The sequence below is a fragment of the Mya arenaria genome, chromosome 7 (genome assembly GCF_026914265.1).
Source record: "Mya arenaria isolate MELC-2E11 chromosome 7, ASM2691426v1".
Classification (NCBI taxonomy): domain Eukaryota; kingdom Metazoa; phylum Mollusca; class Bivalvia; order Myida; family Myidae; genus Mya; species Mya arenaria.
The window spans coordinates 687,652-820,388 of record NC_069128.1 but is presented as its reverse complement, the minus strand read 5'-3'; the positions used below and the strand labels follow the sequence as shown (position 1 = coordinate 820,388).

General features: G+C 35.3%; 4 protein-coding genes and 1 non-coding gene across 6 annotated transcripts in view; 3 read left to right on the top strand and 2 right to left on the bottom strand.

The window, feature by feature from the left end:
• Positions 1–23,161: 23,161 nt before the first annotated feature.
• On the bottom strand, positions 23,162–25,141 carry LOC128240385 (protein toll-like). The gene has a single exon (XM_052957018.1). The coding sequence runs from the start codon at positions 24,830–24,832 to the stop codon at positions 23,162–23,164; it is 1,671 nt and encodes a 556-aa protein (XP_052812978.1). The 5' UTR covers positions 24,833–25,141.
• A 5,886-nt stretch (positions 25,142–31,027) lies between these two features.
• Positions 31,028–99,182, top strand: LOC128240634 (disco-interacting protein 2 homolog C-like). Its single transcript, XM_052957343.1, has 40 exons — positions 31,028–31,212; positions 37,469–37,546; positions 49,885–49,977; positions 54,351–54,476; positions 55,610–55,843; positions 56,348–56,476; positions 57,386–57,444; positions 58,160–58,217; positions 62,012–62,085; positions 63,807–63,930; positions 64,217–64,308; positions 64,637–64,747; positions 66,785–66,908; positions 67,320–67,453; positions 69,770–69,872; positions 74,866–74,930; positions 75,579–75,672; positions 76,700–76,819; positions 77,450–77,564; positions 78,492–78,631; positions 79,155–79,291; positions 79,838–79,918; positions 80,539–80,666; positions 82,379–82,562; positions 82,921–83,048; positions 83,349–83,472; positions 83,671–83,751; positions 85,273–85,305; positions 86,483–86,648; positions 87,167–87,306; positions 87,819–87,980; positions 88,631–88,761; positions 89,391–89,482; positions 90,034–90,110; positions 90,615–90,785; positions 91,223–91,342; positions 91,633–91,707; positions 92,595–92,769; positions 93,351–93,474; positions 93,904–99,182. The coding sequence occupies exons 1-40, from the start codon at positions 31,128–31,130 to the stop codon at positions 94,154–94,156; spliced, it is 4,740 nt and encodes a 1,579-aa protein (XP_052813303.1). The 5' UTR covers positions 31,028–31,127; the 3' UTR covers positions 94,157–99,182.
• On the bottom strand, positions 57,986–58,062 carry Trnan-auu (transfer RNA asparagine (anticodon AUU)). Its single transcript has one exon. It is a non-coding gene; the product is annotated as a tRNA-Asn (tRNA).
• Positions 99,183–100,623: 1,441 nt separating the features above from the next.
• On the top strand, positions 100,624–124,527 carry LOC128240631 (putative ankyrin repeat protein RF_0381). 2 transcript variants are annotated; one of them, XM_052957338.1, is made up of 23 exons: positions 100,624–100,682; positions 101,210–101,262; positions 102,138–102,227; positions 102,772–102,870; positions 104,327–104,428; positions 105,149–105,217; positions 107,112–107,141; positions 107,882–107,968; positions 108,460–108,543; positions 109,315–109,404; positions 109,940–110,083; positions 110,939–111,034; positions 111,738–111,848; positions 112,834–112,902; positions 114,650–114,739; positions 115,650–115,730; positions 115,980–116,090; positions 117,102–117,206; positions 117,831–117,938; positions 118,465–118,575; positions 119,142–119,246; positions 120,670–120,786; positions 123,382–124,527. In XM_052957338.1, exons 2-23 carry the CDS (start codon positions 101,233–101,235, stop codon positions 123,625–123,627), a joined length of 2,175 nt encoding a protein of 724 aa, XP_052813298.1. In that variant the 5' UTR covers positions 100,624–100,682; positions 101,210–101,232; the 3' UTR covers positions 123,628–124,527. The 2 variants fall into 2 exon arrangements, with proteins under 2 accessions (XP_052813298.1, XP_052813300.1); XM_052957340.1 differs by lacking the exon at positions 107,112–107,141.
• A 7,818-nt stretch (positions 124,528–132,345) lies between these two features.
• LOC128240630 (uncharacterized) overlaps positions 132,346–132,737 on the top strand; it is a 10,159-nt gene continuing 9,767 nt past the window's right edge. The window contains exon 1 of the mRNA XM_052957337.1: positions 132,346–132,439. The gene's annotated coding sequence lies outside the window, so the exon portion shown is untranslated. The remainder of the gene's footprint in view (positions 132,440–132,737) is intronic.

Here is a 132,737-nt window from a genome sequence, read left to right as displayed (position 1 = left end):
TAGCCTTGGTGGCATTGTTGTTATGGCATTATTGTCATTGTTGTCATAGGCTTGGTGTCATCGTTGTCATAGCCTTGGTGTCATTGTTGTCTTGGCCTTATTGTCATTGTTGTCATAGGCATGGTGTCATTGTTGTCATAGCCTTGGTGGCATTGTTGTCTTGGCCTTATTGTCATTGTTGTCATAGGCTTGGTGTCATTCTTGTCATAGCCTTGGTGGCATTGTTGTCATAGGCTTGGTGGCATTGTTGTCTTGGCCTTAGTGGCATTGTTGTCTTGGCCTTGGTGGCATTGTTGTCATAGCCTTGGTGGCATTGTTGTTATGGCATTATTGTCATTGTTGTCATAGGCTTGGTGGCATTGTTGTCATAGCCTTGGTGACATTGTTGTCATAGCCTTGGTGTCATTGTTGTCATAGGCTTGGTGGCATTGTTGTCATAGCCTTGGTGGCATTGTTGTCTTGGCCTTATTGTCATTGTTGTCATAGGCTTGGTGTCATCGTTGTCATAGCCTTGGTGGCATTGTTGTCATAGCCTTGGTGGCATTGTTGTTATGGCATTATTGTCATTGTTGTCATAGGCTTGGTGTCATCGTTGTCATAGCCTTGGTGTCATTGTTGTCTTGGCCTTATTGTCATTGTTGTCATAGGCTTGGTGTCATTCTTGTCATAGCCTTGGTGGCATTGTTGTCTTGGCCTTAGTGGCATTGTTGTCTTGGCCTTGGTGGCATCGTTGTCATAGCCTTGGTGGCATTGTTGTCATAGCCTTGGTGGCATTGTTGTTATGGCATTATTGTCATTGTTGTCATAGCCTTGGTGGCATTGTTGTTATGGCATTATTGTCATTGTTGTCATAGCCTTGGTGGCATTGTTGTTATGGCATTATTGTCATCGTTGTCATAGCCTTATTGTCATTGTTGTCTTGGCCTTGGTGGCATTGTTGTTATGGCATTATTGTCATTGTTGTCATAGGCTTGGTGTCATTCTTGTCATAGCCTTGGTGGCATTGTTGTCTTGGCCTTAGTGGCATTGTTGTCATAGGCTTGGTGTCATTGTTGTCATAGGCTTGGTGTCATCGTTGTCATAGCCTTGGTGTCATTGTTGTCTTGGCCTTATTGTCATTGTTGTCATAGGCTTGGTGTCATCGTTGTCATAGCCTTGGTGTCATTGTTGTTATGGCATTATTGTCATTGTTGTCATAGGCTTGGTGTCATTCTTGTCATAGCCTTGGTGGCATTGTTGTTATGGCATTATTGTCATTGTTGTCATAGGCTTGGTGTCATCGTTGTCATAGCCTTGGTGTCATTGTTGTCTTGGCCTTATTGTCATTGTTGTCATAGGCTTGGTGTCATTGTTGTCATAGCCTTGGTGGCATTGTTGTCTTGGCCTTAGTGGCATTGTTGTCTTGGCCTTGGTGGCATCGTTGTCATAGGCTTGGTGGCATTGTTGTCATAGCCTTGGTGGCATTGTTGTTATGGCATTATTGTCATTGTTGTCATAGGCTTGGTGTCATCGTTGTCATAGCCTTGGTGTCATTGTTGTCTTGGCCTTATTGTCATTGTTGTCATAGGCATGGTGTCATTGTTGTCATAGCCTTGGTGGCATTGTTGTCTTGGCCTTATTGTCATTGTTGTCATAGGCTTGGTGTCATCGTTGTCATAGCCTTGGTGGCATTGTTGTCATAGCCTTGGTGGCATTGTTGTTATGGCATTATTGTCATTGTTGTCATAGGCTTGGTGTCATCGTTGTCATAGCCTTGGTGTCATTGTTGTCTTGGCCTTATTGTCATTGTTGTCTTGGCCTTATTGTCATTGTTGTCATAGGCTTGGTGGCATTGTTGTCATAGCCTTGGTGGCATTGTTGTTATGGCCTTATTGTCATCGTTGTCATAGGCTTGGTGTCATCGTTGTCATAGCCTTGGTGTCATTGTTGTCTTGGCCTTATTGTCATTGTTGTCATAGGCTTGGTGTCATTGTTGTTATGGCATTATTGTCATTGTTGTCATAGGCTTGGTGTCATTGTTGTTATGGCCTTATTGTCATTGTTGTCATAGGCTTGGTGTCATCGTTGTCATAGCCTTGGTGTCATTGTTGTCTTGGCCTTATTGTCATTGTTGTCATAGGCATGGTGACATCGTTGTCATAGCCTTGGTGGCATTGTTGTCTTGGCCTTAGTGGCATTGTTGTCTTGGCCTTGGTGGCATCGTTGTCATAGCCTTGGTGGCATTGTTGTCATAGCCTTGGTGGCATTGTTGTTATGGCATTATTGTCATTGTTGTCATAGGCTTGGTGTCATCGTTGTCATAGCCTTGGTGTCATTGTTGTCTTGGCCTTATTGTCATTGTTGTCATAGGCTTGGTGTCATCGTTGTCATAGCCTTGGTGTCATCGTTGTCATAGCCTTGGTGGCATTGTTGTCATAGGCTTGGTGTCATTGTTGTCATAGGCTTGGTGTCATTGTTGTCATAGCCTTGGTGTCATTGTTGTCATAGGCTTGGTGTCATTGTTGTCATAGGCTTGGTGTCATTGTTGTCATAGGCTTGGTGGCATTGTTGTCATAGCCTTGGTGTCATCGTTGTCATAGGCTTGGTGTCATTGTTGTCATAGCCTTGGTGGCATTGTTGTCTTGGCCTTATTGTCATTGTTGTCATAGGCTTGGTGTCATCGTTGTCATAGCCTTGGTGGCATTGTTGTCATAGCCTTGGTGGCATTGTTGTTATGGCATTATTGTCATTGTTGTCATAGGCATGGTGTCATTGTTGTCATAGCCTTGGTGACATTGTTGTCTTGGCCTTATTGTCATTGTTGTCATAGGCTTGGTGTCATCGTTGTCATAGGCTTGGTGTCATTGTTGTCATAGGCTTGGTGTCATTGTTGTCATAGCCTTGGTGACATTGTTGTCTTGGCCTTATTGTCATTGTTGTCATAGCCTTGGTGGCATTGTTGTCATAGGCTTGGTGTCATTGTTGTCATAGGCTTGGTGTCATTGTTGTCATAGCCTTGGTGTCATTGTTGTCATAGGCTTGGTGTCATTGTTGTCATAGGCTTGGTGTCATCGTTGTCATAGGCTTGGTGGCATTGTTGTCATAGCCTTGGTGGCATTGTTGTTATGGCATTATTGTCATTGTTGTCTAGCCTTGGTGTCATTGTTGTCTAGCCTTGGTGGCATTGTTGTCATAGGCTTGGTGTCATCGTTGTCATAGCCTTGGTGGCATTGTTGTCATAGCCTTGGTGACATTGTTGTCTTGGCCTTATTGTCATTGTTGTCATAGCCTTGGTGGCATCGTTGTCATAGCCTTGGTGACATTGTTGTCTTGGCCTTATTGTCATTGTTGTCATAGCCTTGGTGGCATTGTTGTCATAGCCTTGGTGACATTGTTGTCATAGGCTTGGTGACATTGTTGTCATAGGCTTGGTGTCATCGTTGTCATAGCCTTGGTGTCATTGTTGTCATAGGCTTGGTGTCATTGTTGTCATAGCCTTGGTGTCATTGTTGTCATAGGCTTGGTGTCATTGTTGTCATAGGCTTGGTGTCATCGTTGTCATAGGCTTGGTGTCATTGTTGTCATAGCCTTGGTGGCATTGTTGTCTTGGCCTTATTGTCATTGTTGTCATAGGCTTGGTGTCATTGTTGTCTTGGCCTTATTGTCATTGTTGTCATAGGCTTGGTGTCATTGTTGTCATAGCCTTGGTGTCATTGTTGTCTTGGCCTTATTGTCATTGTTGTCATAGCCTTGGTGGCATTGTTGTCATAGCCTTGGTGGCATTGTTGTCATAGCCTTGGTGTCATTGTTGTCTTGGCCTTATTGTCATTGTTGTCATAGGCTTGGTGTCATTGTTGTCATAGCCTTGGTGGCATTGTTGTCTTGGCCTTATTGTCATTGTTGTCATAGGCTTGGTGTCATCGTTGTCATAGGCTTGGTGTCATTGTTGTCTTGGCCTTATTGTCATTGTTGTCATAGGCTTGGTGTCATTGTTGTCATAGCCTTGGTGGCATTGTTGTCATAGCCTTGGTGTCATTGTTGTCTTGGCCTTATTGTCATTGTTGTCATAGGCTTGGTGTCATTGTTGTCTTGGCCTTATTGTCATTGTTGTCATAGGCTTGGTGTCATTGTTGTCATAGCCTTGGTGTCATTGTTGTCTTGGCCTTATTGTCATTGTTGTCATAGGCTTGGTGTCATTGTTGTCTTGGCCTTATTGTCATTGTTGTCATAGGCTTGGTGTCATTGTTGTCATAGCCTTGGTGTCATTGTTGTCTTGGCCTTATTGTCATTGTTGTCATAGGCATGGTGTCATTGTTGTCTTGGCCTTATTGTCATTGTTGTCATAGCCTTGGTGTCATTGTTGTCATAGCCTTGGTGTCATTGTTGTCATAGCCTTGGTGTCATTGTTGTCATAGCCTTGGTGTCATTGTTGTCTTGGCCTTATTGTCATTGTTGTCTTGGCCTTATTGTCATTGTTGTCTTGGCCTTATTGTCATTGTTGTCATAGGCTTGGTGTCATTGTTGTCATAGCCTTGGTGTCATTGTTGTCTTGGCCTTATTGTCATTGTTGTCATAGGCTTGGTGTCATTGTTGTCTTGGCCTTATTGTCATTGTTGTCATAGGCTTGGTGTCATTGTTGTCATAGCCTTGGTGTCATTGTTGTCTTGGCCTTATTGTCATTGTTGTCATAGCCTTGGTGACATTGTTGTCTTGGCCTTATTGTCATTGTTGTCATAGCCTTGGTGTCATCGTTGTCATAGGCTTGGTGTCATTGTTGTCATAGCCTTGGTGTCATTGTTGTCTTGGCCTTATTGTCATTGTTGTCATAGGCTTGGTGTCATTGTTGTCATAGCCTTGGTGTCATTGTTGTTATGGCATTATTGTCATCGTTGTCATAGGCTTGGTGTCATTGTTGTCATAGCCTTGGTGTCATTGTTGTTATGGCCTTATTGTCATTGTTGTCATAGGCTTGGTGTCATTGTTGTCATAGCCTTGGTGTCATCGTTGTCATAGGCTTGGTGTCATTGTTGTCATAGCCTTGGTGTCATTGTTGTCTTGGCCTTGGTGTCATTGTTGTTATGGCATTATTGTCATTGTTGTCATAGGCATGGTGTCATTGTTGTCATAGGCTTGGTGTCATTGTTGTCTTGGCCTTATTGTCATTGTTGTCATAGGCATGGTGTCATTGTTGTCATAGCCTTGGTGTCATTGTTGTCATAGCCTTGGTGTCATTGTTGTCATAGCCTTGGTGGCATTGTTGTCATAGCCTTGGTGGCATTGTTGTCATAGCCTTGGTGTCATTGTTGTTATGGCCTTATTGTCATTGTTGTCATAGGCTTGGTGTCATTGTTGTCATACCCTTGGTGTCATTGTTGTCATAGCCTTGGTGTCATTGTTGTCATAGGCTTGGTGTCATTGTTGTCATAGCCTTGGTGGCATTGTTGTCATAGCCTTGGTGTCATTGTTGTCATAGCCTTGGTGTCATTGTTGTTATGGCATTATTGTCATCGTTGTCATAGGCTTGGTGTCATTGTTGTCATAGCCTTGGTGTCATTGTTGTCATAGCCTTGGTGTCATTGTTGTCATAGGCTTGGTGTCATTGTTGTCATAGCCTTGGTGGCATTGTTGTCATAGCCTTGGTGTCATTGTTGTTATGGCCTTATTGTCATTGTTGTCATAGGCTTGGTGTCATTGTTGTCATACCCTTGGTGACATAGTTGTCATAGCCTTGGTGACATAGTTGTTATAGCTTTGATGTCATTATTGTCTAGCCTTTGTGTCATTGTTGCCAAAGCCTTGGTGTCATTGTTGTCTTGGCCTTATTGTCATTGTTGTCATAGGCTTGGTGTCATTGTTGTCATAGGCATGGTGTCATTGTTGTCATAGCCTTGGTGTCATTGTTGTCATAGGCATGGTGTCATTGTTGTCATAGCCTTGGTGTCATTGTTGTCATAGGCATGGTGTCATTGTTGTCATAGCCTTGGTGTCATTGTTGTCTTGGCCTTATTGTCATTGTTGTCATAGCCTTGGTGTCATTGTTGTCATAGCCTTATTGTCATTGTTGTCATAGCCTTGGTGTCATTGTTGTCATAGGCATGGTGTCATTGTTGTCATAGGCATGGTGTCATTGTTGTCATAGGCTTGGTGTCATTGTTGTCTTGGCCTTATTGTCATTGTTGTCATAGGCTTGGTGTCATTGTTGTCATAGCCTTGGTGGCATTGTTGTCATAGCCTTGGTGTCATTGTTGTTATGGCATTATTGTCATTGTTGTCATAGGCTTGGTGTCATCGTTGTCATAGCCTTGGTGTCATTGTTGTTATGGCCTTATTGTCATTGTTGTCATAGGCTTGGTGTCATTGTTGTCATACCCTTGGTGACATAGTTGTCATAGCCTTGGTGACATAGTTGTTATAGCTTTGATGTCATTATTGTCTAGCCTTTGTTTCATTGTTGCCAAAGCCTTGGTGTCTAGCCTTGGTGTCATTGTTGTCTAGCCTTGGTGTCATTCTTGTCTAGCCTTAGTGTCATTATTGTCTAGCCTTGGTGTAATTGTTGTCTAGCCTTGGTGTCATTGTTGTCATAGCCTTGGTGTCATTGTTTTCATAGCCTTGGTGTCATTGTTGTCTAGCCTTGGTGTCATTGTTGTCTAGCCTTGGTGTCATTCTTGTCATAGCCTTGGTGTCATTGTTGTCTAGCCTTAGTGTCATTATTGTCTAGCCTTGGTGTAATTGTTGTCTAGCCTTGGTGTCATTGTTGTCATAGCCTTGGTGTCATTGTTTTCATAGCCTTGGTGTCATTGTTGTCTAGCCTTGGTGTCATTCTTGTCTAGCCTTGGTGTAATTGTTGTCTAGCCTTGGTGTAATTATTGTCTAGCCTTGGTGTCATTGTTGCCAAAGCCTTGGTGTCTAGCCTTGGTGTCATTGTTGTCTAGCCTTAGTGTAATTGTTGTCTAGCCTTGGTGTCATTATTGTCTAGCCTTAGTGTCATTATTGTCTAGCCTTGGTGTAATTGTTGTCTAGCCTTAGTGTCATTGTTGTCATAGCCTTGGTGTCATTATTGTCTAGCCTTGGTGTAATTGTTGTCTAGCCTTAGTGTCATTGTTGTCTAGCCTTAGTGTCATTATTGTCTAGCCTTGGTGTAATTGTTGTCATAGCCTTGGTGTCATTGTTGTCATAGCCTTGGTGTAATTGTTGTCTAGCCTTAGTGTCATTATTGTCTAGCCTTGGTGTCATTGTTGTCATAGCCTTGGTGTAATTGTTGTCATAGCCTTGGTGTCATTGTTGTCATAGCCTTGGTGACATTGTTGTCATAGCCTTGGTGTCATTGTTGTCATAGCCTTGGTGTAATTGTTGTCTAGCCTTTGTGTCATTGTTGTCATAGCCTTGGTGTCATTGTTTTCATAGCCTTGGTGTCATTGTTGTCTAGCCTTGGTGTCATTGTTGTCATAGCCTTGGTGTCATTCTTGTCATAGCCTTGGTGTCATTGTTGTCTAGCCTTAGTGTCATTATTGTCTAGCCTTGGTGTAATTATTGTCTAGCCTTGGTGTCATTGTTGTCTAGCCTTGGTGTCATTGTTGTCTAGCCTTAGTGTCATTATTGTCATAGCCTTGGTGTAATTGTTGTCTAGCCTTGGTGTCATTGTTGTCATAGCCTTGGTGTCATTGTTTTCATAGCCTTGGTGTCATTGTTGTCTAGCCTTGGTGCCATTGTTGTCTAGCCTTGGTGTCATTCTTGTCATAGCCTTGGTGTCATTCTTGTCTAGCCTTAGTGTCATTATTGTCTAGCCTTGGTAATGCGTTTTATATGCCAACTATGTTCGAAGAAAATGTAATCCTTATTTGTACTTAAAACTGATTTGCTTTCGATGCTTTTTTTCTACAATCTTAAAGCTGCACTCTCACAGATTGAACGTTTTGACAATTCTTTTTATTTTTTGTCTTGGAACGAGCCATTTTTTGCGAAAATCCACGGAAACCAGTGATATTAGACTGCTGACAAAAAAATTAGAACACAAATCTGTATATGTTCAAAACATGATATTTTAGGCATTTTTCTTAAACCGTTAGTTAAACATTAATTTTCGAACGGAAATATAAAAATCTACGATCTGAGTTTTTGTCAGCAATCTTATATCATTGGTTTGCAGATATTTTAATACGCAAAAATTTACCCTTTCCAAGACAAAAAATAAAAAAGTTGTAAAAATGGTAAATCTGTGAGAGTGCAGCTTTAATTGTTAAATTATTCCAAAAGGTTGGTAAAATGTTAGAATATAGTATACCACAGTAAATCTTTTAGCATTCGTCAATCGTTAATATCTTTGCGCTTTCTGCTATTAAATATACGGTTACAATCATCAGTGTGTGTATACCACGTGATAAATTGCGTCATTAATGCTATGTCGGAAGGCAATTTTTTGCTTCGGATGAAGACTTTAAACAAAGATAACATCATTTTTTCTTCACCATTTGAAATGAAATATAGCGCAATCTACGCCGCTTACGGAGCCCCGCCTATGGTCTTTTACCAGAGTTTGATTGAGAGTTGAGTTTTTTTTAAAACACTTCGAAAGAACACAATACGGCCGTCTGTCGGAGCACTGTCAAAACATAATCTTGGAAACAGGTTTGTCGAAGTGTTTGATGAAACTAATCACCTTATCAAACTTCTCAAATAACACGAAGGCGGGGCTCTGTAAGCGGCATAGACTGCCCTTTGTTTTATTAAATTGGTGTAGTAAAGGAAAAGTTATATATGATTTAAGTCTTTATTTTAGGACAAAAGTTGCCTTTTGACGTATCATAAATGACGTAATTTATCACGTGGTAAACACACACTGAATCATATTATCAGTAATTAATATTTTCCATAAAATGCATTATTTAGTAAGTAGTTAAAGGTTTATCAGTCAAAATTGATGTTTGTTATGCATGTGTTTCTATTGATTTTGAATAAGAATGTCACTCTAAAATTTGCCAATACATTTGGCCGAAACCTCACAATGTACAACATTTATTTCAATGACTGAGTGTAGTGAACTCTTTCACCCTTATTTTATCCTAAATCTATGCTAATTTGATACGATGAAATATGAAGATCTTACGGTGATTCCCCTTTTTGAATCGGGTCGCCTTATACTTCAGGTGATTTCGAAATTTTACTTTACAAAACACGCAGTCATTCGGAGCTCCTCGGCCATTTTATTGAAAACAACCTCGGATGTATGCCGGTACATCTGTTGAAGTAGTTCGTAAAATTTTGAATTATATCATTAGTTAAATGTAGTGTTTTAAGGTTGTATTTATTGATCTAAGTTTAAATTTATTGTCATTGAATTGTAATATAGCAAACATAATGAATAATCCCAAGAGTTAAGTCACAAAGTTTAACTGCTAAATAAAATTACTACGCGATCTACTTGCAGCGGACTTAAACGTACCACTTTTTGAGTGTGTAAACCGTCCAAATACATCCGAGGTTGTTTTCTTAAAAAAATGGCCGAGGAGTTCCGAATGAACACGCAGTATGAATTCGCTCATGAATGTCTTCACTAGACTGTAGAATGTTGGTTTAAGTTACTTTACAGGTGCGGAGATGAAAAGCAAATAATAAGCGTATCCAATGATTTAAAAAGCATAAAATCAGTAACTTTTAAAGAGTTATTGTAAGTAAGTGTTGGTGAAAGGATACAACGGAATTTGGTCGAATGTGTAACATGAATTGTGAAGTTTGATCGAATACAAATTAAAGCACGATAAGCGATCTCTTACGGAAGGATGTTGAGTTTAAGAAACATTGTATTGCTACTGGCTTGGCTCTATTACACCGGTGTACACGTACCCTGTGATTACGTTAAAGCGACTCGATCTTGCTATGACTATGGACTTGTATATCAAGTTAAAAACCTGACTGGATATACTACCAGGGCATTCGCTGTGACTCTTTCTTTTATCACTAACCTTTCATCAACAGAAATACAGTGCAAAATAAACGTAAATGACACGAACGATCTCGTAGATGCTTTTTTGGGTGATGTAGAGGACGAGTTAAATGGGACAAAACAACTTGATTTGAATGTAGAATTCACCCTCATGTGTAGGGAAAGGATGACAATTTACTTTACGGGAAGTTGTTGTGGATCATTTGTTCATATATCGTGGAGGTTCATTTTTACACAGTGTGCTTTTAAACTCAGTGACATGTACAATAGCTTCTTACAAGGAAACAAGAAAATAACACACTTAGATTTAGTGTATGCTGATTTAACTATTGATGACAATTGTTCCAGACTTTCAAACGCCGTTCGCATTTCATCCGCAGGAGTTTCATCATACAGGGCGTTGTTTGAAAATTGTGAAACTCAGTTTAACGCATCTATTTTGTTAATAAGTGGTGATTCCTCATTAGAAGTCCACGCTCTGCAGCTGACTGAACGTTTTCCTTATGTGGAAAACCTACTATTAAGAAACGTACGTTTGCTTGGCAATTTGAAGTTTCCATGGAAAAGCTTATCGCCTCAAAATTATACAACTCCAATCAAATATGGGAGTCTATTTTTTCAACTCGAAAACTGTACTCTAGATGAAATAAGTTTTACATCACCAATCGAAAGGGTATATATTGAAAAAAGCACTTTACAGTATCATGAAAGCAGAAATATCTCGGACATTTTTGAAAATACTAAGACAACGAAATTGACTCTGAGTAACATTGACACATTCCCATTTACCGAGTTGGCGATATCGGGATTAAGGACGGTGTCTGTACTGTTTCTGAACGGAAATGGATTTGTGAAGCTCAACGGGACCTCGTTCGAAAACCAAGTGAATTTGGAGTGGCTTGATTTGTCTTATAACAGGATAGAGTACATACCACCAAACATGTTTAGGTACATGTTTCGACTTTATTATTTGAATTTTGGACATAACCTCCTCCACAATTTAGAGTATAATGTTTTCGATTCAATACTAAATACTGTTGTGTACGTTCTTCTGAATAACAACCCTTTAAGAAACATACCTTCTACACAGTTTTATTCACCAAAGCTGCGATTAGTTGATATGCATGAATGTTTATTGAACGACGAATCAGTGCAGATGTTAGTCCAAAATATAGACACTGCAATGCTATATGCATATATGGAAAATATTGACAGTCCCCAAGACAACTGTCCCCGTAGAATTCTAGATATTTCACACAATAACATCACTGCTACAAAACCGTTTGTTAAGTCAATGTATGAATCGACAAAGTTGCTAGGACTTCTTTCAAGTTTGCTCGTCAAAATTAATCCAAATCCAATTTCCTGTAATTGTATTCCCGAAGTCAATTTATTGCCTATAAACATAAGCTACACAAAACACAAAGTATATCAATGTGTAAGTTTCTATAATAATCTAACTTACACACCCGATGAATGGCTTTGTAAATATCCAAAGGCATTTCGTGGAAGGCCAATGCATTCTATTAACATCTTGGAGGAATATTGTGATACATTTAATGAGGATTGTCCAGATAAGTGTAGATGTTTTCGTCGTACTTTGCCAGTTTTAATAATTGACTGTCAAAATACTGATATTTCTTACCTTCCACAAATATTAAGAACGAACCTTTCTATTGAAATGAGGTTTCAAAATTCCTCTCTGAAAGGACAGTTAGACAGCACGAATTATCTGCAAATGGTTGAAGTCATAGATATATCAAATAATGCTTTAAAAGTAATTACGGCTGATTTTTTTCTTGACCTCATCAATGTTAAATCTATCAAGATCAACGATAACGAATTACAAACATTGCCTTCTATTATTGCTTCCATAAACGCTACAAGTATTTCTGTGAGTAGAAATAACTTTGTGTGTGATTGTACAAACAAGTGGCTCAAATACTGGTTGTTGGAGGAAGAAAACGTTGTAACTGACTGGTTGGACGTGAGATGTCTAACAATTGACGGCAAAAACAAGCAATTTATAGCTGTCCCAGACTCGCTTTTCATCTGTAAAAGTAACAAAAGATTCAGCGTTAATGAACATGTTGTGCTTCCCTCCGTTATAATTGGATCGATAATGTTTGTCATTGTTCTTTTGGGAATTATAGTTCTTGCGTTTAGAGAAAATGTGAAACTTTTCATGTTTTTATATTTCGGTTTTCACCCCTTTGACAACCGACTTGAAGGAAAAAATACATATGACACCGTTTTGATATACTCTGTTGAAAATAAAGACATAGGATTGGATATATTTAAGGTGTTGAGTGAAAAATACATAGTTGCTGATGTACACAAGGATGCAGTTGTAGGAATGACGATTCTTGACAGTATGGACAACCTTATACTTTCATCTAGAAGGGCACTCTTCTTTATAAGTGAACATGAACTATTAAATCCATTCACAATGCATGCATGGCGTACGGCCTATAAACATTCACGAGAAAATCATTTTGATTTCATAATTCTCACTGCAAACGATAAGAATTTCGAAAGATCCTGTGAGATCCCTGCGAGTCTTTTAAGATTTATCAACAATCGAGGTGTAATATCTATTGGGTCAAAATTCTTTAAAGGTCGCATCGAATATAAAATGCCACGAAGCAGGGCAAAGAGTCAAGATGAACTGACACATATTGAACTCGAAAATGTTGGAGAGAACAAAACCGTCCTTATATATCATGAAAGGAACGATCCAAATGAATTAATTGCCGATGAAGATATTATTCCAAATCTGAGGGAAAGGGGAATAAACGTCAAATGGCTCGTAAATGAATTTCAGTATGGAACAGATATTCGATACGAAATATTTGAAATATTTCATCGAACTGACAGACTGATATTCATACTGTCAAGAAGAACTCTTCTTGACAAAGAGAGCATGTTCATACTGTCGTCAGCAATCACTCAATCCCGACTCCAGAAGGGAATATTTCTCTTGTTGTGTGTTGTTGAAGAACTAGACGAAAACTCAAGACATGTAAACGGAGACTTATTGGAGTTTTTAAGACAAAACATCTACATAAATCATGAAGAAAGAAACCCTGTTGGAAAACTATATGAAGCTATTAGGTTTAAGCAAGAAATCGACGTGGACAGAGATGATTCTGAAAACTCTTTTGATGACGTTGAAGATGACAATATGATAGTAAATACAAATTAAAAAGCTATTTTACAGCTGACATGCGACTTGATTATAGTTTGTGCCTTAGGCTTCTGCCCCTAATTGGTTTGACAAGTGTTAAGTTATTTGCATAGAACCCAGTTAACCTTCCTATGAAACATTACTCCCGTCATTTATTGCTTATGCTAGTTTGAGAATTGTGGGATATCTTAGTGGTACAAGTGTTTGTTTTCCCTTTTCTCCTGTTCATTGTCTTTTTGGCACATACACTGTGCATTGTTTGGTCCTTACGTATTGTTTGGTTTTATTTAAGCATCACATGTTTTATGTATCATTTGTATTTTTTATTTAATGATATGCATGGGTGTTCACCAATTATGCATGAGGGTTCACCGTGCACAGATGCAACACTATGTCTAGTATATGACCTTTTCACAATCTACAATTATACAATTATAAAGTGGATTGCTTGTGCCTAATGATTTATATCTGTTATTTCAATATTATTGTATACAAGTTTGCATTGACATGAGACTGTTACGTTTTGTGGTGATTTTGACTTTTAATAGTTAAACTTTTGTAAATTGTACACATTATGTCGAACCAATACACTCTAATGTGTTATCCAACATCTATTGAAATTAATGTTTTCACTGAATTGTTGGCATTGATTTATTACAGTACTGGAATTTTGTCAATTTCGCAACAAAAACTAAGGCTGTCCGATTTTGCGATTTTCCGGGCGTATATGTGTTTGGTTTGTTGTAACTCAACCGGGCAAGTGGGTTTTCTCAGGGTACTCTGGTTTTCTTCAGTAAACAAGAACGAGCTCTCGGACAACATTGTGCCAACGAGAATCACAAAACATGAGTTAATAAAGCTTTCTTCACATCGTTTGTAAAATAAATGCAGTTTAAACGAACACTGATTGAGCAAGGAGCAATTATGAGTTTATAATCTTTGCAAAGATGCAAAGGTATCGTGTTTATCACAACATTTTGGATTCGAACTTACCTCCTTGGAAGTCGGGTTTTATGTATGTATCTATTTTGTGTCGCAGGATTACCGACGTGAAATACGCAACCGCCTTGTTCATTTTAGTGTTTATAAAGGACTACCCGCGCTCACTGGACGCAATATGGCTTAGCCCCGCAGTGGGAATTGTATTTAAATGACATAAGAGGCATGACTTAGAGGTGGCCGATGTCTAGAAATCACCAGAGTTAACGAAACCCAGATCATAGCCCTTTTTGCTCTACTACTAAGTTATTGGGCGGTTAATCAAAACCGCCTAATAATCACATGTCGCCGTATCGATAAGAGTTTCCATGACGTTTCCGAACCTGATTTATTTTTAAGTAATATAATAAATAAATATTTGAATAAAGATATACATACACTGGTATTTGGTAGTTCCTTTGCATGATTCTGGACATATTTAACGTGTAACACTATACTTTTCTAAGTTTGAATGTATATGAATTAGTAGAAAAATTAATTTCCGTTAGAATGTAGCGTAATATCCGGTAGGTGGCGGATAAAAGAAGGTTTCGTGCACAAGGAATTGAGTGGAACTGTCATTCAGCATAGGGCAGTCGACGTGTTTACTTCAATACATTTTCTATCGATTGTACATGTATTATATAATGTATAGGACACTAGCATAGATAGGACGCAGGCAAAAAAAATGTCGAGAAAACGGGTAAAACCCCTTAATATATAAGATAGGACGCAGCGGAAAAATGTCAAAATCGGAGCCGAAAAATTGAGGTTGGTAAAGTATTTATAATATATATTGAAGTAAAAACACAAACAAAAATTGTATATAAGGCATATTTCGATAAGTGTCTTGTGTATTTCGATAATTATCGTCGTATTTCGGTAATTAAGCGTACACAACAATGATATATGTCTTGACATTTTGCGAACATTCACGCATAATATAAGACTTGTACAAATGCTGTAATAGACTAGTTCTGACTGACAGTCAATCGTTGCAACCGTTGCATCTCCCGACATGCCTTCTGAATGACAGTCAACCGTTGCAACCGTTGCAAAACTGTGTATTGTCAAAACTAATGATTGTTTTGATAAGGCTTGTCGCTGCGCGGATTAAAGCATGTCAGCATAATTATTGCGTGTCGGTAATTAGCGTTGCCAGCAGAAGGCACCTCGGGTAAAGTGCGAACAAACAACAATACGGTATTACCATCGCAATAGTTTGTTCTATTGATGTTTTTCTAATGACAGACAGCGGGTGTTTTTCACACCTTCGCACATTTGAAAAGATTTGATAGTGACAATAATGCTTCTTTGCGTTATGCACATTCCTTTATTATTTTTTTTAAAACAGTAACATACAACAAAATGTTTTGTAAAATATCGAAACATTAAAATCATGAACAACGATTAATTGATAAATATCTCCTTTCCCGATTTTCCGTTGCCGTTATAACTCAATCCAGTTAAAGTGCTGACTCACATCGAGTTTTTGTCAGTAGCGTCCCTTTTGTAAAAAAGTAAACACTCGTGTTTGTTTTCAATTTATTTCTCAATAAATCATTTTAAAGTAAACATTCAATATATTTCTGCGTGTGTTAACTTGCGTGATTTTACCTATGTCAGTTGTTCTCTTCGGTGACGCAGTACAGATACTTACTATTACCCCGTTTTTCCCCGGTCCGATATTTTCGACCTGAAATGGAAAAAAACAGATGAAATTCTAATAGCATAGAAAGGACGCAGGCAATTTTTAAGACGATAATTGGGGGTAAAAAAGTGCGTCCTATGCATGATATAATACGGTACCTGTAATGGCTAGTGACGAAAACCGGTCTGACCAGAATGCGCTCGAACAAGTGTTAGCTGAGCTTAAGCAACAGAGGCAGGACAATTTATCTCTTGGAGACGAAGTTCGTGGAAATTCAGCGAGTGTTGCTTATGACGTAAAGAAATTTAAATCAGGAAATTACATATCTTGAAAATGTCAGGGCAATAAACTGCAGTTTGATTTCATTAGCGAAATTGAAGATTTCGCCAAGCAGTAACTCTGGGCGTCAGAGCATTTTATGCAAAATATTGTCAGGAGCAGCTCAATGAACTTCTTGACAAATTGCATAAGCGCAACAAACTTATTCGCATCGCTGACTCTTTTGCCGGTGGCTGGGAAACAGTCCGGCAATATGAAAGTAATCCAGTAGCCTGTGACTCGGATGATGAGGCTAAAATTCACAAGGCGGAGAGTCGTGCTCTCAAGATGAAAAAGTATTCTTCACGCGGCAGGTCGTTGGGCCAAAGTTCTTACTACATGTACGTTCCTGCTTTTACTGATAAGTCAGCTCCTGCTAGTGAGCTCTTGCTTCCGTCGTCAGGCCGTCGGGGCATCAGTCAGTCAGCAGGGGCCAGCTTTTTCGAGGCCCCTGGAGCTTCATACGGATCAGGATTCGCCGCCGGTTCACCTTCCGGACCCACGGGACCCTGTTTTGCCTGTGGTGATTTCAGTCATTTCCGCAGAAACTGTCCAGACACTGCAAAAACCTCCTCATCCGGGGACCAGTCAGCAGTCCGAAAATGAGAGTTCTGGTTCCGTTAGCTCTTCAGTTTTGAAAGATGAGTATAATTATGACTTTGAGACATTTACACACGATTTTTTTAATATGAACAAGGTCAAAAGAATATTAACGTTAGGAACAGGTTATGAAAGCATGTTCAATTTTGGCGAGATATTGTTTGTATTGATTTTATATTAGATGTATTAGAGAATGGGTATAAAATTCCCTTCTATTCGAAACCTTTTCAATCATTCAATAAGAATAACAAATCTGCTATTTTGGAGCCTGATTTTGTATCTGAAGCGATTCAGGATCCTTTAGACAGAAATTTGATCGAAAAGTGTGTTAGTGCACCTTATGTTGTTAATCCTCTGACAGTTTATGTACACAATTCAGGTAAAAAGAGATTAATACTTGATTTAGGAGTTGTCAATAAACATCTTTGGAAGCAGTCGGTTAAGTACGAAGATGTCAAGGTGGCTCTTTTATTTTTGCGCAAAGGTTATTACATGATTAAATTTGATTTGACTTATAAGTTTTTAGTTCTTCCGTTTGGATTGTCAAGTTCATGTTACATTTTTCCAAAGTAACACGCCCGTTAGTAAGAAAATGGAGGGGGGAGGAAAACTGGTGTTCATGTTTCTTGATGACGGATTTGGGTGTTCCTATAATTTTGATAATCATTGAGTGTGGGACAACAAATTTAAGGCTGAGGTCTGGGTTTGTACCAAATGCTACGAAATGTGTTTGGGTACCAGTTCAAGAATATTTGGGCGTCTTATTGAACTCAATGGTTGGGATTTTGTATATTCCTGATCGCCGTTTAAATAAGGCAAAAGAAGCGATAGAAAATATGTTATGTTCTGTCAAGCAACATAGGAATGTGCACGTCAGAAAAATTGCCAGTTTAGTTGGCCAGTTAATATCTATGTCCGTTGTCATTGGTCATGTTTCCCAAATCATGACCCGTAATCTGAATGTAGACGTTCTTAAAGCTCTTTACTGGGAGTCGTACATACAATTGTCGGATGAAAGCATCGAACAGTTAAAGTTTTGGCAAGCTAACATGCATTTACTAAATAGTAAGAATATGTTTGATTCACACAAATGCTCAAAAACCGTTTATTCAGATGCTACCTTTACAGGTTACGGTGGTGACGAGGTAAACTCGGTTAACGGTATTTCGCATGGTATGTGGTCTGCGAATGAGTGCCAAAAGTCCTCCACATGGCGGGAAGTAGTTGCAGAGTATAGAGTACTGCTTTAAATTTTGCACATTCTTGAAAACCAAAGGGTAAGGTGGTTTACTGACAATCAGTCTGTAAGTTCCATAGTCGTCATAGGTTCTATGAAACCTGAGCTACAGGGTATTGCTTATGAAATTTTCAAGATATGTATGGATAAGTCCATATTTTCTAGAGATTGAGTGGGTTCCCAGAGATCAAAACAAGTTGGCTATTATTCAAGAATTGTAGATTATGATGACTGGGGACTTTCGTTTAAAACACTGCATTTGTTACACAAGCCAATCTACCTCAAAAGTGCCAAATCTTAACATGTGGCACTTTTGAGGTAGATTGGTTCGCGTCTGAGCACAATGCGAAGTAAAAGACGTTTTGTTCCAGATGTTGGACACCATCATGTACTGGCATTGATGCGTTTACAGAAAACTGGAGTGGATCATTTAGCTTGTTTGTTCCACCCATTTCTATTATCCTGAGAGTTTTAAACAAAAAGATAGTTGACAAAGCGTCGGGTGTGATTGATGTACCATGTTGGAAGTCAGCTGTATTTTGGCCATTAATATGTCCGAATGGAAATTTCGTTAGTAATGTAATTGACTGGTTTGAATTGCCGATAAAGAAGGAATATTATGTGAAGTGTAAGAATGGAAGTGGCATTTTTGGCAACAAAGATTTGCATTTTAAAATGATTGCTTTAAAAGCTGATTTCAGCAAAGGTTTGTAAATGCAGTTTGTACAACTATGTATAAAATATTGCATTGCCTCCCTTGTGAAGTATATTTCGGCACTGGCTGAAAGTTATGTCTGATAAGGCATGTTGTACATGGGATGTACGGAGTATAGCAGCAAAGCGGCATAGTTTTATAGCAACCAGACGAGTTGCATAATGTTGCGCAAACGCGGCCGAGTCTCAGTTATGTTGTGAATTGCTCGGCGGCATCGCTTTTAGCAATGAAACTGATATGTTTCATACACATTGATGTCTTAAATACTACCGAAAGTATAATGTCGGTATTATGAATTGTATGGTGACATCGCCAGTAATGTTTATTATGAATTGTTTGTTCCGAATGTATGAATACTTGTTGCATTTTGACAGTTTAGTTTTGCTGAGATCAATATTGTATTACAGTTGGTATTTATACACGTTTATTTTTCCAGGTTCATAAGGATGAGACAGATGACCTTCCGGAGGTTCTGGCAGATAAGGTGGACCTTCTCCCGGACCTACTACAGAAGTCCAGAGCGGATAGTACCAATAGCAAATACAAGTCTGCATTCAAACGATTCAAAAAGTGGGCATTGTGTAGTGGGATCGGGATTGGGGACACTTTACCTGCAAAAGCTTTATCGGTTGCTTTGTATTTAATGTCTTTAATTCAAACCGCGAATACTCCTAGTCCTGTGATTACTGCTTTCTATTCGATTAAATGGTTTCATGAATTGGTAGACCTACAATCTCCTACAGATTCCACTATGGTTTCTAATGTTCTTGAATCGGCTAAAAGGATTCTAGGAAAGGTTAAAGTTAGGAAAGAACCTTTAACTGTCGATATTTTAGAAAATATTTATGATACTTTGTACGTAGATAAAACTATCAAAAACCAGCGAATTATATGCGCTTGTTTGGTGGCCTTTTCAGGGTTTTTGCGTAGTTCGGAATTACTAAGCATTATAACATGTGATATTATACTTTATGAAACACATGTGTCATTGTTTATAGAAAGCTGTAAAACGGATAAATATAGAGATGGATCATGGGTTATCAAAGCCCGAACTGGAACAAAAGTGTGTCCTGTTGAAAATGTTATAAAGTTAATAGATTGGTGCGAGTTTAAGAATGATGATTTTGTATTCTGCAATTTGAGTAAGATAAAACACGGTATACTAATCTGCGTGAACTGTTTTTGGACGCTATTAAACCTCATGTCACGGATGTTTCGAAGTACTGTTTACATTCACGAAGGTCGGACGGTGCAACAGCTGCCGCGAATAGTGGTGTGAAAGATAGAATGTTTAAGAGACATGGCTGTTGGTCGAGTGAAACAGATAAGGATGGATACGTAAAGGACAATTTAAATGAAAGATTTTCAGTGTCTTTAAGTTTGAGACTATGAGAATGTGCATAATTTAATCAGTGATGTTTATTTATTTCGACGTTTTGAAGTATTTTATATCAATCCATTAGTATTTATTTTCCCGTTCTTTAATTTTAATTTGGTTGCCCAAGTGCTTAAATCAGTATAAATATGAAATGCTTGAAATGTTAGTAGCGTTCTGAGTTGTTTTTGAAGTTAGATATGAAGTGTGTTCATGGAAATGGTTTACTCGTTTCTGGCTTAAACTCATGGAAATTTTACCTCGTGTATCTGGGGTGATGAACATGCAAATGTCAGTAGTATATTTGCTCGATTCGATCAGTGTAATGCTCACCATTTATGTTCACGTAGTTTCCGAGAACACTTAGAAATACATATTGTGCAGGAATGAAAACGAACGTAACTAGTATTAAAATGTCACAGATTAAGATAAAACGTCACAATTTGGTGCGTGTGGTTTGGTGTGTGTGTGTGTGTGTGTGTGTGTGTGCGTGTGTGCGTGCGTGTGTGAGTGTGCGCGTACGCAAATAAGAATCGCCCGGTTAGCCTAGTGATTATGCGTCCGCTACGGGTGCAAAAAGTCCGCGGGTTCAAACCCCAGTCCCGCCATACAGCAAGACGTTAAAAGGTGGTACCACTAGCTACCCCTTGCATGTGCATGGCATTAAAAGACTAGTACAGGGAAAGTGGCATACTCAGCACCGGTTTAAACCCGGAATGTTGTATCCCGTATATCGATGATATAAACCGAGCACGTTATATGACCTGAAAACATAACATTGGTACTTATGTATTATGCCATCGCCGCTTTAGTCGTAAAAATATCGCTTGTCAATGATATCACATCAAAGAAGAAAAGGATATTTATCTACACTAAAGACAATTACTGCGCTAAGACATTTAGATGACTTCATGGCCACCAAGAACTTAGGAAACGGATCTGTAAACATAGCATTGGTGCTCTTGTATGATGCCATCGCCGCTTTAGCCGATAAAACAACGCTTGTCAATGGTATGTTCACATGGGAAGCTATCAAGACAGTCTCCACACATTCGCCCGAGCTCAAGTATAAAAAAAACGTTCAACTAGCTAGCGTCTTGGCCACATTAGTAAAGATCGTAAAGCTGAGTATGGCTACTTTCTAGTCCCAATTGTAACGACTCGGCAATCTCAGGTAGGCTTTCGGGGTGAACAAATGTTGGATAATGGCCGACATGTTCCGCGTATGTAATAATTTAAAAAAAAACGATTTATTAAGGCTATTATTTTTTAAATACATGTATACCTAAAACATATGTTGTTTTTTTCTTTTTCAATTATAAAATCCTGCATAGTTTAATCGGACATAAGCATGACATTAAAGGGGCAGTCACCAGAATATACACATGAAGGCGTCGCGAAAGAACGATAGTGCAAGGAATACTGTTGAATAAAACAACGTACACACGGAGCCCGACAGATCAACATCGGTGATGAAATTGATCGATGGAAACTTTTAAAAGATATTAACAAAACTGAAAATGACAGCGAGTTGCTAAATTCCTTATTGGCCGTTTAGTGTGTGAAACGGTCATAGACTTGCAATGTGTTTGGGAAAACCATCTGCGTTTTTTTTTTAACTGGGTTACCATTGTGTGCTTTTTTTTAACGGGTAAATCTAGCTAAGACATGGGAATGAGTGTTGCTTTTATTGTTTAAATCATGTAATTTGATGTATTATCGCCCGCATACTAGCTGGTATTGACAATACTAGGCTTGTTTTGAGGAAATACTGCGTTTACCTAACTTGGGACCAGCTGATGTCTATATATAGTCACTTCAAAACATTGCAGTCATTTTTTAACACATGTTGCCGAGGAATTGCGTCTTTTTGTCGAATACGTTCCGTGAACCCATGCAAAAAAACGAACTATGCTCGGGGGCATACCAGTATTTGTGTTAATATGACATTGATTACCTTCAGGGGCAATTTAGTTTTTGCGTTCATATGACATAATTTACCCTCAAGGAAATTGGTGTTTGATCTATATGTCACTAACAGAATGACCCCAACTCCAGCTTTAGTAGCAAATATGCCCTTAGAGGGTATTTGCGTTTTTATGCACACCCTGAGGAAATCGTGCATGCTGGTACCACGCCTACTCGAGGGCAATGAACGTCAACAAACGCATCAGTAGACAAATGTTAATTAATATACAACATATAACAATTATTTTTATGTTTTAATGTATTCATGTCAACTGTATACACACCAGAAAATGCAAAAATGACTCCAACAACTGAACAACATATCCTTGAAACAATGGAAAAATCTGACTCCCAACAACAGAACAGCATATTTTTGCAACAATGCAAAGCTCACTCTGAACAACTGAAAAAGTATATTCTTGCAACAATTCAATGTTCACTCTCAACAACTGAAAAAGCATATTCTTGCAACAATTCGATGTTCACTCTCAACATCTGAACAAAATATTCCTGCAGCTATGCATGTTAAACATTCCGTTTTCTATGTTAAATATTAGCAGTGTATTTACTATTACTTCAGTAGGAACACAACATAACACAACATGTGACTCAATACTTGAGAAAAAAATGAGCAAATTCCTAACTATTGTAGCTCTTGTAACACATGTAACACTGTTTTAACCAAACCACGTTCCTTAAATAATAAACGCATTTTTCTGAAATATTATAAGTTAATAACGGTATTATAACAACTACATGTACATAATTATCGTCTCTAATCATGACAGTATTTTGATTTTTGTCAAATTAGGAGCAGTTTTATCATTTGTACTGTGTCAGGTAATTGTATAATTGTACTAACTAGTCATTTTAATTTTTAAATCGTAATTGTATATTGGAAAATATTATTAGTCTGCCTTTGCTATCATTCCCTCATAATCAATCTGCCTTTACTATCATCCCCCCATCTTCACCATCATCAAACAAATTTTCAGAAGCATCCTGATTCACATCAACTGATGGCTCAAACCTGATAGCTTCACATAGCTTTCCAATAATGTTTTTCTCTTTATGCGAAATGTAGATACGTTGTTTTAAAAGCCGAAAAGATCTCCGTTTACAAGTCTTGAATTATCGTCTATTTCTATAAAGCATTTTATCGATTGTGGGGAGTTGAATCATTTACAGCGCATATTTGATGACATAATATTTTTTAGTCTGCATTTCCTATCATATCCTCATGTTCACCGTCACCAACGGAATTTTCAGAATCGTCTCTGTTCACGTCAATTTCTTGCTCAAACCTAATAGCTTCATATAGCTTTTCAACAGGGTGTCTTTCTTCATGCGTCAAGTAGATGTTTTGTCTTAAAAACTCCAATAAGTCTCCGTTTACAAGTCTTGAGTTTTCGTCTATTTCTTCAACAACATACAACAAGAGAAATATTCCTTTCTGGAGTCGGGATTGAGTGATTGCTGACGACAGTATAAACATGCTCTCACTGTCAAGAAGAGTTCGTCTTGAAAGTATGAATATCAATCTGTCAGTCCTACTAAATATTTCAAATATTTCGTATCTAATATCTGTTCCAAACTGGAATTCACAAATCAGCCATTTAACAAGAATTCCCTTTTCATTCAGATTTGGAATAATCTCTTGATCCGCAAGTTGTTCATATGGGTCGTCCCTTTCATGATATATAAGGACGTTCTTGTCCTCTTGAACATGTTCGAGCTCAATATGAGTTTCGTCATCATTCTTTAATCTATGTGTTGGCATTTTATATTCAAGGTGACCTTTAAAGAGTTTTGTCCCAACAGATATCACACCTCGAAGGTTGATAAATCGTAAAAGACTCGCAGGGATATGACCAGATCTTTCTAAATTCTGGTCTTTTGCAATCAGAATTATAAAATCAAAATGAGTATCTCGTGCATGTTTATAGGCGGTACGCCATGCATGCATTGTGAATGGATTTAATAGTTCATGTTCACTTATAAAGAAGAGTGCCCTTCTAGATGAAAGTATAAGGTAGTCCATACTGTCAAAAATCGTCATTCCTACAACTGCATCCATGTGTACATCAGCAACTTTGTATTTTTCTCCTAACACTTTTAATATATTGGATGCTGTATGTTTATTTTCCACAGAGTATATCAAAGCAGCGTCATATCTATTTTTTCCATCAAGCCGGTTGTCAAATGGATGAATACCAAAATACAAAAACATGAAGACTTTAACATTTTCTCTAAAAGCAAAGGTCAATGCCACAAGAATAACAATGACAAACAGTGTCGATCCAATTATAACGGAGGGAAACACAACATGTTCATTAACGCTGAATCTTACTTCACTTCTACAGATAAATAGCGAGTCAGGGACAGCTATTATTTGCTTGTTTTCGCCGTTAACGGTTGTGCATTTCACTTCCAACCAGTCAGCTACAACGTGTTCATCCTCCAACAACCAGTATTTGAACCACTTGTTCGTACAATCACAAACAAAGTTATTTCCACTCACAGATATGCTTGTAGCGTTTATGGAAGCAATATTTGTAGGTAATGTTTGTAACTCGTTATTATTGAGCTTGGTTGTTTCTACAAATATGAGGTTATCAAAGAAAGCATCCGTAATTTTATTCACGGCGTTATATGAAATATCTATGACTTTAACTTTGTATAGATAATCAGTACTGTCTAACTGTCCCTTCAGGGATGAATTTCGAAACCACATTTCAATAGAAAAGTTCGTGTTGAAACTTAGCGGCAAGTAAGAAACATTGACATTTCCGCAGTCAATTATTATCGTTGGCGAATAAGTACGTTTAAAGCATGTACATCTATCCGGGCAGTCTTCGTGGACTATTTTACAATACTCTTCCATTTCGGTTATTGTGTGCACTGGTCTTCCTCGAAATTCACTAGGATACTCGCAAAGCCAATCGAGTTGTGGGTAAGTTAGATTTTGATACGTACTTGAACATTTGTTGTTAAGATAAAAATAGTAACTTGTAATAATAGGATTAGAATTAACCTCAGGAATACAATTACAAATTATCGGACTTGGATTGATTTTGACGAGTAATCTTGAAAGCAATGTATAAAATTTCTGCTGGTCATATCTTGTCGAAGCAAACGGTTTTGAAGCAGAAATGTTATTTTGTGAAATATCGAAAACTGTACGGGGACAGTAGTCCTGGCCACTACCATATACATCCTTACGTATATTTAACTTATCTTTGTCTATACCTTTAACTAAGATTTCCATTGATTCGTCATTTAGTGAACAATCATGAACATCGAGTATTTGCAGCGTCGGTGAATACAATTGTGTCTGTGGTATGGTTCTCAAAGGGTTGCTGTTAAGATATATGTACCTAATAGTACTAAGTATTGAATCAAAAACATCATACTCTAAAGTCCGTATGAGATTGTGTTCAAGATTTAAATAAATAAGTCGAAGCATGTACCTAAACATATTCTTTGGTATGTGCTGTATCTTATTATAAGATATGTCTAGCCATTTTAAATTCACTTGGTGTTCAAACGTGCTTCCGTTAATTATAATAATTCCATTTCCGTTAAGGTATAGTTCCTCCAATGTCCTCAATCCCGATATCGTCAAATCGGTAAAGGGAAATAAGTGAATGTTACTCAGAGTCAATTTGATTGCCTTTGTTTTCTCAAAAAAAGCCGAGATATTTCTGCTTTCATGAAACTGAAAAGTGCTTTTATCAATAAGCACCACTGCGATCGGTGATGTAAAACTGATTTCTTCACAAGTACTGTTTAAGATCTCAAGAAACAAACTATCGTATTCGATTGATGTTGTGTCATTTGGTAGTGATAAGCTCTTCCAAGGAAACTGCAAATCACCAACCAAACGTACGTTTCTTAAATGCAAATTTTCCACATTAGGAAAACGTTCAGCCAGTTGCGAAGCATTGATAGTCATCAAGGTAAGATACCCATGTATTACCAACGTGGATGCGTAGAACCGAGTTTCACAAATATCAAACAGCGCCCTGTACGTCAACAGTCCTGCTATAGTTATGCGACTAGCACTTGAAAATCTAAAGCAATTTCCATCAACAATTAACTCAGTAAACACTAAATCCAGAATTGTTATTTCGTTAAATCCTTGTAAAAAGGCACCGTATAAGTCGCTGAGTGTCATTGTACACTGGCGAAAAACAAAATCCCACGATATACGGGCTACTGTCCCGCAACAGTTACCGGTAAAAAGGATGGTCATATTATCGCTACACATGACACTGTATTTTACCTTCATATCGATTGTTGTCTCGTTCAAATTTTCTTCCACATCTTTGATGTAAGATTGAACAAGTTCATTTGTGTTATTAACATTAATGTAACAGCGAATTTCTGTTGAGGACAGATTTGCTTTAAAAGCAAGCGCCACAACGATTTTTCTTTCACTCTCTGTAGTCAGGTTTTCAACTTCGTATTCTAGTCCATAATCAAAACACGGTGCAAGGTCATCAAAAGCGTCGCAGGTTACATTTATAAAATACAACGAAGCCATTCCACATACAACCAAGGCGCTGGCGAAACGTAACATCCTTTTAGTAAAACTTTCCATCTCACTTAAAGTTCTTTACAATTAAGAGCATAAATTCTGTGTTTAAGATATCCCTGGCGTATAAACCCGAAATAAATTAGCTGCAAAATTCCATTCGAAATTCCGATTAATCATGGGTACAGTTATGGACAGCCATATTCAAATAACTGATCCAAATTCGGCAGTATATCAATATTTATAAATCTGTGAAAATACTGCCTTCATACAAATATTTGTGTTTTTATGAATGGGGTCTTCAATAAAATACTGGCATATTAAAAGCGACTTTGAACTCATCTTTCTGAATCTGAAGTCACTTTATTTCGTGCTAGTGTAGCTATTTTGCAAGACGCCATGTAAAATTCTAGAATATATTACGATATTAATATGACATGTCCATATCATACTACAAATCAAATCTTTTCAATATAATACAATTGGATCCAAATTGTAAATTATTCAGTCAAACAATGCCATGTTCACTTTTTATAGTGGTTATAATCGGAAAGCACATTTGGATATTCTCTTAGGATTTAAATCACATGCACTTAACCAAAAATTAACGGAAATACACTTTAACATGCCGTAGAAGAAAACTTGTACGTTTTGTAATGTTAGAGCATAATACACATGCTTGTTTAATACAAATGGTTCTGTTACTCGTCCATAACGTGTTGTTTTTTTTTGACAAACAGGTACCGACATGTGCATGTATATGCATGCAGCAGACTGACTGGGCAAAATGACACCCAAAATAAAGAGTAAAATATTGAACCAATTAAAAATTAATCAGATAGATTTAAAGAATTGTTTTCACATATAACGTTTTTCCTCCATAAAGGTATCCATATCCTCAACACAGCATTGGTGAAAATAATGTTCTCTCTTATTTGAGCTTACAGATACAATCGCATGTTTTGTCGCCGAACACGGTTATTCCTCCCATAACATTCCTTTGCACTACACTTAAATTTGTAACAGAACATTGTTTTTGGTATTCCTCCATAACGCTATTTTCTAGTTGAACATACAGATTCCAAACGGCTATTTATATGCATACAGCAGCCACTGACTGAGCAGAGAGAGGCCTATTATAAAATAATGCACAAATTTAAAACATATAAATTGAAGGAAATAATGTCCTCTTTAATTGTAGCTTGCATATATGATACCGTAGTGTTGGTTTTGTATGAAGTTTTCGACTTCATGTGAAACAAATCGTGGCTAACATGCACTGTAGGTTTTTTTTTTACACGTTAGTCCTAATGGACAATCCCAAAGTAGCTACACGATGAATTTAAGTAAAAACTGAACTTAACATCCAATTAATGAATTGGCAAATACTATGGATCACGATAGGGTTTAGGAATATGATATAAAACATGGGAAAACAATAAGCATTCTATTTTGCTACATGCACTCCTCCGTAACTGTTGTAACATTGCATATTCAAACGGGATGCAAAGTTTCTGGTTACTGTTACAGAGATGGTGCTATCAACATTGTACTGTTATATCTTTAGCCGATGGCATATGCATTGAACTGTTCAATGACCATATAATTAATTGAAAGAATAGTGTGATCTTTTACAAATTGAATAAACATGTACATACTAAGTTAAGGTATAGTGTTAAGAGTATCCGATGAATTAAATCCATATTTGCCATTGTTATACTAGCGACTGTTTAGCATGGTGACTCCAAGTTTGAACTGATAAAAGGCAAACTTAATTTCCTCCGTAACGACTGAGTATTTTATTAAGTTAAGTTGTTTACATTATGTACATACTGAAAGAAATATGAATTATTTGGTGGTAATATACTCGAGTATCAATACGCACATGTTTTAGTTTATTCCATGCACTTTTGTGAACCATAATTAAATTCACAGTTTAATTATTGGGAATTAGGATAAGAAAGAAAATCGCTCTTTCATCATAATGTAAAACGATCAGTTCTAAATGCCCTTATTAATTCAAAAGCCGTATGTTACCCTTATTTCATATTTCAGAAAGATTGTTAAAGTCAATTATCGCCTGAGCATTGACTGTACATGGTAATTTTAAATCGTAAATGTCAGTTATTTTCCTCCATAGCGGTTGGTTGACGGACCCCCTGCAGTCATTTTTCTCCAAGAATGTTGTTGCCAAACTTTAATATAACGTTCTAGAAACACGGTACATTACTTATTCAATGGTATGGATACCAGGTGTTCGATGTTATTTTCGACACTTCTAATTTCAAATTTGTAACATTTTTTGAAACAGGCTGTTTGAAGAAAAAGACCGCAAATCTACAATTTAATTTGGTATACTTTTGGCATTGTTAGGTACAATGTATTGCTTCATCTACATTAAGTAACCTTGTATCTAATTACTTTTTCTAAAACCCAATACATTTGAATTCAAAAGCCTAATATAGGTTTTTATGTGATTTAATGTAGTGCTATTACGCTGTATGCATACCTATCAGAGTAGGTATTTGGTGCAAACATAAAGATCTTGTGATTACTATTTATACGCATGTTTAATTCACCATAACTTCTATTTTGGCCATCGTTTATATTGTTTAACAATGTTCAGACAATATGATTAAAATGAAAATTATGTACTTTTAACACTTTCATGTTTTGAAGGTGCCATAAACCAATTGATTTAAGTGCTGAACATTACACTCTACTTGTGAACAATAATTATTTGTACCAATGTGCATCGATGAACCTTACAATGTAGATCAAGTCTATCAAGGGTCATTGAAATAACAGATATACAAATAAGCTTTTCTGTGGTTTCATTCAGCTATTGGCTATAACGTCATTTGAAATGGTCTTGTTTAGAGTGACGATCTTATTCAAAATCAATGCATACACATACATGTATAACAAACATAGCCTTTAACTACTTAATAAATAAGGTATTTATGGAAAATATCAATTAATGATAACACGATTGTGTATTTAAAACCTGGACTCGAAAAAATATTAAATGATCGTTTCATAAGGTAGAAATACCGTTTTTTCTGCCCCTTTCCTTCAAATTAAACTCCGTATCTTCATAGGAACCATTGTTTTCGACATTTATTCATCATTTTCGATATATCAAAATAATTGTATTAAAAGTGGTAAAACGTATTTGGGTGTAAGCGTGCATCTTTAACTAGTTAAAAAAACGGTGCGCTCTTTTGTTTTACTGACCCATTTCGAGTAGAATGTGGTAGGCTTTGACCTCGAGTCTTAAAACAGGGACATCGTTAATTGTCTGAATAGCCTGCTTGTCTTTGTAGTTTTGTGTCTGTATTGTTTTTTTTTCTTGCGGTGTTGTGTGTTCCTCTATAACTGTATGTTTGTTGGTGAACTTTGAGCCGTAAACAAATACACCAACAGCAATTAAACACCTACCGTCAATGAATTACTTTTCAAACGGCATTTAAGCGCAACATACTTTCTCTTCGAAAAATTATCTTAATTATCGTGACTACTCTAGAATGTATTTGATGTACTCGCCAAAAAGGATCTCTTAAGGCTGCCACAATCGGAACAATCGGCCATTATCCAACATATACCGTCTCCGTGGCCTGGTGGTTAAGGCGTCCGCCTACGGAGCGGGAGGTCGAAGGTTCGAGTCTCACAAAGGGCTTGTTCTGACATGGCCGGTTGCCGACCCAGCAGCTAGTTAAATCGAGGGGTACCGATTGCCTTCCTGCCAGGCGTCTGGCATTTGGAATAAGGAATCGGGGTAAAGATGTTCACGAATGTAGGTGTCTCATAAGCCCAACGGGCTGGCCCTTAACTAAGAGGGGTGACACTATAATAAACAAACACTTTACTTTATTTGACTATCCCGAAGCTTGTTGGACATGGTCGAGTTGTTTCGATTGAAGCTACCACTGCCGCGAAATGCGAAATTTGCCTGGAGCCTCTAAACGGCATTTATGCTTTGAATTTTCGACTACTTGGCATGTCCCTTATATGTGTTCATTCTAATTAAAGCATTTGCAATCCGTACATTAAAACTGTTTTTTTAATTCCTCGGAATTTTCTTCAGTTTGTACGTCTACTGTAAACGCTTACAACACTTTCATCGTACTGTTGTACACGTATAACATGCATATCGTACACAGAAATACCGTAACTACTACGTACATTGGAATCCCAACTTCAAGAACAACCTCCAAGAGGTCATTAAGTTTAATTAGTAGAGGAAAGAAAAATGACTGAAAGACTTCAGAGGCTCACAAGACACACGACGTGATTTGAAACACTGGCAGAGGTTCAAATGGTAACATTTAACTACCCACACCCATCTGAAAATCACATATGCTCTACGCCTTCTAATAATTTTGTTTTTCGTCCTACATGTTAACGCAAATTTTGTTTTTCATCCTACATGTTTGCGCAGTTTAGACGCACCATAACAAATGTTTAACACCGGTTTATCAGTACTGAGTTCTCGCGTCAATCAGTCAGGCCAATTAGTCCTTCTCATGAGTTATCGCGAGACTGAGGTGGGGTTTCGCTGAAAATCCAATATGGCGACGATCGGCGATATTCAAAGGCTTAATTAGCATTTTTTGATTTTGTGTTTTTGGAATAATCAATCATGGCAGAAGTTGACTCGCTAGGTTTTCAGGTACCGGACGATGTTCGCTTGAAGCTGGCAGAGTTACACCTGGAACTATCGGAGGGTAAGCCATGTTTCTTCACTTTGTTTCGTGCTGTCAAAAATGAGTCAGACTACACGGTCGACACGGTTGATTGAACATACTTTGTGTTGTATTGTTTTTGTTTACTATTGATTGACATTAAGTGCTTTGTTTCTTTTGGTGATACTGATATCATTCCAGTATTTGTTAATACCTTTCAAATTATTAGTTTAGACCAGATGATGGTGGTCATATGATAAACACTTACTGACTCAGGAAGACAATGACAGTGACCAGCTGATTTACAAACCCTATTATGACTGTTCTTTATTGACTGAGTGCCCATTACAATTTTTTCGAAACAATTTTCACCATTTTTTGTACCGTAATGATTTAGTAAGGAACCTGTTTACAGGAGAGGCATCACTTGTTAGGGTTTTTGGACAGTTAAATGTGCAAAACTAAGACTTTTTGAAACAAATAGCAGATAATACAGCATAAATTGCCTGAACAGCCTTGACATTATGGCTTTTATTGAAAGACCAGGCAGCCCAGATCAAATACCAAACCATGATATGGTCTAGATCAAGAGCTCATACAGCCCAGATTGGCGCTTAATTTTATTTATTTTTATTTCACTATTATATGCCGACCTTGGCCCTAGGTCCCCTAGTCTTGGTAGTATTGTCTTTAATCTTGGACTAATTAGTTTTTTTTACCTTGGCTGTATCTTATTTCAGTCTGGGCTGTATCAGTTCCAATGGTCTGTATCATCTTTTAGCTTGGCAATATTGGCTTTATATCCAGGTTTTTGTATGGTCCGCTGATCAGGACCTTATAAATGAAAGACTATATCATTTGAATACTACTTCCGGTATGATACTAAACCATGCTCTGAAACCCAGACGAAATGTGTAGAGCATAAACATTTCAAGAGTACAAATTAAACAGACGATGTTAATTTCACGGTATTACCAGACAGCTTCAATCAAAATACATGTATCACAAAATGCATTTCATTTAAATGGTGTAAAGGTTTAATTACCACTAAGCTTGGGGAAAAAGTTAATTAGACCAAAAGAACATAATGTTGTGGTTCTGGCTACATGCTGATAAATAAGCAGTCTGCAGTCATGTTAAATAGGAAAAAAAAATAGACTTTCATTTTATTGCTTTATAATAACAAAGTATAATGTTGTATTGATATAATTATTTTTTTGACATTATGACATAAATGTTGCTTGGAAAGTACCACACTACAAGTGAACTGTATCACTTTGTACAAATAATAGTGCCACATGGTTTACATAACATGTATTATTGTTTGGATTAGTAAGAAGCAGGAGACTTCTATATCTTCGCCAGAAAGATGTAAGACTGCCTGTTTTGGTGTAGCACAACCAGTCTGGGAAGTAATATTTTCAACTGAGGAGTCTTTTCGGACTCAAGAGAGTTGAAAATTATTAACGAAAGTCAATATTGTTCACAGTTTTATTCTCACTCAATTATTATGCTTTTATACACAACAGTCAGCCTCACAAAGTTTTAAAAGGATCGGTCTGAACCATTTCAGGTAGTCTCAGACTCCTGGACTACTAGTTATTTCGCAGACATCATTTAAAAATTATAGTCACAAGCTCGTTTTGCCATGGAGCTGTCTAAGCTTGCATGTGGTAACTGTCTGACCTCATCAGTTGGACATGTACATGTAGCTGTCAACCTTGACCTCTTACACAAAGATCATTACCCAAAATTTATCAGGAAAAAATCAGCATTCTTTGTATTGTGCTATTAGTAACAGGGGAAGGTCCAGAACTTGACATAAGAGGGACCCCATGTTGGGGCGCAACTTAGGTTGTGCATAATTGTGTTATTCATGCTTATTGTCTGTATCATTATTGATTTAAGTATCCCCTTTGAGGGGTGGGGGGAGAGGGAGTGGGGAGGAATAGAGAGAGTGTGTGTGTGTGGGGGGGGGGGTCCCATGGTTCAGACAATTTTGTGAAAACACTGATTTCTGTTTGTACAAAGGTTTTTCTAAACTTGAAAATAAAATTGTCTCTAGGTCCCTTGCTGTAACAAACTAATTCTTAAATGTTTGATCCAGTATCAGTGCTGTGGATCAATCTGGGAAAGGAACTGTATGATTTATTAGCTAATTTATATAATGTTTCTGTCTGTCTGATGCTATCTACCATCTCTGTGGTGTTGATGTGCTCTGGAAGAGCTGATGGATCTCACATGTTCACATGTTCAGTTACTGGATTATTAAGTTTGCAGATTTTGTTTCTGTTAAAATAATATGAATTGATAGGCTGTATCCTTGGTCAATTTCCCTTTGAAATAGAATAGTTTTCATTCTGAGGAATACAGATCAGTTTCAGAGCAGTGTGGATAACATTTTCCAATAAGAATTATGGCACAATTGACAAGTGTTCTAGAAAGTTATACATGCTTCATGTACAGTAGATGTGTTATCACATATAGACTGTCATATAATTTGATAGAATCATCTAATTTTTTTTACCTATAAATTACTCCTCACTTAAAAGGGGTGATTATTAGTAATTGATAAAAAGTATACATTTAGACATGAAGTGCTTAATGTTGCTAATGTACATGTAATTCTTTGATCTTGGAAGCCCTTTGCCTTCATAGAACTATACCAGACAAAATAATCAATTTGTTTCCCAGGAATTTGTTGAGTATGTCATATTTCTGCTGATGTTATGAAAGGCGGGAAATTCTACAGCTCTTATAACTGTTCCCCACAATTATACAAATGTTTCCCCTTTGCTGAGATTTGATTCAGTTTGTTAAGATATTCTGTGTTTGTGATGTTTTAATAATGAAAATAAATTGTTTTATTACACATTAAGTTAGCATGAATTAATTTTTGATATACAGCCATGTAGTTTAAGGTATTTGACGTACAGTTATCAGGGCATTTTGCATTCCGCAATGGTCAATATTATTTTTGTATCATTTATAAGGGTTTTATGTAAAGAGATGTATGTAAATGTTATACCATACACTTTATCAGTAACAAGCTGTATTTTCCTTAAAAGATTGCAAATTAGAAACTCATGAAAATAAAAAAATAGTATTCAAACTGTAATTAGAATGTTCTTTGAGTAATTTCTGTCATTTCTTAACGCATTATATATAGATCATCAGCGAGCAACGCCCTTTCAAATAATAAGAAAATTATATGCGGTTGTCGATCATAGATATATGAGAAAAAAAGAAGATGTATATGAGACATTTTATGTCCTACCTTTTGACATTTTAAGTAGTTTTCTTCAAGCAAACGCATAATTTGAAATTTGAAAGAAAACCTGTTCGATGCCGCAGAAGAATAGTTGAGTTTCTGTCTGATATCTTAATATAAGCTTTAAGCTTCCAATTAAATTCTTTAATATTTGTATTGCAATGTTCATTTTTCATTTGAAATAAAATATGTCTAAACCACTCATCAATATTTAAAGTTAATATAGCCGAAGGCTCAAAACATTGCTAAGCTTATATTATATCATCATAGTTTTTTAGCCATGTTTTAAAAAGAGCAGGATATTACAGAAAAGGGACAGGTTGCTATCATTTGCTGTGAAGAACTAAAAAAAAAATTGACCCAAAAAGCAAATAAATATAATTGCCATTAAATGCCATTATGGAAGTAGTTTTGTGTTTCAACTGCCAGATAAATTGAGATTGTGTGTATTTATAATAATTTAACTTTTTAAACAAAACGAAGGAAAACATGGTTATGTATAGCATTCAATTCTCTGAATGCAGAAGGGTGCACATGCTGGTAAGGGCGGAGTGGTGCTACCAAAACCGGCATGGTGCAGGCCCTTACTGTAACTTGTTCTCTAAACCCCTATTTTATACCTTCAATGAGATATACAGTGGAAACTCACTAAACCGGATCTCCACAAAACCGGAATCCTCGGAATACCGGACATTTTTCAGAGTCCCGGTTTTTCCCTTCTATTTTCAATGTAAAAAAATCCCTACAAAACCGGAACCCCGGAATTCTGGAAACCGGACAAAAAAATCGAGAAAATGTGTTAGTTGTCAACGTAATTTTACCTCACAAAACCGGACGTATATTTGTTCAAACATGTCAAAATGATTTTGTGTATTAGGAATTCGCGAAGCGCGTGTCACTTTGTTTTGACAGCCGGTGCGTTGTTAAATATTGCACCTGTGATGTTGTGTTAACTCGATAATCGATAATGATGATTGCGCTGTGGATTGACTAACGTGCGATAATCAAACTTGTGAAAAAAAAATTAATTGAACCATTAATTTGTTTGTTGCAGAAAATAAGTGTTATTAAGTGATCATTTTGGAGGGTTGTTTTATCTAAAGTTTCAAGTTCCCTTTATTTCTAAAGACTTCTATGATTGAATCCAATTAGAGTGGTGCGTTAATTAAACTATCAAACATACTTAACAAGCATTAAATTCGTGTTAATTACGTTAAATAATGTGTTTTTATTTAATTCCAGTTTTCAACTTCCCTTTAAAGGTTCACTCAGTTTAAATTTTTAGTAAACTTACTCCGTACATCAAATCCTCACTAAACCGGAATCCTCACTAAACCGGAAATTTTGCCCAGTCCGGACCTTGTCCGGTTTAGTGAGTTTCCACTGTACCATGATAGGGCTAATAGCAGAAAATCAGTGTTTCAAGAACTGTTGTTTGATCGAAAAAACTTGAGGGCCTGGTCACAGGTGGCCAAGCCAACTTAAAGCTCTTGGCTTTGCACTATTTTACGGGCATGAGGTTGCTTTTAAATATATCAGTGTATTGTTTGGAGATTATTTTCAAAGATATGGTCTAGGGTTGTGAATGTTAAGGCCATTTTTTTGTGAAAAAGATATACTTTTTGGGATTTAATATTAGGCTAGAATTGGGTCCCATTTTACAATTGAAAAGAAAAACAAACAAAATACTGGTACAACCCGTAATTGTTCTTCCCAAAATGCAGTCAATGGTTATCAGCGTTTTCAGCAATTTTAGAGAAATTACTTTTTTGCAAAACGCCCAGTGTTAAATTCAGGAATGCATTTTGTATTATTTAAGAAATTATGATACATCAAGGTCAACTTATTAGCTATAAAGACAGAACTGTTTGCACAATTATACCATTACCGTACAAGTCAATTATCTTAGTATGTACATTATTATAGGGGAAATGATCTGTGACACACACAGAATGATATTATGTGAAATGTTTACTTCCTTGTTCAAAGCTCACTAAATACCACCCAGTGGTGCACTTGAAAAGACATTATTGATGTTTATTCATTAAGAAGAACTTATTTTTTCTTTTACAAATGATCAGTTCGAAATTGATGAATGATTCTGCATGTATTTATGTTGCTTTTCCCAGGGTCAGAGCAAGTGATGTTCCGATGATCGATTATAATCGAAAATTGGTTGGTTGGGCCTGAAATTGGTGAAAATGAATGGTATACGGTCATAATCTGGATTCAACTAGCGAGTTGTTTTTCTTCTTTGCCCTTGTCATTAAACATTAAAATATCCTTTAATTAAAGGGAAGCAACTTTATCTTTAGGGAACATAATTTTGAAAATGTTATGACCAGAAGCACCAGAAGCAAAATGTGAATGCATCATTGATTATTCAATATTAATTACTGTGTAAAGAGAAAATCTGCATTTCAGGAAACATAACATGATTCATGTGTTTAGAATAGTACACAATATTGATGACATTAGTATGACAACATTTTTCACCTTTGCTGACAATAGTGGTACCAGAGGACACAATTTGAAATTATTTAAACCTAAAGCAAGGAAATCATTACGTCAAAATTCTTTCGGCAATCGTACAGTTTCAACTTGGAATAATTTGCCACATGAATTAGTGAACACCACATCTGTGAATGCCTTCAAGGCAGGTCTTGATAAACTTTGGAAAAACAAACGGTTTGATACTTCTGAAGTATATTAAGTCATACCGGGGGTGGAGAACTTACAGAAGAAGCAGTTTAAAGGGATTTATTAGCCTTTTAGGGCTAAAGAAGTTCCCTAGACGACAAAAGACAAAAGACAAATAACTCATGTATGTTATGCCAGGAAGCATATGAGTGGCAGTAAATTGGATGCATCATTATTAAATACTGTGTAAAGATAAATATCTGAATTTCAGGGAACATTATTAATGAAGGTCATGCCAAGAAGCATCAGTGCAACACAATCTCATTGTAAGTAATTTTAGTAATTTCTAAAGGGAAATAATTCTACCTAATGTATTCTCTGTTTCAGGGGACATAACTCAGAAAGGCTATGAGAAGAAGAAACAGCGATTGTTACAACCATTCTTGCTGGCACAGCAGGCTCAAGGTGAGAATGAATGAATATGCGTTCATAAAATTTGCATCATGTGTTTGAAAAAAGTAATGATAAGGTTCTACATCAAGAAAGTAGCCATGTCAATAATATGAAGGGAACTACAGGGACAAGCTTAGTAGCCCCAAATTAAACATTTACCCTGTTGACACTTATCAAGAGCCGCTTACGATCATAAGCTTCACAAATCAAATCATCCTAAATTGTGCATAAAAATATGCACATAAAGGACAGGAGCAAACTATTTCTTTATGTTTTTCTAGCCTATATATTCTACCGGGTATGTACACATGCATCTGTGCCCTGTGGAAATACGTTCTACTGCCTTTTTGGCATGAAATTGCATCAGCATCTTTAAAGTATTATGAAATTATCTATAAAATGTAATCAAGGTCCTTTGTAAAAAAAATAGTGTCAATTTGTTCAGGTTAAGATGTATTTTTTGCTGTCCTCTCCCACTCCCTGCCAAAGATATCAGTCACTCTACGTAGTTCACACTTTGCTAAGAAAATGCTTCAAGCTTTTACATGAAAGACCACCTCCCCAACATCTGACCACACTGTCATTTAGAACGTCTCTGAATATAATCAATAGCTAAATTATGGTTGATACAAATAATGTCTCGGTCATGTAAAGAGGTTTTACTCTTCCTGTTCAATCAAGTATCACCATTACACCATTTCTGTTGGGACAAACGATCTTAACATATGATATATACGAACATACAGCATTTATAAGTAAAGTTTCATGTTGCTAAGCTAGCACTTGGCTATATTTTTGCATTTATTATTATGATGTATTGACTGACATAGCAGGCCTGGAGTGGCAAGTTTGGAGGGGTGAAGTAATAAAAGTACTATCTGCTCCAGTATATCATGTCTCAGACATTAATGTTGCAATGCCATTGATCCAGGACTGGTCAGGCATTGACCCAGTGTTTTTTTCATATTTGGTCACTTAATTATATCTTGGCTTCTCTTTTCCGATTCTGATGAATAAATTAAACATTTCTCAAAAATTGATGCTTGTAAACAGGTTGTCGATGTGATATATATGTTATGGGGTTAGTAGATGACCTGTGTGGGATATAAGGGGCACAAGAAAACATATTTAGGTTCGAGCTTCACTCTCACCAATTATGATTTCCTTTTTTATGTATATCCCATATTGGGTCACCTACTATCCCTGTCACTTAAAACATCGAATGTCATTTAGAACCCACTTTCACCCATTCGTTCATAGTAAAGGTTTTAGTTCATGTCTAACAATTCATAAATACACTTTGCCCGCATGCAGTGGTCAGATATCGGCTCTTGGAGGGCACCATTTGGTAAACATATAGAGAGTTGACTTATCAGCATTCTGTACCCTGTGTATCTGAGTGAATAATGGAGCACTATCAACTGTAGGAATGAGTTTGATAATTTTCGAGTAAAGGAACTTGTAACAACCATTGTTAAAACTCTGATACGTATATAGCAAGTTTGAATGAACTCAGTCTTCCTTGTGAATGGCCAAACATAGTGCACAAAATACTTGTTTCTGATTGGCTGGTTTGAAATGAAGAACTATAATCTTGATTTGTTAAATCAAAATAATTATCAATACATAAATCTATTTATTGAAAAGTCCTGATTAAGCAAATAATCCACGCTCACAAATTGAAGAAATGAGTCAATTATTTGCAAAATCAGACTATTCAATATACAGATTTATGTATTGATAGTTATTTTGATATAATATAATGAGCCATAACAAGCCATAATGAGCCGAATTACCTTGAGTGACAGTTTTATTTCTATTTATTGATGTACCACTGTCAAATTACACAATAAGGTATGCTTAAAGTCTACGTTCAATTCAGTAACTTACTCATGGTATACATTTCAAACATTTTGCATTTGATATAATGCTCGGGAAAAACAAAAAAAGAAAATTTGTATTTCGGAATTCGTACATATAAAAACTGCTCAAATGCTGATCAGCGGATATGATATGGTTATGTGTTACAATAGATATAGAAAACAATTAGGTACGGATTTTTTTATAAAGTGCAAAATTCAAAGTTGAGACCTTTACATTTATAATATTCACCCTGCACGAACATGCGGATTATATATAATTGATATAATGGTTTAGTGGGATAGGCATATCAATAGCTTTATCTTGATAAATGTTTGCACAAAAATGCACAAAACAACTCGTGTGCATTATTTTTCATTTAGCATAATACAATAAAAGCAGCCATTTTCTAACCACCGAAACTTTATGAGGTGCAGTTTTAAGCCATAGCTTAATTTCTTACCTAAGGGAAGACAGACAAAAAAACTACCGATACAAAGTGGGAATTTTGTAATTTATTGCGGATTTTAATGCTGTTTTATATGGGTACATATGTGCTTACTATAAAGATTTCTCTGTTGTTTTTATTTTATTGGGATTTTTCTGGAGGGAAAAAAATAATATTTAGGAGTTTGGTGTAGGCTGAGTTGATCGGTGGATGTATTATGGATTGTTTCTGTGATTTTGTGTGTAATGTTAGAGAAAAATATGAAGGATTGAATTAAATGTGTTGTGTAAAATAGATTATTCTTAGCTTGGATATATACTGTCTAAATACTTTAGTAAGTAGTTAATTATTATTATTATTATTATTATTATTATCATTATTATTATGATTATTATTATTATAATTATTTTATTTATTATAATATTATTTTCATTATTATTATCACCATCATCATCTTCATCATCATTATTATTATATTATTATTATTTTTATTATCATCATCATCATCATCATCATCATCATCATCATCATCATCATCATATAAAATTATAACTGGAACGTTCAATCTTTTGAAGGTTGAATTAATGCAATTTCATTAAAAATCCTAACTTGTCAGGTTGTCAAAAGGTAAAAGTGACAATGTAATGTCATTGCTCTGGTGTCCTTGCCATGCATAAATGCAAGATATAGCACACATGGTCGATCCATATTTTTAACCTGTCAGATTTTTAAAAGATTTTTTTTTAATGTATTGTCATTGCGATATATTTAATACCCCTAATTTAATTACCGTGAATGTCCTATTAATAACTGTAAATGTCCTAATAGACATGCATGCGCTTAAAGACTTGCAAAGACCTTTTCATTGGTCCTATTGTCTGATTCTTCAACTTAAAAGTCTTTCCTCACTTAGTCATCAAAATTAGGCTTTTGGATGAACAAGCCCAAATTTTTATACATTTGCTTGGCAACAAAATTTTTAACAAGCTCTGCTAAATAAAATTCAAAATTTGAGCAAGCCCAGAAGAATTGGTTTTCTAAACGATTAAGTCTGCAGGCTGGGCATAACCCAGCATTGACTAATCGTTTAAAAGATTAAAAATAAATGCTTACCTTTTTAGTGTTCAGCACGAAATGCCTCTAAAATGCCTCTACATTTGCCAGTGTGCATGCACAAGCTTCTTGATATTACCACTTTATAGAACAAATTAATGATTAAATGGAATCTGGGCGGCTGTAAATTTCATTTCTTAATGGAAATTTGGCAGTTGTAAACTGCATAATGGATTTTTGTTTGTTAGAGCTCTTCTAAATGATTAAATGGTAATCTGTCTGTCATTATCCCATTGGACGATGCATGAGCCTGAACTCCAAAGGCTTGGGTAAAGAAAGATTCCACTAGCAGATCCAGGAGGGCAGGTGCCCACCCGGCACGCCTCCCTAAAATTGTCCAAGTATACTTTTGTTTCAATAAAGGAGCAAAAAGTAATAAAATACACCCAAAATGCACCATTCGGACTAGAAATTGTTAAAATTTCCCTGCCAACCAAATAAATTGCTGTTCTGAGGGAGGGCACAATTCAAAAGGTTTTACTCCCCTAAGGTACGCCCCCTCTAACGTTCAATCCTGGATCAGCCTCTGGATTCATACAAAAAATGTTCTTATGAAGAAATGGCTGCTTTAAATATAATTCATAGGTGAACATTTCAACACAGTAAGTTCTGATATAAGCCTGACAAAAGAACAGATATAAGCAAGAAATGTAAAATTAATGGCGTTACCCTATTGCTAAAGGGGAAAAGGCTAGAAATATATCAACTATATTACCAGCCAGTTTTCCATTTTGGCTACAGGACATCATGTGTTCTAACATTATGTGGCAATGTTTCATTTTTTGCTCACGAAAAGGTCGTTAAGAGGAGAAAGTAAACGAATGCATTGTATTATGTTTTTGCATCATTTATATTTTTTATTAAAGGGACTTTGTATATTTTTTTTATAGAGTCAGACATTGAATAATTTGTTGTGTTTTGTTAAGTTGTGTGTTATATGTTCCTCATTGAAGTAAAGTTATCATCGATAGCTATTTACTAGTTTTTTCGTAAATATTTATAGAAGCAGCAATTTTGAATACATAATTGAAATTGAATAATTTTAAGCCTGATTTAACTTTTACGTAAAATGATAATCTGACAGTTAATTGCTGTTATCGTATTAATTTTTTCAGATAAATTTATGATATAACCTAGTTTAAAAAAATAAATATATATAGTGTTCTTAATAAGAACAGGCTGCCTGCCAAAATGGACGGTTCATTGGGCAATTGGGCCGGTTCAGATCTGGAAAAATAAATGAATTTTAAGTAGAATAAGTAGTAGCTGTTCAGTTACTTTACTGTTTGAGACAGTCCAACCGAAACTTTTTGAGAACCCTGTACTATATATGTTTTGTTACCGAATTTGCCGACATATTAATATCTGTAAATGCCCTTACACTTTCAAAGAAAGTGTTATTAGTTGAAATACTGTGTGATACCACTTAAATGTGAAGACAATTAGACAATGAAAAAGTCTTCTCTAATAAAGGTGTTTTTGGTTTCTCAAAATATCATTACAGCCCATTATTTTAAAATTTCTCATATCACAAACTGGGCCGTCTTGAACACCATCTTGAATTTAGAAAATTTGCAAGAGCAACTTTACAGGAGTGACCAAAGTCACTTTTCATAATCAATGTCATTCTCTAAACACAACATGGAAATAATTTGTATAACATTCCGGACTCTTTTTTTCCCACCAATGAGGTCACTTGGAACCCAGACTATAATAAACTCAGGACAGTTTTATTAGCTTGTCTATATTTCAATGAATAGTACTTAAAACAAGTTACAATTGTCATAGCCTTGGTGTTGTTGTTGGCCATATAACAGTGTTCAAGATGTTTAAAAAACATGATAATCTTAGTACACATCAGTCATTGAAATTAGTCTTTTGGATGAACAAGCCCGAATTCATTTACTATATATACTGCTTTGCATTACATTTTTGAACAAGCCCTGCTGTATGAAACCCAAAATTTGAGCAAGCCCGAAAAGCATTTAACCTGAGTGCAGAGCTTGTGGGCTTGTGCTTATTTCGACCACTGACACGTGTTGCAAGCAACATTATGCACATGTGTGGCTTTATTTGGCTTAATAATCGGTGGAGGTTATAATATATTATGTACTTTTTTGTTTCTTTAAGAGCACACTCATTTTTTCATTTAAAAATCTTTTTTTGGGGTCCATTTTTTAAAACAAAAACATCTTGGGGGTTTTCAAAACTGATATTGGAAATATTATTTTTATTTAAGGGGGAAAAAATGTTTCAGCTAAACTTCAGCCTTGAATTGATCAGGAAATACAACCCTGCAAGTACATGTACTATACATCATAACAATCGAACACTTGTCTTTGTTTATTTCTGCTTTTCAAATGACCAGAATTCATATGAACTACTATTTACTTCAAACGATACACTTAATTTTCGATGAGATATAGTCAACTATTTAAGTCTTGTCTCTTGAAGCTGTTGACACTTAACATGAATGTTTGAAACAATCGGTGTAATAGCCCTAAACAATCGCAATAAAGGCGGCCATTTTATCATTTCGTCACACTTAAGATGCTTACTCATAACAAATGAGGAAATGCTTTAAACAATAAACCATGTCAGAATATTTGGGTATATGTTTACAAATCACATGGCTTTAAGACATGTTTCATGATGATTGTTTATAGGAAACTTCAATGGGTTTATACATAGGGTGGTTAGTTAGTATGTCACGAATCTTGCAACCCAGCACGTTTTTGATAGCCATTAACTTTAATGTATTTATTATGATCAAATTTGCAGATAATTGAATACTTGTCCTTGTGTGAAACATCTTGTAAATTTTTCAGTATATTTATTGTCATTGCTTTAGTACCAATAATGATGAGGCTGACTTCCCCTTGCAAAAAACCTTAATGACAACCAGAACTGGGAAACATTTCACTTCACAAGAGATGTAGTACACACATTAACATGACATTTCAAAAAGCAGGTCCAAGCACTCTGGTGAAATATATGTTGACTTTGTCCCTTTTCAACTGAGAAACATGGGCAAGTTGCTTAGGCACAGCTCTTTGTAAAAGTACCACATATATGTAACGCTATACAAGATTACCAGGTAGCACTAAATAAGAGTTCCACATAGTCCTATTTGAGTGTACCACATAGCACTATATGAGAGTACCACTTAACACTATATGAGAGTACCACATAACATTATACAAGAGTACCACTAAGCACCATATGAGAGTACCAACTAACATTATCTGAGAGTACCACATAACAACATGAGTACAACATAACATTATATGAGAGTACCACATAACATAATATGACAGTACCACATAACAATCTGAGTACAACATAGTACTTTATGAGAGTACCACATAAAACTATATGAGAGTGTCACATAGCACAATATGGGAGTACCACTTAGCAATATATGGGAGTACCACTTAGCGCTATATGGGAGTACCACTTAACACTATATGAGAGTACCACATAACATTATACAAGAGTACCACTAAGCACCATATGAGAGTACCAACTAACATTATCTGAGAGTACCACATAACAACATGAGTACAACATAACATTATATGAGAGTACCACATAACATAATATGACAGTACCACATAACAATCTGAGTACCACATAGTACTTTATGAGAGTACCACATAAAACTATATGAGAGTGTCACATAGCACAATATGGGAGTACCACTTAGCAATATATGGGAGTACCACTTAGCGCTATATGGGAGTACCACATAGGGCTATATAAGAGTACCACATAACACTCTATGGGAGTACCACTTAGCTCTATATGGGAGTACCACTTAGCTCTATATGGGAGTACCACTTAGCACTATATGGGAGTACCACTTATGGGAATACCACTTAGCACTATATTTGAGTACCACATAGTGCTATATGGGAGTACCACATAGCACTATATGGGAGTACTACATAGCACTATATGAGGGTTCCACATAGTGATGTATGAGATACCACATAGCGCTATAAAGGAGTTCCACATAACACTTGATGAGAGTTACACATAATGCTTTTTAAGAGTACCACATAATACTATATGAGAGTACCACTTAGCGTGAATGGGAGTACCACATAGCAATATATGTGGGTACCACATAGCACTATATGAGAGTACCACATAGTGACATATGAGGGTACCACATTGCACTTTATGAGAGTACCATATAGCACTAAATGAGAGTACCATAGAGCACTCTTTGCACCTATTTATGATGCTTTTTTGGCTCCTTTAGGATACCACAATAATGAATAAGTGCATTGATGCTTAAATGTCCTGATTCAATGGCTTCCTTGTTGCATTAAAAATCAATTGCCTTGATATGTGAAGTGTTTGTTCAGCAAATAATTACTAAATACTTCAACAGTGTTTTTGTTGTGGTTGTATATATTTCCCATACCTAACAATGTAAAACACAGACGTTTATAATGATAATATTGGTGGCACAACCCCTTAGTGTTCAAATGTGTCTTATAGTACCAGCATGACTCAGCATGTTTACTTAGAAATCTAAAGACAGATAACCTGTAGATTCACAATGTTGATTGATCGAAGTGATACCATAACACTTTGTGGGTTAGGAAGGCAGCCAACTTTATCAGCATGTTATCCATGTGGGAATATTTTTGAGAAGATAAATCCGCTGACATGGACTGATAAATTGGAAATTGAAGTGTAAATTGGTGTTTTGGTGTCACTGGTATTTGTCTTTTGCATATTTTGCATCCTAGATGGTTAAAATGAGCTGAGGTGGTCCAGCGGTGATTAGTGAGTGGGTGTCTCAGCCTCTCACCCAAGATTGTGGGTTCTGGTCAGACTGACAGCACCAGACAGCATGACAGGCAGCATGTTCTCTTGGCTTCTAGGTGTCCTCACAATTGATTTGACACTTGAAATCGGATAAGGACCACTCTCAATAATCACGTACTTTGATCAACAAGGGAATATATTGAATCCCTGTCAATGTGCATGTTTGTCCAGCGCCCTCTTGTGACTTCCAAATCTCTGGATTTCCCTGTTAACTGTTAAAAATATTATTATTAGCAGCATGGTTGAAGGTAAATTGATCTATATTATGAGTTGCTTTATTGACAAATTTTGTTAAAGTAAAAAACTTAAAAATAAAATTAAGTCTAAGGATCAGTGAAGAGTTTCAAGTGCTTTACATCAGATTTTTGTCACAAAAGAATGCGAGAAACCTTAAAAAGAGCAAAATGTGATACTAAACAATAGAAAAACCACAATTGTTATTTGCATGGTCAAGGTTAAAGGAATCATGGGGCATCACAGTTTATGTTGCATTGTGTCCTCTAACATGGTCTATTCGGTGTTCATGCCAGAAGGTACTAAGTGACCTTTAATAAAGAATGTTTTGGTATATTTTGGCATTAACACCCCCATGCTGAACAACTGTCTAGAAGTCTCAAGGACCGATATTGACTGAATTGTGGTTGAAATATTCATACCAGTCTATAGCTGTTAGGCCAATTTGAATTAATTGCTAGATTTTCATTGAAATATTTCTTTAAATGGGGGTGGGGGGGTAAACATAATATTTTTGATTTTTGTTGATGACTGTTTCTTCTACGTTGAATATCTCTTTCTTATTACATAAGGGACCATATACATCATGTATTTCTAGACGAACTACGAACATTATCTTTATAATTCTCCTTTTTTACATGTGAATGTTATACACATATAGACACAATTGTAATGAATGAACCCTGTTTCTGAACAGTACATGACTGATACGCAGATACAGACCCTGAATCAACATTTTATTTGAGTCAAAAAAAAATTAAGGGGAGGGGGAAAAAAAGAGAGAACGGCTAGGAATGAAAAACAAGTAATTAATTTAGAGTCGCCTTGCATGCTGTGACCACAGTTGTCTTAACGTATACATGTACATTCTAAATATTCTTTTTGTTTGTATTGTTTACAATTTGATACTATTAATGAAGTGATGCTTAGTCATTTGATTCTAATAAACTTCATAATATGACAATGGGATATCAGAACAATGGTGTCTGATAGGGTCTTTTTCAATCTGAGGTTTCACGGAGAGCTAAGGAAGTCAAAATTTTCACCATTTCCGAATAATTCTCAATTTTCAACTAATTGTTTAAACATCTGTACTCGTTACAAAGGAGAATCATTCTATCATGAAAATCATTAGCACACAGAGCACACTTTGGAGAGCTGTTTTTATGATGTACATCGAGAATGATTCAGAATATTTTCATGAGCTAGGATGTTTATAAATGTTGTTTCATTCTGCAGGACATGTATGGGAGATACAAAGGTCAGAAGTCTTCAGTTTTTCTCACATTCATATGACTGTGATTGTTAATTAAGCAGAACATAAAAAAATTGAGGTTAAAGATTGATAAAAAAATGAATTAGAGTAATTAATTTAATCTTTAATATTGGTAGAATTATACAATTTGTATTATTACCGTAACATAAAAGTGTTGGTTATTAGCCATAGCCATTTTTCTATAAAAAAGAATAAAAATCCTAGTGTAGATGTGGTAAGCATTGTTGTGCCAGCCATAACTAAAAAAAAAACATTTGTAACTTTGTACGTAACTAAAATTATTTTTTAAAGACTAAAGTATTCAAATGGAACTTGATACACATGTTGTCAGAGACAATTGGTACCTTTAAATCATGGGTCCATAACTCTCGCTTCAATAAATGTCAAGTTATGTCCCTTGTTTGTAAAAAACCAGATTGCTCCTCAGCGTTCTTGTTTTAGATTGTCTGAGTAAATTGGTTATGAAATTGCGATGAAGTGATTCGCTACAGGACATTGAAATGATAACAAGATGTTGATATTAAATGCGTTTTATATTGAATTCAGCTTTCCTCACAAAGACGATAAGTGATATTAAAGTGGATTTACCATTCTGACTCAGCCTGGAAGAATGATGAATTCATGACCACAGTATGACTGTTTGTTGACCACACCAGAAATGAATTACTGTATTATTGAGGTTAATGAGTTTTTAAATTGTTTGATATTCTCATTATAAGTTGATGGTTGTCAACCTATCTGGAGTTGAGCAGGTCCATATAATGCCGATACTATATATATTGTAAACTGGCCAAATGAAGCTCCATCATTCAATAGAGTTTAACTTTATTTTCTGGGAGACTGAGAGCACTTGGCTTATTGGTTTAAAAAAAGATGTCCACTTCTCACCCTTGATGTTTTTGGTTCAAACCTTCTCATGGCTTCGCATGATGGACACCAGTACAAGTTTCCATCTTGTGATGCTTAAAGTAACCAACATTCATCACATTAGAGCTTGAAAGAAAGTGTGTATGAACTAAATTTGACTTCCACCCTAGACTAAATTATACTATTATTGATATTCAAGTTGTTTTAACAAGAATTATGATTGTTACACAGTCATCGAAATTAGACTTTCGAATGAACAAGCCCGAATTCTTATACTATTGCATGGAATTATATTTTTGAACAAGCCCTGCTATATAAAATTCAGACTTTGAGCAAGCCCGCAAGACATTTTACCAGTGAAGGGCTTGCGGGCTTGTGCTAATTTTGACCACTGGTTGACTTAACCAGAAATGAATGATTGAGCTTATAATGCGGTTTTGAAGTGTTTGATATTCTCATAGTTATGAATGCTTGCCAACCTAGCTGGGCTTGGACATGACCACATAAAGCTGAAATTAATCATACCAATACTTTTAGTAATGACCATGCCATTAGGGTCATACTGTATCTGTCCTGAATATGATCATAACAAATTTGTCCTTTACATGATAAATTTTTTGGTAAATTTGTCCTGTATAATGATAAAGCTAAATTTGTCTTGTATATAGCTGGTCATACTAAAATTGGCCTGTTTATGATCAAAAGTCAAACGGTATTTGTCTTCTGCATGTCATTTAGACCGCAGGGGCTGACCCAGGAATTGATGTTAGAGGAGATGGGGCGTAACAAAGGGGCACAACTTTTTGACATAAGCTCCTCCCTCAGACCTCTCCTGGTCCTCCCTGAATTTGCAAGTTCTTGTGTACAAATGTGTTTACCTTGGAGAAGTTGACTTATGATGTATTGCTCTGTTATTTTAGCTGATACTTAAGGACACATTCCTGATTGTTTGTTTTTTAAGAATGAAACCAACATGATTTTAAATTTTAAATGTTTTCTGACAGTATAACATTTTTGTCGTTTTGAAAGACATTGATATCTTAATTATTTTCCTGAAATAACTGCAGCATAATTTCCCTAAGTGAGCTTTATAGCGATAAGAATGATATCAAATACAGATATTGATACCATGCATTATTACAACCTTTCAACACAAAACTAGTGGCATTTATTAAAAATATTATCTTTTTCAATTGCCATATTAATCTTGTTAAAAGATACCCCAGGGGCAAATAAATGGTATATGAAGGCAACATTAGTTTACCAGGGTAGAAGTTAATAGTCAACAAAATCACTGACCAAGTATACAGGTCATATTTCAGCAAAATAAGCCCAATTGTTTATGTTGTAAATTGCTATGTATGAGCAAGACCTAGAAACCATGGAAATGACCAGGAAAAGACCCTGCGCATCTAATATATATTGACAATTCTAGGACTTAGCGCAAGAAGGTTGTAATGACTCCTATTTCTATTTTGTGTTACAACTGTCTTGCACTAAGCCCGTGAAATACAGAATATGCTCAGCTCAGCTCAAATTTAAGTTAAGATATGATAAGATATAAAACCACATAGTCATTTTCCGTCCTAATATGTCAATGGTAGGTTTCATTCCGTTCTATTGGTCTGATTGAGAAGACTTGGCTTAAGAACAGGGCTTAAAGATCCATGATTGTTCTTGCTGAATGAGAGATATTTTTTATGGTTTCAGAAGTCCAGGTCTCCAGTGAACCCAGCCCACAGTCATCAGCCCAACGTCGGGCTCAAAGGAGACTGACCCGGGAAGATAACAGATACCACTCTGGTATGAAAACACCATTTCTGGGTGAGGTTAGGGTGCATGTTTGTGTGTGGTTTGGGTTTCGGGTAGGGTATTTCAGTAGTTTGGGTTGAAGTTCACTTTAGCCGAGAGTCGGGGTCAGATGAGACTGCCCAAGGATTATATAAGAAACCACTTTTAATTTGCTAGGATGGGTTTGGGTGTATGTTTTGTTTCGTCATGGGTGGGGGGGGGGGGGTTAGTGGTTGTATTAGATGCAACTTAGGGGGAGGGGGAGGGGGAGTGTGTTATGCTGTCGAAGTAGGGGCTTAAAACTAGCTACAAAAGAGTGGGGCTAAGATGGAGTGGGGCTAAGATGGAGCGGGGCAAGGGTAGAGTGGGGCAAGGATGTAGTGAGGCAATGATGGAGTTGGGCAAGGGTGGGGTGAGGCATGGATGGAGTTGGGCAAGGGTGGGGTGAGGCATGGATGGAGTTGGGCAAGGGTGGGGTGAGGCATGGATGGAGTTGGGCAAGGGTGGAGTGGGGCAAGGTTGAAGTGGGGCAAGGGTAGAGTGGGGCAAGGATGGAGTGGGGCAAGGGTGGAGTGGGGCAAGGGTAGAGTGGGGCAAGGATGGAGTGAGGCAAGGCTGGAGTGGGGCAAGGGTGGAGTGAGGCAAGGATGGAGTGGGGCAAAGATGGAGTGGGGCAAGGGTGGAGTTGGTCAAGGGTGGAGTTGGTCAAGGGTAGAGTTGGGCAAGGATGGAGTGGGGCAATGGTGGAGTGAGGCAAGGATGGAGTGGGGCAGGGATGGAGTGGGGGCAAGGATGGAGTTGAGCAAGGATAGAGTGGGTCAAGAGTGAAGTGGGGCAAGGGTGAAGTGGAGCAAGGATGGAGTGGGGCAAGGTTGGAAGGGGCCAAGGTTGGAGGAGGGGCAAGGTTTTTAGTGTTTGCAGTCCTAGGTGTGTTATTTGCAGTGATCGTATGGGAGTAGAAATCAGATATAACACTAGTGTTGTAGTGCACTTGATTTTCTTGCTGTCAGCCGGATTAAATGAATATTTAATCATTTATACATAATCAGCATTTTCACTTATTATTAGAGGTAAAGGGTGCCATATTCAAGTTGTGTGCTATGTACGTAACCTATCCCATTCTGTTGCTTTGTATCACTTCAATAATTATAGCTTTAGTTCTAATTTCTTTAATTTTTGGTTCGCTTTAAATAGGAGTTGGCATGGGTACGAATGTACAGAAATAATGAAATACATGTATTGAAACAAAAACAAACTTGCAGAGATAAAAGTGTGCAGTCTTAAAGTAAACATCTGCTCAAGAGTCTGTGGTTAACACTCGTCTTTGTTTGAAGAATTTTGAGAAAGGCAGATTTTTGTGGTTTGGTTGAAATAGGCCAAGTAAAGTAATACCAAAGTTTGCTTGCAAAATAACAGGGTGAAAATAAGCTCAAGCCCTTAACGCCTGCCTGTTTTGTGCTTATATGTTTTCATATTAACTGGGCTAGTTATGTTTTTCAAAGTCAAAGCCAACATACGGATTCAGAGAGTTAAGAAATACTTCATGAGAGCAATTATTTACCGTGTTGAGATGGTCTACGGTGCAGGCGGCTGTATCAATAAAGGTCTTAATTGATTTTAATCATAAAATACTGTCATAATTTCATATTTTTGCTAGATATTTTCAGTTAATTGAATTTTAGCCAGCATCAAAAATGAACATAAAGTTGAGGAAATAAAAATATTGATTTATTGCCATTTAAGATGTTTATACAGATTTGATATTTTAATTTAGTTATTACTCAAATCTTTTATTGAAATGACCCCCAGTACTTATTCTGAAGATCAAATCAATGTAGTGTCATTTAAGATGTTTATACAGATTTGATATTTATGCCCCCTTTTGAAAAAAGTGGGGTATATTGTTTTGCACATGTCGGTCGGTCGGTCGGTCGGTCTGTCTGTCTGTCGGTCGGTCGGTCGGTCGGAATACCAAATGGTTTCCGATCAATAACTTGAGAACGCTTTGACCGAGGGACCTCATACTTGGTATGTGTATTGGTCATCACCAGCAGATGAACCCTATTGATTTTGAGGTCAGTGGGTCAAAGGTCAAGGTCAGTGTGACCTTTACATGAAAAACGGTTTCCGATCAATAACTTGAGAACGCTTTGACCCAGGAACCTCATACTTGGTAGGTGTATTGGTCATGACCAGCAGATGAACCCTATTGATTTTGAGGTCAGTGGGTCAAAGGTCAAGGTCAGTGTGACCTTAACATGAAAAACGGTTTCCGATCAATAACTTGAGAACGCTTTGACCCAGGGACCTCATACTAGGTAGGCTTATTGGTCATGACCAGCAGATGAACCCTATTGATTTTGAGGTCAGTGGGTCAAAGGTCAAGGTCAGTGTGACCTTAACATGAAAAACGGTTTCCGATCAATAACTTGAGAACGCTTTGACCCAGGGACCTCATACTAGGTTGGCTTATTGGTCATGACCAGCAGATGAACCCTATTGATTTTGAGGTCAGTGGGTCAAAGGTCAAGGTCAGTGTGACCTTAACATGAAAAACGGTTTCCGATCAATAACTTGAGAACGCTTTGACCCAGGGACCTCATATTAGGTAGGCTTATTGGTCATGACCAGCAGATGAACCCTATTGATTTTGAGGTCAGTGGGTCAAAGGTCAAGGTCAGTGTGACCTTTACATGAAAAACGGTTTCCGATCAATAACTTGAGAACGCTTTGACCCAGGAACCTCATACTTGGTAGGTGTATTGGTCATGACCAGCAGATGAACCCTATTGATTTTGAGGTCAGTGGGTCAAAGGTCAAGGTCAGTGTGACCTTAACATGAAAAACGGTTTCCGATCAATAACTTGAGAACGCTTTGACCCAGGGACCTCATACTAGGTAGGCTTATTGGTCATGACCAGCAGATGAACCCTATTGATTTTGAGGTCAGTGGGTCAAAGGTCAAGGTCAGTGTGACTGTAAGCTGAAAAAAGGTTTTCTGATTGTCCATATTTTATTTTCTTATATAGTAGACAGTAGAAATTTATATGTCACTAAATGCATGAGTTGAAGTATCAGTTTTCAGTGAACATCTAGTTTAATTATGCCCCCCTTCGAAGCAGAGGGGTTATATAATTGCTTTGCACATGTCGGTCGGTCTGTTGGAAGACCAAAGCTTGTCCGAGTGATAACTCAACAATTCCCGGACCTATGGTCATCAAACTTGACATGAAGATTAGGTATGACCAGTAGATGACCTGCCTCATATGCATCCAATGACAAATCAGCTGTCATTTCAGTCCATGCATATTTCATTCAATTGTCCAAATATTTCTGGCAACTTGGCGCTCAGGGGGCATAATGTTTGACAAACATCTCTTGTTTAATTTAGTTATTACTCAAATCTTTTATTGAAATGACCCCCAGTACTTATTCTGAAGATCAAATCAATGTAGTGTCATTTAAGATGTTTATACAGATTTGATATTATAATTTAGTTACTATTAAAATCTATTTTTGAAACGACCCCCAGTTCTTCTATAGGAGGTCTATCCTAGGTGTGAGTTCACTCCTAAGATTCTAGATGAAACACTGGCCCTCAGGCTTTCACTTTCGTTGACTGGTAACCAGTTCAAAGAATGAAACAGATTTTTAATGTCTAGACGCACATGCCCCTTTCGAAAAAAAAAATTCTGGTACAATTTGTTAGGTTTTATGAGGATTAATGAGCGTAACTTTTTGCCAGTGTGTGTGCTTTGGATCTACGTCTTCAATAAAATGTTTCATTGCCTGGAAATGAATGATGTTAATATTTCATTGAGAATAGTTATGCTTTATGACGCAAATGTTCATGTGGTATTAACAGGTTCAACCTTTAGCTTTTGAAAGTTGGTGTTGTGATTTATGCATAGATAAAAGTTAATTTTAAATTAAGATCAGCATTTGTTTTAAAAGTCATCAGATAGTGCTTAACAGTAGATGACCATCTTAAGATCTATTTTGTTAAGTATTAAAAAAAGCGTATAACCTGGACAGGGAAACATAGATTTAACGTTTTTCAGATATAAAAATGAGCTTGAAGGTTAAAATTCAGGTGCAATTTGGTACTTGATACTAATAAATACATATATTTTGACCTATCTACTGGTATTCTTTAATTTGATCAAGTTGGTAATGCATTAAAAACCCTGGCATACCATTGTTCAGATGTTATGTCTCATGTCCAATGCAAACATCTGGAAAATAATGCAGATTTTTATAAAATATCTCCTGATTATTTCACGTCCAATTCAAGTACAACATTCTCACCAAGCCAAGAAAAAAGGTCTGAACATAATCTGGCACTTGCACGATCACAAACACACCGATTGCTGTGGTTTTTACAGAGATTCGCACGGAGGCAGTTATGCAAGCCCTGGCCTCACACAACAAGAAAATCCCTGTGATACCACACTCAACCAAGCGCACATCCGCGTACCAGGGAAACCAGCGACATCGGGATAGCCGGCATGGTGAGGGGCTTGTTTGATGTTTGCGTGATGAAGTTTGTTTTTCTTTTGCAATACCTGCTTTAATTAAAAAAGGCTTGTAATGGCACACTGCGGCTTCAGCCTACATATCGTACGTATTCCCACAGTTATCTGGCTTTATGTTAATTCTATGCTGCCTTATATTGTACTTACTAGGACAATAATACATTTATTCTTTTTTTGTCTAGTCTGTGTTTTGAAGAATTTCTTTTTTGAGTTAATGTAGTAGCATTGATATTGTTGTTGTCGTCGTTGTTGTAGTGACAAACCTTTAATGTTGGCCATTACTCAAAAAATCAAGATATTCAATTGAAACTTTGTTCAAATGTTGCAGGACACAATACACTCAGGGCCAAGTACTCAGCTTCAATAATTGTTGAGTTGTGCCCATGTTTTGAACATGATACAACACTGACAAGCATTTGCATTGTCTCCATAACGCTCTTGTTTTACAAAATCGCCCATTTAGGGCCTTTGAAAGTTACAGTTACAGAATTTGTAAATCAATAATGCAACAGTGTAATTGTAAATTTGATTGTCTGCATCTCAGACAAGTTCAGTCATTGGTTTTTCACTTGTCATTTTTCTCTTCCTCTTTTGACAGTTAAAGATACCAGACACCGGATGGTCCCTAAATCGGCAAATACAGTATTATTTCTTCTATAGAACACTAAAATTGTCAATACAAGCTAGTATAAGGCTGTTAAAACATAATTTTATGTGATTATAATAATATTTTGTCACTGTCTCATCGGAGTTTACCAGTTTAAAAATAGGGCTTAATTGTTTCCCAGTTTATAGTGTGTATATTAAGCATGTGAATGTTCTGGATTATTACAGATAAATATACCGATGCTATTTTTATAATTACTGGTTTTTACATGGTCGACAAACCCAGTAAATATCGAAATGGGAAAATACACAAAAACTCCGAAAGATACATGTGTCGTAAGCACATTGATACACAAAAGTATCAATTTTATATTTTTGATTTTATTTTTTTCTTGCAGATGTATCATCTGGTGTCTAGTCCCTTTAAACCTCAGTTAAACTTAGTAACTTATTCCTTGACAGAATTGATATATGAGGTCTTAACTCCATTACTGATATTGCAGAATCATCCTCTGATGATGACAGTGTATACGATGAAGAGGCAAACCGCAACTTCCACCGCGGTGCGCGCACACGAGATAGCGGTGCCAGCAGCTCATCATCATTTTCTGACGTGAATGCGTCCCCACGTCACTCAGACAGAGAACGTCCCCGTAGCGCGGCCTATGTGAAGTACCAGATTCCCGGGAACACATCGAGACAGGCGCTTGCTGACGTTATGCAGAGTGCTCGACATTGTGAGTGAAAATAGTTGTCTAAACATAGATGTTTGAAGTTCTATTAATAGCTGAGAAAACGTTTTCTCTGATTGATTTTTTTTGTTTTCTGGTTAAGTTGCTTGTCAAAAGCTAAATAGATAACATCATGAACAAGTTAACTCCTACTTCTATATATTGTACCTTACATAACTATGTTCGATCCATTCTTATATAAGTGGCAACATGTGGTTTAGCGGGCCTAATAAAAAGATAGTGACTAGTCAAGTTAAGTTTGGTTAAGTAACTTAGATTGAACTTAAATTTAAGATTAAAAACTAAGTATTTTGATTGGCCTGTATATTTAGCTGACCAATAGGCTGAATGGAATCACTGAGGCATGTCTAAGGATAAGATCAATAGTGAATACTGGGCTTGAACTATTTCCTATATGTAATCATATCCGTTTTGCGCGTTTTGAGCCTCAGAATTGTAAATATATGATACATAAATTTGTACAAGACTCTGATCTTGTATCTCTTTCAGCACAACACATATCCCAGCCCCCTGATGTAACGAACAATGCAAAGAGCAGTAGACAGGCTGACCGTGTTGGGCGGGGTGTTCCATCAGTCCGTGTGGCGGGGAATGTTGGCATGGACATTGACTCTGATTGTAAGTGGTGATAATGGGTTCAGTTGGTTAATGGGACGGGAGAATGAAGGATTGAAGGAGTAGGAAAAGGTGTGTTGGCTCCGATCTGGACTCAGACTGTAAATGCTGTGTATGGATGTTGGTTAAATTGGATAAAAGGGGTTTGGGATTAAAGGTTTAGTTTGTCAAATGTTCTGTCGATAAGTGTGGCAGAGAATGACCTGTTAGCATTGTCCTGTACGTTTACAGACTAAGTGAGTCTGACTAGTGTTCTTTTTAATGTAATCATTGAAGCGAGAATTATTGGCATTGACTTGGACTCTTACTTTGAGAGTTTAGGTTGGGGTGTAGATGGGTGGTGTTTGTTTTATAAGGGTGAGGTGTTCCATTTGTCTTTGTCCCTGTCTTTGTGGCAGCAAACATTGGCATGGAAATTGATTTGAATTGTAAGTGTTTATAAGGGCTTGGTAATAAGTTGGCGATAAGAGGTTCAGGTTGGCAGAGTCTGTTGAGGCGTTCCATCTGTCTGTGTTGAAGGAAATATCAGCATGCAAATTGACTCTGACTAATAAGTGTTAGCAATGAAAGGGTTGGCGATTTTTTTTGTTTTGGGTCACTAATTACACCATACCAGTGGTCGAAATTAGCACAAGCCCGCAAGCCCTGCACTGGTAAAATGTCTTTCAGGCTTGCTCAAATTCTGAATTTTATATAGCAGGGCTTGTTACAAAATTTGATGCCAAGCATTAGTATAAGCATTAGGGCTTGTTCATCCAAAAGTCTAATTTCAATGGCTGCCATACAATTTATGATTTAGATATTTTTAAAATAATGATATTAGATAATAATTATATATATTTCTTCAATTTATATATTTTGGACATATTTTATTTCTTGGATTTTTTGTTATTTAATTGTTCAATTTTTCAGCTCCAAGACACCAAGGCAAAGTGGCAGCCAAAATACAACAGCTCATGAACACATTGAAGGTAGGGATTAAACGATGATCAAGTTTTGTCGAAGATTATTTGTCTCAGAAGTCAGAGATAATCGATTAATACATTGTCTGAATATTATTAAGGACACATTAGGATTTATTATATAGCGTTGTCTGTGTTGTCTGCTTCACATTTCTGATCAATAACTTTTACATGACTTGTTGTAAAGTCTTAAAACTTGTTATGGACATTGGTCATGGTCAGGAGATGACTTCTATTGATTTTGGGGTCAATAGGTTCATGGTCAAGGTATAAAAAGTAGAAATAATGATAGGCACTCCTGAGAGGTGACATATCTGATTTGTGGAATGGTGTGGTGGTGTTAGTAGTTTATACTCCGGGTCCCGGCGTGAGCACATTGAAGGGTCACAAAGTGACAGTTCAACCACTGCACATCTATCCTGGGCGGTGAACCAGTACTAGGTGCCTTCACTTCTGCAAGGAACTGACAACTTCTGTACATGCCAGGGACAGTGGTACAGTGCGAATGGTCGTAGAAAGGATTTCATAACCAATCACAACAGAAGTGACCTGGTCCGCCCGGGAATCGAACCCGGATTGTCCGATTAATAGTCCAACGCTCTACCGACTGAGCTATCCGGGCGGACAATTTGTGGAATGCTAGTTTAAACAATATTTAAAACATGGTGATTTACATATAATTTGATTTATACATATATTGGTAAATTGTCGTGTTCAATTTCAGAGACCAAAGAGAAAGCCCCTGACAGAATATTTCCAAGAGGACGATGATGCTTTAGAAGGTATGGACAACCATAAAAATACAAACTACACATAAATTTTAACAGGACACTTGTGAAGTGACAGGGTAGTTTCATTAAAAAAAACCTGGAGATATGCTGGGATAGAAAATACGCAGAGAAAAAAATACTGAAAAAAAATTGGGATTCTATATTGAGTACGAAGAGGAAAAAAGGAAACAATTTATTCTAGGTCCATTAAAACTGCTCTCTCATAGATACACATATTTTTATTTTTTATTTGTCTTAGAAGGAGGCAATATTGCATAAATGCCTATAAGGCTGCTGACAAAGAATCAGATTGCAGTCTTTCATACTTACGTTTGAAAATTGATGTATTATGCCGAAAAAAACTCAATTTTCTTAAAGTGTTAGTAACCCTTTTGGCCACAAAACTTCAATTTTCAAACATTAATATTGAAAACTGCGATCTGATAGTTTGTCACCAGTCTTTGATAATTTTTTCCAGATATTAACACAAAGATTTGTTCTTTCAAAGACAAAAAAAATTTTGTTAAAACTGTCAATCTGTGAGCATGCAGCTTTAAAGCTGCACTCTCACAGATCGAAGGTTTTGATGATTTTTTTTATTTTTATACCCCCCAAAACAAAGTTTGGGGGGGTATACTGGAATCGGGTTGTCCGTCTGTCTGTCCGTCTGTCCGTCCGTTTTTTTTTGTCCGGGATTCATCTTTGTCGTTATTGAACAAATCTTTTTCAAACTTTCAAATATTAATGACCATGATGTAAACCTGTGCCTCCGTGGATTTGGTCAGAGTCGCATGATCCTGAGTGGAGTTGTGGCCCCTTAATGAGTTAAATTGGGCAAAATTAGCTTTGTCCAGGATGCTTCTTTGAAGCTATTGAGCAAATCTTTTTCAAACTTTCAAATATTAGTGGCCATGATGTAAACCTTTGCCTCCATGAATTTGGTGGGAGTCACATGATCCTGAGTGGAGTTGTGGCCCCTTAATGAGTTAAATTGGGTAAAATTAGTTTTGTTCGTCCTACTCCTTCGTCATTTTTGAATGAATCTTTTTCAAACTTTTAGCCATGGTGAGAACATTTGCCCCTGTGATTGTGGTTGGAATCACATGATCATGTCTCCAATTATGGCCCCTGAATAAGTTAAAATAGGCAAAAATTATACAGCTTTGTCTAGCCTAATCCTTGGTCATTTTTTGTGACCATTTTGTGATCTCTGCTGCAGTGCCATGGCAGTCCCTGATTCAGTAATAGGTATTCTAAATAAACTAAATAAATGTATTGCCTTGTGCTTTCTAATGATACCATAACTAAGGCCAGGGCAAACAACCTAGACAGGGAAGGGTTGGGGGGTATTCGTTAGCCTTTGGCTTACAGTTCTAGTTTGTCTTGGAACGAGCCAATTTTTGCGAAAATCCATGGAAACCAGTGATATAAGACTGCTGACAAAAATTAAGATCGCAGATTTTTATATTTAAGTTCAAAAAATAATGTTTAATGCACTTTTCTTAAACCGTTAGTAACGGTTTAAAACATAAAACATTGATTTTCGAACGGAATTATGCACATCTGCGTTCTGATCTTTTGTCAGCAAAAAATTGCTCTTTTCAAGACAAAAAATAAAAAAAGTGTAAAAACGGTAAATCTGTGAGAGTGCAGCTTTAATATCATCTTAATTAATCATGCAATAGTTCTAATCATAGTCTGTTGAAAATGAATGTGTACTATATATTGTAACATTTGGTAAGTAAAGTCTTAACTCATTCAAATGTACAAGTATTATATCATATTGCATAGTTACAAATCATAACTTATTAACTTAGCATAGAACTAATTGTAGGCCAAGCGCTAGGTAAGAAAAAATCTCCATAATATAATGAATGTAGGTTCAGGACTAAAATTATAACCCCAAACTGAACATCCATAGTGTTTCTGACTCGGCTTGTCTGCTATTCCATATTCTCTTCATGTAATTCAGGCTTTCTCCTAGCCATAAATGTCTTAAATATTCCTTTTTGTTTAATCTTTGTTCAAATTTCCTTAAAATGTGGAAAAAGATCATAAACTTATAAAAAATACCCAACTTTTTCAATGAAATTACGTAGTTTTATACTTTAATTTTATTTGTAATTTGATGATTTTTTTTATCATTGTGTATCCTAAAACAGTCCTTATATTCTTATCGGTATATTTTCATGTCAAAATAACCATATTTTTTCTGCTGATTTTGCTCAAATTTATTTATATTCAGCTTCTGATTTTAATTTAGAATTATATTTGGAAACAATTGCTCGATTTTAATTTTAGGCTGTACATTTCACCTAAGTCTCTTTGTACTATTAGTCAGAAAATGGCTGTTTGCATTTCACCCCAAAAATGTAGCTTTTAGTTTCCGTGTTGCATGATTCTGAAAAAATACTGCCTTTATGCTTTGAGCTTGCCAATCTCTTTATAGGGATAAATCCTTATTTAGTCTCACCGGATGTAGACATGAGATTTTCTTGTTGGCTCACATTTACATGCAATATAATATGACCTTTTTTTTAATGCTTTTAGTTATAACTTTGCTCACGTAGCCAAAATGGTGCCTAACATGTACAATCATGTATGTTCAATAGCAAACATAAAAGACCATTGTTACATGAACTAGGATAATGAGACCCAATATTATTAAAAGGCATATAAAACAGGCTTGTTTAAAAGGCTTTTTTTTCCCAACCCCAAATTGTCATTACTAGGTTATTCCTGCAAGTTTGTACATCTGTCCATAGTGTAGGTACCATGGGAATTGTTTTTGTGTCACCTGCACAGCATGGTAGACAGATAGGGGTTACTTTGTTCGGGCGGAGTCTGCACCACACTCACTTCCTATCAATCTGTTTTGAAGGACTTGTTGTTAAGCCTCCAAATGTGGTACGCACGTTGGTCATTATCAGTGGATGAAATCTTTTGGGTCAGTACCGGTATGTCATGGGTCAAGGTCATTTTGACTTTTCTTGAAAAGTGATGGGTGCTTCCGACAGGCAACGCATCTGATTTTCGAAAGTCAAGTTGAATACTGTGAAATCATTTATATTCGTTGGCATGAAATTTCGTGGTTTGCCGAAAAATTACAATTTTGTGGGTACTTGAATTAGTGGATATTCGTTTTTGAAAAAAATATATAATCGAAATTGTGATCGTCCTAGATCGACTGCATTCCACGCACTGGCCCGTGATTTCCGCTGTCTACGTCACTCGGTTTATAAAAACACATTAAAATGATTTGGTTTATTATTTGTTAAAGGCTGATATAATATATTAACAAAACAATGATAGTAAGATATACAGTTAGACGGATATTTACGATGTGTACTGCGGCCTCCGTAACATATAAACATGGCAATTGAAAAAGGGAATGAAGTGTCAATATTTCGTGGGATCTTGAATTCGTGGATCACCCAACCCACGAAAACCACGAACATTAATGCACCACGAACATTAATGATTTCACAGTATTTGTATATAGGTTTAACAAAAGATGCAGTTAGCTTTGTTTTTGAGATTCTTGAAAATTACCATGCACACTGAAGCACAATAACTTAGAAATTGCTTACCAAGGCCTTCCTTAAAAAAGTGTTTGTTGGTAGTGGCTAATGATATCAAAATATGGAAGAAGAGAATAACGTTAAACTATCAACATACTTGCCTACTTCATGGGTAAAAATAATAAATAGTTTTATTGGTCAGGATAGAAACAATTTTTTGATAATGGCATCACATATAAATAACCGTTGTGTTATCTAATGCATATTTTGTATGCTTCATTTCAGCGCCACCAGCAGACCCCAACGCCCCAAAACCTGAGGGTAGTACATTAACCCCTGTGGCTGGAGACCAACTTGTGGTAGGTTTTGGTATAGTCACTTAAAAAACAATTAAATACTCATGTATAATATCTCATATATCCAAATTGGTACTATAAAAGTACAAAAACTAAAAAAAATATATATACATATTATTTATTCTTTTGTCATCGAAAATGTTGGACATGATAATTTCAAGCCAAGATTTAGTATAGAATAACACTTTCTGATCTGATGAATGTTTATGTTTGTCTGTTTAACTTATGATTCGATTATGTGATTTATGTCCGATAATTCAACACTATTGAGTTATTTCACTAACTTAAAACAGGAATGTTTACCCCTAATTTTTAACTGGATATTCATTTGACTGTGGATAAACATGTAATATTGTTCGCTCATCTGGTTTCCCAAATAAAAGTTATGGTCCTTTTCTTAGAGTAGGCATGTAAAAACCTTACTTTAGATGCCATTCAGAAAAATCAAGATAATCAAATGAGACTTGGTACACATGTTGCTAAAGATATTATGAACATGCATAGCAAGATCCATAACTCTCGCTTCAATAACAATTCAGTTGTGGTTATTGTTTGACTGAAAGAACAACAACAAAATCTTTAATATTTGTCATTACTCAAATACCATACAATAAATACTCAAGATATTAAAATGAAACTTGGTACACATATTGCTAAAAATAAACTCAATAATGATTCAGGACAGCTTATAGCTATCTTTGTAATGAAGCTATCTTTCATTAGAGAATGATTCAGGACAGCTTATAGCTATCTTTGTAATGAAGCTATCTTACATTAGAGAATGATTCAGGCCAGCTTATAGCTATCTTTGTAATGAAGCTATCTTACATTAGAGAATGATTCAGGACAGCTTATAGCTCTTTTTGTAATGAAGCTATCTTACATTAAAAAATGATTCAGGACAGCTTATAGCTCTCTTTGTAATGAAGCTATCTTACATTAGAGAATGATTCAGGACAGCATATAGCTCTCTTTGTAATGAAGCTATCTTACATTAGAGAATGATTCAGGACAGCTTATAGCTATCTTTGTAATGAAGCTATCTTACATTAGAGATTGATTCAGGACAGCTTATAGCTATCTTTGTAATGAAGCTATCTTACATTAGAGAATGATTCAGGACAGCTTATAGCTCTCTTTGTAATGAAGCTATCTTACATTAGAGAATGATTCAGGACAGCATATAGCTATCTTTGTAATGAAGCTATCTTACATTAGAGAATGATTCAGGACAGCTTATAGCTATCTTTGTAATGAAGCTATCTTACATTAGAGAATGATTCAGGACAGCTTATAGCTATCTTTGTAATGAAGCTATCTTACATTAGAGAATGATTCAGGACAGCTTATAGCTCTCTTTGTAATGAAGCTATCTTACATTAGAGAATGATTCAGGACAGCTTATAGCTCTCTTTGTAATGAAGCTATCTTACATTAGAGAATGATTCAGGACAGCTTATAGCTCTCTTTGTAATGAAGCTACCTTACATTAGAGAATGAATCAGGACAGCGTATAGCTCTCTTTGTAATGAAGCTATCTTACATTAGAGAATGAATCAGGACAGCGTATAGCTCTTTTTACAATGTTGATAACTTGAATTAGTACAAAACATTTGTTATAAGTGGTTTATGCTCACAGTGTTAAAACAAAGTCTGAAAGCTTTTCCAGTATTCTCTGTATCCACAAATGCGTCATCTTATGTATAAATAACTCTTTCCAACAGGTTCCCTCTGGCTTACCTCGCAACTTGGAGGCAGCGTTACACAGATATGGGTCATCCACTTATAAAGCATTGGCCGTCACTGTGTTGGATCAGAATGGGAAACCCTCCGTCAACCTTACATATGGTGAGTAAAGCATATCTGTTTACTCTTAGATCACAATTCTTAATCCAAAATAATGCTTCTATGGTAACCCTAGCATGTTCATCGCATTTTACGTAAATGTACATGCACAATAATGAAACCTTAATATTTTTATGTTACATTTTATGTTTAAAGATGGAAAAATACTGTCTCTTCTGGTATGATCTTTCATGCAATCTGAATTTCTTGCTGATTTCCTTTTTTTTTGGAAACTAAAAGACAGGAATTTGATGTATAGTGTAGTGTAACCTAAATATCTTTATTACAGGGAAATTACTCAGTAAGACACAGAAGGTTGCATACAACTTGTTAAACAAGGTGGGCCAGAAAGGGGAAGTGCCAATAAAACCAGGAGACAGGGTGAGTTTGAATGTTATTGGTTAATTGTGTTACCTTACCTTAAAAACATCACAGTTAAAAGCATTTCCGATGAATATAAAGATTAAGTCACTAATATAGTCTTAAGAGTAAAGTCCCTAAATAAATCTATGAATGACAGTCACCAAAATAGTTCACCAATGACAGTCACTTTAATGTTCAGTGAAGATAAAATTACCAAAATAATTGATCTTACAAAGAAATCACTAAAATTACAGAGGTTTTAACTTTTAAATTGTTTAGACATATATGCAGTAACATTCAGAATTAATTAATGAACTTACATGTATTTCTCTGCTTTCATTTTCAGGTAGCTTTAGTTTATCCCAACAACGACCCAATATCGTTCATCATTGGGTTCTATGGCTGTATTATGGCTGGAGTGGTGCCAGTTCCAGTAGAGGTTCCCACATCTAGAAGGGTAGGTAAACACTGTGGGGGTATTCACCAGTAACAGTGATAATTTATTGACACAGTAGCCCAATATCTTTCATCATTGGGTTCTATGGCTGTATTATGGCCGGAGTGGTGCCAGTTCCAGTAGAGGTTCCCACATCTAGAAGGGTAGGTAAACACTGTGGGGATATTCACCAGTAACAGTGATAACTTATTGACACAGTAGCCCAATATCGTTCATCATTGGGTTCTATGGCTGTATCATGGCCGGAGTGGTGCCAGTTCCAGTAGAGGTTCCCACATCTAGAAGGGTAGGTAAACACTGTGGGGGTATTCACCAGTAACAGTGATAATTTATTGACACAGTAGCCCAATATCGTTCATCATTGGGTTCTATGGCTGTATTATGGCCGGAGTGGTGCCAGTTCCAGTAGAGGTTCCCACATCTAGAAGGGTAGGTAAACACTGTGGGGGTATTCACCAGTAACAGTGATAATTTATTGACACAGTAGCCCAATATCTTTCATCATTGGGTTCTATGGCTGTATTATGGCCGGAGTGGTGCCAGTTCCAGTAGAGGTTCCCACATCTAGAAGGGTAGGTAAACACTGTGGGGGTATTCACCAGTAACAGTGATAATTTATTGACACAGTAGCCCAATATCATTCATCATTGGGTTCTATGGCTGTATTATGGCCGGAGTGGTGCCAGTTCCAGTAGAGGTTCCCACATCTAGAAGGGTAGGTAAACACTGTGGGGATATTCACCAGTAACAGTGATAACTTATTGACACAGTAGCCCAATATCGTTCATCATTGGGTTCTATGGCTGTATCATGGCCGGAGTGGTGCCAGTTCCAGTAGAGGTTCCCACATCTAGAAGGGTAGGTAAACACTGTGGGGGTATTCACCAGTAACAGTGATAATTTATTGACACAGTAGCCCAATATCGTTCATCATTGGGTTCTATGGCTGTATTATGGCCGGAGTGGTGCCAGTTCCAGTAGAGGTTCCCACATCTAGAAGGGTAGGTAAACACTGTGGGGGTATTCACCAGTAACAGTGATAATTTATTGACACAGTAGCCCAATATCATTCATCATTGGGTTCTATGGCTGTATTATGGCCGGAGTGGTGCCAGTTCCAGTAGAGGTTCCCACATCTAGAAGGGTAGGTAAACACTGTGGGGGTATTCACCAGTAACAGTGATAATTTATTGACACAGTAGCCCAATATCGTTCATCATTGGGTTCTATGGCTGTATTATGGCCGGAGTGGTGCCAGTTCCAGTAGAGGTTCCCACATCTAGAAGGGTAGGTAAACACTGTGGGGGTATTCACCAGTAACAGTGATAATTTATTGACACAGTAGCCCAATATCGTTCATCATTGGGTTCTATGGCTGTATTATGGCCGGAGTGGTGCCAGTTTCAGTAGAGGTTCCCACATCTAGAAGGATAGGTAAACACTGTGGGGGTATTCACCAGTAACAGTGATAATTTATTGACACAGTAGCCCAATATCGTTCATCATTGGATTCTATGATTGTGTTATGGCCATCTAATTTAAAAATACTTCCTTTTCTTTGTGGTGCCTTTAGGTTGAAGCTCAAACATCTAGAAAAGTAAGAATGTTTGTTTGTTGGGGGTATTAATCAGTTACTGTGAACGTTTATCCCTATAATGACCCGATAGCCTTTATCACTTCATTTTATGGCTGTATTATGGCTGGAGTGGTCCTTATACCTAGATGGGAAGGTAAACTTTAGGGATGTTTACCACTTACGGTGATAGTCTATCTCCCAACAATGACCAAAATATTGATCATTTATGGCTGTATTATGAACGTAGTGGTGCCAGTTTCTGTTAAATTTACAACGTCTAGAAATGTAAGAATGTGTAAACTATAGAAAATGCAGACCTATTGATTGTTTAAATTTCCCAAAGGTTTAATATTTGTGATGTTTCTGGATTTAATGCTTGACAAACACTTACTTAGACAAAAAAATAATGCCATAACAGCAATTTATTTAATTTATTTAATTAAAATTTCTATGTTTGGCAGGATGCTGGAGGCCAGGGTGTGGGGTTCATGCTGGGTAGTTTGAGTTGCAACTACGCTCTCACATCAGAAGCCTGCCTGAAGGGCCTCGCTAAAACTGCTAATGGGGAAGTTGTGCAATTTAGAGGTATGACTTACAGTTGCTTAAATACGTCAAGATCACATCATCAATGTAAATTAAGTTTGTTGAGTTGCATTGTTGCTTTTCATGACAATGAATTCGTATAGACATAGTAAGCACTAAGAAGTTGTAGCAGGTTTGTTTCCTTTAATTGACGCAGTTTTTGATACACATGTACAATGTGACGTCATATTAATGTGACACATGGTGCACTGCTTAGACCTAATAAGATATAATCATGTATAAGTAAAAGGCTTAACATTCCTCTGGTAGTTAAAAGATTTCACTGGTTTTAATATTATGTCTTTGATTTTTTCTGGCTGGCCATTCCCCTATCAATTTAAGTTTTACTGACATTTGTTTTTCAGGCTGGCCATTCTCCTGTATATTTAAGTTTCACTGGCATTTGTTTTTTAGGCTGGCCTCGGTTATCTTGGCTATCCACGGACAGTATGTCAAAACTGCCGAAAGACTGGCAGCCCCCGCCAAAGGCCTCGGAAGACGTACCCGCGTACGTCGAGGTAAAGGAGATCCAGAACCGATCCGATACGGTAACCATAAACATCTATATTAAGCATCAGAAGTCTACTTTTAGTAACACTATTTAATTGTTTCTGTAACACATATTTTCCTTTCTTAATTACACTAATTTTTGGTGTCATTGTGTCAGAAACAAAAAGAGCTTCATTCAGTAATGATTCTTAAAGATAAACTTTACAAATTTCAAAAAATTTAACTTTCCAAAAAATATATTTCATTGATGTAAGGTAAATTTAAAAAAAAAAAAATGGTTACCGTTTTAGCATATTTAATCAAGACAAGATTTATTATGTAACCTAGTTCCATTCCTTGCTTTTTTATATGGAGAATATTGTATTGGGCTGAGTTTGTTTAATTTTGGGTTTGAGTTAAAAAAATAATGATTTGTTGCTTGTTTTACAATGAATAATCAACAATATAGTCAGTTTCATAACATATATTTTACTTTGATTAAACTTTCATATAGCCAGTTTCATAAAAATCATTTTTTCAAATATTTAACAATCTTACAGTCAATTTCATAGAAGACAATTTTGCAATGATTAAACAATCATATAGTCAGTTTCATAAAAGATGAGTTTACATTGATTAAAAAATCATATAGTCAGTTTCATTGAAGATAATTTTACAGTGATTAAAAAATTGTTAAGTTAGTTCCATAGTAAAGGATTTTAAAAATATAAGACTTAGGTTGTCCTGTTAGCAAAATCGCCTCTCAAGGGGTCCCTGGTTCAATTCAGGACCTGGATCCATGTAATTTGGGTTAGTGGTTTAGAAACTTGACAAGTGGGTCTGCTCCAGGTGCCCTTGTCCCTCCCACTCCTTCCAGTGCGAAAGAGCATTCCTTTGCATTACATTAGCTGTTAGAGCAATAACAATATCAAAATCCTTAAAATGATAAATAAGTCTGAACTTAAAGACAATACTGTTGGGATGAATGATGCTCTTGAATGCATGATTTTCACTGCATGTTTTAATGATGATATGAACTAACATATTGTGGCTAAGCGAATTTTCAACTAACACAATTTGGTAAAGTGAGCTATTAACTATCATAACTATTATTTCACTATTCCAGCAGTTTTTCCTCATTCTGTGTTATATAAGGGGAGATTAGAATCTAAGCTGGTATTCACAAATTTTTTAAGTCAATTCTTAAACAGTAGATTTCCTTAAATATAAAAGGTCATATTAAGAAAAATAATATAAGCCTTTTTTTGATGTAAAATATTTGTTTTACATAAAATGAATGAAAAGGAAGTATTTTAGATGGTATTAAGTTGTGACATCATATCAGTGAGATAATTAACCTAAGGAAATGACATAAGTTCGGAAATGATTTGAGATGTTTTATTTCAGCCCAGTTCTACATTTTCAGTATGACATGGGTTTTTTCTCTGGCCTTGCCTAAATTGTTTGTTCAGAGTGCCATATTTTATGAATGTGTACGAAATAAATTCAGGCTCTGACATTCATTTAATAATTGCTGATACAATATGATAGCTTTATTTCATTGCTTTCCTTTTATGATGATGTGATTATTGATGTGAATTTGTGAAAAAAACGGCCTCACTAATGAAAAGTGTTACCCCATAGATTTGTCTGATATATTCCTATTTTATTGCAAAACATGCACTATATCCCCTATCTATAAACATTAAATGATTAATAAAGAAGGACATTTTAGTTATATCTTTCATTTAGCTAAAACATACACTGTAGTATGTACATATTGGAATGATTGTTCAGAACTTTGTTTAAGTTAACAACATGATTAACAACATCTTTGTTAACTTTTAAACGTCAAGTATTATATTATTTGCTCCCATATTTAATAAAAGAAGTTCATCTTGAGTATTGTCCCAAATTTTGTTAGGAACACAGCATAGTATAAGTATATCCGTGAAACTTTCAGAGTAATTTGAAAGTTAACAATGATGACGTTAACACCATTGTTAACTTTAATAAAGTTCTGAACAATCGGGCCATTGTGTAGATTTCTTGCATGCTAGACTATGGTCGTAACTTTCTTAAAAATTGATTGATCTCCTTGACATACCTTGAATCATGTTAATGATTAAAAGCATCAGTCTTTGTATAAAAAGCTTTATCTAGTATAAAGCTTGGTTTATCTCTATTCACAATTCAGCATAACCAGTTTACTTTCAGCTTTGAAACAATTCTTCATTGTAAATAAATTGCTTCTAAATCTTGCAAAACTTTCAGTCCATTTCAACATTTGGTTTAAAAAAAAAATTAACTTCAAAGTATTATTAGAACTGATAAAACTAGACCTTCAATTTAACCATAATCTTCTCCCATTACAGTACTCGACCAGTAAAGATGGCAGTACGGTCGGAGTTACAGTGACGAGAAATGGGGTCCTTGGTCACTGTAGAACCCTCACTGTGGCGTGCAATTACACTGAAGGTATGACCAATGTTGTTAGAACTTAGTAATGTATCAACACTCGACCAGTAAAGATGGCAGTACGGTCGGAGTTACAGTGACGAGAAATGGGGTCCTTGGTCACTGTAGAACCCTCACTGTGGCGTGCAATTACACTGAAGGTTTGTCCAATGTAGTTAGAACTTAGTAATGTATCAACACTTGACCAGTAAAGATGGCAGTAGGGTGGGAAGTACAGTTACAAAAACAAGAAAATTCCATTGGTTCGCGGTCATTATATAAGCATTACTTTGGCTTGTAACTATACAGAAGGTACTTGTGTTTTAAAATCACTCATTATTTTATATGCAGACTGTCCAATTCTCTTATCGATACTTCATTTCAAGCCATCACGCAATTATAACATCATCTCTGGCCAGTTTATTACTTAACCCTTACCATGCTGCAATGTTGTAAGTGTAGTTCAGTGCTCACTGCTGAGTTGTTTTGAGTGAATGTTAAATATATCACCCATTGACTTTAAAAGAATACAATTTAAATAATACTTGTTCTACAACATTCAAACTTTCAGACAGTGATATTGAAATGTTAAAGTTTTAATTAAGCTATCAGTAATTGAAATTGATTCCACGGTAACCATGGAGACAATTTCTTGTCTAAAAATTATACTTTTATTTTGCATATGCTATTGTTTTTCATAAAAACACATTTGTGTTCATCAATAAAATCCATCAATTGAAGAATTTTTGGGTAAAATGAAGATTCACATTGATATTGAACGCAATTAAATGAAAACTTATGTTATTGTTTATTTTGGACAACATTTGTTATATGGCGTGTGCTACAATATAATTGAAAAACAGCTGTTTATTGGAGAGAAACAAGCAAATATGTCAATGGTCATTCATTTGTTTTTTCTAGCTTTAGTGTTCAGATCAAGAATACAATACTATGAAGCAACAAAAACCTTTGTGAGAAAGTTATTCTGCATGTTCCCATGGCAACCAATCTTCTTTATTTGATATTCATACCAAAGTTAAAGAATTTGACCAATGTTCAGGTTTTTTATTGACTACATTACCATTATTTTATGAATAAGTATCTGCTTTATCTAATTTAATGTCATAATAAATAATTTTCAGCAAATAAAAATTCACATTACGGTATTTTAGTGATGCTTAGCTATGGAAAGAAGAACAGTTAACAATATACTAATGGCACAGACCTGATACCCTGTTTAAAGGATCACAAAACAATAGTCCAGTATGAAATTGATATTACAATATTACTGAATGGGAGCATGATTGATAAATAAACATTCCACAATTATGTATCTTTCAGTCATTTCATTTCAATTTTAAAAGGTTGCTATGGAAACATCAACTATGTTTTTTTTTTAAAAGAACAGTATACCAATAAGATACGATTCTTAAGTTGTAGTCATTTGAGACTGCATAAACACAACATGAGACAATGAATCAAAAACATGCTTTTGACCAGTATTAATTAAATATTATAAGTACAATCATGTTTCTTAAAGGAAACAAATGTTTATATTTGTTATTTCCAACCAGCGACTGAACTAGTCTTCTTTAGTAGCAGTACTCAAGACTTGGTTATAAGGACAGTATCAAAAGTGCATATGGTATATAATTAAATGAGCTTTAAAATAGTGACAGGATAGAACCAATACTTAAAAACAAGTTGCCCATTGTACCCACTGACTGCACTAGTGGGGGATGTGCACCAGGCAACGCCCCTCACATTGTTCAAATTTACTTCTTCTATATCAGAGAAATAAGATAAAAAGTAATTTTATACATTCAAAATGCAACATCTCAGACTACAAATTGCTTACATTTTTTGGGGTGGGGTGGGGGGGGGGGGAAAGAACCCATTTTATGCCATCCACCCTGGTACCATTGTAAGTAGTTAATTTTGTAACTTATTGAATTCATAAAGGGAGTGTTAGTTAAAACTTATTTATTTTCACAATTGTGAAACAAGTATTTGCAACTCTCATTGGCACAATGATACCAGAGAGTGGGTCTTGTGTACTAGGGGAAACTGGAAACCCCGGAAAAGAAGCCCACTCGTCCAACTTGGTGACCACTAACCAAACTCACACTCGCCTAGGCTGGGAATTGAACGCAGGTTCTCTATGAGAGAGGCGAATAGGAAATTCCTATCGAGCCCATTGGTATAGTTCTATACATAACATATCATATAGCTTTCTTATTATTAAACATGCAAGTGTTACTTTATTTACAGCTTAAAAAATACTTGCTCTGCCTTAACAAATCAAATAGTTATAGTTCTTGGATGGCTGTGCATAAATAATTTCATTGTAGGACTGTATATTCTAATACATTTGATATTATTTCATCTTATGATAACATTAAAACAGAGAGAGATATACATAGAGAGATATACATGTTGTAAGCAAACTATCATAATTTTTATACTTTAACTATTTAGTTATCAGGTGGTTTAATGTTACCGAAGGGCCAACAAAATAAAGCACACATTAACATGTCTGTATTCTCATGTTTCAACACCATACTGTTTGTACATATTTATAAAATGCAATGTAAAGTTTGGTAAAAATAACTGCAACTTTGAAGAAATAAAATGTATCCACCTTTCTTACAATTATGGCAGAATGTTAAATCACATCTCTGCTTAAAGTTACTTGCCATTTATGCAATGATTTAACTTGTCATTAATCTCAGAATTCTTGTGCATGTATGCAAAAACATAATTTTGGTTCATATTGTAAATGTTGATGAAAAGCTCTCATGAGATGCAACATGTTTTGCCTTTTTTATTTAATAACAAACATTGATTTTAGTGACAAAGAGTGTGATTATTTCCTTTTTTTATTTATTTTTTTAAATAAACATGTAAATCCATATTATGTAAGGTAGTTTTTTTCTGTGTTAAAATTCCTTAATTAGCTGTTATCATATGACATATATAATAAATAAATTCATAAGAATGGTAATTGCCAATTACATTTTTTACATTTGATTTTTTTATTGATAAAAGTAATGTTTCATTTTCTGTATAAATAACACTATTGTACATCATACTCATAAGGAATACATTTATAAGTGACAATAGAGGTGTTTTGGTTAAGGGGTGTTTATTTCATGCTTTGGTCCTTTTTTCCCCTTGTAAAACCTTACAGGTATTTTGCCACCTGGTGATTGGGAGGGGGGTGGGGGCACATTACAAAAATAAGCAGTGTTAATATGGTGTTTTGTTTGAGGTGAAGTTGTCCCACATCCTTATGTGTAAGCTTGGAGCCTGTAATTAAGGTGTACCTTAATTGGTTTGTTAAAATTAAAATCTACTCTACTGTAACATTCTCCAGATGACAGCAGCCAAATGTATTAAACCAGTTAATTCGTTTTAAGTTTAAAATGAGTCGAAATGTTTATTAATTGGTCAACATTCATCAAATAGGCACTGTTCACCAATTTAATTATAACTATCATGTGTAAAGTAACCAAAAGATTACATGCGGATAATTGGCCCCCATATGACTTGCGGATATGTAAAACAGCATCCGATTAAAGTAAAAACTTGTGACATTTTTGAATGAACTATTGTTCTTTTTCGACTAGGGCTAAACGATAGCAGTCATATCATTCTTTGTATAAAATAATTAATTAAAATATGCAGGAGTTGTTAAAATAACAATAGCAATAAGCATTGACAAATGTAACAGCCGACACTGGTAAACAATAACTGTCACGTGATTGTTGTTTTATCCCCGCCAATTTAGGTCATGCAAATATTGTTGTTTATAGATAAAAAATAAAAGTGTCAGCGGCTGCCATCGAATATGTAGACACAGATATCTCTAAATTATGTGTAAGAAAAACATTTTATAACATTCTATGGTTAAATATCAAATAACAGTGCTCTAAGTGTGAGTGGTGAAATCGAAAGTAAATTTTCTAAGTTGACACCGGTGACCTAGTTTCACAATTTAATCTCAATTTCGGACGGTGGTGTTTATGGATTTTAAATCACAGAATGGTTTGGAAATACTTGTCATTGAGTCAATGTAAAGCTTGTGTTTATTCTAAATTACATGTTTATTCATGTTTGAGTTAATATAGTGTAAAAACAATGAAAGAGTTGAACACATACAAGTGTCATTGACATTTACTGATGCCGGGATTTGTAACTGCATAACATTTAGATAAAACAATACGGAAAACTATTTTGAATACGTCCATTACAATTTGTAATGAACTTGACATTTCACTTTAAGTGAGATTTGTTGTTGTAATCAAGGAATAGTCTTTAAAATGAAAAATAAACAAGCATAAAGTATAGATGCCCTGTGAACGCATACTCAAAATGGCGGAGTTGGGAGAAAATAAAAATATCCGATACATAATTATGGATTTCTCTGTCAGTTTACTATTATTGGTACATAAAATTAAGTCACATGCTAGATTTATTATTTTGCTATGTGATTTTTATGTACTGATGTGGTAATTTGCTGCAAGATTAGAATTTGAAGTGGATTTGTTGAACATCCCATGGTAAATATCCCGGTCCGAAAATATCCGGACTTAGCATGGATCGGGTTACACACAACTCGGTCCGAATATAATCGGACCCCGCATGGTAAGGGTTAATATTTGAAACCCCATGGTCACTATTCTATGAAATCCTAACACATAACTGAAGTCATTTTCCTAATTCAAGTATTTGAATTGTCATATGATGCAATGAATAGAAATTTCCGAAATTCATTTTTTTTCATTGACATCCATTAAAACTACACAGTTTGATGTTAAAAAAACTTTATAAATTAAAAATGAAAAAAATGTACAAATTGGTAGGAAATAACTTAAGATGTTTTATGATTACCGGCCCATGCATTTTGGCCACATGTTATGCAAAAACATGCAAGGTAAATTCCCAACATCTTTTGAAATGTCTGTGTTATTGTAGTAAATATTTCTATACAATTTTTTTTCTTTGATTGCAGGGGAGGTGATGGTGTGTGTTCTCGATTTCAAACGTGATGTGGGTCTCTGGCACGGTATACTCTGTGTAAGTTTAATACAGCTGTTAACAAATAAACTTAGCAAAACATGCTTTTCAAGCAGTTGAACAAATAACGTTCACAGTGCATTGCACTGATGAAACAGTCATGTAAAACCACCGTAACAAGAATTGTCACACTCAACAATTCAAATTTGAAAGTCAACTATTGTGTGCTGTCAGTCATATAAGTGGCACACCCAAAATACTTTGATATTCAGTTTTAATGCAGTCTTGTACGTGTAGTTCAAATTTAACAGTTTTGCCCAATAACATTGGCAACATCTTTATTGAAATAAAACATCTCTGGCAGTCTTAATTATCCTAAAACTGAAACTGTTCAGAAGGCGATCATGGATTAGGGTAGATTAACTCTACCACTATTCAATTTCTCAAAATCTTGAATAACTAATCCCATTTGCAATTTAATATGTACAGTCAAAACATGTGTGTGTCTATTTATGTCTATTTGTTGAAAAAGAATCAAGTCTCAGAACCCAACACATTTTCCAATACATGGAGATCATTTTTTTAAGGTAGCAAAATGCATCATCAATAAGCACTGCTCGTTTAAATACTCAAATGTTCAAATGTTTTGTTTGTATTATTTGTGCCTGAGAAGGTTAAAGACTTTACAAATCCTCTCTCCATTTTCAGAGTGTATTTAATGGAATGCATGTGATATTTGTTCCCTACTCGTTGATGAAAGTCGACCCTGCATCCTGGATGAAAATGATCACTAAATACAAAGGTATGTTTTCTTCAGGCGTGTTAAAAGTCAAATAATAGGATTTTTCTGAAATACAATGTTTATTGGAATTATTTCTAGACCAAGTTTGATAAAGGTTCTTCTACTCACTCCAGAGTTATGTCCCTGTAACTGTCCAAATTTGACAAAATTCACTTATTTCCCGACTCTTACTCTGGACAGTCAGATTACTTCATGGCCATTCAAATTTCACCCTGTATACTCTGTAACCAGACAATTTTAACAAGTCTTAGATCAATAACCAGTCTGATTGCATTATTCAAATTCAAATCAAATATATGGCAAATTCAATTCAAATATATGGCCCTTGAATTGTCAAAATATTAGCATATTCACATTGTATGCTCTCTAACTTTAAGCAATAGTTTTGGCATATTCCATTAAAATAAAAATGGTGCTTGAAGCAGGTGGCATGTTTAAATTAGGGAATTCTAGTTGTAGGGTCTAGTTGTTCCTTGTTATTGAATATGTCAAAGTCAGTTGGGATGTCTGTAATTAAACATGGAATGGCAATTGAAAAACACATATTTTGCAATATGCATATCAAAAAGCTTTTATCGACTTCTTCTTTTTTAGCCTCTGTTGGAATTGTCTAGTTCAGAGACATGATCTTCTAGCACAAAAAAAAACCCTAAAGGATGTCAACTTTGGCTCACTGACACAGTCTTTATATTTATCTCCAACATTGTCATTCTAGCCTCTGTGGGGAGACATGCACTGGGGTCTACTGGCACAGAAAGACCTATTTATGTCAATTTTAGCACAGTCTCTTTATATTTATCTCCAACAATCTCATTCCAGCCTCTGTGGGGAGACATGCACTGGGGTCTACTGGCACAGAAAGACCTATTGTTTTCAATTTTGGCTCACTCTCTTTATATTTATCTCCAACAATCTCATCCCAGCCTCTGTGGGGAGACATGCACTGGGGTCTATTGGCACAGAAAGACCTATTGTTTTCAATTTTGGCTCACTCTCTTTATACTTATCTCCAATATTCTCATTCCAGCCTCTGTGGGGATTGTGAAGTCCAGGGACATGCACTGGGGTCTCCTGGCACAGAAAGACCACAAAGATGTCAATTTTAGCTCACTAAGACTTCTGCTGGTGGCAGATGGTGCAAACCCTTGTAAGTAAATGTTAGATGTCTTTTCACCATGTTAGTTCAAACATCGTTAGCATGATGTTACGTGAGAGTGTGGTCTTGTGTTTTGGGGAAAACCGAGTACCTGGAGAAAACCGACTTGGTGACCACAAGCCAAACTCACATATGCCCAGGTCGGGAATCGAATCCGCGTTGCCTAGGTGAGAAACAAGTGCCCTAACCACTGTGTTAACCCGACAACCAATAATTTGACCATGTTGAGAGTTCTAGTGGTATAGGTGTCAGCCTCTCACTGAAGAGGTAGTGAGTTTGATCCCCACCAGGGGTACTTTCGTATAGCCCCTCAATAATGCCACTTGCCACTTGTACTGGGTTCTACCCAGGATTGGTTTTCAAAGCGATTGATATCAATATTCAGCTGATTTCACAATCCAGCTAAGACCTTAGATAATCTTTTAATATGACATTGAACAAGCCAAATATTTAAAACATTCTGAAATATTCGTATGTTTTGAAGACATTCCTACTTATAAATTTATCAGTGTATAATAATCAGCTTTCAATAAACTTACTATTTTCACAACAGCATGCCAAATTGAATTCTGTATTAAGCAACCTATCAGTTTCACATGACTCTTCATTTACATTATCCAGGGTCATTGACGTCATGTGATGCATTCCTGAACGCGTTTCAACCCAAGGGTCTTAAACCAGAGGCCATATGTCCTTGTGCAAGCTCATCTGAGGCTCTTACTGTCTCCGTTAGAAGGTAATTTGATGGGAATTTGAAATCTTGAAGGTGGGAGAAGATAGGAGTTGTTTGATGTTTACACTGCAGCTTCAATTAATCACCCTGGGTCACAGTATGATATCTATTAGGTATAATGAATCCCAATTATAAATTTTTTACCATAAGTACAACTTTGCAAAAAAATGTATGTAAATTTTCAACATACTGAGTGCTTCAATGCTTTATTGTCTGCTTTGCTAGGAAATCATGTGCTGTTCATTTAATTACTGTTTTTGAAAAAATTGTTAATTTATACATTAAAGTTCCCAATAGATAAACTTTTACGTTAACAAAATTGAATGAATGAAGAGGATGAGGTATTAAATTGGGCAAGGTTTAGGTAGTAGAGTGGTCATGGGTGAGGTAGTGTAGAGGTCGAGGGTGAGGTAGTATAGTAGTCAATTGAGATAGTGTAGTGGTCAAGGGTGAGGTAGTGTAAAGGTCAAGTGTGAGGTAGTATAGTGGTCAAGGATGAGGTAGTCAAGTTGAGGTTGAGGTAATATAGTGGTTGAGGTGGTATAGTGGTAGAGGTTGAGGTAGTATAGTGGTTGAGGGTGAGGTAGTATAGTGGTTGAGGGTGAGGTAATATAGTGGTTGAGGTGGTATAGTGGTAGAAGTTGAGGTAGTATAGTGGTTGAGGGTGAGGTAGTGAAGTTGAGGGTTCCAGTCTCCCCAAAGGCTTTTTCTTATGGAATCCTAGAAAGGACACCAATACTGGTTACTATCTTTAAGGAGGCTTTATCAGCCTATAACTATTTTTAAAAGAGGCTTAACTTAAAAGTTTAAACTAAACAAGGAAGAAATACATACAAAAGGTATTGTGTTCAATCTGAAAAAGGGTGATATCAATTCCAAGTGCCAAGTTTTGTGTATAAACAAAATAAACCTCCCTTTCTTTTGTTACAGACCTGGTAGAACCAGTTCCAGTGCGACTGGGCGTGGCATCCTGTCAATGCAAGGGCTCAGTCATGGCGTAGTGCGTGTTGACACAGAAAACAGTCTCACATCATTAACACTACAAGACTGTGGTCAAGTGATGCCTGGAGGTATGTCATGAGACTTATTGATAGAGTTGGGGGTTCATGCTAACATTGATGTTGGGAATACCTGGTGCAGTATCCCCAACGCCATCTTTGGTAACGGTATACCAAAGCAGAATGTAACATACACATACAGTCAAACCAGTTGGCTCTAAATCCCAGGACCGGCAAAAATACCTCCAGCCTCGGAAATTAGAAGCCAAGCGGGATTGTTTACCTTGTTTACCTTCAGTATAAAGAAATCAGTCCTTACAATTAATTGGAGCCAAAAAGGAAATTGAGCCAAGCAAGTTTGAGCCAAGGGGGTTCGACTGTTCTTGAATTACAATATTGACACTGCACTGAAGTGCGGGGCCAGTATTGAATGAGCTTTTGTTTCTGTTCATTGGAGGAGCAGTTATTATGAAATTGCCATTCATAGATTGCAGTCATTAATTATTATTAGTTGTTTTTTTTAATTGATGCATGTCACAATTCTGTTAACCTACTTACATGCATTTCAACAAACATTATCATGTTCCTTTTCCAGCTACTATGGTGGTGGTGAAGGTGGAAGGATCGCCCTACCTGTGTAAGACAGACGAGGTCGGGGAGTTGTGTGTGTGTGCCAGCTATACGGGCATCAAGTACTGGGGGCTCCAGGGTATCACAGTTAATACATTCCAGGTTGGTACTTTGTTGTTAAAATCATGAGCGTGATGTGAGTGTTAAAATGTCTTTGTTTAGCCTGGATATTTTGCTCCTTTACATTCAAATTATAAGGATTGATAGAATACCTGTTTTTTTATACGTGATCTGCATCACACTGATGGGATTAGACTAGTGTAACATTACTTGAAATGTATCAAAAAGGATATAATTGTGATGGAATATAGAATATAACATGGAAAGTGTTTAATATGCATGTCAGTAAGCTGACAGTTAATAAATTATTCAAAGATTTTTTATAAATAAATAAAAACGGTCAAGCTATTGTCTTATACTTCCTACTTTGCCTGCTGCATTGCCTTGTTGTAAAAACTTTAACCTAGGCAATAACTCAAATAATGATTTTCAAATAAAACTTTACACACCCAGATTGCATAATGCCCATAACTGACTTTGATTATTGATGTCAGAGTTATATTCCATGTTTGATTGTAAAAAAACCCAGAAGGGCATATGTTTATGAATAAAATATGTTTAAACCAACTGTATCTTTATGTATTGCAGGTTCAGCCACTGAACGGAGATGGGAGACAAACAGGGGATAAGATTTATGTCAGAACAGGGCTGCTTGGTTTCTTAGGGCCTGTAAGTTCAGGGGGAGTGATTTCAGATTATCATCAGTCTCAAGTCTGAGTTCAGACTCAAAGCTCAAAATTGCAAATATCCATTTCTTTGTAACTTTCCTTCTAGCAAAGCATTGATAGTGATCTTTTCTAAGTTATAATTCTATTATTATTTTTTTCTATTTTTCTATATTACATTGTAAAAGTAATGGAATATGGATGATTTTTTGTTCTTTCATAAAATGCTTTTCTGAGTCTGAACTTCAGTTCAGACTGTTGGTAATCAAGTATCCTGGGCATATATACACTTACATGTTAACTCCGAGTTTGAGACACAGTCTTAGAAAAGCAAAATTTTATTATTTTATTTTTGTAGTAAAAAAGCTATTACAGGAGCAAATATATCGTAATCAATGCTGTATCTGTTACAAACAATCTGTTCTACAATCAGGCACACACCTTTTGTCCAAATTGGTTATATTATACATATTGTCAAACTTTCTGACAATACAATCTTCACCTCATATCTTTTCCAGAAAGTGTAAAATATATTATTCAATGAAGGACACATGTTATATGTAGAGCCTAATGTATGCACCTCATTTTGAGGTTATATTATAATACTGTTTCTTAATTCACCAGGGTGGTTTGGTATTTGTTTGTGGAAGCAAGGAAGGGCTGATGCAGATATCTAACAGACGACATAACACTGATGACATCATAGCTACAGTACTTGCTGTTGAACCTATGAAATTCATCTACAGGGGAAGGTAAGTGAAAAAGTGACTTGTCTGTGTTGTTAACAGGGAAATGATATGTATGGTTCCATTGAAGATTTCCACCTAAAGGCCTGAATTTTGGGTTTGATTCCAGGCCAGGCCATATGAGTTCCGTTTGTGGTCACCAATCTAGACTCAATCAGGTTTCCTCTGGGTACTCTGTTTTCAACCAACAAGATCATACCTTTATAACATGGTTGCAATGAGAGTCATAAATTATATACAGTAAATGACTGGGTATAAGACGATAGGGGGTATTAGACGCAGGGAAAAAAATCTCTGAAAAATCCGAGAAAAAAACTTTTAATCTATGTTTTTGGTTAAAAGACGCATAGAAAAAATGTCAAAATTGTCCGGCATTTTCAGCCACCATGTTTGTTGACAGTGACAAAAAAAATTTTTTTCGTGAAAATGGCGATGGTTATCTTTAAAACCATACTGTCGAGAATGAAAAGTTATGTTAAGCAAAAAATATTTTGACAGTGCCCAATTTTGCTTTTTTATATGTAAGTTTGATTATTGTTTAATTCAATTTATTATTCAAAATAATATTGAATACCGTAATTCACAAGAGTTCGGACACCATAAATTAATTATTTTTTTCGCTCTCCGAATACATAGAAAATTATCATTTTTACATTTTATTTACATGTTTGTTTAATCTGCCTTTTTTCTTCATGTTTGCTTTTTACCACTTATTAATTTATCCGTAGTAATCAATGGTCATAAACTTATTTATTACGCCTATAAGTGTAAATCCTTCATGAAGTTAATTAAAACACCGTTTTATACATGCACTGAACTGAATAAACACATTCTATCGGCTTCAGATCAAAGAGTCACACTGTGTGACGTCACATAACTTACAGTTATGCCCACGAGGATCTCGTGGAGAACATGGACATTGCTATGCAGGATTAATGTATAACTGTACGATTATTGCTTCATATAGTCTATAAGTGTGGTACAAGTTTGAAAGCTTATTGGCAGATCGTTTTACAAACATGCCATGTCGATGTTTTCTTAATCCCTTGATTGCCCTTGTTGTTTGTTTAATCCTCAAATAAATATATCACACTTCCTTTTAAACAGGCAATAAATCGTTTAGGATGGGTAGTAACTAATTAAATTGTCACAGTGGTGTATACGGTTAGGTAATCTAGCCAGGCAGTGTAAAGATAAAAATCAATATTCTTCGTCTGTGGAACTTGGTAACTATGAAAGTTATGATTGATGTCCTTTGGGTGTCCGAAAATGAGGTACGCAAAATAAATTATTTTGGGAAATAATTATGGGTGTCCAAATATAAAATATTTTTGTTGAAATTATAAACGTCTTACGATATACCGTATCCCGATCTTCAACTGCCGTTTTAACCCGTATATACTCGATCAATATGACGCGAGTAACATCCCTTTCTACATAAATCTAAACAAACTCTCGGCTTGAAATTGACATCAGAAAAAAAGTTCAAAAAATTGTTACTGGGTATTATACGCAGGCATTTTTTTGCATCAATATCTGAGGGAAAAAAGTGCGTCTAATACCCAGTCATTTACGGTAATATTGTAAGAACTCATATCACAATCATTGTAAAATAAATGAGTTTAACTAAAACGGACAAATATCTTTTGCTATTAAAAGATACATACATCAATTAAGTATTTGATGTGTTTTAAGTTTCTTATTTCTGTGTATTACAGGATAGCAGTGTTTTCAATAGAAGTCCTCAAAGATGAGCGTATCGTGATAATTGCGGAACAGCGACCAGACTGTCCGGAGGAGGAGAGTTTTCAATGGATGTCACGTGTTCTCCAGGCCGTGGACAGTATACACCAAGTGGGTGTGTTCTGTCTCGCTCTAGTCCCACCCAACTACCTACCCAAGGTGAGACTGTTGACATAGTTATTACTGTGGAAATATGACTGTTGTAATCAATTGAGAATTTACCTCTGACAGTCAAGAATGTTGGTTCTTGAAAATGCTTGAGGCCAGGTGTCTTTGTGGTCATAAGTCAAAAACATTTCTATGCATGTGTGTAGCATGGCTCTCCCCTCATGGTTACACAGTTGTTAAGTGTCACTGGACCAATTGCGAATCCACTTTTTTCTTACAAGAGTTGGCTATTAAGATGTTTTTATGAAACTTGCTACACATGTTAAATGTACATATTATAAGGCATTCTAAAAATGTAAGAATTGTGATATTTTCTAATGTGTAATGTGATGTTCCTTCCTTTTCACAGACCCCATTAGGAGGAATCCACCTACATGAAACCCGCAAGAAATTCCTAGAGGGCTCGTTACATCCAGCCAATGTGTTAATGTGTCCACACACATGTGTTACAAATTTGCCAAAGCCACGAGAACACAGGTCAGTCGTCCAGTTGTCGTAGTTTATCATTTATATGTATTTGTGTAAGAAGAAATGAGCATGAAATTTCTAGAGGGATCGTTACACCTTGTCAACATGTTAATGTGTCCCAGTACAAGGCTGACCAACTTGCGAAACCATGTGAACACAAGGAAAATATTGTTAATGCATGCTTGTCTTATCCAATCTAAAACAATCTTGAGATTCTATCGATCTTTACCTTTGAACACAAGGCATGCAACACATCTGAATCATGGAATTCTTGTTTTGGTGTATGACTATTCTAAACTCTTAATACAGGCCTGACCGAGATGTGACCCCCTCAGCCGTACATGTGGGCAACATTGTGCAGGGAGCCAGAATGGCTTGGGCCCAGGGGAGGGAACTCAACACATCAGAGGAGGACGGAGATGGCTCAAGAAAGGTAACTCTTGTGTAATTATTTAACCATTATACTGGGGGTAGCTTGTACTCTATTAATACTTCCTTTGTACGAATATTGATAACAAGAAAAAATGTGTAACTTTTTTTTATTTTCATAATTATCCAGGAAAAAAAAATAAAAAAAAAAGAATCAAGATTTACTTAACTTTGAATAATGTGTTGTTTTTTTTCCTTACAGCACCAGTTTTTGACAGAGATTCTCAGATTCCGAGCTCAAAATACTCCTGATCACATCCTGTTTACATTGCTCAATTCCAAGGTAACTGTTTACTTCTCTCTTCATTTCATCCTTCATTTTTGTTTTGCTTTTGTAGAAAGTATATCCTAGGCTTTGAAGTATACAGAACTCAGTATACAGAGCTTGATAGTCATTTTTTGTCTCTTTGGCGATTTAACGTTTATTATCTGATATGTATTAAGAACTATAAATCTTATGCTGCCTTTAAATCACAATGGCATTGTAGAATTATCGGATGATGAATAAATTATGAAATATCTGCAATATAGAAGGCCACAACACAATTTTGCAACTTGACCTTTTCCTGGCTAAAAGGCTGTTTTAGTTTGCTTGTTTGTTTTTTGAAGAAAAAAAGTTGAGTTATTGCAATAGCCTTGGTGTTGCTGTCAACGTGCAAATCTTAAATCTAACGCCATAACTCAAACACAGTTTAAGATATTTAAATGAAACTTGGTATACGTCATGTGATCATGGACAATATGCACATGTGTAGCAAGGCCCATAACTCTGGCTTTAGTAATTGTCAAGTTATGCCCCTTATTCAATTTTAAAAATAGACCCTGAGACAAGCATTGGCGTTTGCTCTGTGACTTACTTTTTTAGTCAACATGACAAAAGTATCATATACATACCATACATTGTAATTCTGTTTAACATTACATTTAGTGATACCTTTTTATTTTGCAACTTATGTAGTATTTATTTTGTTTTACTTTGTAAGAAATCATTAAATTATTGCTAGCTTTCAATGTGATTTGTATATTTTCTTTGTTAGAATGTTCTGTGCTGTGTTTTTTTCTTTTCTTTCCTTTCTAATGTTATCTTATTTGGTGCATGTTAAACCACGGACACCAAGCCGTGTTAATCGGTATGTGCATAGTGTCAGTTTGTTTTACGTTTTCTATTGAATAATAAGCATAAACGTTTATGTTTAGGCTTTTTATTGAACTATTTGCACATTTGTTTTGAAATTAGGATAATGAACAGTCTATTTCTTTTCCAAACAAAGCTTTAATGAACAATTAAGACACATTGCCTATATTCCTTTATGTCATAATTTCAAAGAATACTGGTTTAATGATAAGCCGCGCCCTATGAGCTAAATATAGACTATGACGCTATGAAAATGATGTAACAGAGAATGCTTGATAACTGAACAAACTTTAATACAAGGCTTATTATATCATTAGTCTAATGGAAGAAGGTACGAAGCAACATTAAGATATACTATATGCTGGTACTACCTGGCATTAGCCCTATGATAATAAGTCAAATTTAAATTTGTAGCAAAAACAAAGCAAAAGTTTTAATACCAGATATCTTAATTGAATATTTATTATATTCAATGAATTGTTAGTTTGTAAAATTTATACCACTTAGACAGTTTCTTTTCCAGAATAAATTATCAAACTAATATACATATCCAAATGTGTTTCTGTATTACTTCAGGTTTTAATGAAATTTATTTGCTAAGAGTGAACTTTATTTTCCCACGGAATTGTTGTGTTTTATGTTGTAAATAATTGTTTGCCACTTCCTCAGCATGGACAATCTGGCAAGTCCTGGCCTCCACAGGTATTTCCCTAACACCATTTTGTTACCTCACTCCTCATTGGTTCATTCCTATTTCCTTGAATGTTACCAGCCATTTGTTTGGTTAACACCTCATTCCACCCCTAACACTCATTGGTTGGCAGCCTAGCTCCTAATATGTTACAAGTAACTTGATTGGTTTGGCGTTATTAATTGTTTTGAGAGTTTCCATTGGTTTGTTGTTGTTGTATTTAATGTACATGTCGTAATAAAACATATTGCTTATTTATTTATATATGCAATGCTTTTATAATGATCATCATTAATTGTCAATACTGTGCATGGCAGTTTAATAGATATATACTTAAATATAAGGAAGAAAATACAAAGTTTAGCAGGAAATATGAAGTTATAATCCCAATTAAATTTATGCCTATTAAAATAAATATTCAGTCTTAAAATAATGTCACTTTTGACCTTTCTTTTTAAAATTCACCATATTTTCTTCCATGAAACACCATTTAAAAATACTCCGGTTTAAAGTAAATTTTAGTTTAGATAGAAAGTAGCATGATATATGGAATATAAATGCATTGTAACCTTCAATAAGACATGATTCATCATGTTTATATGTACTTGAATGTTAATTGGTAGGTTAAAAGCATGTGCATTTTTTACAGGTACACCAGCATGCACTTTTCAAAATCCACATTTTAAATTTTTACTTTGATTTAACTCAAAGTTGCATTTAATTAGCTTTATAGATGCTTGCAATTCAGAATTACTTTCACGTGTCAAACCATTTGGAATTATTAAAACACAATCAACATAACAAATACCTCGCAAATTTTAGGCAATGTGAGGGTCCATATTCACTAAGATCTTCAATCTCAGTTTGAGAACCACAATCAGAAACACAAAATTTTAATTTTGTTGTAAAAATGCTATAATTGGATACGCTCAAATATTAGCATTTTTACTTCAAAATTTAAATGGTAGGAAATGCTTTATCTGTTACTTATAATCTGTTTTAAAATCAGGCACACATTTTTGTCAAAATATATGATATTATACTAGATATTTTAAAACATTTAAGAATTCAGTTTTCTGAGCCTGAAACTCAGACTCCGGAAGTTAGTGAATATTGGCCCTGTTAATGTAGTGAAGCACTAGTGATATTGTTGGCAGTTTTTCTTAATGAAACTCTAAACGGTTGCAGGTTCAAGTTCAGTTATCCATGTCATGTTCACAACTCCACAAGCGGGCAGAGAGAATCGGCAATCTGCTCGCAGAGAAGGGAAAATTGAAACCGGGCGACCATGTGACGTTGCTTTACCCACCTGGAATAGAACTGATAGCAGCATTTTATGGCTGCCTGTATGCTGGTGAGTTCCTTTTACATAAATGTGTAACTATTATGTAAATTATATTTTACTTACTGAGAATGGAATAGAAAAACCGGCCAACCATATTTCATTTCTTTACCCTTTGAGAATATAACTGTATCATTTGTCTGTATTGTGGTATGTTTTCTTTGAGAGGGTTAAAGATTAGATTGGTGTTTTTTCTGTTTTGTTTTTTATTTGAACCAAAATGACGTTGGGTTTGAACTAAGGTATGATCTATTTAAATCATTAAATCTAGTGCAATATTCAATATAACCCTTGACCTAGGACAGGCCTCAGTGATTGGTCAATTGTTTTTGAAGTCCAATAAAAACTCTCAGATTGAGTTGTTAAAGCTAAAGTCTAACAAAATCTATTAATTTCCGTTATCATATCAAGATACATGAATTGCTAAACATATGTCTACACTATATAGTTGAAATACTATAGAGCAGTATAGCACCTATTGACCAATTACCAAACTCGTATTATATTCTTTATTTTTTCTATATTCACAGGCTGTGTTCCAGTGACTATCCGACCACCCCACCCCCAAAACGTAACCACAACACTTCCCACCGTCAAGATGATAGTAGAGGTCTCAAAGTCCTCAGCTATACTCACAAGCGCCAACATTGTCAAACTACTCAGGTCAAAGGTAAGATGAGTTATGTATTCATAATGTTGCAGCAGTATTTTCATAATAATTACGGTAAACAATTATATATGGAACTTAAACTTTGGTTCTGTTGTAGAGATCTCATTAAAATATAACTATGAAACGTAGTACTTTTAACTGTGTGAATTAAATGTACATTGCACTAAAGAAAAAAACATATTTATCACTAATGTATGCTGTAAATGCTCATTGTTATGTTCCTCATATAAATGTAGTCAATTGTCAAATGGGGTATTTTTCAAACTATTTGATGCAAAAATATGCTCACAACTCCTATATGGAGCAGAGGAATGGGATCATGGAAAATATCATGACCGCGAAAGGGCTCATATTTATGTATGACAAAGGTTCATGTGTGCTAGGTCACATACAAAAAATACTGTTTTCTGTAAATGTTGCTGCAGGCTTCAAATTCTTTATTTGTAAAGTTTTTTAATCTTCTTTTGGTCCTATCATTGCTTCATTCAAATACCTTAAACTTTACCTTCCAGGAGGCATTATCAGTAGTAGATGTCCGGGCCTGGCCCACCATATTGGACTCTGATGACTTACCAAAGAAGAAACTGACTAATGTCTACAAGGCGCCCACTCCAGAGATGATTTGTTACCTCGACTTTAGTGTCTCAACCACAGGAATGCTGGCTGGGGTCAAGGTAAGGTCATGTTTATGAATGGAAAAATACCAAGTTTAATGTAAAATTACCAAGCATCAATGTTGAAAATTATCATAGGGAAATTGTATATAGGGCATTCTCCCCAGAGATGATTTGATACCTCACCTAAGTGTCTCAGTCACAGGAATGCTGGCTGGTGTCAAATCATGTTTGAGCTGATGTTGTTTTAAGAATGAACGGAAAAATACCAAGTGTAAATGGAACAATTCTGATATCTTACATTGACTTGTGTCTCAATCACAGCAAGGCTGACTAGGGTCATGTTTATGAAATGGAAAATAAACAGGTATGAGAATGGAAAATCAACAATGGAAAATTGTAAAGCATAAAACATATAAAGCACCTACATGAGAGGTGATTTGTTATCTTGACTTGAATGTCTCAGCCACAAGATCATGTTTGTAAATGGAAAATACTGGTAATTTACCAAATAAAATGGAAAATTACTGCTAAGTTGATTGTTGACTTAGATAATCAGAAAAGATTCATTTACATTAAACCATTTGATGCTTGGTGAGGTCTAATTTGTTCTGTAGAGCATGGTTACTGAAATAATGATGAAATTGAAAATAATATAATTAAATGTAAAGTTTCAAAAAGACCATCTACAAGTCCCTTTTACATTTCAGATGTCCCATGCATCAGCCACAGCATTGTGCCGGTGTATAAAGCTGCAGTGTGAGTTCTACCCCTCAAGAGAAGCTTGCCTGTGTCTAGACCCATACAGCGGCCTAGGATTTGCCCTCTGGTGTTTAGCAAGGTATGGAAATCCTGAATCCTGATCCTGGATTATTTAAAAGACAAAATGGAAAAACCTTTTGAGGATAGTATTGTCATTTTAGGTGATTTAAATAATCATAAATGCATTAGACTTCAAAGAAATGTATGGATGATAATTGATTGTTTGTAATATTACAATTCATTTGACCAAGTGACCAAAAGCTATATTTCTTCAGTGGCATAGCCACAAGTGAATAATAAATTTTGGTTTTCATGAGGTGAAATTTATCGCGAATTAACGCTGAAATATACAATATTTCTTTTTATAACATCCCTTAAACGCCAAGTTTCAGAAATGACCTCCCTGTATTTGTGTCCCAACCCTGTTCACTAGCACTTAATTTCAGTGTTAAAACTGGCCAAAATTTCAAAACAGTGAAAATCTTATATATATATCACTGATAAATCTCTGAGCCACTAGCAAGCATATAATCAATTGTTATTCTGGATGTTCGTATATTTCACATTCACCATTGTTGTCCTATGCTATGCATACAGTCATAATATTATTGAAGGCATGATGATAACTTGTTTGTAAACTTTGAAACTTATTTATAACACTACCTGTATCAATGGCTTCACAATAACAATAACCTATCTTGTCCACAGCATATACTCTGGTCACCATTCACTGCTAGTACCACCGTCAGAGGTGGAGGCGAACCCTGCCGTCTGGCTGTCCGCTGTCAGCATGTACAAAGGTATAAGAACATTATTGTTGCGTAGATTAAGTAAAAATATTCTGCTACAGCCACTCCCGTACATAAGTCTATTTGCATGTTGCATTACAATAGAAGAAAATTTATTGTTTGACCTGTCCAAAAGTATGTATTTGAATGTGTGGGAATGTTTTTCCAGCAAAATTAATGTAAATGTTTCTAAAAAAATGCTTTCCTCAACAAAAGCTTAACAAAATTGTTTAATATTTGTAGCAGAAATGAGTCTTGTAGAGGTGAAAATAATGTTTAATTTTGTGTTATGTATCACGCCTTATAAGCATGCAATCATAATTTGTATTTAAATATTTTTGAATCTTTTCTCTTTTTCAATTTCAAATGATTTGTACTCCTATCACTTCATAAAATTTCAATTTAGTTGATAACTTTAATACCTCCATAGAATTGATTTACATAGACGATTTCACAAATGGTAATATTTGAATATTTAAGGATTTGTAAAAAAGTGACAAAACATTGATCCATGATTGTGAGGGTGATATTGTATTAACATATTTCCTCTTCTTTTGTTCCAGTTCGGGACACATTCTGCTCGTATGGGGTTATGGACCTTTGTACACGGGGACTGGGTACCTCGACGGGGACTCTGAAGGTGAGAAATCATATCAGTCCAGAGTAGAAACTTAAATTCAGATCATTAAGTTAATTTTATTGTGCCACCTCGGAAACATGGCAGACACATAGGAAGTACTTTGTCTGGCGACGTCCTCTGAAACATAATTTCTGATCAATAGCTTTGAAATGACTGGTTGTAGAGACTTCAAACTTGGTATGGACATTAGTTAGGATCAGTAGGAGATCTTTATTAGAAGAATGATATTCATTCCTTACAGGTAACGCATTGATTTTTAATTGCTTCAAAATGAAAACTCGTCCAAAGTTTCTAAGGAGTTTGAAACCAAAGTATCGAAAGTTGAAGGCAGCCAGCAAGACTTCCTGAGTTTGTTCTTTTTTATGTGAAGGGCTCCAAGACTTGTTGGGGCATCCCACAAAATCTGTTTTTTTAAAATGGTTGATACTTGATGCAGTGTTGTTGATGTGATTATATAAGTATAGTAATAACATAGAAAGACCTATTTCATTGTGCAATTTCTAGGCGAAGGGACTGAACCTCTCCTGTGTTCGTATTTGTTGCGTAATAGCGGAGGAACGACCAAGGATCCATCTGACAACGTCGTTCACAAAACTGTTTGCCGATCTAGGTCTTTCATACCGGGCTGTGAGCACAAGTTTTGGATGTAGAGTCAACATTGGCATATCATTCCCGGTAAGTGTATGTAACTGTTCTTCAAACTTAATGACATTTTAAACTAGATTTGACTTTTTATGAAGAAGAAAAAAGGTATAGTCATCATCTTGGTGTCATCATCTCCATGTTGGGGGCAGCATGCACAAATTTTGTATGTGGCTATAACTTAAAAACTGTTCCAAGATATACATTTAGACATGAAGCCAGATATACATCATTTGAAACTTGGTACACATTAAGCAAGGGACAGTGCGTATATGTGTAGCAATGTCCATTTGTCTGGCTCTAATTGTTAGATTTAACTGGAAAAACACCAAAAGACAAGTAATGGTGTTAACTCAGCAGCATTCTTGTTGTGTGTGAAAGTCTGAGAAAAGTATTGTTTTTAGCAGATGTTGTATACTGAGAAAATATTTTTCGTCATTGACCATATATGTATCAATGTGGTCTTACAGGGTGCAGCATGCCCAGAGCCGAGCACAGTGTTTGTGGACTTGAGAGCTTTGAGAAATGACCGAGTGACGCTGGTGGAGAAAGGCAGCCCCCATAGCCTCTGTCTCATGGAGTCGGGCAAGGTAGGTGGATATACAGAATGTTTTTATTGAATTCCAGTGCAATGTATAAATTTATTCTCCCAGTCCTCACAGCAATATTTTCTTCAATGGCACAGTCATGAGTGATACATAATTTTCTGTGATCAGGAGTGAAATAAATCAGATCTTACATCAAGTACAGCACATATCTTACAGGTTTTCGTTTCATTATGGTAAAATTTTAGAAAAAAATGTGTATTATGGTGATGTTAATTGGAATATCTCATAAGAAACAAGGTCATGATGTCAATTTGGTGTCATTGAATTTACAGCTGCTGCCAGGAGTGAAGGTTGCCATAGCAAATCCAGAAACCAGGGGACAGTGTGCTGACTCCCATCTCGGAGAGGTACGTAACAAAATATTGATCAACAATATGAGCAGGAATGGGTCTTATCAGTAATATTTTAATTGTTAAATATGATCTTTATGTTCTAAAATGTTAACATTAAAATAATGATAAATAACATGACAGTAAGCTATGTCATGACACCATAGTTCTGGCTCATGTCACATTCTTTTATTAAGACATTTTTCCACTTGTCACAGTTCATTTGTTGTACATGTATTACATTCAATACAAACTAAAGGAAGATCTCTTTAAATGCATAATCCTACTATCTAGTCTAGCCCTAATATAATGACTCCCCATTTATTATAAATTGAAGAAATACTGTTTGCTAAACATTCTCGTCACTAGATCCCCATTTATTATAAATTGAAGAAATACTGTTTGCTAAACATTCTCGTCACTAGATCCCCATTTATTATAAATTGAAGAAATACTGTTTGCTAAACATTCTCGTCACTAGATCCCCATTTATTATAAATTGAAGAAATACTGTTTGCAAAACATTCTCGTCACTAGATCCCCATTTATTATAAATTGAAGTAATACTGTTTGCTAAACATTCTCGTCACTAGATCCCCATTTATTATAAATTGAAGTAATACTGTTTGCTAAACATTCTCGTCACTAGATCCCCATTTATTATAAATTGAAGTAATACTGTTTGCTAAACATTCTCGTCACTAAAGTAAACATAGCATGATCGCATTACCATTTGGCATCAAACAGTTAATTTCTATCACACAAAAACTGGCATTGAAGGGTCAATTTTGGCACTTTAAAGAGTTTCATTTGTCACCCCTCCATTCATTGAGCGTTATTTAAAGGTAAGATTTTATTGCATGATAAATCTCTTTGAAATGAATGGTTCCAATTACTTGTTCCAGATCTGGGTAAGCAGTCCGCACAATGCAGATGGCTACTTCACGATATACGGCGATGAGTCCCTCCATCCGGATCATTTCGACGCAAGACTGGCGACTGGCGATCTCCAATCCTCGTACGCTAGAACAGGCTACCTCGGCTTTGTAAGGAGAACAGAGCTTACACAAAGTGATGGAGGTAAGTTAAGAAAAGTAGATAATGACTGAAGCAACCGGAAATTTCACAATGTTTACGTATAGGAAGTTAATGATAATCTTCTTGTGCATGCAGTTGTAAAAAATATATATAATTGACTTTGTGATTGAATCTGTTTAACAAACACAATTATTGTTTCTTTTGATTGTAGCTTTGATAGTTTTCCAAGAATAAGACTAGATATTTTACAATTATTTACTTATGATGGTGTGAAATATGCTGTCATATAGACCAAATTACCATTACTGACCATTATTTTGATTGTGTGGTCAATATGAACTGCATATTTCACAGCTAAGAAGTTTTATTACATGATATATAATAGCATGATACATTGTGACATCATATGATAAACTTTTTCCGATCTATAAATAGACAGATCAATTTTGGGTTTTTTAATTGATATTTGCAGTGTTATTCTTACATCATATGATAAATTGTTTCCGGTCTATAAATTGACAGGTCAATATGGTGTTTTATTCAGACTTCAAAAATTGCCCTTGTTTTAATCATGGACAGTTTTTTTATAGATCATGTAATAATATGTATTTTTGTGTATTCAGGTCGGCATGACGCCCTTTTTGTCGTGGGTTCACTAGATGAGACGATAATGCTACGGGGAATGAGATACCATCCCATAGACATCGAGACGAGTGTGCTGAGATCTCACAGGAAGATATGTGAATGGTAAGTTGGTTTTGTTGTCTGTATAGAGATATGGTGGTCTGGTGTTGACGTCAGCGTCATCACGCTTTCATGTCCATTTTCCCTTACTTAAAACAATCTTGCCATATATTTTCCAAACTAGGATTCAATCTTTATAAGGATAATTTCTTTTCTGAGTTTAAAAATCAACCAGATCTCCTTACAAACCTTGGCTTGAACTCCTAGGGACTGGCAAAAATACCTCAAAGCACTGAGGAATTGGAGCTAAGTGAGAATGCTTACCTTCAGTATAAAGAAATCAGTTCTTTACATCCAGTCCGAGCCAACGAGGACATTGAGCTAAGGAACTTCAAGCCAAGGGGGTTTGACTGTAGATACCAATTCAAGGACATGTACATGTTTGTCTATAATTAGCTTAGAATTATCAAGTGTTTCTATTTCCTATTTCAGTGCTGTGTTTACATGGACAAACTTGCTAGTAGTTGTTGTGGAACTGGACGGGAATGAAAATGAGGCTCTAGACCTCGTTCCCTTGGTTACAAACTGTGTTCTAGAGGAGCACTACCTCATCGTTGGCGTAGTGGTCGTTGTAGATCCCGGAATTATCCCGATAAATTCCCGCGGTGAGAAACAACGGATGCACTTGCGGGATGGATTCTTGGCGGATCAACTGGATCCCATATATGTCGCGTATAATATGTGAACGGATTACCAGAAAATAGAATAGTGTTGGCTTATCTATTGGATCTTATATAAAATATATCACATATAATATGTGAAGATAATTCAGAAATATAAGTGATTTTGCTGTTCAGTTGGATATGATATATGTTGCATATAATATGTGACAATCAAATCAGAAATATTAGTAATTGGTTGATATGCTGGATACGATATATCTGGCATTCAATATTTGAAGAGAATTCTGAAAATACAGAGGCTTAAGAATGTTAAATCTGATATATGTCACATATAATATGTGATTTTGTTAGTAAGGGTTGAATTGATAAGAGACTGACCCTGTATAGGATTTCTAACAGATCTGCAGAATTACGGAGACAAATATCAGAAATTGGGTTCAATAGTGCATGCAATGTGTGATAAGATCTGCATTACTGTGTTATATAAGTAATAAGCGCTAATATTTGAACCCCATTATTAGCTATGAAATACATGTATACATTGTTGAATTTACATAAAGTACATGTATACATCATAGCTTTTAGCATTAAGTACATATATGAGCTGATTTAGGGCCCAATCTGTCTTGCTTTGTTAAGAATCTGTTTAATTGTTTGTTAATGTTAAACAATACCACTATTTTTCATAATGTTAGTGTGGGTTTGGTGAACATTCAGCATTCATTGGCCTCAGATGTTGATCTTCTGCATTGCAAGCATTAATATTGCTATGTCCACAGCTAGGCAAATATAGAATTGGGATAGTGTAAGCTACATCAATGCTTAATTATGCAAGTCACTAAGAAACATTATTTTTAAGCTAGCCTTACCGAAATATTACATCGAGGAGGCGAAATCCATCCGCTTATTTCTACATGCAATTCCCATTCACATTATACCATGTTTTGAAATCTCATTTATGTTCTTTCTTAAAGATACATGTATACAAAATATATAATGTTCATTTATTCAAGTGCTGTTCATTTTAACATTATAGTGCGAGATTTACATGTAATACTAGCAGTGAAATCGTTTTGACCTATTTGCCAATAAAGAGCTTCCTTTTAGTAAGTAGTTAGGTAGTAAGTCAATTCGTGGTATATAAGGCTATCCATTTTGTCATTCGTTTGGCAATATGTTGATAATGAAGCTTCGTGATCCCATTCATTTTTGGCATCATTGAACTCGGATGGAAGCTGGCCAATTTTGCAGTCTTTCAACCCCATAAAGGCTTCATTTTAGTATCATTTTTAAACAATTTTATATATTTTCTCTACACATTACACCCTTCCAAATAGTACCTAAATAATAAGTGGTCACCAGGCATCTCAAGTTGATATAATTGTACATCCGATACGGCAAACAAGTTAGACTTCTGTATTACCAAGAAAAAACAGAAAATAGAAAACCATGACATTATTTAGCTTGTGCCAAACTCATCCATCAGTAGTTTTTCGAATTCTGAAGCTAAACTTTTTAAGTAAATTTCAGTTATAATTGAAAACTATAAGACTTTTTATAATGTAAGGATCAGCGAAAATATAAAGTCTGAGGGAATGCCGTCTGCTTCTCATTTTGTCCTGAAGATAAATAGAAGCAACATTGCTGCCCAACAAATCATCCCGTTTGTTTCTAAAATGTGGTCCACATTTTAAAACCTAAGGTATTTATAAGGATATTTTTCGTACATCATTAATGTTACGTGATTTTTACGTATTTATTTATTGTACAGTGCTCTGTCAGTGTGTTTTTAGATCCACGTATCTTGGGTCAAAAATGCTGTTTAAGATATTGTACGAGTAGTTTGCAATCATGTATATACAATTTTATGTAAATTTGTAAACATATTTTATGAACACTTGACATTTCATAGCATAGCCATTTCAACAATGACCAGGTTTTTCGCAAGGTCTTTTAGATATTAAAATTGAAAAGAATGGGCAAACTTCATCGAAGTAAGAGTTATAACAGCAGAGTCAAGTATTTGCCCATGAAGAAAATAATACTAACTTTTGAAAAAATAGTACTAACTTGTGAAAAAATAGTACATGCCGATGAAATAAGTAATTCTTGATAAAAAATAGTACTAGCCTATAAAAAATAGTAACTCCTGATGAAAAGTAGTACTAATGCATATAAAGTACTATTTGTCTGCTTCAATTTCTTGCTTATTCTGTGTCATGTAAAACCATTTGACAGATTATAAGACAAACCATGTATAAGGCCAGTGTAATTTGCCAGTTACTAAATCAATCCACCGTCATTTGCAAACATGGGTGATCTCAGATATTGAAATTGGTCAGAAAATAGGGTCATTGTTGAAATGTAAAAATGGTACAACATTCAATTTTAGAATGACATATCCAGTATTTGTTATTATTATTTCCGCATGGTGTGCTATTGGTTCATGTCTCATTTCGACCTAGGTATCGTTAACCGGGTCCAAGTCATTAAGTATTGTCATGTAGGTCCCCTGTTTTGTAATTCAGATATTTTTGTTCTGTTACGTTTGGTTAAGTACTAGTTCAGATAACTCTTTGTGTATAATTAGTGGGTGAAAGGGACAGTGTTCTAAATGACATTTGATAAGGAGGCAGATGGAACCTTTTTGCCCCGACTCGTCACTTTCAAACTTCCAACTTTGTTTTTTCGAAGTTCTTTACTAACTAATTTCTGTTTGTGTGTTCCACGTTCATATTGTTTTTTTTTATAATTTTGTTCTAAGAATGCAAAAGAAACGTGTGTAAATATTTATAGCTAATCGACGATCCATTTAAACGTTAGTGTAATAAACTGCAATGTTTCTTCAGTTATTTGGTACAGTTTTGCCTAAGACTGGCTTTTTGTGCAATATCTTTGTTTTTGTTCATTTTTTTCCCTATTTTTCTGTTATGTCTGATTCATTTCGTGTAAAGATATACATGAGCATCCCCTTAGAACACGTTTTTGTTACGGTTCGTTAATAAAAGCACATGATGATATTTTGATTGAAATGATTTATATAACAAAATTTATCCACAATGTACATGTATTGCCTGACATCAATCAATACTGGAGATTGTATCAATTTTTTGGATACAGTCGAAACTCGCATTGTCTAACTTTGTTATCTTTATCTTCTGGTTATGTCAAACTTTCTCCGAATGTGTTGGGTTTTTGTATTTCGGTTATAGCCAATGTTCGTTATCGCAAAGTTTTCCCCGAGGTCCTATAGACCTTGACATAGCACGTTTTAACTGTATTTTTTTTCATTTTTGAGTTCATTATGCTATTAATTTAAAACAATGCCAAATGATATATAAGAAACATATGATGTATGCTTTAGCGATTTATGGCTTCACAAATACTTAGTCTTGCAAAAAATGTAACAAACCTCGGAAAAAAGGTCTAAACAAAAATATCATGAAAAAAATCCTTCAGGCATTCTTATTAACCGGATTGCATTGTAACATATTTGCATGTAGGTCAGTTTGATAATCACTCATCACTTTCATCACCACCTGTTTTATGTAATAATATCATGATATTAGATCTGAAATGCATGTTTTTGTTAGTAAATTTTCCATCCCTGTGTAAGCGTACATGTACATATGTTTATTTTTGAACAGTTTGCATTGAATTGAAAAAGGGCCCATTATCACAAAGCCGTTGACATCATAAAACAGGAAAAGCAAAGACTTTTTGGTCATCTCATTGGGTTAACATTATTAGTAATGTCTAATTGGATTATCTATGTTCAAGCGCGGAAATGTATATTTTCTCGTCTTCCGATTTTCAGTGTAATGAGGCCCTCGACTACATACATGTATGATTCTTTTAAAGGCATTAAATATTTCTTGTCACATAAACATGACTTGTCATTATTAAACATGTGTTTGATACAAAAAGAAATGTGTTTATTACAAAGAGCAATGTATTCAAAGATTTTAATTGACAATTGCATAATAATGTCGCATGTTTCTAGTCTTTATTCTTATATGTGTGAAATAGTAAGATATAATATGAACTTTATTTACTTCAAATATAATTATATAAGATATATAGCAGAGTGGAACTATTTACCTTCTTGGAGATATGTATATCGGCTGTTGTTTGCAAAATATATACTTTCAAACTTGTTGATAAAAGTTTGTACAAGCTATCATCAATGGTAGAATTTTTTTCTAAGATATTACAATTTTATTAGTTATCGCTTTTTCAGAGAAAAGTTCTCATTTTGCATGAGAAAATGGAAACATGTGCCGCAAGGCCCACAACTCTAGCTATTATAGTTGATGAGTTATGCTTCTTCATTCATTGATTTCAAAACACACTTTGGCTTGTACTTTCAATAAAAATTCCAATCATTGATAACAAAGACACATTTTAATAATAGTTTTAAAAATGCAGAGAGAAAAAAATGTATTTTGCATAAAAATGCTGTAGTTGACTCATTTGTCTGCTAAAATGAGTCTTGTGGAGGTATTCATATAATAATGAAAACACAAATTTAGATTATTGATTGGATAATGAAATAAAACATTTAGCAATGTATAAATCTTGAAGAGATAAGAAATTGTTTGCCTGCTCATGTGGCACACTGTTTGGCAAAATGAACATACTACTTCTACCTCTGTATGAACCATTTTCACAGACAATAACACATCGTATGACAAACAGTCTCTTATAAAGATCTGAAATATAGGTGTATAACCAATTTGTTCATTTAAAAAATGTACTTGTTGTTTTGTTTCGAATGTTAAGCATAAAAATCATGAATGAACGCAGACTGTTTTATTAGCAATGCAAATATGAAAAATAAAACTTTTAATTTGAAAATCCAAATTTTATAACACAGAATTGTAGTATTACGATATTATTGTAATCTATTGAACATACTGTTGTTAGTTGATAGATGTTTGATTGTGGTTGTTTCTTACATACTGTTGGTGTACATGTATTGTGTTTTTATGAATCACTGAATGGAAGAATTATTTATTTTATGCTGTTTTCTTTATATTGGTGTAATATAAATTGACCTATTCATAAATAAACATTGAAATGGCTTAACTCTGTCTTTTTGTTATGATTCTTAACTGTCGTATAAGCGTATGCCCTAAAGAGATAATAAGATTATATGTCTGGGTGGGTGTTTCATTATTCATAAAACATCAAGTCATTTTCTAAACTATTTTCTAATTAAAGTGTCTCACTGGTCATATATTTAAATAACTTAATAATTTCTGAAACACTTAAGTTTCATTGACTTTATTAGAAAACATGCTTTTATGTTAAAAACATGTATACTTCTCTCTTTTTTACAAGACATGACTTGGAATGGATTATGAATACCAGCCCTTGAGAAATAATGGCCTTTTTCATGCTGCGGAAGCTGGGTTCAATTTCCCATTGGGTGTATTACCTGAACTACAACAAGCAGATGTGGTCATCATAGTAGATATTTGAGTATCAGTTTTGGCATCATAGTAAATATGTTTCTCATAAACGATTAACTAGCTAAAAAGAACAATTTGGTTGTCCAGTTAGCACACTGGCCTTTGCGACTCGCATTCTATTCCTGGCCTGGGTACATGTGAGTTTAGTTTGTGGTCACCAAGGCTTGTAAGTTTTTTTTCCTCTGGGTACGCAAGTTTCCCCCACAACACAAGACCAAAATCTTGCCTAGCATCGTACCAACGAGAGTAAGTAGTATAATGTTGTAATAACTTATTTCATATTAATTGTGAAATAATTTTTAACTTTTAAAACTTGACCCTGTCTTGAACAGTTTACCACATATTTTATCATGCTGACTGATAAGAAAATATCAGAAGGTAAATAAAGAAAATAATTTAGCTAATCAATGTCAGGATGATGTCAGTTGCAAGTATGTTGGCTTCATTGGGTGCTTTAAACTTAGCTTATTATTAAAGAAACAAGGTTGTATTTCATAAAAAAAGAGGTAGGGTTTCACCTAAGATATTGAATCTCACATTGTTTTGCTTTGTCATCTATTCAGCAAAAATGCAGACTCATTTAGATATCACAGACCTATTTACCTAAAGGTCTGTTATATTATGTCCATTTCAGGGACTTTTCATTAATACACATGGTCTTAACGGAAACATGTCTGTGGTCCAAAACCTAAGCAGCCATCAATAGACAATACGCTTGGGAATAGCAAGTGTAAATATCAAAATCAATGATTATGTTAGAATTGTGCTACATGTAAATGTATTATAATAAAAGTCATTGGGCGGTAACTACATGTAGCCTTCTTTTGCTTTTTTTTTACTGTAAGCACTGGTTACATTTTATACCGCTAGCATTGATGCTTTTTAGAGTGATAATGATATGGACTGGACTGGACATTTTGAATTGTAAAAAAGCATTTTCGTATAGAGAGTTTTTGTTCTCAACTATCAAACTGTAGAATGATGCAAATTTGATGCATTAATTAGTCTAGTGCCTTTTAACCTTTTTGGTAATTCTCACAACTTAATGTTTTTCTAGATCACCTGTTTTCAATAGATACGGGATAATTCGGAGATGATTTCATTGTTTTGAGCTGTAAGTTGTACTAAAACGTTATTTTTTCGAACCATTCTGATGTTTTGTAAAATTTTCTTGATCATGTAATCACTGACAGTAGCATTGATGAATGACTGTTGTCAAATTTGGAAGTCGATGAAGAGATATATTTTCCGGATGTTATTTTTCGGATACGTTCTTTTACTATTTGTTTTATGCGTTAAAACGAAATGAAGCATCTGTAAGGAACTGTCATATATTTTATGTTATGTGTGACTTTAACCATTTTAATAATTAAAAAAAGAATCACCTCTTTTAGCTATGCTTGTAAGTTGTAGCTACAATAATGAGCGATCAGGGCTACTTTTTTATTATATTATTTTGACATTTCTTATGTATCCCTGGAACAAGTCTGCCTTAGTAAAAAAAAATTGTCAACAGACTTCTTGTAGGCCATTTAGGTGGACTAGCTATGCTCGTAAAATGGGTCACCAAGGCTCACAAGTGAATTTTCCTGACTGTCTGATTTCCACAACAACAAAAAATCATACATAATTCCATTTCAGAGTGATGAAAAAAGTGCCTGATCATGGCTGGTCAGATGTGGGACTTGGCGGCTGTAAGTTCACCTTGGAATTTTCATTTGTAAATTACACTTACAGCATTTTAAATTGAAAAAATGTTTTGGTTAAATGAATTCAACTTTTTTTTTAATTAAAATTCAGAAGCTTGGGTAGTCTCACAAGGTTTTACGGAAGTTTCAGTAAATCCCCAGTTCGGTAAACTGATAAACTGAAAGGCTCGGAGGTTTCGGTAAAATTACAAAAGGTTGTTTGACAGTTTGTAAAGAGGGAATAGTTATAATTGATGGTAGAAATAAGAATATATATTTACTTTTATAAGATAAAATAATATATTTAGTATTAATTGTATATGTAATAATGTATGCTTTGGACAAATAACTTATTTTCATATTGTATCAATTTTCTTTTAAATATCTGAATTAAATTTAAATAAACAAGTAAACAATTAAATATTAGTAATCAAGAATTATGGTGCATAATTTAATTTTAGCATTAAGCAATTCTTTTTGTTGGTAAATTAATAGGAATATGAATGTTTAATGGTATACATTGATATCAGCATTTTATAATAACTAGGTCATTTTGTCAAAATCTAGAACAATGACATAGGCATAATATTAGGATATTATGTTGAATAAATGTAATTACCTTATTTGTTCACACTCTGCCATAAAATCCTATAATTATGCCGATTTCATTGTTCAATGTATATAATAATCCTTTCACCAAAACAACTGGATGAATCAAACAATATAATGAGTTTGGCGAACTTGTGATTAATCGAAAATAGCGGTTACCCTCATAAGACTCCCAACCTGGTCTACCGTCAAGGGAGTGTATACTAGCCAGAGAGTAAAGCCATGCTCGAAATCCTGAAAATTTCATAGTTTTCTTAAATTTTATTTTTCAGACGCCAATTGGACAAGCCATTTCTGCTGGTGATGTGGATAAAGTGAACAGCTTAGTAAAGGATGGAGAAAACATTCTCTTTAAAGACAGGGTATAGAAAATAAAGTATTATTATTATCTTGTAATAAAATTATTTCATTTGTGATAACAACACAACTATGTTTGTTATTTTAAGTAAGGAATAAATCAAAGTCTGTTGAAGAAAGCTCTGCAAGCTTTTATTTTTTTGTATCTTGCCTTGCCAACTTCAAACAAATCTTGCCTTATCTTGTCTTATATTAGTTATTTTCATAGCTAAATATTGTGAGCCTAGGCAGTAATTAAGGATGTTAATTGACATTGACAGTGGTGTAGTATTATTTGCTGGTTGCCAGAGGTTTTCATTTAATTTCAGACGCTCAATCCCTTTCACAATGGACTGTTCTCTATGTGGATGTAGGTTTGAGTTCAGACTCTTTGGCTTTTCGAAATTGACTGGTCTGCTTATCATTCATGAAGTTATCGGAAGATTTTGACTGGCTTCTCCTAAGGGGAAATAGACTTAAACATCCTTGTTTTGTTACAAATATGCTATGAAGCATTGATATAAACTATAAGTAGTGTATAAATAGTTTAATAGTGTATTTTTGTTTCAGAAAGGGAACACATATCTCCACTATGTGTGCACGATGTACCAGCCTCGTGTATTTTATGCACTGGTTGCTCACGACATTGATGTAAATGCACAGAACAGGGTAAGAGATTGCTGTGTGTACTTTGTAGAAGAAAAAAGTGGAGATATTGTGATAGCCTTTGTGTTCTTTGATAGCAGCAGCTTCATGCAAAAGCTTTAACTTCAGCCATAACTCAAAAACAGTTCAAGATATTCAAATGAAACTTCAGGGATATAATTTAGCACACGCCCACTCGCCAATGGCGACCTTTTCTGATCAGGTGAGGGAAATTTTAAAGAAGTTCACCCAGGTGGCAAGTCCAATTTTTTAAGCCATACTGAATAATTCCTTATTCATGAAAATATAAACGGCCAGTTCGTAAATACTCTCTTGAATGGGCAAATGAACGCCCGTAGCTGTCCAATACTGATCATCATACATATGTTTTTTTTATTTTGCATGTTTGCTTAAATGCAAATAATTTTGTCTCTAGCTGCGAATTGTATAAACTTGTCAGAATACAAAAACTCAAAACTAGTGGTGCACACAAAAGGGCTCTCGCTATTTAAAAAGGCAAAGAAAAGCATTTTGAAAATTGTGTGGCAGAAAACATTTCGAAGAACCTTAACAAATTTGCCTATGATAAATTATATGTAATATTTAGAACATGTAAAGCACTTGTAATAAACAAAATGCCAGTGAATGATTTCAATTGGATGTGTGATTGGGATGATTTCAAAATCTTAAAAAATTGTTTATTGAAGCATATGTAAGTTAAATGCAAAATGTTGGGCTTGTGGGTTTGATGCTGGGCTTGTTGTTGGTGCTTAAATAAAACAACTCCTGTCTGATACCTGAAAACTAGGCAACTTACTCTTTTTATTTGTAAGCCATGCATTAAGTTAATTTCTTTATGTAGTTTGGAACACATTAAAACAATTTTTAAGGCATGCATTAAGTTAATTTCTTTATGTAGTTTGGAACACATTAAAACAATTTCTTTGTAATTTTTTTCTAAAATTCAGATTTTTTCCAAGATGATTGATTAACATAAGCACAGTCAATGTTAATTTCTATTAGCTTCTTTCTTTGACTCACTGCATTAAATATACACATACATATGTATTTGTTGTTTTTTTCCTCTTGTTTGAGTGAAGAAAAACACACAAGAGTTGGTGTTCCCTTCACTGTGCTCTTGTTTACATTGTTGCATTTAATTACATAGTAAAATGTACATTTATCAGTTTAACCATTAAAATATATCTAAAAGCATCTATAAAATGTAAGTAAGGATTGTACGTGGAAATTTTTAAAAGTTAACAACAACACCAATGACCTTATTTGGTATAATAAGGTTATAATGGAAATTCTACATCAAAACAACCAAAAAATATCAATATGTAATAAATAAGATGAACGACCTGAAGGAAATTTCCGAAATTTCATTTCTAAAACAATAATAACTTTCAATTATGATATCCACTTAAGCAGTTATTTATCAAAATATTGAAGGCATTATATCGCATTCTGTTTTCAGCATGGTAACACAGCTCTCCATGTGACTGCGCTACAGCGTGATGGCAGTTGTCATGTGTCTGACTTGATGACATGTGGTATTGATCCAGCCATCAAAAATAAGGTTAGGAATGTCGCTGAATCCTAGTCCAGTGATCTTGTGGCAAGACCCTTGATTAACAAGTTCAACCATGAGGTCACAGGTTTAATCCCAGCCTCAATACAGAAGAATATAAACTGTTCTCTGTGAGGGACATTTATCTTTGGGTATTGGGATACCTCTGACCAATCCATAGGCCCCATTTTCTTGAAAGTTCTTAAGCTTAACAATCTTAAGAAGCTTATTTCATTAAGCCAATTTTACTAAATTTAATAAAGTTTATCATGATTATTTAAATTCATAAAACATTTCTTTAAATTTGCCAACATTTTCTGTTTCAAAGTGAAGTGTTCTGTTTTGATCAAGGGGAAGTAACTACAAAGGATTTTAAAAGTAGTTCTGAGAGTTGATATTTTCGATCCTTATTTTGCAGTGAAAATATCAAATTGATATTTTCACTGTTGTTATTTCACTGATAAAACCCCATAATTCATCGAAAAGCATGAAAGAAAATTTCCTTTTTTTCAAAACATCTTAATTATTAAAAGCCGAGTTCCCTTTTTTTCTTTTGGTATAATTTGTTGTATCTTCCAACAGACTCAAACCTGCCACCATTAGATCACTGCTCAAACACTCACACCCCCCCCCCCCCTCCCACCCCCTCCCCTGGGCATAAAAAATAGAAATACAGAAAAAACTATCAGCTTATGATATTGAACTAGAGTTGTGTATCTTGTTTTCCAGGATGGGAAGACTGCCGACATGCTTGGAACACAAAACCGCTACTGGCACATGATCTTTCAAAAATACAAGGTAGGTATTGCATTTTTATCAATCATATGATTGTTATTTCATAATTGTATGATATTATAATATCATAAATTTTGTGTAAACTTTATATAAGACCTACAGAAAAAAAACAGTCAAATTTATCTCCATGAGGCCATGAAAAGTTAGTCTCTAGTTTCACAGGCACATTTTTTGAAAATGGGTAGGATCATGATATTCTTTCTTTTCTTTTTTTTAATATAAAAACTAAGGTGATTCTAAGACTAAGGTAATAAAATGGAGTTGAGTAAAAAAATGAATGTGGCATTGCCTGAGAAACCAAACATGTATATTTTTTGGCGTAACAGCCACTGATACATGTGTAACTATTCAATTTTCAAACTGTTTTACCCCTGCATATTCACCAGCACATTATGGTAAATTGTTAAACTATAAATAGTAGCAATAGACTAGTTCCTAGTTAGATTGTATGGTTAGGATTGGTCTACTCTCTACAGTATATCATTTATGTATTTAACCCTTTCGGGGCTGATGTCATAAAAATGTGACAGCTGGGGGGCATCGCCTCAACCCCATGAATTCTAAAAAGAATAAATCCCAATTTTTTAAAATGACTTATTATTAAAAAAACTTATTATTTAACCCTTTTGCTACCATTGTCACACAAAAACAACAGCCTGGCCGAAATTTCTTGAAACAAGCTTAAGTATCTTATTTCATTACACCCTATTTTACTTAATCGTGGTTTAACTGTTTAGAAAATTGGTTGTCATAAAGATAATATCTTTTTAAAGTCCAATAACTCTTAAGAATGTAAATTTAACAAAAATTATACCAAAACAAAAAAATTAGCATATCTTAATCCTGTTTTAGAATACAACCTAGATTTTCAGTCAATGAAATTGTGGATAGGTAGCTTTCAACTTTTGGTGTTTACAATGTGTCAGCCAATGAGGTTGTAGTGAGATGACCTGAAGTAATATCTTAAGGATTAAGAAGGGCTTGTTTGCTTCACTCACTTATCCCATTCTTAATCATTAATATTTTACTTCCGTGTATTTAAATATTACATAAGGTACATAAGATGTTTCGAGAAACTGGGACCTGGGAGACTGTCAATGTCACAGTATTGTGACATTAAACAATATATGTGTGTTCTTTTAATTACATAAGGTGCCGAAAGGGTTAACACATCTTTTCTATTTGCGTTATATTATATATTATTATTAATATGTTACTAAAATATCATTCTTTATTAATCATTATTGATAAGTGGTAAGTTTTTTTTTCTTTCAATCAATATGTAAATGATAAATATCCATGCATGAAACGCAGAAAGATTTGTTTTTTAGTTTAATAAAGTTTGTGAACAGGTGAACATTGTATGTGAAAGATGTTAGAGGATTTGTTTAACTTCTTAAAAAAATAAATAAGTTTTACCTATAATATGAGGTATTGGCATAAAGATCTTAATCAATTTATTAACATAGAAATTTCGATTTTTAACTTACTTTACTGGGCAATACGAAATTCTGGCTACATTTTTTACTTTTATGTCATGGCAAAAATAAATTATGATTACAATTTTTATCTAGCATGGCAAAGAAACTCTGGTTATTTGTTTTTAATCTATATAGAAAAATGAAATTCTGGTTACATACTGATAGTTACATGAGCTTTCAAGGCAAAACAAATTTCTGGTTTCATTTTAGACATAACATGGCAATTTTGGTCTTTCGGTATGTTTTATAAATTTGATCGGACATACTTTGTGCTTTGGGGGGGGGGGGTATGGGTGACCTAGGATCTTAGGATCCAGAGTCTTGTTCCCCGTTTCACTAAGCCATTGCCACCAATAAATACTGTTTATGTTATAAAACTTGCAAATTAGTTATTATTTTTTGTTTTGATTTATTAGAAATTATTTGGCCCTAATTTCACTAGTGGCGTAAGTACCTGTGGCTGTTGTATTGTGTGCTTGACTTTGAAAGCATGAACTATTTACGTTTAGTTTTGTTGCGGAAATGACTTTGATAATACAAGGTGTCTGTATTTATTTATCTAACATATTTCAGCTCTTTTAATTGTATTTATGCTGTTAACAACTTACTTAGTAATAAAACTTTTGTGTTGATTAAAGAATGTTTTTTACTTAAAGTAATGTTTTAATTATAAGTGAAGATTTGTTTGATAAACCTCAATGTTTCAATGCTAAAATTTAGATAACCTATGTAAAAATATTTTAAAATTTGTCGAAAATATCATTGTGTGAAAAAAATGATTTTTGAATGTTTTTAACCATAGTAAACTCACAAAATACATTTATGTGGCCAGCTGGCATTGGTTTTATTTATAGACCCTTAAGTGATACTGTTATTTTATGTTGCTCTTGTGGCATAAATTTGAATGCTTTTATTTTCCTTATACCATACATCATATATGTTAACAATGACTATCATTCTGATGTAAAATTAAATTAAAGATATTTCAGTTGTGACCATTCTGTTTCTTAATTTTGACTGAAATAAGTCTATACTTATTAGATATTATAAATCAGCTTTAACTCAAGAATGGCTTATCAGTCCTATTCCATACTCTGCATGATAAGCATTCTGGCTGAATTTGAACCCATCTTAATGCTTAAGTTCCTTGTGTAATTGACTTATTTCCATCAAACTTGTTTTGTAGCCTGGTATTTGGCAAGCAGTTATAGACCATGACATTCCAAAGATCAAGCAACTTCTCCGATCCTGGATAAGGGTTGATTGTCGATACGTAAGTAATAGGACTCTGGGCCCCTTTTAAATAAAGATCTTGGTAGATCTTAGTCATAAATTGAAATGAGCTCATTGCCATATTTTCATTATTCGCTGTATATTTGAGTGTCATTTGAACATTAGCCAGTTTTAAAAATAATATAAGTTTTGGAAAATGAAAAAAATGAACTTGTTGTCATCCGTGATTTAAGACTTTTTGAAGTTTAAAGATCATTTAATGAAACAGACCCCTGATTATTTTAAGTTCTGATTTAATTTTTAACAATCTTTTTCCATGATGTTACAAAAAAAATGAAAGGAGAAAATATAAAAATGTATTATAAACGTTGATTACCGGTACTGTCATAAGTCATCCTTTACAGTTGAAAATATCAAGAAATCAAGATAGATTATGTTAAACATATTCAATGCTTTTTAAAAAGTTTATTTGCATAGACCAACATTTTAATCTAAACATGCCTTTAATGTATGTGCCATTGTTCTTCTTAGCAAAAGCAGACCCTGCGACAGTTTGCGGCCTGTCAGAAGCATCATGACATTGTGGTGATTATTGATGAACACAGAGCTACCACAGTAAGAACACAGACAATTTTGGACATAGTTTTAAAATTGCTTTTGAATTCAGCATCCAGTTGTATATAACTTGGATAAGCTGCCTACAGGTCTTTAGGCTAGTTGGCACATTTAGATGCTTTGATTGGTAGATAGTTATTATACATAAGTATTGACTGATCAATAACTTTTTGGCTACTTTGACTAAGCCAAAGAACTAAGTTTTATTAAATGATGTTGCTTGTTGCGAGTGTATTACAACAGTTATGTATTTTCTTATATTGCACTAGTGTAAAATATCTTGAAATGACATCTTTTTGCTCTTTTAACTCAGCGTCAAAGTGAAAAATGAATACAATTTATTTTCAGCGACGAATATTTGGTGTCATGTAATTTCAGAATTTGTATGACAATCTAATTTATACTTGCAAAATCAATTAAGTATTGAAGCTGTTAGTTTTGAAATAAATTGTAAAACTACTCTGAAATTATAAATAAAATATTAGTTATAAGCTACCTGCTTTGATGGTCATGCATTCTTTTAAAATTGCATATAAAACCTTGTGTAAGGAAAATGAGAATTTTAATAGTTATGAATCTTGAAATGGTGAACACAGATGTAAGGTGATATTTGAATCACTCTCGAGTCTGGTTCATCGGCTGGTGTCCTATTTGAGAGGCCGGAAGAACGCTCCCCTTTAATCAAACACCTATACCACTCAGCCATTTTGGGCCTAACAATGAATCTGTTAAAGGTTTGTTTTAGATAAAAACTGACTTGTTATATTGTAGGACATGATATATGGGGTGTTTGAGGGAAACCACGAGAAAGTGAGGCAGGCTCTGAAGAAAACAAGATGCCGGGTCAACTTCCTGAATGAAGTATTTACGATTAACATTTGACGTGATTTTAGGACGGATATTGCTGACATTTTTTAAGTATTTTTCACTTACCAAATGTATAACTAATGCTACAGAACAAAGCACAGAATGCCCACATAAAAACTTTTTGCTAGCCCCAAACAAGAACAAGGAGCAAGCAAAAATGTAGTTATTGCCGCATACTCACGCTTTAAATACTGGATAGTTTTTAGTTAGAATGTGCATACGTACACCTAATTTCAGTGCAGTTATCCTCCATTGGTTTTTGTTGCATAATAAAGCTTTAAGAAAAAGAAATTTGTGCAAATTGATATTGTCCAGCTAAAAAAGTCTGAAATACACATCAAGATTCTGTTTACTTATGTTGTTTTACTACCACGTGGTATATACACTCTAGAATTGTGGAAAGCTTTTTTATCAGGACATTTTTTTAATATTGCGTTTTTGATCATTCAAGCAATGATAGCAATTGTGAAACCATAACAATGGGATTCCCTTATATTTAAAATGCAAACTATTATACATTGTATTTCAGATCTCAGTAAAAAAGCACATTCTGCAATATGCTATCAAGTTTAAGGACTACAAGTTCGTGAAAATGTTGTGTGACGCAGGTGCTGACATCAACGCTAGCGGAGCAGATGTCAACACTAGCGTGAGAGTCAATAACTACTTCTGGGTTAGTATCTATCAATATTTGAATGGACCGTGTAAGAGTCAACAACTACCTCTTGGTTAGTATCTATCAATATTAGAATAGAGTACCGTACGTAAGAGTCAACAACTACCTCTTGGTTAGTATCTATCAATATTAGAATAGAGTACCGTACGTAAGAGTCAACAACTACCTCTTGGTTAGTATCTATCAATATTAGAATAGAGTACCGTATGTAAGAGTCAACAACTACTTCTGGGTTAGTATCTATCAATATTTGAATGGAACTATTGTCATGAATGTATTGGATTTTTCATTATATTTGATAGTTTTAGTTAAAATTTACTTAATTGACATCTATTGAGGAACAAGTTAATACAATATAATATTTATCACACTTGTTGGCACAATGTTTAGCATGGGTGTAATGTTATGTTGTGGGGGGTAAACGGAGAACCCAGAGGAAACTACCTGTCTGCCTTGATGACTACTATCAAACTCACATGCGTTGCGGTAAGGAAAATCACCTGAATAAAACCTGTTGCGGTGAGGAGTGGGTGCCAGTATGCAAAGAGGATGCTCCAAGTTATTTTATAATTCTAAAAAAAATCTTGACTCTTTAAACAGGCTGCCAATTGTTTTTCGAAATCCTACACAAGAATATACATTCGCAAACTCCATCCTTACGTATTTTATTCTGATATTGATTTGTATAATCATAATATAATCTTTACTGTCTTTTTTCAGGGCCCTATGTAATTTCAACTCCTTCACTCCATGACATTATGTGGCTTGAAATCAGCAGCAGACTTGACCCTTAATAAAATAAAATTCAATATTGAATTATAGTTACATAAAATCTGTAACATCCATTCACAGGGCCCACTGTACTTTGAAGTGCTGCACAAGGACATCCCACACGACATCATGTGGCATGTGCTGAAATCAGGAGCTGACTTTACACTCAAAGATGAGGTGTGTTGAGATTAATTTCCATCTTTTAAATGCTTCATATTGTTAAGGTTAGCCATATGCTAAGTGTCATTGGCAACACCAATATGTAAGCGCTTGGTCATTGTTTCTTTATTAAATCTTAATTATACAATAAAAACTACAGGGACAAGAAAAAAAATCAAAAATATTTATGTCCTTATATAGATTTTTATTCTTTTTTTTATTCATAAAAAGGTTAAGGAAAAATGGTAAAAAGTATGTGTTTATTTACTTACCAATTTGGAAGCGTTTAACTTTGCAGAACAGCTATAACAATGCGTTTACTTTTGATTTGGTTTCTGTAGTAATAGTTCTTTGCCTTTAATGTCACCAGCGAATCATGGCTGATACATAAGGTATTACTTTGTCTAGCGTTGTTGTCACTGGCGTCACCTTTAGTTTCGGTCGATAACTTTGAATAAGTTAGTGTAGTCTTCAAACTTGGTATGCACAGGTCATAGGCAGTAGGCCCATTTTGACTTTGGGGTCAAGGTCATGGTGACCATTTCTAGAACATTTTCAGGTGATCCCAGGAGATGACATATTTGATTTGTGATATTCTATTTTTTTCTAAATTATTGACAATTTTATGCTAATATTGAAACATGCCCTACAGCTGATAATGACAAAATGATATGGTGCATGTATAATGATGTGTGTTAATCAATTTCTTTACTTTTCATAGCGTGGAAGAACAGGATTTATGTACGCCCTTGACAAAGTGAATGGTGATATGCCTCTAGAAGTTTTCCAGTACATGCTCAGCAAGGGCGCGGATATAACTGAGAGGGACTGTGTAAGTATCTTAACATAACAAGAAATGCAGAAACAAATTATTATAAAGTAGCAAGGTTACAAACAGGGATTAGTTAATTACTGGATATAGACAAATGTGGAGTTTTCCAGTACATGCTTAACAAGGGGGCCAATAAAACGGAGAGGGACTATGTAAGTGTCCTTTACATTAAGAGAAATACTCTGTTGTAGAGATTCAAGGTTGCAGGAGTTATTTATGCTCTGGATAAAGACAAACATGGAAACAAAACCTAGAAGCTTTCCAGTACATGTCAATCAAAGGTGCAGATGTTTCTGATAGCAAATGTTCTTAACACTTTTGTCTTGCAATGCACAATATTCACATTCATCTGGTTGCTTTCCATATTTAAGGAGTATTATACCTCGAGGTCAGACACCACTTAACATTAAACCACAGTAGAAAAAAGTAATGTTTCTCTTTAAAAAAGAAAATGGTTGAATGTAACCACTGTGGACAAACAGTGTGGTTAAAATGTTTACAATAAAATGTAGATCAAGTAGATCCAGCATGTATTTGAAATCATAAACCATTCAGCTTCAAAACCTATAACTATGGAAGATAGCCATTGATCTGAGATGGTATAACCATGCTTTGATTCACTGCCATGTGGCATGTGGTTATTTAAATAAAATACGGCATTTAACAATGAGTAGGCACTTTCAAATTGGTGTAATTTGCTCTTCAAACTGGTTGCAATCCATATTTAATGAGTATTATACCTTCAGACTGGTTGCAATCCAATTAAATGAGTATTATACCTTCAGAATGGTTGCAATCCATATTTAATGAGTATTATACCTTTAGACTGGTTGCAATCCATATTTAATGAGTATTATACCTTCAGACTGGTTGCAATCCATATTTAATGAGTATTATACCTTCAGACTGGTTGCAATCCATATTTAATGAGTATTATACCTTCAGACTGGTTGCAATCCATATTTAATGAGTATTATACCTTCAGACTGGTTGCAATCCCCGGGATATAGCCAGGTTTGCCAGGAGGAGAGATGTTGTGGAACTCATTGACAAGGTAGAATGTGTTCTTTTTAATTTAAATAATCTCATTCAGAGATTTGTGATTGGTTTGAAAGGTTTAAATGTATTCATTAAGAATTCCATATTGAATAATTAAGAATTCCATATTAAATAATAACTCATTTGTTTTTGAAATGAAGCTTTCCTAAATAGAACATTTCAAGAGGTTACTGAAAATAGTGCTGTAAATCCTTTCTTTGTATCAATCTTTATTTAACATTATAAAGATTATAACTCCTATTTGTTTAGTCTTCTGAATTTGAGGAAAAAAGCTGTAACTTAATTTTGCGGGCTTGTTTTAGACTGTTAAATCCACCTGAGCGTTTATCGTGTATTTCAGCAGAATGACGGCATGCATATTCTGTTGTACATATTAAATTTGTTTTAACTGACATATCTGTATGTGTTGGGGTTTAAAAATTACCCAGAAGCTGGGTAAAAAACTTAGCAATTGTTGTTGACACACCTGGCAACCTTAATGCTACCCCTTTGAAACATCAGCTTAATCCCTGCCTTTCAGCAGTTTCCTGCTACTCCCAAACAAAATGAAACCCTTATGAATTAAATAATTATATGAGAAAACTAGGGATGCAAACGAATGGCAAAATTGATATTCGAATATTCGGTAATTCTTTCGATCGAATATTCGATTACCAAAATATGTATTTTAGAAGATGTAGTAAACTACTATTATTATTCGCTAAAGTAATAGGCGGGGCATTTTAACCCTATTTTGTCGTGGCCAGTACGCGGGGCGGATACTGATTTTCCCCAAATGAAATTTTCCATTTTCAGGAAGAAATAGGCAATACATTATAAGCAGACAAACAACGAATCTAATAATTCAAATTCGCTGCCTTTTGTAAACAATGTGAAATTAGATGGATTCCTAGTCATACAGTGTTTTGCACCAATTGAGGGTCTTTCCATAGAATGATCAGCCTCGTTCAGAGATTGACCTCTAAACTGACTGAATATAACTATGGAAACCACCAATTCAGTTCTAGCAAAATAGTAAAACAAAAACATAAGTGGATTGGACTCAGCTATTGTACAACAATAGAGGAAATATATCCTAATATCCATTTCAAAGCACGAAAATTGTATCAAAACATGAAAACAGTTTAAATCACATATATGCAACAATATTATTGTTGCACAAGGCATTCATATCATCACCTCGATTTTGCGCTATGTTGCACAGTATTTGCAGCCAAAACAACACATTGGTGGTAAAGCAGATCCCTAGCTAGTTATTGTAAAGGTAGGGGGACTTTTTATAGTACCCGGCGATATGTCCCTTAATGACACATGACGGGTGTCTAGTCATCACATTTACACCTCTGGCATTAGGGGCCAATAGTTGTAAAAACAAGACAAACATACTTTATAAACAACATCTGTGTTGGCAAAATCTGTTTTATTCTCTTTATTGATTTTTTTTTCGAATATTCGAATACCGATTTTGACATTCAAATACCAAACGTTTTATCGAATATTCAAATATTCGAATATTTGTTTGCATCCCTAGAGTAAACATATTCAGAAGGGATAATATTTGAACACACTGGTTGTGTTTCCTTATATTCCTATATTACCAGCATATCTTATTATATTTCAGTTCTATGTGAAGATAATTTGAGACTCGGATTGTGATTCTCTTACCCAGATGGCCATAGATGGATATGAAAGCCTCATGATTACACACACAATACCAAAATTTCATATTATGTATGTTTCAGTTCTATGTAAAGATTATTCGAGACTCAGATTGTGATTCTCTTACCCAGATGGCCGTAGATGGATACGACAGCCTCATGATTACTCACAATGTAAGAACTAACAGTGTGCAGATCTAGGATAAAGAGGATTATTGTTTGTTTCAGTGTTAGATTGCAATAAATTTTTACCACATGAGCAAAGGCTATATTTTGAAGTTGGTGTAGTCACAAGGTGAATTTTATTGCAGTGTTTCACTAAAACAATCATTATTTTCTTTTATTATAAAAGTAAAAAGAATATAAAAAGACTGTTTATTGTAAATATTTATAAAGTGAGCCAAATGCGAATGAACATCATTTCGGAAATGGTGTCATTAAGATTATGTCCCAGCCCTGTGTGAACTGACTATTTTTGTGTCCACTGCATAACCCCTCAACCGATAGAAAGATATCAAAACACTTTTGAAAAAGTGTTACCATATTAAGTCAGCGTGCTGAGCAAAGGTTCCAGTTATTTACTGTTTATGTAAGGGTTACTTTTAGGTGCTAAAGGCGAGATGGCCATTTGTAGTCATTTTCTTGTCTGCGTCATAACTCCTAAATCCATGGATTTCTAAATAACTTAAATAGTAGAGATTGTTCACAACATCAAGCTGTGTGAAAGAGTAAAACTGTCAAGCTTCCTGTCTTCAAGGTCAAGGTCACACTTATGTGTCAAAGGTCATCTTGTTCATTTAAAAATTTTCAACTGAAAGAAGGTTTCAAGATAACTTGACTGAATGGTTTACAACTTAAAGCTGACAAACAAAGTACATGTTCTACCTGACTGCCTTCTAGGTCAAGGTCATAATTAGGGGTCAAAGGCCATTTTCGTCTGATTTATATTTCCTCTTTTGATGAAAGACCAATACCATCTTCTTTCTTGCATAATTTTGTATCTGTTAGTTTAAAAAATATTAATCTAAATGATTCCCTCTCAGAAAGTATAGATTATTTCTAATGATGGTCTTGTTTTTTTCAGTATCGAGACACTTTCATCTATGCCTCTGGAAATAAAACAGATGATGTCCTCCAGTTTATCCAATGGCTGCCGAGGTTTCAGGTAATTTATTTTCTGTTTATTCTCTGAGAAACAAACATGTTTCAGGTAATATAAATGTGATGTTGATGAATCGTGTGACATCATTAATACCAAGTCATACTGTTCAAATGACTTGATTGCATTCATTGTTTTACTATATCTGAAGCTTTGACTTAAAAAAATGGCACTGATCAAAAGAATGTATGCTTTGATCTACCCAAGCAATACAGCATTCAATTTTTAACAGAGTTTTTGTTGCTTTTCTATCAGGATGAAGTGGCACAGCTCCATAAAGCCATCCAGACCTGCTCTGTCGAGGAAGTTCAAAGAATCTTGGATTATTCCCCCTCCCCAGATCTTATTGTATGCTACAGAAATAAGGTATGCAAAGGTTTAGTTATGTAGAGAGATAATACACTTTCAATTGTCTGTCAATATTTACACCTCTTCCATTCCTTAAATGAACTGACTTTCACCAATTGCGAATACTTTCTGATGAATGCATCATCTTCGGATATGTTCGGATCGCGAATCATCGCATATTGATATAAATGTAAATTGAATAATGTCTATCTTGTTATTGTTTGTATTGTGCCAGCAGGCCACAAAAACTAAATCAGCATTTAAGAAAGTAATAATTTATGATCTGTTAAATGTGTTTTGAGCATTAGCATTTCAATTTTACATTTTAATGTGATTTGAAGTGAATAATTTTTTACTTGCGATATTGTGGTGTAATATGATAAACTGTTACCTGTAACGGTCACGTCATTCTATTTACAAGAACGGGTGAAAAAGAATTACTGTAAGATTTTCCTTAATGAAATGAAGTATTTTTTTTAACAATTCTTGAAATAAATAATAAACTATTGGTGTAGATATTAGTAATGAATTGCATGATTTGTCTGTAAATAATTGATTCCTTAAATAAGAGACAGAATACAGTTTGTCTGACATGCAATTTTCCCCATTGACGGGGGTGAAAATGCTCCAGAATTTAAACCCATCCCATTGCCTCCTGGTGAGGAATGAATATCCTCTGAAAATAAAAATGTGTGATTTGGAAAAATGCAGTCTCATTTGCTTCGTACAAAACATTTTCTTGCAACATATATACATAATAACATATATACATATTACAGTGTTTTTCATCTCAAAAGAAAAGCTAGTTCCATTTTTAGCTCTCATTTGCGGCATACAAAAATTAAACCTTTGCCATGACTTGAAAAATTATGTATGTAATTTACAAATGTTGCCAGATATGTATATTAAGGCCTATCAATCTTGCTTGAATATTTGTAGAGTTAAGCCCCTTATCAGCAGAATAAAACACACAAGCAGGCATTCACTAGCAGTGCTGTTGTTATCATTCATACTTTTTTGGTCTTCCAGGCAAGGAGAACGCCTCTAATCCAAGCAGTGATATATGGAAGACAAGATGTGGTGGACTTGTTGATTTATCTGCCTTACGAGGTCAACATTGATGCCCAAGACTGCGTAAGAATGGGTCTTCAAATAATTATCTGTGAAAACAATAAAATTGAGAAATTCTACTTTTGTGGTCTAATACAAATGTTTTGGTTTTATACTTTAAATATTTTGCTAAATAAGTGTTTGGATTACCAGTGCTTTCAAACAACTTTGTTACTTTGAATTAAAAGGTCAATGATGAGGAATTGGTATATGATACAATATCGGTACTGAAGGTACTTTAGTAAAGAGTTATGTATAAAACGACAGTGGTTCGAGGATAGCTGATCAAAATAGGGCCTTAATGGAGAACTAATCGAGGGGTGAAAGCGAAAACGTTATATCTTCTTTCTTTATTTAATGTCACTTTGAACCTTTTGGCATTCACCCCTTGTTTTACTCTTGGAAAAACCTAATATTATATCTTATACACCTTGACACAAAAATCAGGCTTTTCTAAGGGTAAGATTATGGCCCTCAATTGCTTACCTGTTGACAAACAACTACCACTTTGGTGAGAAGGCGTGTACCAACCACTGCGCATATCAGACAACCAAATGTAAATGTTGACTAATGGGAGCCATCATTAAATACAGTCACAAATTGACTGTATAAAAAACAAAACGTACATCTTTTACTGATATTTTCCAGTGTAACAGGACGGCGTACCACTTTGCCTGCTGTTTGACAGGGGAACTAGGTCAGAAGATCCGCGATGACTTGATAGAGGCGGGAGCAGATACGAGCATTAAGGATGTGGTAAAATATTGTTATATTTCATTGGTTTATACTCATTTATTTTAGCTTGATTGTGAACCCAGCTGATATGAGTCACTCTTGGGTCCATTTCCTAGGTAGAAACCAGAACTGCTGTCCTTACTGAGAGGCAATGAGAAAGAACCACTTGTGGGAATGGAACCCATGCCCTCTTGGGTGAAATGCTGTACCTTAGCCACAAGACCACTCTCTTCCATTGACAACAATATCAATAAATTAAGTTCATGAGAAGGCATCCTAATGGTTATTGTTGTTAATATTTGTATTGCGAAACCATTTAACTATATTTAATATGGGAACAAGAATGCACCTGCTGACAAAAAAAATTGTCATCATTTATATGATATAATTTCATATGATAAAAAGACTGAAAAATGAAATTCATGGTCAGGGGATTTGAGGTCAATACTCTTTACAAAACAGATGACATCAGGCTAATGCTGTGCTTCATTCAGTTGTATGAGTTTTATGTAATCGTGATTCACATTAATTCTCTATGTTTTAACAGAGAGGTCAAACAGGTGAAGAGTTTGCACAGAGAGAAGGTGGGGAGCATGTGATTGAAAGAGAAAGACAGGCCATATATGGACTGGCCAAGGAACTAGTCTGCGTAGATAAGGTACCTTACAATGTTTTTAAGATTTTTTTCAAGGAAAGTAAAACTGCGGTCCTTCGAACAGGTGTTTATTCGAAAGGAGAATTTGAAAAGGTGTAAAAAATATATATATATTATATAATACATTTGAGAAGGAAATTGGTAAAAGTTAATGATGAGAATTTAATCATATTTTTATGTTATTTGTTTAGAAAATGTGTTTTTCTTTTTATAAAAATTAACTTTTCTATTTATTGGTTTTTCTTTTACATTTTCACATTTAGCATACGACAGTTTTTGAACATCTGCACAAAGTTATTCAAGATGTTTAGATACTGGTCTTGTAGAACACAACTAGTTTGAATTTTCAAATAACGCTTTTAATGGTAATCTAATATATGTGATCTTAAGGCAATGTTAAACTAAAATTATTGACATTGGTTGCATGCTTGTTAATAAATTTTCTCTTGATTAAACTTTTAGAAGCTTTATTGGAGTGCATAAATGTTTTTTTATGTACCCAGCATATCTTTATTTCCCGTTAGCCACTTTGACCTTGACAAATTTGTTTGCTTCATTCTCACTTTTAGTATGAAGAGTTGAGGACGCTTATTCGAGCCAAGAGAAAAGGTCTGCCCGAGTTTAAGGACTTCCTAAGAACATACAGGTTCCCAGTCGTTGCCCTGCACAAAGTGGTAAGCTGAACTTAGGAGATCAATGATTTTTACTTTCGTTTTTGGAAGAAAAAAAGCGATGCATTTTCATAGCGGTGATGTCAGCGGCAGTGGAAGAGGTAGGGAGGGCAATGTCATTGTAAAAAACTTGAACATAGTAGCTTAGTGGTTGAAGTGTGGGGAAGGTCCAAATCCCCATCTGCGTTATACTAAAAGACTTGAAAATAAGGCACCAGTAGCTCTCTTAGTGGTTGAGGTATTGGGAAGGTCACACGTTCCAACCTCTGCCTGCAATATACCTAAAGACTTTTAAATACGGTACCAGTAGCTCTCTTGCCTAGCGCTTGGCATTTGGCATTTTAAGGTTTGTGCCGGGGAAAATGGTGTACTCTGTACTGGTTTAAACCCAGGAAAGTTGTGACCCATGTATCAATGCTTTACATTTAGCCCGTTAAAAATAAGGGGCCTATTTACGAAGAGCAATGTAATCACTCCTGGACTTCATTGCACCTCACTCTGTCTCTTCAACTTTTTTAATACCGGGATTTGACTGTGAATTCCTGTCACTATCTCATCTCATGCCATTTAAACACAATTTAAGTCATTTTGGTGTCATGGCAGGGACTAGCAGTAGTGCAGCCAATGGGGCAGGCAGATTGTCATAAACTCTAACAAGCAGATATCACATTGTAGAGTTATGCCCTATGTTCATCTGAAAAAACATACAAACTTTGGCTTTCGCTCTTCTACACTCTAGTTTTTGAAAGAATCACTTGATGTTTTGGCACAAAGTCAGAATTCCATTTTCATTCATCAGAGGTTTGATAATGATAAATCTATCTGTGGTACCAATAGCATCATCACTCTGGTGTATGAGAATGCAGAGTGTTCATTTTTACACTTAATAAATAAACTGAAATAACAGGCCAACTGATTTTTTCAAAAAATCAACCATTAGCCAAAAATGCTGTGATGTGAGACATTTTTGAGCTTTCTTTAAAATCTTTTGAGTTTATAAACTCTATTGGTTAGCAGTAATGTACTTACTACAAATTACATTATAACAATGACAAATACACGACAAACTGCAAATGTATGTGAATGTTATCTCACATGAGTGGTCATTTAATACGGAATTTATTAAACCGGTTTTCTTTAATTGATTTAAAAACAAGCCTTGGCTAGTTGTTTGCAGTTTAAGTAAATGAGTTTAATAAATTTCATGTTGAATGATAACATATGTGAGATTTTATTTATATCATAAATACTTATGTGCCAATTCACAGCGCAGAATTCATAAAATGTTGCTATATAATGCAGCCATTTTCAACACTATTTCAATGCTGTAAAGACATAATTTTTGGATAGTTATTACACTAGCTTTTTTTTTATCTTTGATTCGAAACTTGCAGATATGTGAATTATGCTTTACCTTGGTTTCCAGCTTTCTCCGTTGATGCCAACTTATCGAGACCTGATATTTCTGGCTACAGATTACGGGAAACTGGACATTGCTTACTTCTTAGCAAACATTGGAGCTGATCTTTGTAGGCATGAAAAGGTATTTATACCATATTGGAACAAGTTTTCATTGTTTAGTTTATTCATTAATCATCATATCAGAACAAGAACCAGTAGGAGCAGAGCGCTCACCTTGCAATAAAAGCGTGGGGATAAATTACGAGATTTAATTATACAGGTAGTTGGTTATTGAATGTTGTCGTACACGCTATGTTGCAAAACAATAACAACACACAATACCCTTTGCAAAGCGGGTCCTTAAGGCCAAGTTCCAAAAAGGCCCAGTACAGAAAGGGCCATTTCTAATAACTGTCTTTGACACAATCATGCTCTTTCCATAAACCTATAAAAGCCAGCCATTGATCATACTTTTTTACATTAATGTGTTTAGTAATGAGAGAAATAAAAGATGTAAAACATGATTACTATCAATATGTCTTTATCACACTTCTCCCCACTCACAAAATCACAGACCTATATATGGTTTAAAGGTCTGTGACATCTCTAAAAGTGCAACATCGAAGACAAAACATCACCAGTAATGGGACATTATAATTATTGCCATTATCAACTCATTTAAGACACACACCGCTATAATCCTATCAATTTCCAACCCACTCGAACAAAATATAGGTATATATATATATATATTTATGTGAAAAGCTACTTGCTACTTGTTTTTTTATATCAAAGTGGGCCTATCTGGACCAGGCCTTCTTTTGACCGGGCCTTTCTGGTACTGGGCCTTTTTGTATGGACTCCAACTTTTGATTGAAACTAGATGTTCACTGAAAACTGATACTTCAACTCATGCATTTAGTGACATATAAATTTCTACTGTCTACTATATAAGACAAATATCAGAACAATACTCTTACTTTAAAACTTTACTGAAGAAAATATATCCTTGATGATCATCTATCTTAGTTTGAAACAAACATGGCACTTAGTGGATAGAGGAGCTTGAGGCAAATTTTCTCCAAAATTGCATAAGATGCACTTTACTTATGATAACTTAAGAAGGCAAATAAATGCCCAACTAAAATAGTAACATAAAAGAAAATCATTTCTATACAAACATTTATACATCAATCCCAATCATCTGTGCATGCATTAAAAAAATATGGACAATCAGAAAACCTTTTTTCAGCTTACAGTCACACTGACCTTGACCTTTGACCCACTGACCTCAAAATCAATAGGGTTCATCTGCTGGTCATGACCAATAAGCCTACCTAGTATGAGGTCCCTGGGTCAAAGCGTTCTCAAGTTATTGATCGGAAACCGTTTTTCATGTTAAGGTCACACTGACCTTGACCTTTGACCCACTGACCTCAAAATCAATAGGGTTCATCTGCTGGTCATGACCAATACACCTACCAAGTATGAGGTCCCTGGGTCAAAGCGTTCTCAAGTTATTGATCGGAAACCGTTTTTCATGTAAAGGTCACACTGACCTTGACCTTTGACCCACTGACCTCAAAATCAATAGGGTTCATCTGCTGGTCATGACCAATAAGCCTACCTAGTATGAGGTCCCTGGGTCAAAGCGTTCTCAAGTTATTGATCGGAAACCGTTTTTCATGTTAAGGTCACACTGACCTTGACCTTTGACCTCAAAATCAATAGGGTTCATCTGCTGGTCATGACCAATACACCTACCAAGTATGAGGTTCCTGGGTCAAAGCGTTCTCAAGTTATTGATCGGAAACCGTTTTTCATGTAAAGGTCACACTGACCTTGACCTTTGACCCACTGACCTCAAAATCAATAGGGTTCATCTGCTGGTCATGACCAATAAGCCTACCTAGTATGAGGTCCCTGGGTCAAAGCGTTCTCAAGTTATTGATCGGAAACCGTTTTTCATGTTAAGGTCACACTGACCTTGACCTTTGACCCACTGACCTCAAAATCAATAGGGTTCATCTGCTGGTCATGACCAATACACCTACCAAGTATGAGGTTCCTGGGTCAAAGCGTTCTCAAGTTATTGATCGGAAACCGTTTTTCATGTAAAGGTCACACTGACCTTGACCTTTGACCCACTGACCTCAAAATCAATAGGGTTCATCTGCTGGTGATGACCAATACACATACCAAGTATGAGGTCCCTCGGTCAAAGCGTTCTCAAGTTATTGATCGGAAACCATTTGGTATTCCGACCGACCGACCGACAGACAGACAGACAGACCGACCGACCGACATGTGCAAAACAATATACCCCACTTTTTTCAAAAGGGGGCATAATAATACAATTTCTGCTTCACCTTTGTTCATAATTTGAATAATTCATGATTGGTACTTGTAACCATTACTTACCGTGTATAGTATATAGCCTTGGAAAGTTTAATTGTGTTTTCTCTATTCAAACATTGCTGATTTCTGCCATATGGAATTTAGAAGAAGTTTTTGGTTCTAAAGTTTGCAGCATTGACTTCAGAAGGACAGAAACAAACATATTTATAAAATGATCCTATTAGTTCCCAAACTTAGCTTTTCTCTTGTCATAAATGATAATCTTCAAACCTTACGACACAATGAAAGTTTTGTAAGGACAACTGCATGCAAACAAGGAGGTTTACTTATTAGTTAATTCTATCATTGTCCTTAAATTTAAAATCTTTTTTACCTGCAGTATGAAAAGGAAGATGCAGAAGGAAATACGGAAATAAAATACTATACACCTGCCGAGAGGGCTGCGCATCTTGGTTTTCACGATCTATCTGAGTGTTTAAGGGACAAGCAACGACGACAGCTGGATAAACTCCGCAACCACACTCCGCTTCTACCAAAGAGAGCCATTAAGAAACACTTTGCGGTTGATCCACAGGAATATCAGCGTCCCAAGTCATGTGTGTTTGTGACCCAGTCTGTTGTATGATGTAGAAGATTGTAGATTTGTAGTGCTAGTTTTGTTAGATTCTTGGTAATTCATGAATGCTGTGATATTTTTTATGCTAGGTTATATATATATGTTTACAGTTATATGACAAAGATCATTGGTCTTGTTGTTGAAATGTGTCGATAGGAAGGTTTTCTGTTAAAATAACATGTTTTAAGGTCCCAAGTAATTTACATTCATAAGGAATATATTGAAGATGTGCAAGTTCCTTAAAAGAATGAATATGTCAAATTCAGAACAAGACTTTATTTTCTTTATTGTGTATCATTTTTCAGTCGTGATATGAACTGAATAAGCATTTTCTGTGTTTTACATTCATAATATATAAAGATATATGGATGAATTGTTTGCCTTGATTTTACTTTTTTAATACTATGTATGTTTTTGACATTCGTTATTGATTGAAAGACTGTTATATTATAAATGATTGTATAAATGTTCATTTGTAAAAGGTATTATATCATTGACAACGAATGTTATTATAATCACATAACACTATATTGCCTGGTCGTGAGATTTCGGGCCTTCAGATATAAATATTACAAATGAAATAATCATATATAAAAAACGCCCCCCCCCTTTTTAATTTAATTTTAATTGTTAATTTCTTGCAAACTTTTTTTAAAAGGAATGTTATTGGGGCATAGATTCCTTGACAAATTTTGATTAATACTATTATATTTGAACCTTTTATCCACAAAATAATATTTTGTTTGTTTTTAGTATATTATAATTAAATTTTGATTTGTATTGTCAAAGCAGTATTTACAAGCTATCTATTTCTGTTCTTACATACATTATAGTTTTGTTATTGGTGCTATACATATGTAATCAATTATATATATGTATGTGCTTAATGGTTTTGGGAAAATAAATGGCTTAATTACCAGCATTGACTTTCAATTTTTAAAGTCCGAAATTCTACCAGTTTGGTCAAATGGCCTAAGGGAAAAACACATGCTATTTAGAAAGTTAGTATTCTTTGAAAGTCACAGTTAGCATCTGAGATTGAAAACTGGTTTAAAGGAAGCTCATGTGAGAACATACCTTTGGGTTGTATTGTGAGTCATTGGGGTCAAGTTAGCTGATAATGGATAGAAAAAATACTGCTCAATAACTTGAAATAGTGTTTAGTGATAACAAATGGCGTAAAGCAGCTCACATCTGACTACCTTTGGAATGCATTTATAGTTGTTTGGGTCAAGGTCAGTGTTACTAAGAAAAACCTGTTTTTTATCAATAACTTTATTAACAAATGATGTTTATTTATAAGGGGTTAAAACTTGGTGTATATCAAGCTCATGTAGAGACATACTTTTGGATTGCAATTAGTTTAAACATATTATTTTACAACGATTATGAAACAAGTTATTACAAAATTATATTTATCACTCTCGTTGGCACGATTTTACGCGAGAGTATGGTCTTGTGTTGTGGGGGAAACGGGAGAACCCGGAGAAAACCCACTTGTCCCCAAGCCGGGAATCGAAACCGGGTCGCGAGGTGAGGAGGTGGTTTATTTAAAAAAAAAAAATCTGATTCATTTCAGGTACATTAAGCCGAAATTTAGATATACTATGGCAAGAGAAGACCTTTATGAACATTAAGAAGGAGAATATTATTCAGCATATCTACTTAGATTGTCTCGGAGACATTTACTGTGAAATCAAATGACTTATTGGCTGCCATTCGGGTCAGGGGGGATACCTATTTTTTTAAAATCTTTTACGTGTTTCTGATGACATGGTGCTCCCTTAGTTAAATATTTTATAAATCAAATCATATCATCCCTGCTCATTTCAGTATTAATTCAGTACTTCTTTTAATGTTAAGCTAATGTTTATCCTCATTTGAATTATGATAAAAACTATTCATACTACAACCTATTCAGCCATTGCATCAAAATTCGTAATGTGACTTAAATCAAGGGCAGCAACAACATACTGACTTACGATTTTTGGGATCTCCAAATGATCTTTCTTAATATGTATCAATAACGCAAGCATTGTAAAGTGCTAAATACACTTGTGATGTTTTACATTTAATCTAGTAACTCTAAACATTACTAATGTTTGGCAAATCAATCATGTCTACTAAATTAAAACAAAAGTATCGACAATTTTGCCTTAAAAACAGATACTAAAATGAAAAGGAGAATAACAATGTTTCTTTGCATCATATAGCCGTCTCACATTTGAAAACACTAGTAGTAATCGCGAGTTTTTTCCCTGTTTTTTAGTTGCGCCATTGGTCCATAAGGCCCTCAATTTGGTAAATAGTGGTGTTTTGGCTGTATATAAACACAATATCACTATTTGTTAAGCTGGTCAGTTCTGTAAAACATGTATATAAATTGACCTGAAGAGCACGAATTTGGTATCTTTGTCATTTTAACTGCTAAATGTAAACCGTTGAAGTGGAAAATATGAATTTTGCTAAGAAAAAATACTAGGAGTTTGCATGCCAGTTCTTGTAAATATTTATAATAGACACACTTGAAAGGCTACCTAGAAAACATTAATTGATCAAACTATTCCAAAATAATGCCTGTTAAAAGGTGTTTGTTCGGCTGTAAAGGGCTTTTTTGTGCCACCATGTGGTCGTTATGACACCGCATAGTCTTAATAAGAGTTATACATGTGTTTGTTTGGCTCTTAAAGGGCTTTTTTGTGCCACCATGTGGTCGTTATGACACCGCATAGTCTTAATAAGAGTTATACATGTGTTTGTTCGGCTCTTAAAGGGCTTTTTGTGCCACCATGTGGTCGTTATGACACCGCATAGTCTTAATAAGAGTTATACATGTGTTTGTTTGGCTCTTAAAGGGCTTTTTTTGTGCCACCATGTGGTCGTTATGACACCGCATAGTCTTAATAAGAGTTATACATGTGTTTGTTCGGCTGTAAAGGGCGGTTATGTGCCACCATGTGGTCGTTATGACACTGCATAGTCTTAATAAGAGTTATACATGTGTTTGTTCGGCTCTTAAAGGGCTATTTTGTGCCACCATGTGGTCGTTATGACACTGCATAGTCTTAATAAGAGTTATACATGTGTTTGTTCGGCTCTTAAAGGTTTTTTTTGTGCCACCATGTGGTCGTTATGACACCGCATAGTCTTAATAAGAGTTATGCATGTGTTTGTTCGGCTCTTAAAGGGCTTTTTTGTGCCACCATGTGGTCGTTATGACACCGCATAGTCTTAATAAGAGTTATACATGTGTTTGTTCGGCTCTTAAAGGTCTTTTTGTGCCACCATGTGGTCGTTATGACACCGCATAGTCTTAATAAGAGTTATACATGTGTTTGTTTGGCTCTTAAAGGGCTTTTTTGTGCCACCATGTGGTCGTTATGACACCGCATAGTCTTAATAAGAGTTATACATGTGTTTGTTCGGCTCTTAAAGGGCTATTTTGTGCCACCATGTGGTCGTTATGACACCACATAGTCTTAATAAGAGTTATACATGTGTTTGTTCGGCTGTAAAGGGCGTTTATGTGCCACCATGTGGTCGTTATGACACTGCATAGTCTTAATAAGAGTTATACATGTGTTTGTTCGGCTCTTAAAGGGATTTTTTGTGCCACCATGTGGTCGTTATGACACCGCATAGTCTTAATAAGAGTTATACATGTGTTTGTTCGGCTGTAAAGGGCGTTTATGTGCCACCATGTGGTCGTTATGACACTGCATAGTCTTAATAAGAGTTATACATGTGTTTGTTCGGCTCTTAAAGGGCTTTTTTGTGCCACCATGTGGTCGTTATGACACTGCATAGTCTTAATAAGAGTTATACATGTGTTTGTTCGGCTCTTAAAGGGCTTTTTTGTGCCACCATGTGGTCGTTATGACACCGCATAGTCTTAATAAGAGTTATACATGTGTTTGTTCGGCTCTTAAAGGGCTTTTTGTGCCACCATGTGGTCGTTATGACACCGCATAGTCTTAATAAGAGTTATACATGTGTTTGTTCGGCTCTTAAAGGGCTTTTTGTGCCACCATGTGGTCGTTATGACACCGCATAGTCTTAATAAGAGTTATACATGTGTTTGTTTGGCTCTTAAAGGGCTTTTTTGTGCCACCATGTGGTCGTTATGACACCGCATAGTCTTAATAAGAGTTATACATGTGTTTGTTCGGCTCTTAAAGGGCTTTTTGTGCCACCATGTGGTCGTTATGACACTGCATAGTCTTAATAAGAGTTATACATGTGTTTGTTTGGCTGTAAAGGGCGTTTATGTGCCACCATGTGGTCGTTATGACACCGCATAGTCTTAATAAGAGTTATACATGTGTTTGTTCGGCTCTTAAAGGGCTATTTTGTGCCACCATGTGGTCGTTATGACACCGCATAGTCTTAATAAGAGTTATACATGTGTTTGTTCGGCTGTAAAGGGCGTTTATGTGCCACCATGTGGTCGTCATGACACCGCATAGTCTTAATAAGAGTTATACATGTGTTTGTTCGGCTCTTAAAGGGCTTTTTTGTGCCACCATGTGGTCGTTATGACACTGCATAGTCTTAATAAGAGTTATACATGTGTTTGTTCGGCTCTTAAAGGGCTTTTTTGTGCCACCATGTGGTCGTTATGACACCGCATAGTCTTAATAAGAGTTATGCATGTGTTTGTTCGGCTCTAAAAGGGCTTTTTTGTGCCACCATGTGGTCGTTATGACACCGCATAGTCTTAATAAGAGTTATACATGTGTTTGTTCGGCTCTTAAAGGGCTTTTTGTGCCACCATGTGGTCGTTATGACACTGCATAGTCTTAATAAGAGTTATACATGTGTTTGTTTGGCTCTTAAAGGGCTTTTTTGTGCCACCATGTGGTCGTTATGACACCGCATAGTCTTGATAAGAGTTATACATGTGTTTGTTCGGCTCTTAAAGGGCTATTTTGTGCCACCATGTGGTCGTTATGACACCGCATAGTCTTAATAAGAGTTATACATGTGTTTGTTCGGCTGTAAAGGGCGTTTATGTGCCACCATGTGGTCGTTATGACACTGCATAGTCTTAATAAGAGTTATACATGTGTTTGTTCGGCTCTTAAAGGGCTTTTTTGTGCCACCATGTGGTCGTTATGACACCGCATAGTCTTAATAAGAGTTATACATGTGTTTGTTCGGCTCTTAAAGGGCTTTTTTGTGCCACCATGTGGTCGTTATGACACTGCATAGTCTTAATAAGAGTTATACATGTGTTTGTTCGGCTCTTAAAGGGCTTTTTTGTGCCACCATGTGGTCGTTATGACACTGCATAGTCTTAATAAGAGTTATACATGTGTTTGTTCGGCTCTTAAAGGGCTTTTTTGTGCCACCATGTGGTCGTTATGACACCGCATAGTCTTAATAAGAGTTATACATGTGTTTGTTCGGCTCTTAAAGGGCTCTATCGTTGCCAACATGTGGTCTATATCGCACTGAGTATGCATTACTAGTGATTGACTCTAGATGAGTTTACGAAGCTACAATGGGGTTTACTAGGCACTAAAATGACTTGGATATAACCTGTTTAGGATTTGTTTGACACTTAATAGTGTCCACTACGCAAACATGTGGTTTATTCAACACTGTATCGGCTCCCTAGACTCCCTTTAATGGCATGTTTAACTCAAACGAAGTAACAAAATGTTTATTGAATACAAGGTAGACTTGAACAGAGGTAGTCGTTGATTACTGATTGGCCGATTAGGGTTAGTTGTATACAAAATTTGGTTGATAAAGCTCTTAGTTGGCCAGGGTAGAACCTGTCTGGGATTTTATTAATGAGTGGGCCTGACCGAAACCACATGAGGGGCCGGAGTATTAAGCTCTTGAAAAAAAATTGTTATACAAAAGGTATAAATGTAGCTGCACTGCAATCACACTGAGACTTGTTGGGGGACCTGTTGTATCTGAAAAAGACAATTTGGACGTAGAAGGCACTCGGTAGGCTTAGGAAGAAACATTGTTTGGTTTGCTAAACACATACATTATACCTTGGCCGAAATACTTGGGGTTGTTTGGTTCTTAAAAAATACATACTTTGTCGGTAAAGCACTGGATTGAATTGAACAGTGGTTAATTTCCGGCTGAATGGGCTTATATGGAATTCACACAAACAGTATGCATCCAGTTTGTTAGGCACTGGATGAGGTAAAGTGAGGTAAATTGCGCTAAACCTGATTTTAAGTTTTGATATGGGAAAAAAGATGATATACAAAACGTTCTGTGATTTAAGACTTTCAAATGAAATCCAGTCAAGCATATTGATGTTATATAAATAAAACAGCCGATATTGTTTATATTCGCATTTTAAAATTGGAATGATCATTTCGACCTTGAATTTGAATAGCTTAGTTTTGTATAACATTATGACAGGGGGTCCAACGTGTTTTGTGTTTGCCGAATTTAAAGTGAGGGGAATTGTGTGAAGCCGAATCAAATGGCGGCGTTTGAAGGAATTTCGGTGTTTCAGGTAGGTATGTTCACCTGGTAAGTACGTTATATCACCTTTTTCACAATATAAATACGCCTACACTGAGACCATACGTGTAAGCGTATCTCGGTTTTTTAACTTTTGTTTCCAGAAGCCTTAACAAAAAAGTTATTGAATGTATAAGCTGAGCGATTGATTGTTTACAAAGTGAAAATAGAAAATTGTGTGACTTGAAATTGTGTTTTCAGTTCAAGTTTATCAATCTTGTATCTACTTAAGCTATTTGTTATTGATTTTTTGCATTATTTATCTTTTCGACGGCACTTACTTGGGCACTATACGACCGATTTTTTTATGATTAAACACCTTTTATGTTGGGCGACGAAGTTTTATGCAGTTTTAGTGTGAAGCAGAATCAGAATATGCATGCATTAGTACAAGTGTAATGAAGGGGTATACACAATCCATAAGGGGTAAATAACTGATATCTTAGCCTTTTTTCACATTTTAAAAAATGACCATGACCTTGACCTTTGGTGACATTGATGGTCAGTATGTTAGAAAGCTTAGCATATGTACAACCAATTCAAACATTTAAGTCAATATATGTTTGTGTGAAATAGTTACAATAATTATTGGAAGACTAGTCATGGGCTAAGAAAACGGCAGCCATCTTTGCTGTTGTCTTTGTTACCATGGTAACCTGCAGAATATCAGCCATCCACCCTCGCTATGAATAAACTTCAGACATCCCCGGACACAAATATACAAAGTAACGCTCTGCACAAAAAATGCACACAAATAGCTCTAGGGACTGTACTACTCTGAGTGCAGTGAAAACTCGGTAGATAGTGATGATGACTTAATTTACGATAAGTATGAGTTCAACTCAAATTCACTATGCTGGTAACTGATTAGCAACATAATATTTTTATTGACATTAAAGATGCACCGCCTTGAAATAAATATGTTAAAAAGTAACTAAGCCACTTTTGTAACATTCAACTTCACTTTACTTCCCACTTTAAACAGTAGATTCACAAGTGTTGTAGTTAATATATATTTATTTGTTTTACTTCCCTTCAGGTAAGAACCAGTGATTCAGCCCCGTGTCATTGAAGCGCATCTTATGATAGTTAGGCAAAGACAATTGTTTTGGTGAATTATGTAATAAGGATATACAATACCTACCAGATCAAGCCACCGTTGACAGATCCTCCAACTACTTGTGAAGTTTCCAGTATATACGCATACTTTATAGACAGTCCTGTCTTGTTTGGTTGCCGGACATGGTACGTTAAATGAGACTGTTCATGACATGGATAAAGATCAACACAAATTAAAGTAGGATTATAGTAGTTTTCAGAACCATCCTAAATGAGGAGGATAGCATAATGTCATCACAGCTGGTAACTCTCTTCAAAGTTTTCCTTCTTGGCCAGCACCTGACGAGAACTGTATCCTCTTCTCATATTGTATCACATGTACTTCCAATAGATTTGACATTTCGGTCAACCTGTTGAACTCACCAAAATGCAAAAAAATCTCAGCTATGGAGATTGCATTTGTTTAATGAAATGTGTTTTAGTGGTATGCTTACTGATACCTGTATACTTGTTCTATTTAATGACTGTTTTACACATGTGATGTTAAAAAAGCACAGCTGACTTTAAACACTTTTAGGGGCACAAGGTCAGCAACAAACGACACTGAAAACATACCACACAAGTAATAGTAAATAGCTTTACCGGTGAAGTATGTAATTAAAGTTAAACAGTATTTACTTATCTTTGATTATATTAGTAATGTTACATAAGATCGTAATTGCAGTCTATTACTTACATGCATGTTTCAAAATTTAATTGTTCAAAATAAGTCAAAAGTGCATAACAACTTAATTATCTGTGACAGGTTATTTTGAATCGTTTATATATTTGTTATATGAATCAATGTTAACATGTGGACTTGACTGTTGCCACGGTTCGTTTTTTATTATAATTTGATACATATTTAATACAATCTAGTTAAAGGAACCATTCTCTTCACTGCATACTTTAAGACATAGACATATTCATTAATTGAAACAAAAGAATGCCGCACATTGTTTTTTCAGTATGAAATACCTTCTCCTGTTTAAATGTAGTTGATTGTAATCCTTTGTCAGTGTTCCCAAAATGCTTGCAGCGAAATGGTTAGGTCACACGAGCGTGTAAATTTCAACAATAGCCTCATTATATGGTTACAATTACATTTGTTTCAGCTGAGAAAGGATTTGGCTTTCATATAATAAAACAAAACGATTCGTAGCGATCACATTGAACAAATAACACACTAAAATATCATTTGTGATTCGGAATACCCTTAACAACTGTATGTAAATGATATATTGTATCTTTATTCTTTATTAATGTCTCATACATTTTATTACCCTTTTTATGTATTACCTCATGTTTTTGGACATTTAGGAGATTCTCTAATTATAATGAAACAAGGCACTGCCTTCGACGGGCTCTCGCAGGGCTCTCAATGGATAGTACTATTAACTTAACACATCGGCATTTTCATCTAATTGAAACGAGTTTCATTTGTTCGTTTTATAATGGACACATGCTAGCAGAAGGTAATGAAGGCCACCATTGTGCCACATGTGCATAATTGTTTATGGAAT

Bases quoted from the DNA above. Each gene is read 5' to 3' on its own strand.
- LOC128240385 (XM_052957018.1), bottom strand. From the start codon at position 24,832: ATGGAAGAGTATTGTAAAATAGTCCACGAAGACTGCCCGGATAGATGT.
- LOC128240634 (XM_052957343.1), top strand. From the start codon at position 31,128: ATGGCAGAAGTTGACTCGCTAGGTTTTCAGGTACCGGACGATGTTCGC. The intron at 83,049-83,348 runs GTCAGTCGTCCA...CTCTTAATACAG, and splicing joins CCAAAGCCACGAGAACACAG to GCCTGACCGAGATGTGACCC. The intron at 87,981-88,630 runs GTAAGGTCATGT...TTTACATTTCAG, and splicing joins GAATGCTGGCTGGGGTCAAG to ATGTCCCATGCATCAGCCAC.
- LOC128240631 (XM_052957338.1), top strand. From the start codon at position 101,233: ATGGCTGGTCAGATGTGGGACTTGGCGGCT. The intron at 115,731-115,979 runs GTAATTTATTTT...CTTTTCTATCAG, and splicing joins AATGGCTGCCGAGGTTTCAG to GATGAAGTGGCACAGCTCCA. The intron at 117,939-118,464 runs GTAAAATATTGT...ATGTTTTAACAG, and splicing joins ATACGAGCATTAAGGATGTG to AGAGGTCAAACAGGTGAAGA.